The sequence below is a fragment of the Diabrotica virgifera genome, chromosome 3 (assembly GCF_917563875.1).
Source record: "Diabrotica virgifera virgifera chromosome 3, PGI_DIABVI_V3a".
Taxonomy (NCBI): Eukaryota; Metazoa; Arthropoda; class Insecta; order Coleoptera; family Chrysomelidae; genus Diabrotica; species Diabrotica virgifera.
Genome location: NC_065445.1, coordinates 178849311 through 178993489, shown reverse-complemented (window position 1 = coordinate 178993489; position 144179 = coordinate 178849311). Strand labels below are relative to the sequence as shown.

The window sequence follows — 144179 nt, the reverse complement described above, 5'->3', positions numbered from 1 at the left end:
TAGCCTTTGACATAGTCAACGAGGGAGAGCTGTTTTTGGGTCACGAGAAGACATCAGAGTGATTGAAGCAAAAGGTCAGTCAACTTATGTGAAAGATATTTTTATGTTCGGAAACTAAAATTTTGAGTAAAAAGCATATGAATTAAAATTCCAATATTTCTGAAAGTAAATAGGAAGTATAGCTAATCTTGCGAATACATAAATTAGTTTTGTTTAGTTTGTTTTACCAGAGTCATCGGGAACAAACCGATAAATTGTTTTTTTTAACTATAAAAAATTTAAGTGGTAAAAATTTCATTCGGACATCTGTGTCCACAGGTTTTTAGATTTGATAGATTTTAGAGTATTGATTTTGATAAATAAAAGACAATTCTGTATTTTTATTTTAATATTTTGCTTTATTTCTTTTCCTTATTTTATCCCGATTAGGATCAACTAAGAGATACTGAACCCACGAGAGAAGATAAGTATAACGTGAGATAATTTGGATTTTTTTTTAAATAGTATAAAAAGGCACCCTGAGATTTTTTATTTTTTTTTATGTATGATTTGCGACAATTAAATAATTAATCAAATAAATAATAATTAATATAAAATTAATAAGAAGCAGATCATAACAATATATATATATATATATATATATATATATATATATATATATATATATATATATATATATATATATATATATATATATATATATATATATATATATACGAATTTCACTATTTTTGGGTATAGAAGTCAAACTGGGGCCTTAAAGTACACTATTATCCAATATTCAAGCTTTCGGAAATGTTTATTTCCTTTCTCAAGAATTTCTACAATGCAATAAGATAAAATTTAGAAAACATGTATGAAAGAATAAAAAATATTAATGAGTAACTTACCAGAATTTAGATTATAAAAGAATGTTGATTACAATACATAATTAAAAATACTATTACTAAAACGGCTGTTAAACATTTATATTTAGAATTTATAAATAAATGTATTTAGAATTTATAAATAAATTTTAAAAAGTCAATCAAAATTAGATCAAAACTTCAAAATTAATCAATTTTTTAATCTTTTCTAAAATGTTTTCTGAAGAATTTTTATTGTTTCTATGTTTTTTTTAAATGTTTAACAGCCGTTTTAGTAATAGTATTTTTAATTATGTATTGTAATCAACATTCTTTTATAATCTAAATTCTGGTAAGTTACTCATTAATATTTTTTATTCTTTCACACATGTTTTCTAAATTTTATCTTATTGCATTGCAGAAATTCTTGAGAAAGGAAATAAACATTTCCGAAAGCTTGAATATTGGATAATAGTGTACTTTAAGGCCCCAGTTTGACTTCTATACCCAAAAATAGTGAAATTCGTATTTCCTAATAAGTCAATTAAGATACTATTTGTATATATATATATATATATATATATATATATATATATATATATATATATATATATATATATATATATATATATATATATATATATATATATATATATATATATATATATGGATCAGAGACATGGATGACACTGTCGAAAAGCGATGAGAACTTATTAGGTACGTTTGAACGAAAAATCCTTACACACATATATAAAGGGGTGAAAGAAAATGACGTATGGCGCAGAAGATATAATTTTGAACTATACGCAGCATACAACGAACCCGACGTCATACCATCCATAAAGATCGGACGTCTGCGCTGGATGGGTCATGTTGAACTGATGTTGGAGACCGAAAGACCAAAACATATAATGAGGCAAACACCAGTAGGGAGAAGGTCAATAAAGGGAAGACCCAAACTTAGATACATGGAACAAGATCTGAAACACTTGGGATTACCCACTGGAAGAACAAAGCAAGGCACAGAACAGAATGGCGGAAAATCCTAGAACAAGCCAGGACCCAAAAAGGGTTGTCGAGCTACTGATGATGATGATTCCTTGTTATTGTTCGGTCTTTTCATATTTTAAATAATTTAATTGGTGCGGTTCGAATCATTGCTTGTCTATGCTTGATTTCTGACGAACAATCGCAGATTGTTCGTCAAGCGCAGATCGCAATGTTGGCTATCGCAGGGAGCCCAAATCTGTCTATTCCGCTTGGTGTACAGTGCCGGCAAAAAAGTGAATAAAACGCATTAAACTGGATAATTATTATTTTAACTTTAGAAATTAATACTTTATAAGGACATTTAATTTTGGGTTCTGTGGCAGTTATGGAGGGGTTCAACATTACTACTTGCTGATGATGAGGTCAGTCTTAGGTGATGTTTTTTGGGGCTCCAGAACTAGGTTTTCTTTCCAGAATAGTTCCGGAAGGTTATAACGCCTCCGACCGTTTCAATTGATAAATTTAATCGCTTGAAACACCCATATCACGTGCTATGGTAATTACACAGTCCCCTTTCTCAAGTAACGTTGAAGCGCGAAGTTTTTAACTTCAATGTTTCAAGAAGTTTCAAATTGACTACTTGTATAAAGCAAATTCTATGTATATGCCTTTCGGCCTGAGCCTGTTTAGCGCTGTCGACCGACTTTCGGCCCTCGGTAATAATACAGTCTTTCATTCTGCGTTTAAATTTTTCAAAAATATTTATTGGTTTTTTCAGGATTCGAAAAAAATGAACACAATGTCCGTGGTAATATTTCCAAATCTATCTTTGTCATACAACGCACTCAGTCGAATAGAATATTGTCAGCATACTGTCAAACAGACAGTGACAATTTTAAATATTTGACGTGGCATCGGGAATATTTTGAGTTGTTGCTTAAATAACATTGATATATGTATAGTGTATTTGATAAATAATTGATTTAAGACGTGAACTTAATAAAAAGATATTTATATTGTGTATTATTTGTGGAAGATCCAAGCAGAGAATACATCAGGATAATATATTCTGTGATCCAAGTATTTTGTTGTTAAAGATGTTCAAAATGCAAGTTTAAGCGTTCCATAGTAACAATATATTATTAAAAAATCACTTAAACACTTTTCCTCTTTTCTCGATTGAGTATTAGTTTTTGTTGTAAATATAAATAATTATTACAATCACTGAATACATAGTTAGTGAAAAATTATCACATTTATTAATTGAATTAATAATTTGCAATTATAAAAATAACAGTTATCCAAGAACATTCAAAAGCCATCTCTTTAAATTAATGATGACATTTTCACGTAGAATGACATTCTAGTAATGTTTACATATCCATACCAGTGTGAATTTTACTACACGTAATTTGCCGTGTAAAGCCAGAAAAATTAGGGATACCCGTAAAATATTTGCGAATTATGTACCGATGACCTTAAGTAAATAATATATTGCATTAAAATATATCTACCTGTTTTTTTTCAAGGATTAATTTCTGTTAGCACGAAACAGGTCATTAAGGGGTATTAGTAGAAAGTATAAGGCCGTTGCCTGGCATGATCTGTACACAACTATGAGAATTGAAAATTATTTTAGTTTTGAGAATTTGGTTTGTTTGTTTGAATGAGAAAGAAAGAATGATTTGATTGGTTAACAAAAATTGTGGAAGGGATGGACAGACGGGAATGATTTTTGAATCGAAAGAGGAACTCAGCTGCTGTTTGACTTCAAGCGAAAAAAGATCGAATCAAAACGGAGTGCCAATAGTTTTGTTTTTAATAAAAACGGTGAAAGAAGATTGTATTGTTGTGAAAAGTAGTGCAAATACAAGTATTAAAAGCTGTGAGTTGCAGTATGAAAAGGCTCCAGTATTTGTAAGTACCGATATTGTACTATTCTTGGGGCGATGCATATCTACTAAGATTTTGGCCGCAAATAGAAGCAAAAAAATATTGGTTAGGAGATGTCTACAGTATCGTTTGTTATAAGGAGAACCAGGGAAGGAGTTTGTTTGATAGGGAACGAATTAAAGTACATAACTTTCGAGAAACATAGAGGCAAATTGTGGAAACAAGACATATATTGAAAATTTTTTTTTATTTTTGAATTTTTTTTGGTGGTATTAACTGTATGTGCAACATATTAATTCAGGGAAACATTTATTTATGAGGTATCCCAGGGAACGGCATTTCCCCTCCGTGGCGAACAACCTCCGTACATGCGACACTATTACCCTAATAACACAAAACATTCCAGGAATGTTCCTAGAAGATACTCACAGGACATTGAAAACATTCCTGGAATGTCCCCAAATGCACACGAATGTCCCTGGAAAGTCCCAGGAAAGTGCTGTGTCAGCATTTTAAATATTCTTAGAATGTTCTGTTGGAACATTCCATGAATGTCTACGAATGTTCTTTGGATATTCACAGTATATGTTTTAGGCTGAATGTCTTGTTGGAACATTCCATGAATGTATACGAATGTTCTTTGGACATTCACAGTATATTTTTTAGACTGAATGTCTTGTTGGGACATTCCATGAATGTTGGAACATTCCATGAATGTTCTTTGGACATTCACAGTATATTTTTTAGACTGAATGTCTTGTTAGAACATTCCATGAATGTCTACGAACGTTCTTTGAACATTCACAGTATATTTTTTACACATTCTCTGAAATATATCGTCAGTGATGTGACAATACCTCCTATATCTTTTTTCATGAGGTTTGCAGGAGACGAAAAACATTTTTTAAGGTCACCTCCTGTTTTCATACGTAAGTTCTGACTTGTTTTGTATTAAATAGATAGTTAAATTTACTGCAAAACAAGTCAAAAATATATGAAAACAGGAAGTGGCCCAAACAAGTTTTTAGTCTATCTTAGAAATCTCATGAAAAAACAGATAGGAGGTATTGTCACATCACTGACGATATGTGGCCACACCAAATAATACATCCTTGATAAATATAAACATTTTTATTGCAATCTTTTCATACATTTTTTTAATGTAATTTACTGATATTCCTATAAAAAAATGTGTCACATTTGCTTTGTAAACCTTTCTTTTGCCTTTCGTAGCCACATATTCCATTTCCTTCCTGGTTTTTTGTAGACCACTTCTCTCAGCTGATTCTAAAAGAAAATAAAATAAATGGTAATTTTTCTATCATTTACAATTAACAACCAGAAGAAATATTTACAGGTAATACTATGCATTATCATCATCATCTCGGTGCTACAGCCCTTAGAGGGCCTCGATCTTCTAAATAAATAAATTAAATAATATTTAAATAAATAATAAATAATATTTAATAAATAAAATAATAAAACATTTTGTATTTTGACAACGACGTCCGATGTGGAAGTAGAAACCATAATAAAGTTATTTTTTCAAGTAAATTGTGGCTTATTTCCCCATTAAAATAGTTACAGTAATTACAAAAATGCCACAAATAGCTTTTTCACAAACAAATAAGTATTTTGTTTTATTATATTTATTGTTTTTATTATTTACTTTAACTTAAGATTATAACTTAATTCTTGTTTTCTATTTCTGATGTTTTTATTTATTTACATTCAATACAGTAGAACCCCGATTATCCGTGTTTCACGGGACCGGACGTGGGCACGGATAATTGAAAAGCACGGATAATCCGAACATTTATTTCTCATAATATAATACATGTACGTATATACATAATATATGTACCTACCGTCAAAAGATAATAGAAAAAATAAATCTTTCATTATGAGTCTCCCTCTTAGCGTATAGTTTCCATTGAGTGATTTACGGTAACGCGATTTTGATAAAACCTCAAAAATTCAATTTGAGTAATAGAAAATCATAGCACGGATAATCCGCAGCCCGGATAATCTGCACACGGATAATCGGAGTTCTACTGTATTAATCTGTTTTGTTGTATAATCTACTTCGCAATAACTATGTGATATATTGGACCTAAAATGAATTCAAAAATTTTTTGTAATTGGGCAACAATGTCAACTTAGATCTCTGATGTAGATAATGAAGAGCAACGGTATCTACAGTCGGAAAAATGAAAGAATAGGGCTTTTCATCGATTGTCATTTGTTTCGAGCTTCTGTCATGTGTCACATAATATTAATATATATACGTCATATGTCTTTGGTTTGTATTATTGTATATACCAATAACGTATGTCGTAGATATATTAATATTATGTGACACATGACAGAAGCTCGAAACAAATGACAGTGAATGAAAAGCCCTATACCCATGAACGATCACATCAATCACTTATTTTGTATTTGCTATCTTTTTCTATAACAAACGTTTGTGATTTATAGAAAAAGACAGCAAATACAAAATAAGTGATTGATGTGATCGTTCATGGTTATAGGGCTTTTCATTCAGTCATTTGTTTCGAGCTTCTGTCATGTGTCACATAATATTTATATCTACGTCATACGTTATTGATATAACCAATGATACAAACCAAAGACGTATGACGTAGATATATTAATATATGTGACACATGACAGAAGCTCGAAACAAATGACAATTAACAAAGCCCTTTTCATCGATTGTCATTTGTTTCGAGCTTCTGTCACGTTGTATAATCTGTGTATAATATTAATACAACACGGATTATACGACATATGACAGAAGCTCGAAACTAATGACTGTAAATGAAAAGCCCTATTCTTTAATTTTTCCAACTGTATATTGTACGGACTGTATTATTAATTGGGTTAAGCATATTACCTGTGTGATATAAGCTATTGGAACAGCACAGTCTCTCAAACGAACAGTTGAAAGTGAAGTTCTGTCAATATCTTTTTCTAAAAAATGTTTTGAGCATACTGCTCTATTAACAAATCTGATCTATACTTCATGCCTTCTTAGCAGGATCTTCTGGAAAGCTAAAAATACAAAATATATGCATTACTAAGCATTATTAACAAATTTTAGTTTTAAATAAAAAATATGATTAATGAACTCACAAAATATTATAAAACAGCTTAGAAATTGTTTATTAGTATAGTCGTTTCCCTAGACACAACTGGCTAGTGATTTTAGTAGGTAATTTTTTGTTTTTGGCCAATTTTGCCAAAATTACTAACTATTTAGTTATTATTTTTTTGCCAATTTTACCAAATTGGCAAAATTATTTACTAAAATCCAGTGGTGTCATCGTGTGGGAACGCCGTTCCCGCACTGGTTAAGAAAAGAAAAAAAATAATAGAGAATTTAGGTTTTGTAAACAAAAATTAGCAGTGCGTTCCCGCACTGCTAATTTTGCCATGACACCACTGCTAAAATCACTAACTAGTTGTGTCTGAGACTAAGTTTAGCGAACCGACTATACTATTCATACTGTGTATTCATTAGTTGGTACTATTATAGTGTGTGTGTGTGTGTGTGGTCTACCATCCTGTTTGTAAACGCATACATTAGCAAAAACGCAAAAAGAATTATTTTAATTTTACAAATAATCTTTTTGTTATTATCTCTATTTACTATTTTAGTTAGGAATAAGCAAGTTTGTGGCTTATTCGCAATTATTAAAATAATAAATGGATATTTTCTGAAATAGGGGCATGCCTTTGTTTACATATTTGCATACTAACCTTTGAAACGTTATTCCTGCAGATTTTTTATCTACATTGCTTCTGCTACTCCAACTGATTTTATGCACTATGTTAATAATGCTATTAAAGTTATTATAAAAGTATCCGAATTAAAAAAATATTCTTAAAAAGCACAAATAAAACAAACAACGATCACGCACGGCAAGGTGGCCAAGGCCAAGATGCATGTCAAGATGGCCGAAGTCCGAAGTGAGGTCGTTGGTTGTTTTTAGTCACGTGATGCCCTCTCTAAGCACCATGCACAAATACATGCGCCGTGAATTTGAAAATGAACGCAAAAGAATAATAATTATAAATGCCTCTCTTCGTTTTTGCACGTTTCTGTTATAAGTAATGTTATATCTGTTACACGTATTTATTATTTGGCAACTTAAAATATAGGAACATTGGTAGTATGTTCACAGAATGTCTTATGGTAACATTCCAGGAATAATTTAATCAGATGTTCACCGAATGTTCCCTAAATGTCCAGGACATTCAAATATTGACAGAACTTTGGTAGTACATTCCTGGAATGTTGTGTGTTGTTAGGGAATAACTATTACAAAGTAAATAAAACGCATAAATCATAAGAATTAATATTGGCATAACTTTTATGCAAATATCATCATAATCTTTTCTCAGAGTATGCGCATTATCTTTTCAAATAAATTATGTTGCTCCAAATGGTTATTACTTGTGAATAAATATTTTTTCTACAGGAGTTTCCTCGCATTTCATTATTTTGTGCAAATCCTTCAGGTAGATCGCACTCTCGAGGTAGACCGCATACTATAGTACCTCCGAACATTCGTTGAAAACGTTAGTTAAAAAACGGTTAAAATAACTTAAAGGAACTAAAATTAAATTCAATGTGGATTTGCACTTAAACACAAATACATAAATTGTTACGTGTCGTTAACGACGTTCTACACCTTCGTTGCGTGGTATGCCTCTCAGAGGAAAGGGGGGAAACACATGCAAGCGAAAGTTGGTAACAATGCATTTATAGCAGAATACTCAAATCATGCCGGGAGAGATTAAATGTCCGGCAAACGACGGCACTGTTGCCAGATTTACCTTTTTCCTTTTAGCGGGAATTTTAAAATTAGTCTAATGCCACTTTGGTTTTAAAAGAGAGTTCTGTATTCTTAAATTTATAACCTTACTTTTACAAGTAATTAGGATTATTTTATTTACATGTAAATATTGAAACAAGTATTGTACTGTGTCATAATTTAAAACTCATGTTGCAGTATTTAAAAAAAAATGAAGCTCAAAAGAAATATACTTATACAGTACAAATTATTTTTTAATGGGAATGGAAATTTACGATTTCAAAGGTGAAAATGTGTTGGGATAGTATAGATGGACACTTTTTTATTTTAGTATTAAGTGGTTACATAATTATTCAGAATATTAATAAAATTACTAGTAATTTAAATTAGTTTTAATATGCATTATAATAGTATTAATTCTCATCATGTATCTGGCTAAATAGCTAAGCGCTAAAGCCGCAAAATAAAAAAAAAACATTCTTAGTGGCCTAGCACCTTTACTTTGCCTGGGGGCAAGGCGAGTTAATAAATTATATTTTCTTATTGCAGTCATTTTGTGACGGCTTTAAGAAGTTACATAAATGATGTCTAGGCTGTGAAATTTTAACCGTAGAAAGACATCTTTATGACTTGTATTTACATGATATAGGGCTTTTCACTGTCATTTGTTTCGAGCTTCTGTCATGTGTTGTCTAATATTAATATATCTATGTCATATGTTGCCAATATATACATTGCCAATGATACAAACCAAAGACGTATGACGTAGATATATTAATATTATGTGACACTTGACCGAAGCTCGAAACAAATGACAATCGATGAAAAGCCCTATTGGCGTCTGCATATCAGGATCCGGTAATATGGGCCATTCCACGAACATACGCCTGTTTTGGATTACTTCGACAACGAATATTTTACTGTGCAACATAAGAAGTACGAAAGTAAATGACGCTAATAATTATTCCAATAAACAACAATGTAATTTGCAATTTACTTTCGTTCTTCTTATTTTGCACAGTAAAATATTCGTTGTCGAAGTAAACCAAAACAGGTGTATGTTCGTGGAATAGGGTATACTATATTATTTATCTATGATCAGGATATTGCTGGGTGTACACAAGTAAACAACACTTTTTTGATTAAAAGGTTTATTTCATTAAATCAAAACTTACATGGATACAATTTAAATAAGATATTTTTTCTATTTAAGGCAATATAATATAAGATATATATTTTAGTATAACTCTCCTACATTAACAAGCTTTAACACATTCAGTGGCCATGACGTATGGGTAGCATCACGAAGGTTTTACGGAAGGTACTGACGACACATAAGTTATGTGAGTAGTACTGTGTAACTAAATAAATGATTTAACTATGTGGTACCAGCCAAGTGGAGCTTGTTCGAGATGGGCACCAAACATGTTAATCTGGTCATGCACAGAGACTTATACTATAATATGTTATATCTCATATTGCTCACTATTGTAATGAGTGAGCCTGCATACACGAACTATAATATATTATTATGGTTATGTGTATGCAGGCTCACTCATTACTACTGTAGTGAACAATATGAGATGTAATATTATGAGATATACCTATTATATATTATGGTATAGCTCTCCATGAGTGCCAAGTTTTAAACTTAACTGATAACAACTAATGGATACCCTTTTATCCAAAATTTTATGAAAATTTTGAATGGTCATATTGGTATTAATTCCACAACCCCTTCCTATAACAATAGGCCCATTGTCGGATGTTATTGCAGTAGTTCTACTGGAAATACTTAGGGGAGACTGTTGTACCTAGAGCCACTTTTTTTAAATTTTCGTCTAGAAAAAAAGTGGATATTTTTTTCAGGGATTTTACGTATTTGATAAATTCTATACATATTTGTCCAATATAGGAAGAGATTAGATAAAAAAATACAAAAAAATAAAGTGCATATTTAAACAAAAATGACAGGCTTACATGGCGGCCCAAGGTGCACGAGGTCATGTACCTTGAGACAAGCCTCCTGTACCTTGGGCCGCCAGTAAAAAAAGAGAACAAAACTGAAAGTTGTAACGGTTTGAGTTGGCCCCATATTTTCCATTTCACGATCGGTTACATATAGGAGCCCAAAAAATCTTGATCTGAAAATTTTTCGCTGTCTAAGGGATATATTCCAGAAGCTCTAAAGCCGCTAATAATATCGCTGGGGGTGAATGCTCCAGGATAAGCTTTTCCAATGACTTCGGCCACTGAGTAGATATCAAAGGTTTTTCCACCATTACTAAACAACCAAGAATCACCTCCTTGGCTATAAAAGGTTTTGAGGGGCCCATATACTGTCAAATCAAGTGGTTGAAGTTTGTTCGAAGTGTAAGGAGGAAAGGTAATCATTAAAGTTCCCGCATTGGATGCTTTTTCTACTGCTTCGATAGACAGGTGAGATTCGTGATTATCTAAAAATAATATCACTCGTTCGTCCTTTGAACACTTGACATGCTGGATGAAGTGGTCCAGAAATTTCAGAAACAGTTGATCATTTGACCACCCTGAGGCCGTTGCAACTCCGACGGTTCCTGGAGGAGCCCCAAAAATTATTCTATCTTTCAAAAACACCCTAGGAAAAATCAACATAGGTGGGATGTATTTTCCTGTAGCACTTATCGCTGCTACTCTCGGCCGATGTAGCACTACCAAGTTGTTTAATTCCTTTGAAAGCAACTATTTTTGACTGCGATTGAACAGTGCTTACACCGGTCTTATCTAAGTTCCAAATTCTGTTAGGAGGAATTACTCTAAATCGACTGTGGACGGTTTTGATGTTGTCAAAAATTTTTTTGACATTGACCCTGTTGAAAATGGTTGACCTACTGAGACTTGTTGCTTCGGGTTTTCGAATTGACAATACGTCCTTATGCCTTTTCAAAAAGCCTCTCATCCACTCTTGACCGGCAATTTTTTTGTGTGCCAAGAATCTGGAAATTTCTTATTATTGGCGACAGCATATTTGTAAGCTAGCTGTCTTACGCCTTTCTTAGATAAACCGTACTGCATTAAAGCAATCTTTTTTATATATTCAACTAAGCAAGTTTCCTCTGTCAGTAAACACTTGGCGTACAGCATAATTTACAGAATAGTGATATTCTCCTCCTTCTGGTTCTTGAAATTTTCTGGCCTCTCTAGCAAGTGTAGCACGGCTAATCTTAAAAACTTTGGAAGCCTGTCTACAGCTAATACGTTTTGTTGGATCCTCATGGAATATAGACTCCAAAGCCCCCTTTAACAATTCAGGATTAATCGCTTCTCGCTTTTTTCCAGTCTTGCTACGTGGCATAATAAGAGGTTATATCCTGCAAGTAAAAAAAAACGAAATAAATACCTAGCTATAATTTAAATTTTAAAAAACATTAATGTCCGACTGGTGTATTATTTAATAAATAATGACATGATTTGACGTGAGTTAAAAACGCAAGTTTCACCAAACTATTTAATTATCTATACGAAAACCAAAGGCTCGTGTACCTTCGGCCATGGGTCGTGTACCTTGGGCCATGGCCCAAGGTACAGGATGTGTTTCTGGCCCAAGGTACAAGAGGGTACACTTTTTTAGAAAAACAAATTTCTAACTTAGAGGTTATGTTTAAAACAAACAACAACAATAAATAAATACTTACCAGTAAACTGTTGATATAACTATACACTCAAATTATTAAAAACACAATCTTGTATTACAATACTGGCACTCAAATTTTTCAAAAATATTTACTTTTAAGTCTCAAAACTAACTTTTGTTGCGCAAAACCTCAGTTTGCCGCGGATTTACACCAGACTAAAATTTTGACGTAGCGGCAACCATATATATATAGTGGCTAAACACCCCTTTAGGGGTTACGCCGCTTACGCTCTCTAGATCTATGTTTTGAGGTAGATCAGTCCTCATGTTCGTTATTTAATTTTCTCTGTTATTTTTCTCCACTCTTTCCTGTCTCTGGTTTTCCCTTTCCAATGTCGTATGCCCGCATTGTTGAGATCACTTACTACTTCTTGTAACCATGTAGATCTTGGTCTTCCACGTCTTCTTTTGCCAGCTGGTGTCCATTCCAATATTGAGTATATCGTCGTAGTTGATCCGGATCTCCATATGTGTCCTAGCCATTTTGCTCTTTGCTGTTTTATTTTACATACTATATCCTCCTCAATTTCTTCCAGTAACTCAAGGTTCGTTCTTTGTCTAAATTCATTGTCATTTATTTTTATTGGTCCTAATATTGCTCTTAGTATTTTTCTTTCTTGTATTCTAAGGTTTTCCTCTTGTTTTTTTGTCATGCTAAGAGTTTCGGCTGCATACATCATCGTCGGTCGAATTATTGTTTTGTATACTTTCATTTTTGATTTCTTACTCAATAACTTATTTTTAAGTAATTTTTTATTTGCATGGAAGCTCTTATTTGCTGTAATAATCCTTTCTTTGATTTCGGTTTCTCTTTCTCCATTGTTTGTTATTAATATTCCTAAATATTTAAATTTTTCGACTTCTTCAAAAGTGTATTCTCCTACTCTAACCTTTCTGTTTTCAAAGTTTTTGTCAAATCTCATTATTTTGGTTTTCTCTTGGTTTATTTTTAATCCCATTACTTTTCCTTCTGTTACCATTTCGTTTAACATTCGTTCCATTGTTTTTCTATTTTTTGTTATTAGCACAATATCATCAGCGTATGCTATTATTTGTCCTTCTCTCGTTCGGAGGGTGCCTTTGTTGATCTTCCTGACGACGTATTCTAGGGCAAGATTAAACAGAGTTGCTGATAATGAATCTCCTTGTCTCACCCCTTTATTGATGACAAATTCTTCTGTGTCGCCTACTTGAGTTTTTATACTAACTACAGTTCTACTCATTGTCATTTGTATTAATCTTCTTAATTTATGTTGTATTCCCATTTCTTTCAGAGCTACCATTAGTTTTGATCTATTTATTGTATCAAATGCTTGTCGAAAATCTATAAAAAGCAGTTCAATTTCTATTTTATATCCATGAGCTTTTTCCATAATTTGTTTAACTGTATGTATGGCATCTGTTGTAGACTTTCCCTTAACAAATCCGCATTGATAGTGTCCTATGATATTCGTGGTAGCTTCGGTCAGTCTTCGTTGTATTAAGGCGGACATGATTTTATATGCTGTGTTTAATAGCGTCAGTCCTCTGTAGTTTTTACACATCTGTTGATCTCCTTTTTTATGAATCGTGATAATTTGTCCTTTGTACCATTCTTCCGGCATTTTTTCTTCGTCCCATATGTCTTTTATTAAATTGTATAATCTATCTTTTAATTCTTCACCACCATATTTTATAAGCTCCATATTGATACAGTCCGATCCTGAGGCTTTACCATTACGGCTGCTATTAATAATTTCCTCAACTTCCTCTTTTGTTGGTATTTGTAGCTGGTTTCCTAACATCATTGTCTCTTCTCCTCTGTTTTCATTTAGGTCTTGATCTTGTTGTTCTGTTAATAATTCTTTAAAATAGTTAGTCCAAATTTCTTTATACTCTTCATCGTTTTCTGATACTTTTCCATTTTTATCTTTTATGCTTTTTATCTTTCCTTTAAACGTTTTGTTCTGCTCACTAATTTTCTTATAGAATTGTTTTGTGTTTCTGTTCTTACTCTCTTTTTCTATTTCTTTTATCTTATCATCCAACCACTCACGTCTAATTTTCCTTATTTTTTTCTTACATGCATGCCTTATTATATTGTATTCTTCCCTATAATCCTGTCTATTTGTTCTTATCCACATTTGTCTCATTTCTACCTTCTTTTTTAACATTTTATGGCATTCTTCATTATACCATTCTTGTCTTTTTTTGTTTCTTTTTATCCCTACGTGTACTTCCGCTGTTTCATTTATACATTTTTTTATATTTCTCCATTCTGTTTCTATATCCTTTGTAGGTTTAGATTGTTCCTTCAGTTTTTTGTTCATGTCATCAGCATATTTAATCCTTATGTCTGGAGTATTCAGTTTTTCTACGTGCCATTTATTTTTTGTTGTCGTGTTTTTTAGTGTTCTTTTGACTTTTTGTCTTACTTTTGCAGTCACCATAAAATGGTCTGTGTCTGCATGTGCACCTCTGTAGGACCTCACGTCTGTTACCGATGTTTGCTTCCTTCTTGTAATCAGAATATGGTCTATTTGTGACCATGTTTTTTGGTCTGGGGAAATCCACGTCACTTTATGGTATTTGGGATGTTCGAATTTTGTACTAACGATAATCATATTGGTACTAGATGCTAGATTACATAATCGTTGGCCATTGTCGTTAGTTTTTTCGTGTATTGTGTGCTTACCTGCTACTTGGTTAATGTAGTCTTCCTTACCTATTTGGGCATTAAAATCTCCCATTACCAGTATTGTGTCTTCTCTAGGTAACTTCTCCATTTCTCGTTCGAGTTCCTCATACAATTTGTCTTTTTCCTCCGCAGTAGCACTTTCAGTTGGGGCATATACGTTTATGATTGATATATTAAATGGTTTGGCGTTAATTCTCAGGTAAGCCATACGTTCATTTATTGGTTTAAATTGCATAATGTTATTTTTTATTTTTCCCATAATTATGAAAGCAACTCCATATTGACCTTGTTTTTCATGTCCCGAGTACTGTAGTGTGTAGTTTTTTCTATTTATTTCTCCTTGACCTGCCCATCTGATTTCTTGAATCACTGCAATATCAATTTGGTATCTTTCTAGTTCTGAGACGATATCCTGCATTTTTCCTGGTTCAAGCATTGTTCTGATGTTCCACGTACTTATTTTTAGTTGATCACATTTTTTCGGTCTTTTATTATATTTTTTTGTGTTCGTATGTTTTATTTTATCTAATCTGTTCAGGTCCTTTTCCTTTGCCATTTTCGTGTCCGTTTTTTGTGTTGTATCCAATATTTGTTTTTTTTATCAGTTTTTTGGCGTGTCCTGCTTTGCCCTTTCCAGTTCATTCTTCTCTTTGTTCCATTTCCATTCAGTCCCGTCAATAATTAATTTTTGATAACCTACTCTAGTGTTCTTACCGTTTTCTTTTTGAAATTTTGCAATTCTCCGTATTTCTTGTTGTATTTTCATCTCTTCTTGCGTTAGATCGTTATTGATATATATTTCCGGCTTTGAATTCCTTAGTTTGTTTTTGTTCTTCATAATTTTTATTTTTTCATTTTTGTTTTTTAGTTTTACAAGACATGTTTTGTCCCCTATTTTATAAGCTTCTTCTATTTCTACTTTAATACCTAATTCTCTTTCCACGAAATCTGCCATAACCTCATTGACTACATTTGGGTTATTTGTATCCATCGGTAGACCCTGGACAATAACATTGTTAGCTTTTCTCTCTTTCTCGAACTTTTCTACCTTCATTTTCACTATCTTTAGTTCCTGTTTCATTTCATCATTTTCTTTTTGTAGTTGTTGGTTACTTTGTTTGAATTCATTTATTTCTTTTCTTAATTCTCGGAGGTCATTTCTATATTCTCGTTGTTCTTCTTTTATTCCTTTTACCTCCGATGTTAAACTTTGTGTTTGATCTGTTAAATTTTGCATCATTTTTAAAAGCTGATCAATTTTGTTTTCATCTTTCTGTTGTTTGGTTGGTGTTCTGGATAGTTTCTTACTCTTGTTAAAAATATTGTCTGCATCTATCTCTAGACTTCTCTTTTTACTGTCTTCTGAGGTGTAATCATTATCACTATCCACCATTTTTTATGTATTTGTACTCTATATTAAAGCAAGCGATAAGCTCTAGTTCCCCAGTCGACCCGGCGAAGGCTCTAGAACTTCTCAAGCAATAATTGAGTATGACTTTAAATATATTAAAATTCTTTTTACTTCGAAATCTTGTTTACTTAGTTTATTATTAATTGATTGATTTCCTTTCTTGGATTTTTAAAACTTTTTGGAAAACCGGCAACGTCGCTTTTAATTTGATCAAGACTTGTTCTCTTATCTGTTGTCAAAAGAACTGGAATTTATAAAATGTCGTTTGTTTTGATTAACATAAAATGTTCTATAAGTTACTTATAGGCCGATTTTTGCCACTATTTTTTGCACTTTAGATAGTTTATGACCTTATACAAATGTTCGCATATAGTTAATATTTTATTTCGCACTATTACCTCAAAAATCGGAATAAACTCTGGTGAAAATGTTTAAGACTTTTATTTCGCACAATGCGTTGTTGCCACTCCAGCGGCAACCATAAGCAAATGATTTAGTTTGTTCTGGTGTTAGTACTTGGAGACACTGGTTTTAAATTTGAAGTGACCCAAGGTACAACGGCCTAAAGGTACAACAGTCTCCCCTACTAAAATTGTATGTATCTGCATCACTTAGAAGTCTACCCAAAAAGCTATTAATACTCTCTAAACCATCATTAATACATCTTGTATACATAATAGGATTTTTTTCAGAATCAGATATTTTATTAAGATTTACTTACCATGCCCTATCTATGTGCCAGGCACTTAACAGTCTATTAGGAGAAATACCCATTACATTTGATGAGGCATTGTAAAAGGTGTCGCTTATGCCTGATATGAAAACATTTGACTATACATATAATACCAACACAGACATGTATTTAAAAAAATTGGTAAATTAAAGTAGGTATCTTTTCTATTTGAAAATACGCGTATGCCTGATATGAAAACATTTGACTATACATATAATACCAACACAGACATGTATTTAAAAAAATTGGTAAATTAAATTAGGTATCTTTTCTATTTGAAAATAAGAAAGCAGTACAAAATCCATTCCCGAATTCATCTTTTACTAATACTGTCATAAGTTCAAAGTCATAGGAATTGAGCCCATGAGTTCTATCGATTGCGATAAAGGATTTACCAAACTTAATTAACATTTTCTTTTGGCACAGTATTAAGGAAAATAAGACAAAAATCATAAATGTTAAATTCAGAATGAATATCCATTAGTATGCCCTGTTGTTTGTAAAATAATATTGGACATGAGTCTGTAAGCATTCAACCCAAAAATAAACACTGGTTGCATCATCATTGTACATATACCCATCTTTCAAATCAATGCCATAAGAGAGTTTATTGTTTGTGATATCTTTTCTTGTAGGTAAGTAAATTAATTCTTTTTAATTCGCCTCCTATGCTATTATGCTATCCTGAACAGTCTGAAGTTTACTAAAAAAGTAAAATATAGGTATAGGAGAATCAAACACACTAGTTTGAAATTGTAAACTGTAGTAAATATTCATGAGTAATATTTAAAAAGTGGTTTAGTGGTAACATTCTTGTTTTAAATTATATTGTGTATATCGACGGCGGAAAGGCAGGACCTCATAACTGAAAAATTTGTATAAAATGAGTTACTTCGGTTTTCGCTTTATAATAAGTGTATCAGCACCTATTAAACATCTTTTAGAGCTGGGAAAGCCTTTTGGAAGCGTTCCGGAAACTTTCCCAGCTGTAATCGCTGTTTAATAGCTGCCGATACATTTATTCTAAAGCGAAAACTGAAGTAACTCATGCTATAACATTTTTTCAGTTACGAAGTCCTACCTTTCCGCCGCCGATATGCAAATATTTTAACTATTTATAATGGGAAATAAGCCACAATATTATTAAAAAATGATTTTTATTAACGTTTCGACGCCCAAATCGGGTGCCGTTGTCAAAATACAAAATACTGTATTTTGTATTTTGACAACGGCACCCGATTTGGGCGTCGAAACGTTAATAAAAATCATTTTTTAATAATATTGTGGCTTATTTCCCATTATAAATAGTTAAAATTGTAAAAATGCCACAAGAAAATAGCTTCAGAACAGCAAATATTTTACTTACATTTTTGAAGAAAGTCTCAAAATAAACTTTGAAGAGATATTTATCTGATTTTGGTATTTAAGTGCTCTATATCATCCTCGTGTCCGTAATATGTTTTAAAATAGTTTCAATATTTTTAGATATTATTATTCGACTAGTACACCAAATAAACATTTTGCAGGATCCTTGGGATTTTAAAGTTCTTTCTCTATCTTGTTTTGTAAAATAATTTTTTGAGGATCACATACATGAGAACAATAAGATGTTTCATGTTCTTGTACTGTTCTCTTCCTGTGCCATCCATACAGTGCAAATCTAAAAAAACAACATAACAGGTGATTACATGGGCAGTTATACTACTTACAGCTTACTTTGTATCTAATCTATTATCTAGTATAGCCTAATAAAATAAAAAAAAGTCAAAATGTAAATTCGTACAGGTTGAAACAAATTTTATATCAAAGTTTAGGTGTATACAAAAGATATTTTCAATAAAGTATCCAAATCATACAAGGGGATCATTGCTTAAATAATTAAAAAGGGGTCATCTTTGCAAAAAAAAATACTTTTTTAACTGCTGAGGTCATTCAATTACTAATCAAAGTCAATAGGATAATTTTCTGTAAAGTTGAAGGGTAAATCTTTCACATAAGACTTACATAATTAAATTTGATCCCCTCTTTATTTAAATAATTGTATATAAAACTTTAAAAACACATTTGCAAAAAATTCTTTTTAGCGTTTTAAATAAACACTATAAAATATCTTTTTTTACAGAAGAAGTTGTAATATGTTACCAGTATTAAGCAAAAAAAAATTGGTCAAAAAATATTCAATATTTTTTGAGATATTGAATTTGTTTATTAAATGTTACTATATTTTCAATTGCAAAAACGCGGTTGTTGCCAAAGAAATATTCACCTGAATAAGATCTCGATATTTTGATTTTTATCGATAATTTCGATAAATGTATTTATAAATTCAAATTTCAACGAAACTCCTCCCTAAAATGGCATTTGAAAATTATTCAAATTTGTTTATATTTTGTTTTTTTAATAACGTCGCGGTGATTCAGTATTTTGAAATACCGTTTCGATAATTGGATTCCTGGTAATTTTTTACTAATTAACAAAAAATTTTTGTCGCTTTTTCTTCTTCTTTTTCTTTCTTGGAGTTATATTACTACGGGCCCTTTTAGGGTTAAATTTCATTAAGAATATTGAATCTGTGAGTTGTAGATTCTAGACCTAAAAATATTAAGATCTAACTAAAATCTCTTAAATAAAATGTGGCTACTTACTGAGTTACAGGGTGTTTTATTTAAAAATTATTGTTACCAAGTACTTTAAAACTATTTGACGTATCCTTATCATACTTGGCAGAAAGTGTGGCTATTATACACCCTACTAAATTGTGATTAATAATCGTTTCTAGCTAGTGCCAGAGGCGTACGACAGGGGATAGTGAATGATTAACCCTTCCCAAATTCTACGCCACTGAGTGAATTACTATTTTAGCGAAATTTTTCGATTCTAAAAAAAAATTTGTATGTAAATAACTTTATTGGTATCGATAAAGTCTGGTATCAGTTTGCGAGATATTGGAAGTTTAAAATGAATGAATTATTAATGAATCAAAATAACTATGCCGTTTCATTTTAAACGTCCAATATCTCGAAAACTAATGACTTAATCGTTACCAGTAAAGAGTATATTATTTACACAAAAAGTATTGGAGAATCAGAAAATTTCGCTAAAATAGTATTTCCCTCAGTGGCGTAGAATTTGGGAAGGGTTAACCATTAACTATCCCCTGTCGTACGCCTCTGGTAGTAGATTTATACTTTTATTTATCACAATTTAGTAGACTGTAGAGTACTCACACTTTCTGCCAAGTATGATAAGGATACGTCAAATAGTTTGAAAGTACTTGGTAAAAATAATTTTTAAATTTTTAAATAAAACACCCTGTAACTCAGTAAGTAGCCACATTTTATAAAAGTGATTTTAGACAAATCTTAATATTTTTAGGTCTAGAATCTACAACTTGAGATTCAACATTCTTAATGAAACTTAACCCTAAAAGGGCCCGTAGTAGCATAACTTCAAGAAAAAAAAGAAGAGGAAAAAAAGACAAAACATTTTGTTAATTAGTGAAAAATTCCCAGGAACCCAATTATGGAAACGGCATTTCAAAATATTTAATCCCCGCGACGTTATTAAAAAAACAAGTTATAAACACATTTTAAAAATTTTCAAATGTCATTTTGGGGGGAAGTTTAATTGAAATTTGAATATATCAATACATTTGTCGAAAATATACATAAAAATAAAAATAATAAGATTTAATACAGGTGAATATTTGTTTGGTAACAACCGCGTTTTTGCAATTGAAAATAGAGTAACATTTAATAAACAAATTCAATATCTCAAAAAATATTAAATATTTTTGGACCAATTTTTTTTCAATTAATACTAATAACATATCGCAACTTCTCCAGTAAAATAATACATTTTATATTGCTTATTTAAAACGCTAAAAATATTTTTTTGCAAATTTGTTTTTAAAGTTTTATGTATAATTATTTAAATAAATAGGGGGTCAAATTTAATTTAGTAAGTCTTATGTGAAATGTTTACCCTTCAACTTTGCAGAAAACAATTCTGTAGACCTTCATTAGTAATTGAATGACTTCAGCAGTTAAAAAAATATTTGTTTTGCAAAAATGACCCCTTTTTAATTATTTAAACAATGATCCCCTTTTATGATTTGGATACTTTTTTGAAAATATCTTTTGTACCCACCTAAACTTTGATATAAAATTTGTTTCAACCTGTACGAATTTACATTTTGATTTACATGTAGTGTAATTTTATTTTACTAGACTAGTATTACTCTATTAGTATCTACCTACATAAAACTATCTTTGAAATGTAAATTTTTGATATCAACATCAACCTTAATACCTACTTAAAAAATAAATAATATGTAATGTGGAAGTTACACGTACCTACCTAAAAGTTTTTGAATTGCAATTTTATCAACTGGAAAAGACTGCAACATAATGAGTTTTAAATTATGATACAGCACAATATTTATTGTTTCAGTAAATAAAATAATAATAATCCTAATCACTTGTAAAAGTAAGGTTAAGATTTTTGACTTGACAAAACAGAACTGTCAAATTTAAAACCAAACTGCTATAAAATTTTAAAATTCCCGCTAAAAGGAATCTGGCAACATTGCCGTCGTTTGCTGGACATTTAATCTCTCCCAATCATGCCTGCTCGCCGGCGTAGTGCTCGCCCGCTCACCGGTGTGCGGTGTGGGCAGTATGGAGATATAAATGTACATGTATAACCTAAAAAAAGAATGTGTGTGTACTTTGTACGCACGTAAGAAGTTATACTTCTATTATATAATTTTAACGAAGTAATTGTATTCTATTTAAATATTAAACTAACTTTCTTATCTACCACTTTCAAAAAATTTTTATTAAAACAACCAAAAAAGAAAATGAATCGTAGAGGATTGGAACCCGGAACCTTTCGATCTCTGACCGAACGCTCAACAACTAGACCACCGAGTCTCATTTGATTGACACGTAAGTTTCGGATATAACTACGAGTGCAGCTGATCTCACTACTACCAACTTTGTTAAATTTCGAAACAGTAATTTCACTTTTATTTAATAATGGTACGGTAGACAATCCTAATTTTTTAATATGTTATTCCTTACACAAAAACCTTTAATTTAAGCACAAATAATTAAAAATCGTAAATTTGGGTCAAAAGTTATTAACTTTTTAAGAATTCCCATAAGAGCCCATGTTAAAACTTAACTTTGACCCTTAATAGTAATTAAACGGCACGGTAAAACATTTTTTTAAAAATCAAGTCTTAGTTTTTTTAAGTAAACTATAACATACTAAAATTTCATGCAAATCCTTAATTCTTTGCCGAAGGTGTAGAACGTCGTTAAAACTGTTACTGCAATAGTACAGCAACTAACAAAATTTTGAAATCAAAATTAATTATTGAATATGTGTTAAAAATATCTAGAATTAAAAAGTAATTTTTAGTATATTTTTCGACAATATTGTACCTGACTTTTTATCTGCGATCCTTAAAATAACAAAATACTTACAGACAAAGCGACTCTGTACGACCTGATTTCCGCGGCATGATCGGTTTAGACCCCGTACACATGACGCGTTTAACGCCGCGTTTTACCCGATAAAACCTTATATAACCTGTTAAACAATACGTTTATAACAGATAAACAGCGACGTTACGCGCTCTTGTGTACGGCCTCTTTTTTATTATTAGTCTGAATTGGTAGCGACAGATATTGAAATTTAGCCCAGAACGCTCGTATAAAAAATTCTCGCAAAACTAAAGGGGCAGATAGTGGCAGCTTTTTTTCATTATTTGAAAGAGATAACTATAAGCTAAAAGGTGATTATACTAACTCCTTGGAATTCGGTGGAATATATACCCAAGTAGCAATTTGTCGACGCGACAACGTTGTCTACCGCGTGGCAACGTTTTCTTACAACGTTGTTATTGCCTAAAAGACGACCCTATTCTGCACTGATTTGGTGGACGATTTTTGAGTTGTCTTGACGTTGCTTAGGCAACCTCCTGTTTAAGCAACATCGTTTCGTAACCGTTGCATAAGACAACTGAAGCGACTATAAAAAGCACCTGCGCGTGCAATGGTTGCTCAAGGAGTCAGACTAGTTATGTTTTTTTACCTATATTTTTAACACCTGTATGGTGAATGCGAAAACCAAAAAGTAAACTGTTTTGACATCGTATTGGGTATTTAAATTTATATGATATAAGTACATAAAGGACTTATTACCTGATGTGAAATTTATAAACGCATCTCAGATTACCGTCAAATATGGATATTTCACCTTTAAAAAACACACGCGCTTCTTTTTTTATGACTTTTTGACAAAAAATATGCAAATTTAAAAAATCAAATTTTAATATAAAAGTCAAAATTTATGTTAAAGATGTTCTGTATAAATTTAATGTATTGATGGTGCTTTTAAAGTTATCAGAAAATGCCTGCATTTTTTATATTCTGTGTTTTCATTTTCTTTACATCCCAAAAATCTCAAGTAAAACCAAAATGGCGCATTAAACAATATTACCAATATTACTAAAAAAATACCTAATTACCAACCTTAGACGGATAAGACAACTTAGAAGTCCAATCGCCAACCAAACCCGGCCGCGCCGACTATCAAAACCATTTTAGGACGCACCCTCTTATTGGGTGACAGAGGTCATGTGACCAGTGTCAAAAGTGTATCATTCTCATTAACAGCGTTGCCACATTTAGTAGATTTCTACTTTTTTGGTAGATTTTTGATATTTTTAAAAAAATTCTAGTAGGCAATATTTTTAGTAGATTTTTGGTATATTTCAACAGAATTTGATCCATTTTTTTCGAATCATGAATCAAAAATTTAAACGCAGAATGAAAGACTGCATTATTTAGAAAAACCAAAACGTTTCTTTTGAACGAGGTATTTGGAATTAAAAGTCACTAAATTTTTTCTTTTTTTCACCCCTGTAACGTATTAAAATAAACATTATAGAAGTTTTCAGGGACTTTCGGTCCTCGGTAATAACGTAATCTTTCTTTGTGCGTTTAAATTTTTCAAAAATACTTATTAGTTTTCTAAGGATTCGCAAAGAACGAAAACATTTAAAATACATTGAACATTTTAACAGACGACATTTTGCGCCTATCCCCTTAAGTTAGCTGTTGTTTTTATTATAAAAAATCCCAAATATATCCCAAAAATACTTAAGTATATTTTAGTTTTTGATTTAGTAGATTTTAGCTAAAAAATGATAATTACCAGTTGGTGGTTTGGAATAATTAGGTTTCCAATTTTGCGGAATTGCTCTTGGGAAATTTAGGACGGATGTGCATATCACTGTATATTTACATGGCCTAAAAAGAATCTACTGATTTTGTGAAAACAAAACTACTGAAAGAGTTAAAACTGACCTGGCAACCCTGTCTACCAAAGCAGATACAAAGATGGTTATCAAATCTCAAATCTACTGATAAAACAATGGAATGGAAACCAGCTATTAAAAAAACAAATAAACAGGTTGTTAAATAAATCGAAAATTTCTATCAAAATAAAATATATAATAATTAGTTTAGCATTATAACATTTTTAAGTCGTTGCGATTGTTGAAAAAACTGAAGTGTGATATGTAGTTGTCAAAATGGTAATAAATTAGTTGCCCGTATAACTACAGGTTGTAACATCGTAATGTCAGTCGGGGTAGGGGACGTTGGCCGAAAGAACTGAAAATGCTCTCGGGCAACGTTGTAGACAGTGCATTTGTTTGTACTGACAACCAATGCGTCGAAAAATTGCTACTTGTCTATTTGAAACTTTAATTTTCACATATACAAAGATTTTATTATTAGTAGCTTTTTTTATACATACCTCCAGGAGTATTTTCCATTTTGCAGAATGGAATTTTCATAAATCGTTTTCGAGATACACCTACAAAACTGTGAGTATATTTTGTTATTCGTAACTGCCCGTCTCTTCCGGTCGAAGGCCAACTTTGAACTGTAGACGGATCACGAAAGTCGACTCGACTAAATCGACTTAACTCGTCATCGAGTTGTTCACGAACCTCGATCGAGTAGAAAATCGAGTTTCTCGATTGTACCTAACTTCTGTTCAGTTTATGTAGGCAACCGAACACACGTTCAAACGTTTTTTTTTTTCGTTGTTTAGGGCTAATTGTCGTTATTGTTACGGTTGAGTTAAATTGAAATAACAGTTGTGTTCTTCAATACTTAGTTTTAAGATAGCTATATGGGTACGATCAACGGCCCCACTGCAGCCAGAAAATCCCCATTTCCTTAAAAAATCATTTTTTAAAACATCCCGTTCTTCTTCACTAGGAAATGTTATTTTCTGAGGCACAAAATGTTCATTTAAAATATCAGTTATTATATGGACATACTTATGAACAGTGCGCTGGGCTATACCAAAATTAAACGCTTCTCGCAAACACCTTTGATAATGTGATGACCCTGTTGCGTAAAAACGTAAACTTCAAAGACAACGAACTATAATTTCTACAGTTATTCCTCTAGCTACTTTTTTCTCTGCTACATTATGGCCTACAAATTTAATGAGTATTTATGCTAAGTTCTTAGAGAGTCTGAATAACTTTATAAATCTTTTTTCAGGCAGTTCAAATGGTTCCTGATTTCGTCCGAGTTGTTCACGTTTACGAACCAATGCAAGATTTTCTTGCTCTTTGAATTTTCAGTAAATGTTCTCGAACAATTGGCAGCATACTTTGTGATTTTTATTAAGAAATTAACAAATTTGGTCCAAAGCACGTGTGATTTTATATAAGAATAAGTTTTTACAGAAAATAATCACAAATATTAGAATTTTTATAAAAATTTTTTTTAGTTTCGTCCAAAACACACTAATAATACTAGCATAACCTTCAAAACTGGTTAACTCGACTCCTTTAGGGTTGTCGAGAGATTTTGGTAGAGTCGAGTCGATTTATCGAATGTCGTGAAACAAAGTTCCCGATTATCGAGTTAACTCGATCGACTGAAGTCGATAATCGAGTTTCGTGATCCCTCTGCTGAACTGGAAATGCAGGTATATACGTTATAGCCCTATGATAGGCAACACTGAATGCGGAATTTAGTCATCTTTTAGTAAATACAAGCATAATCTGGCAAAGTCGAATTTTTTTTTGACTTTTGGCCAGCTTTTCGAGATTTTGGACCACTGCGTGGATCGGCTCATGATGGTGGTTTTTTAAATTTTGTAAGGACGCTTTGTGTATGTTTAAATGGGTCATTTAAAAAAATGCCGTGTTACGCTAGTGATATTATGTATTAATATAAACAGAAAATAAAAACGCACTTAATCTGATATAAATTCTTCACTTTCCAAAGTTGATTATCAGTTTGATTATGTATACATAACCTCACTATCGCAGTTTATGTCAATAAATCTTTATTAACCAAAAAGAAAATATTTTTGTTGCACTATAAATTACACTATAAATAATTAATAACTAATGAATTCTAATAATTGTATTTGGTAATTATCACTACAAAATAAAATATGCAAGTTTAACAAAATAATCGAATGTCAAATAAACGTCAAATTGAAAGGCAGTTTATTTAGAAGTTCTTCTAAAAATTATTAATTTTTAAGGTTTTTTCTTAACTTTTTGAGTATTACGAGTAGTATAAAGAAGTACTAAACCAGTGATCTGTAAGAAAGTGTGAAATTTAGCGCCTAGAAGTTAAATTTCAGAAAACAAATAATATGGAAGGTATACCACCCGAACCTCCAGATAAAGGTAAATTTTATGTAGAAATGGAAGGAGATGGGATGATGGAATATGAGGAATTAAATAAAAATAACAATAGAGTAAATAATAAGGTAACAAACAAACAAAACCAAACAAGTAGTACTATTGAGGTAAGTAACAAATTTAGTTGCAATAACGATGAAACTTTGACAAATTTAAATCAAACAGATAAGTCAGGTAAGCAAAATTTAAATAAAGTAATAAATTTAAGATTAAAACATAGATATCAATTTGGAGATAATGCACCTTATATAGTACACATAGAAAATAAAAACGGTAACATTGGTCGATTACACAGGATCGGCACGGCCCGTTTGATTTTAAGTGCAGTACCTGAAATTGAAAATAATATCACACAAATTACAGTAGTTGGTAGAAATAAAATCAAGGTAGAACTAAATAATTTTGCTAGTGCTAATAAATTAATTGATTCCCAAATTCTTAAAAGCAAAGAGTATGAGGCATATATTCCAACGTTTTTTACTCAAAAGAAAGGTGTTATAAAATTGGTAGATAAAGAGATAGAAGATAATGATTTATTATCATTAATTAAACCTAGATTTGGAATTAAATTCGAAGTATTACATGTAAAAAGAATTATGCGGAAAGTGATTCAAGATAATGGTAATACTAATTATGTAAAAACAGGAACCGTAATTGTCACTTTTAAAGGTCAGTCTATACCAAAAAATGTAATAATAGAAAAAATGATATACGAGGTGGAAAATTATACACCCAGAATAATCCAATGTTTAAAGTGTTTGAGATTTGGGCATATAAGTGCCCAATGTAGAGGAAAAGATAGGTGTGAAAGATGTGGCGAAGAACACAACAAATCTAATTGTTCCAATCCGAATAATTTACTTTGTGTATTGTGCAAAGGAAAACACAGCGCTACTGACAAGGGAGCAGATTGTACAGAAAGACAAAAACAGGAATATATTAAAAAAGTTATGAATAATGAAAATATAACATATTATGAAGCTAATAATAAATATAAAAAATGTTATTCAACAGTAAGTAAAGACCAAGAAAATACTTCAAATAAATATACAATATCTAAACGAAAAAGATCAAGTAGTATTGATTCTAGTAGTGTAGATAAAGAAACAATGGAAGCACGCAGAAAAATTTTGCAAACACCAAGAATACAAAGTCAGCCTTGTTATAATTTTAATAATCCCATTTATTCTAACACAACACAAACACAAAACGATAATCAAAATAATATAGGAGAAATAATAGTAAACTTTATTTCAGCAACATTAAATCAAATTAATCACAATTTAGATCAAAAAACGTTGGAATTATTAAAAAACAATATTTCACAATTATTATTACCTCGTGATGGCTAACGTTTCATTTCTTCAATGGAATGCGAGATCAATTAAAACAAATAAGGGTTATTTAGAAAAATTCTTGTATGACAATAAAATAGATATAGGATTAATATCAGAAACTTGGTTAAAAAAAAGTAATTTTATTAACTTTACTGGTTATAATGTCTTTAGGAATGATAGAGATGATGGATATGGTGGAGTAGCCATCCTTTTGAAAAAATTAATAAAATTTTACAACAGTCCTACTTTTCACCAAATTAATGACATAATGTGCAATAGCATATCAATTAAAATTCAATCCGGAAAAAAGTTAAACATTTATTCAATATACGTAAAACCAAATCTTAAAATCACTCTAAATGAATGGAAAAAGTTTTTTAATAGTCTAGAGAAGCCTTTTATAATTGGTGGTGATTTTAATAGCCACAATTATGTTTGGGGTTGTAGTACTGTAGATACTATAGGAAAAAATCTGTTAGAAGCTATTGAGGACTGTAATCTTGTAATTTTAAATAATGGTAAAGAAACTTTGATGCGTAGACCGAATAGCAATAATAAATCTGCAATAGATCTTACAATATGCTCAGCAAATATTAGTCATTTTTTCGATTGGGATGTTGTGGACGAGACATTAGGATCAAATCATTTTGCTATTATTATTAAGCCAAATATTAATGTTAATAAAGCGGAATGTGTAAATACAAAATTCCAATGGAACATAAATAAAGCGGATTGGTCTCTTTTCTCTTCTATCACTGATAATTTCATGGAAATAGATAATAATTTAAATTACCAACAATTTTTAAATAAATTAAACGAATATTGTAAGATATGTATACCGGAGAAGAGAACAGGGACTAATCCACGATTTAGAAAAACTTGGTGGAATGACAATTGTAAAAAGGTAATAGAAGAACAAAAACTAGCTTTACGCAAGTTTAAACTACAGTCTAATATACAAAATTATATAAATTATAATAAATGTGTAGCGAAAACCAAAAAAGTTGTATTAGAGAGTAAGCGTAATGCATGGAGAAATTTTTGTAAAACTTTAAACAAAAATACACCAATTAAAGATATGTGGAATCAAGCCAAACGATTACAAAACATTTTTAAACCACAAGTAAATCCAGTGACTGAAGGAGAATGGGTTGAGGAGTTTTTAAGAAAATTATGTCCAGATAATATATTTTCAAAAATTAATGTAATGGAAAGAAAAAACTCTATGCATCCACTTTCAATTCCATTTAGTTTCTGTGAATTAGAAATAAGCCTTAAGAATAAGAAAAATACTTCTCCAGGTATAGATAATGTACATTATATTATGTTGGCCAATTTACATCAAAAAGGGAAAGAAACACTATTAAATTTTTTTAATCAAATATGGTTATCAGAAGATATTCCAGATAACTGGAGAGAGTACCGGGTGATTCCTATTCTCAAAACAAATCGGAATCCTGATTCAGCAGAATCTTATAGAGGTATTTCATTGAGCTCCTGCATAACAAAAACACTGGAAAGAATGATAAAACTTAGGCTCGAAACTTGGCTAGAAAAAAACAATAAATTATCACAAACACAATTTGGATTTCGAAAAAATCATTCTACTGTGGAAGCTGTGAGTCATTTGGTAACAGATATAAATTTAGCGTTTACGAAAAATTCTTCAGTAATCGCTCTTTTATTAGATGTTGAAGCAGCATACGACAACGTTAATTTAAATATACTATATAACAAAATGATACAAATAGGTCTGCCAGAATGCTTCTGTCAAAAAATAATAAAATTGTATGACTGTAGAAAAATTTATATATCGGTAAATAATAACACATTTGGTCCAAGACTAGCGATGGGTGGTTTACCTCAAGGAGGAATATTAAGCCCTTTGTTATATTTAATTTACACTTCTGATATAGAAAAAAATTTAAACTCAACAAAAATTTTACAATTTGCAGATGATATAGTTATTTATCAAGAAAACATTAAAATAGAAAATGCAGTCAAATCCATTGAAGAAGGAGACAAACATATTAAAATATGGAGTGAATTACATGGACTAAATATATCTGATTCCAAAACCAAATTATGTATTTTTACAAGAAAACGAAAAGAAATACCCAATCACATCTTAATAAACAATATATCCTATCCTGTACAAAGTTATGTTAAATATTTGGGTATTACTCTGGATAGACAGCTTCTCTGGAAAGAACATATAGACCATATAGTTAAAAAAACAGAAAAAGGAATAAACCTTCTTCGATTCGTATCACACTTACGTTGGGGAGCAGATCCAAATATTTCTTTGTTGTTATTTAAAAATAATATAAGAGCTATATTCGACTACGGATCAATATTATACAGTGACGCATCACAGTGTCATTTAAATAAAATAGACAAAATCATTAATAAATCCCTTAGATTGTGTATAGGAGCCCTAAGAAGTACACCGATAAATAATCTACAAGTTGAATGCTGTGAAATGCCGATGGATATAAGACGAAAAAAACTTGGCATCAACCTTTTAGTTAGATTGTATGAAAAAAAGGCAAGTTTAATTTCCAAAATACATCAACTGTTTTTAGCAGACTTGACAGAAAAATATTGGATAAAAAAGAAAACTCTAAATATGGTAGATTTATATTCAAAAATGACAATATATGATAAACAACTTTATAAATATGACATAAACCCAAATTATAATATTGACTTTAATAGTATGGAACAAGTTCAGGTATACTTTTTAAGGGACTATAGCAAGTTGCCTATATCTTTAAGAAAATTAGTGTTTATCTCCGACAGTTCACAAATGTTCAAAGATTATTGTATGCTATATACAGATGCATCAAAAAATATTGAAGGTGTGGGATGTGCCTATTGGGATAGCAGTAATAAAATTAGTAAAATGTTTAAACTAAATTCTATTATGAGTATATACACAGCTGAATTAATAGCGATAATGGAAGCACTAAAATATTTATCTAATATAAATCATTCAAAGTTTATAATTTTTAGTGACAGTAAAAGTTCTCTTAGTAAAATTAGTGCTATAAATCCTAAATCAAAAGTGAACTACATTGAATTATATATCATAAATAAAATTAAAGAACTTCAGCAACAAGGAAAGTCTGTTAAGTTGGCATGGGTTAAAAGCCACTGTGGAATAACTGGAAATGAAATGGTAGATGAATTGGCTAAAAACGCGGTGACACAAGGAGTATTAACCCATTATCTTTGTACGCCAAAAGATATTGAATCAAATTTATTCAAAGAGATTAAGAAAGAATGGAAAGAAAGGTATATTGATGAAAACGTAAATACAGGAAACCACTACAGATCAATCAGAAACTATATAACGGATAAACCTTGGTTTTCTAAAATGGAGTCGACAAAAGATATGATAAGAACCATATGCAGAATGAGATTTGACCACTGTCTTACTCCATCATATTTATTTAAAATTAATATAGCTGATAGTCCACAATGTATTTGTGGACAGTTGGGCAATCTACAACACAAAATTTTGACCTGTTCTCTTATCTCTAATAAAGTTAATATGTTTTTAAATTCACTGTATTCTTTGACTGATGTCCACCATCCCATTAATTTAAATTATTTATTAACATTAGAAAATAATGAGTTGGTATACCGACTATTGTATAAACATATTTTAGATATTAAGCTTAAATTGTAATTGTAAAATATAGAGTAAGTATTTCTTGTAAATTGTTATATGTTAAAAGAAAAAGAAAAGAAAAGAAAAGAAAAGAAAAGAAAAAAAAAAGAAAAGAAATATAAAAAAAAAATAATAAAATAAAAATAAAAAAAAAATAAAAAAATAATAAAAAAAAAGAAAGAAAAAATATAAAAAAAAGATATATAAAAAAAAAATAGAAAAAAAAATATAATAATTAAAAAAATATAAAAAAAATATGTAGATAAAAATGAATGACGAACTTGGACAGTCCATAGTAAAATAGCTTTCGAATGAAGTAGAGGGCTAAAGAAGAATGTTGCAGTTTTTACTGTGGAACTCTGAGAACATCATTTGGAAAAAAATTAATAAAAATATATATATAAAAAATTATTAAAAAAAAATACAAAAATAATTATTTATTAGTAGAATTGTTTATTATATTAGTATTAGTTTTAGGATAAGATACGAAAAAATGACTAATAAAATAAAAAATAGTAAAATTGGCGAATGGATTTAGTGTCCGCAGTCATATAAACCCAAACAAACAACAACAACAAAATAATCCCGTAAGACCCTTTTCCGACGAGTTCTCCATGGCAAATGATCATTTTTCCGATGCTGTGCCGTGCCGGCCGTTACAAATGTTTTTTGTACGTACCAGCCTGTGCCGGACCGGGCGTTCATTGTGTGTTCTCAAATGGTACTTCAAACCATGTGCTGTAAGGTTTGTTCCAACAGAACGAAAAACCGTCATGTAACTATCACGTTAATATATAATTAACGTTCCATGGGCTCCATGAGAATGAAATAATACGTTCCATGGGTTATTTTGTTTACTGCGCAGGATGGTGATCGTTGCATGACGGTTTTTCGTTGTGTTGTAACAAACCTTTAGTAAACTGCTTAACCTTTAAACGCGCTGGCGTATTTTGTACGCCAGATATAAGAATTCTACTGCAAATATATTTAAAAAATCTATTTTTGACCTTGTTTATCTATCTAACCTATCACTGTAATGTGCTTTACAATTGGTTTTAGTTTCGCTATAATCGGCGTTCTGAGAAGGTCGTAATTACCAATTGATTATTTATTGTTTCCATTGGTGTACAAAATACGCCACGATTATAGTAATTTAAGAAAATCTTTCAATTGTTTTCTTAGTCATTATGGCACAAAATATATTTTTCTTTATAAACAATACTTTTTCTCATCATCTCATTTCTCTAAAAAATCACATTTAAAAATTTTTTCATTAGAAATTTTATTTTTCAAGAGAATGGATTCCAGTTCGAAATCCCAATTGACTTACTCAGAAGGAACTCCAAGCATTCGCTGATACCGAATAAGGTTTATAACATTATAACAGACAACTTGGTGTATTTTTTCAAAAAAAAAAACCAAAACCGCTGTTTTAAGCGATTCTCTTGTGGCGTATAAAGTACGCCACGCGTGTACTTATGTTATAACTTGATGCGCGTTAGGGTGGTTCAAGATCTTATGTGAAAAACTCAAGTTGAATGTAAAAGTCAAGGGACCCCAATTCTTTTCTAATTGATAAAAGAAGTAAAAATATGAAAGCCATAAGTCACTTGGAAGGCAGAGCTCAATACTGTTTAAATAATGAAAACGGGAATATTTTTATCGATTTTTGAAAAAATTACAAGACATGTTAGGATACAAAAACTTTATTTGTTTATTTTACATTAGAACCTATGGTTAAAATAAGTACATTTTATGGTGAAGACCATAATAAAACTGAACTCTTTAAATTTTGTTTTTGGAAATGAATGGTTTCTGTAGGCTTTCTATAACGGCCTTCTTTGTTGGCTCAATCAGGACTTGTTTTTGATTAGCCTCTACAATCTGCAGTAACAGCTGTTTTTCGTCCTCATCATTTGTTGAGTTTGTTAAAATCTTGAAATAGTTTTACACCTCTTTCTGCGATGTCATTGACCACTTTGATTTTATTTACTGTATTTTTTGCCTCTTTGACGAGTCTTGTTCCCATTCACTTGGGTGTTTGTTTAAAAAGCTTTGCATAATGTTGATTATTATGAATTAAATGTTGTTGAGCACTGCCTTCCATATGTTCTAGAGCAGGGGTCCCAAACTTTTTTGTACCACGCCCCCTTTTGTTAAAATGAAAGCTTCTCGCGCCCCCCCCCTTTAGAATAAATTGTATGCGCCTTAATAGGAACAAAACAAAAACAAATAAGTATTAGCTTGAACACAAAATATTTATTTATTCTGCCATAAGATACAACCATATCAGTTTCCGTAAAATACAAAAATTATTAATAAAAGAAAAATAGATTAAAAGACTAAGTTTTCACTCTAATGGCATATAAAATAACATAATGTTACTCTACATCCCACCAGACTGAAAACACTGGGAACCTTCTCTGGTTACACCTCCGGTTTAATTGTGGTCTACAATTTGCAAGCCATGCGAATGCTGAGACTAAGGAAGATGAGGGAATTTTACAATTTATAATTCACGTCCCATCTGCTCAGCGCGGTAAAGTTCCAACGAGAATGGTTCCCTTCGTACTCCAATCAGAGTAAACATACAAATCAAAAATGAATAACCATTTTCAATTTCGTTGCAAAATGAAAATACAGCCCGAACATATTCCAGTCCAATCAGAGAGCGCAGCAAGCGCCTCTACCGGTTTCGAAACTTATTAGTCTCTCATCAGGAGGCACATATGCTGCTCTCTCTGATCCAACCAAAACAAACCCCGGCGTGCAGTCCTGGATTGCAACGAACGAAATGGCATAAATGCCCTAGCGGCAACTGCTAGCAAAAGACTAAGTTTTCACTCTAATGGCATATAAAATAACATAATGTTACTCTACATCCCACCAGACTGAAAACAATGGGAACCTTCTCTGGTTACACCTCCAAAAATAGATTAGGTTGATAAGTGAGATGGATGTGCTTGTATTTTATTTATTAGTATGCCTATTCGTGGCTTAATTTTTAGTAAGTGCACAGCACAAGTCACTAGCAACATCAAGTTTATTCCGATACTTTGTTTTAATTGCCACAAGTTTTGAAAATCGCACAAATAGTTACTTGAAAAAGGCAAATATAAATGAAGAGCTTCACGTGATACACTAAGATACACTTTGAAATATTTTAATAAAAATGAAGGTTTGTCAATTATAACAAAGTATTTAGCAGAGGAATCGTGCAAAAAATCATTTGGATTTATTTGCAAAGCATCTTCTTGAACTGATTCAGGCAGGGAGTCTATGTTGACATAGAATGGATCAGTTGACATTCAGTAAATAAAATTGTCACAACTGTTTGGGAAGTATTTCTGGAACCCTTCAATTAGGCTCTCCAAATGGTTTGATATTTGGATATTCAAACTTGATCCTTCATAAATGTCCTTGAAGCGTGTTTCTTCTGATATTTTACCCTCCAAAGTTGAGTTACTAAGCCTCCATCACAATGAGTAACTACTATATTTGAGTCTCCACCCTGCAGTTTTCCGTTAAGGCTGTTCAACGAGTCAAAGATGTCTGACAAATTGGCCAATATTACTTGGGTACAATGTTTTTTGAAGGCCATGTTTAGGTCATTAGCCATTTGCTTTTGATGTTCCAAGGTGATTACTTCATCTCAAAGGTCAAATAATCTTGCCAACATATTTCCTTTTGAGAGCCATCGTACTTCTGTATAAAGTATGCTTTACACAGAACTTTACACAGTTTTGTGCTCACTTTCTAAATCTACACAAAGAGTTTTAAACAGTCGAGTATTCAACGCACTGTTTTTTATGTACTTTACTATTTTAATACACAACTTTAAGACAGCCATAAGTTCATTTGGAAGGGTTTTTGCTGACAAGGCTTGTCGATGTATAAAACAATGTATCCCAATCACATCAGCATTTTTCTCTATTACTAATTGCAAATAGCCTGAGCGAAAACCAAGCACTGAAGGTGCGCCATCTGTACATAAACTGATCAGTTTTTGCCAAGAGAGTTCATGTTCGTCAAAAAGCTCTCACACTGCTTTCATAACATTAATAGCTTTTGTCGTGGACTCCAGTCTCCAACTCTGTAGAAAAGAGTAGCTTGTCTTTCATTCTTTCGTTTTGATTATACCGAACATAAACAATTAACTGATAACATTGTTCTATGTCAGTACTCTCGTCTAGCTGAATAGCAAAAAATGGCGATTATTTTACTGCGTCAACTACCTGGTTTTGTATGCCTTCGGTCATATTATTACTGTTGTCAAAATCAATCACAGTGTTGTCAAAAAGAGGTATTTGAGATAACTTTTGCTTACTCTGCGTTACTAGACACAGTTTAACAAGCGGTTAATTTTGAATTTTAGAAAAATAACTAAATTTAATTTAATTTTTAACTTGTCTCTCGCCCCCTGATATGTCCTCACGCCCACCAGGGGGGGGGGCGCGCCCCCCAGTTTGGGAACCCCTGTTCTAGAATGTTAAGATTTGGCACAGATTATTCTTTTATTAGATATAATAAAATGGGAGGGTCCCTAGGTCTCTTAAAAAAACTTTAGTTTTTTGGACCACCCTAATGCGCGTGTAGTTAAAGGTTAAAATAAACTTCACAATTGTAAGACTTCGGTGTGTTTCCTCATATGTACATTTAAATTAGCTGCTTGTCTAAACTGCTTAAAACAAATTTCACACTTGTAAGGCTTTTCCCCAGTGTGAATTCTCAAATGTTGTTTCAAATTAGTTGCATGACCAAACTGTTTAAAACAAATTTCACACTTATACAGCTTTTCTCCAGTGTGTATTATCAAATGGCTTTTCAAATTTCCACCGTCACTAAATTTCTTAAAACAAATTTTACACTGGTAAGGCTTTTCTCCAGTGTGGATCCTTACATGATTTTTCAAGCATTCATTTCGACTAAATTGCTTAGAACAAATTTCACACTTGTAAGGTTTTTCTCCAGTGTGTACCCTTAGATGCATTTTTAAATGTTCACTTCGACTAAATTCCTTAGAACAAATTTCACACTTGTAAGGCTTTTCTCCAGTGTGCACTCTCAAATGTTTTTTCAAATCACTTGTTGCAGTAAACGGCTTAAAACAAATTTCACACTGGAAACATACTTCACCAGTGTGAATTCTCAAATGGTCTTTCAAATTAGCTGCATAAGTAAACTGTTTAAGACAAATGTCACACTTATACGGCTTTTCTCCAGTGTGTATCATTAAATGTTTTTTTAAGTGTCCACTTTGAATAAATTGCTTACAACAAATTTCACACTTGAACGGTGTGTCTCCAGTATGTATTCTTAAATGGTTTTTCAAACTTCTATCTTGACTAAATTGCTTGGAACAAATTTCACACTTGTAAGGTTTTTCTCCAGTGTGTATCGTTACATGCCTTTTCAAATCTCCATCTTGACTAAATTGCTTAGAACAAATTTCACACTTGTAAGGCTTCTCTCCAGTGTGTATTAGCATATGCCTTTTTAAACTTCCAACTGCACTAAATTGCTTAAAACAAAGTTCACACTTGTAACGCTTTTCTCCAGTGTGGATCCTTAAATGTTTTCTTAAATAACTCGATAATGTAAATTCCTTTAGACATGTTTCACACTTGTACGAATTTTCTCGGATGAAAGTCGCCAAAGATTTTCCAGATTCCGGTTTGACCACACTCTGAAGAAAACCTAAAATTAAAACCAAATAATAATAAACTTTGCAGATCATAAAAAAGTAACAATTCTATACTAAATGATCATAACAATTTGCATTTCGTCCCAAGCGATACACCCTCTAGTGGCTATTGAAGTAACCGAGCTAAGAGCCATATTTATTTTATTTCACGTTGAAAGTATACTGTGTTTTTCGAGTTTTTTAGTACTTTATTTTAGCTTTAAAAATGAATTACTATTGTGTTCCCGTTGTAATAATTGGGTCAAAAGGAACCCAAAATTAAGTTTTCATCTCTTCCCAAAACCAATTAGTCCAGAAAGCCACTGCGCATCCGCTAGGAAAAATATTCCGATTCGGATTTTTTGCACAATCTTACTAAAAAAGAACCCCTTTTAACAAATTTGCATGTTGCCAGGACCAAAAGTTGGTCAAACATTTTTTAAACGTTTTTTTTTGTTTTTTCCTAAAATTTTTTTTAGCTTGATTAGCAATTAAAAAACAAAGGAGTTTTGAATATTGTATTGCAAAAAACTCTTCGGGATTTCATCAATCGATGTTTAAAGAATATCTACCTACCTTGGCAACATTCAAATTTTCAGTTTTTCACATAGTTTTTGAGGGTTAAAAATGGCCAATTTCGCAATTTTTCAATTTTTAATCGCTTATATGTCAAAAACTATCAACTTTAGAGAAATGTCACTAAAGACCTTTTCTGTTTGGAATGATCCAAAAAACCTCAAAAAACTTTGTTCCATACAAAAAAAAATAATTTTAGGAAAAAAACAAAAAAAAAAAACGTTTAAAAAGTTTTTGACCAACTTTTGGTACTGGCAACATGCAAATTTGTTAAAAGGGGTTCTTTTTGAGTTAGATTGTGCAAAAAATCCGAATCGGAATAGTTTTCCTAGCGGATGCGCAGTGGCTTTCTGGACTAAAAGAAAACGGATCAGACTGAAACTCAGGTGGTTTTGACATGCTTTTTTATAATTACAAATGCTGAATATGATGTTCCACTACGTTGCAGTTAGTATTGCAAGAGTCCAGAATGTTCAGTGCTGATGGGCGGTAACCTCTTATTGAATTTGAGTGATAAAATAAACTGGATCATAGTGGTTTAGTGGTAATTTTATCGTAACTCATGTGTGGCAACTGTTTTGTGGATTTTCACTAGAGACATGAGGGCTTTTCTATTTTCTACTGTTTTATTCAAATCTTAGTAAGAAATAAAATTTGTAAGTACTGTAAGTAGTAAGTACTAACTGTGTTTCATTTCGTTTCGAAATTTGGCAATGTATCTATCAATACACAGGCGTTTACGAACGGTATGTAAAATGAACGGGAAATACGGCGATACCATGTAATTTTCAGGGGCAACTCCGATTTGCATGAAAATTTGGATTTAGGTTCTACTTACCCTAGACTTCAAAGTTGAATTTGTGCCGTTGGTTTCTTGTACTTGGGGAGTGACAGTCACCCCTTCGTGGGGGTGAAAAAACATACGTTCAAGATAAGCCCGGAAATGGATAAATTAACCGATTATAAGCAACTTTCGTTCCATAGAGTTTTTTATTTAAGTCAATATTGTTCGAGTTATTTGCGATTAAAAATCTTTATTTTTCAACAAAAAGACAAAGATTTTCAGACGGTTTTTCACAAATAAGTCAAAAAGTAAATATTTTATTGAAAAAAAATTTTTTAGCAAATATGTAGTTTAGAAAAAAAAACAAAAAGAGCTGTGAATTCGTAAAGTCTATAGATTCGGCAAAAGCAGATTTGTAGCTCATGAAAAATACGTTTATATTCGTCCAATTCTAAATCGAATATTTCATTGTGAAATAACAAAAAAATGAAGCACTTTTCGGGAAAAATGCATCCAACTTTTTTAAAGTGTTTAAAAAAAGCTTTATTTTAATTTTTCAGCATCGTTTCTTGATATAAGCCAAGCGTTCGATAAAGTCTGGCACAAAGGTCTACTCTATAAACTAAAAAACCCATTGCCTCATCCGTATGAACTCTTGCTTATCTGACAGATCCTTTCAGTTAAATACCATTCAGAATATTCAGAATTATACCAAATAAAATCAGGATTACCGCAAGGCAGCGTGTTAGGACTAATGATGTACCAGCTTTTCACTGCAGATCTACCAACTTCAAGAGCTACAATAACAGCAACCTTTGCAGATAACACTGCAATACTCGCCTCACATCATGATCCAGTAACTGCCTCAAGAAACTTAATAATCCAAGCATGGTTAAAAAAATGGAAAATCGAGTTAATGAGACCAAATCAATCCATGTTACCTTTACACTAAGAAGAGGTATATGTCCAGCAGTGTTATTAAATAATCAAATGATTACTCAGAGAAATGAAGTCAAATATTTAGGTTTACATCTTGACAGAAGATTAACATGGAGGAACACATATATTTACAAAACGAAAACAATTGGGTCTCAAACTAAGACAACTTTACTGGCTTATTGGCAGGAAATCAAAATTAAATCTCACAAATAAGATCTTAATATACAGTGCGTCCATAAAGTAACGCATAAATTTATTATTTAGTAAACCAGCGACTTTAAGGAAAAATTCCGAAGCAGGTCGATTTTTATCTTTAAATTACAATTTTTTGGCATATATATCATACTAGTGACGTCATCCATCTGGGCTTGATAACGTAATCGATTATTTTTTTTTAAATGAGAATAGGGGTCATGTGATAGCTCATTTGAAAGGGTATTTAATTCTCTATTTAGTAATACAAACAATAACATAATTATTTATACAGGCCAAAAAAATTTTTTAAATTAAATTAATTGAGACAAAAAGAAGAATGTATGTAACTTATTTAATTCAAAATTCGTTTTACTTTTGTCAGAAAACAGGAATACATGTTTATTTGACAAATAATAAATGTTGCTTTTCGCTTAAATTCAATGTTAGAGCTGCGACCCACCTGCCTCTTGGAAGTTTAACATTACGCTTAAGCGAAAATCAATGTTTATTTTTTAAATAAAACATTTTTATGTTTTCTGGCACCAATAAAATATATTTAGAATTAAACAAATTACATACATTCATCTTTTTGTACCAATTAATTTAATTTAATAAAACATTTTTTGAACACCCTGTATAAATAATTATATTAATGTTTATATTATTGAATAGAGAATTACATACCCTTTCAAATGAGCTATTACATGACACCTATTCTCATGAAAAAAAATCATCGATTACGTCATCACGCCCAGATGGATGACGTCACTAGTATGATATGTATGCCAAAAAATCGTAATTTAAAAATAAAAATCGACCTCTTTCGGGATTTTTCCTTAAAGTCTCCGGTTTACGAAATAATGAATTTATGCGTTATTTTATGGACGCACTGTATAAAGCCGTACTGAAGCCAATATGGGCGTATGGAATTCAATTATGGGGTTCTGCTAGCAATTCAAACCTCGAAATCATACAAAGATTCCAGAACAAAGTTCTTCGAATTATAACCAGTGCTCCATGGTATGTTTCGAAAACATAATAGAAAAAGACCTCAAAGTTCAATCCATAAAAACTGAAGTCACAAAGTATAGTACAGTGAAAAATACAAAAACAAAACTAGTGCTCACTCTAATAGTGCGTCGACTAAAGCGTTTTAAGTATACAGACTTAATAAACAGATTTAAATAAAATTAGTTAACATGTACCACTACATTATTAACTTTGTTTGTTAATTATATTATAAGGAAGCCTCTCACTGGAGAGAATCCCTACATGTCATTTTTCTTCTAATAATTTTCATAAAATTTACTTATTGTTATGAGTAATAACAGATTATAAATTAAATGGAGCTAAATAAAAAAAATGTTTACAAAAGTTTACGAAATAGGTGAGTTTATAAAATCTCCCCGTGTTTAGCTTCTCAAATAAAATTAATCGTTACGGATTTACAAACCATTTACTTTACTTCTCTATTTTGTATATGGTCTGCAAGTTTCACCGGTTTAAAGTGCTTATTTTTGAAAGGGTTATAGTTGAAAGGGCTTAAACTAGTCACTAAACACGAGTGTATGCAAACTTTGAACAGCCATATCTTAACCAATTTTTGTCTCACAGAAAAACGAAATGAAACCAGCATATTTAGTAAAACCTATAATAGTAAAACCTACAGTTTTTTACTGTTTGAGATTTTTCGTATCACTAATACTTTTAGTTATTTTGAAAAAAAGGAATTTTTCCAAAATTTTTGTTACTATAAAACCGAATTTTTTCAAAAATAAGCACTTCAAACCGGTCAAACTTATAGTGATATGGGAGCAGAAGCGGGGATTTTGGCAGTTACTCGAGCGCGTCAGATTATTACATGAGCAGAAATCTTGTACCCTCAAAATGTAACTCTACCATATATTGGCTCTTAATGCAGGGGAGTTCGTTAAGGGGGGCCGAAAAAAAAAATCGATTATTAAAATTAAAAACTCAAAATCGGCATATTAAGATAAGGTAAGTACATGCAAAAAAGTGTATATTTCAAAAATCTGACGATTTGAGCAGGGCGTAAGGAAATGGGTGAGTCCCAAAGTTTTACAAGAAAAATGCGATGGGTGCGTTCGGACGACCACAGCGGCTGGACAGCTGAGCCAGCGGTAGCTGTCAGACGTCACCGCTGATTATCTAATTATGAATGGATGGCGCTATAATCTAAAAAAAGCAAATATTGGAAATGGAAAATTCAATTAAAAATGGAAAGTCCCCACTAAAATGGAATACTTAACTTTTTTTGGTTTTAGGACCTACTCTTCACAACCCAATAGGTCCCCATAACGCTCGAGTGACTGCCCATTTAGCACACTTTGCTCCCCTACCATAGATCATACTAAACGATATACATATACATACATTTAAAGTAAATGGTAAAGCGGTAACGATTAATTTTATTAGGGTGCTAAATAGAGGGAAATTTTCACGATTTTTTTTTACTAGAAAAAAGGGGCCAACTTTTCTTCAACGTAACTCGTTTTGTGATTTTATTTGTGATCCTAGAAACTTTTGTTACAAATAAAAATAAAGCTTTTTTTAAACGCTTTAAAAAATGTTTATAAGTTTTTCCCGAAAATTGCTTAATTTTTCGGTGATTTCACGTTGAAATATTCGATTTGGAATTAGACGAATAAGAACGAATTTTTCATAAGCTATAACTTTGCTTTTACTCGGTCTATAGAGTTTACTGATACACCATTTTTTTAGTTTTTTTGTAAGCTACACTTTTGCTAAGGCTAAGAATATTTTTTTCGATAAAATATATTTACTTTTGGAGTTATTTGCGAAAAACCGTCTGAAAATGTAGTTTTTTTGTCGAAAAATAAACATTTTCAATCGCAAATAACTCGAAAAGTATTGACTTCCAAAAAAACTTTATAGAACTAAAGTTGCTTATAATCAGTCAAATTCTATTTCCTGACTTATTTTAAGCACGCCTTTTTGCACCTCCGAGAAGGGGTGACTGTCACCCTCCAAGTAAAAGCAACCAACACAACAAATTCAACTTTGAAGTGGAGGATAAGTAAAACCTAAATCCAAATTTTCATGCAATTCGGAGTTGCATCTGAAAAATAACCTCCAAACCGGTCATTTATTGTATACATTTTGTTTTTTTTACAAAATTCATATTTTCGAGCATAGATTGATACCAAATCACACTTTCATACAGACCATATTAATTGCAAAATATTCTTTACTAACCTAACTTGGTTTTGACAAATTTAGGGTTAAAAACGGCTAAAGTGTATTCACAACTTTACAATAATAATTATTTATTATTTGTAAACTTCGAAAATAACATGTACGAGAGAGAATTAGACTTTTTATTGGAATATTTTCAACGGGCTATCGATCGAAGTCTTTAATATTTAAGTAGGTAAGTACCTATGTATTTTACTGTCAACATACTGTAGAATTATTATAAACCGGGAAATATTGACAGAAGTTCAACCACGATTTTCTGAGTCCTGCCCTTTGCAATACTGGAAGGTTAGAAAAGGTACTTACAATTTGTGGAAAAATCCACGGGTTTCCTGTGACATTTTCCTGTGAAAATTAGATTTTCCATGAAAGAAAAAATGGGGAATTGCGATGAATTTCTCAGTCCTGCCATATCCATAGAATGATAGGACACTATCGATTTTATGAAGAAAATTTTTTGGGCAGGAGGGTTGCAAAAGGGCTAAGGGAGTATATACATATACAAACATATAATGAAAATAATGAAATTTTCATAATTTTGTGAGTCCTGCCAACTTAATAAATTAAAAATATTTATTTCAAAATGACCAAAAAAAATGTTGGCATGACGTCTCCTAACGTTTAACTGCACTTTTTCCTTGGAAAGTTCTGTGGAAATATTTCACCAAAATTCTGTGATTTTCTGAGTCATAAAATAAATTTTATTATAAAATAAATAATTTAAGTAGACATTATTCAAAATGGCAGGATGTTTAGGTAGAGGAGAAAACCTCAATAAAAAATCCGTAATCCAAGGTGTGGGACACCGTGTCGAAGGATGGATGACCACACGATACGTGGCCATGAACGGTTCCCTCGGGGCACCTGGCGAAACCTCGTTGTAACGTAGCCTTACCACCACACGCGGGGCTCTGTGGTGGCGAAAAACTAGTTCCCTTGCTACTCGTGGGACCTATATGAGCTCATACACAATTAAAAAAAAACGCGGGCGACCAGAGCGGTGAATCTGGAAGGATAACAGACCACTTTAAGAGGAGGAGTTCTATAAACTACCCCCCTGAAGCCATTTATACTAAAAGAAAAATGTCCACCGGCGACAAGCCGGAAGAAAAAGTATACAAAAAGAAGACATGCTATGAGGCAATCGAGTTACTCGACTACCTTGCGGACATATCGAAGCAGCTTTTAAAGTTTGATTCGCTAGTTAAAGAGCACACTACCACACCGAAGCCCATTAAGGACTTGTGTAAGAACCTCGCAAAAAGACATTCTTTCCAGAAGATGGATCTGGTGAAAGACTGGCTGGTTAAGAACTCAATGGAACCAGTAGAGAAACTGTTAATAGAGAAGGAGACCCAGGTTGATATGGGAGCCAAAAAAACCGTGGAATGCGGTACCCAAACCGACGCATGGCACGGTCCCCCCAGCGCGGTCAGGATGACGAGTTTTGATGGAGTAAACTCTTACGAAGTAAGTTTTGATGGAGTAAACTCTTAGTTTCATGCAGGTGCATGATTTGCGGAAGATGGCTGAAGTCATCTTCTCGAAGACGGAGGTAAGTAAGGTGCAGATCCATACTACGGCCACAAGGAAAGAACGGCTCACCTATGGATTCATAGTCTCGAAGAAAGATTCGTCTTATTCACAATTACTCGAGGGGGTGGAGAAAGCTGTTGGGGACTGGAAGGCGAAAGATGCCATCCGTAGTCTGCGCAGCACTAAAGATGGGAACCTTCTTATTACTCTGGATAAGGACCAGGATGCAGCCAACAGCATCAAAACCGCCATCACTAACGAGGAGAGCGGGTTAACGGCCAAGATGGTGGGTGCGGAGAAGCAGACCATCATACATATAAGAGGCATGACCGAAAATACTGAGGAATCACATCTAAAGGCAGCCATTAAAAAGGAATTGGGCACCTGGGAGCCCAATTTCCTAATTAAGCAACTCAGACCAATGCGTAACAGTACCAAGGCGGCCACGGTGGTACTAAGCGCACAGGCGGCCACGAAAATATTGGAAGTCGGACACCTCAAGGTTGGCCTCGTACGCTGCGAGGTGGAAAAGAGGTACATTGTGAAAAAATGCCAAAGGTGCTGGAGCTACCTCCATGAAAGTAGTAAGTGTAATGGACCCGACCGCACTGGGTGCTGTCAAAACTGCGGCAAGAAGGGGCATGCTTTCGATGCTTGCAAAGAAGAGGAGTTCTGCGCGGTGTGCGAGCAGTCGCACCGCATCGGCAGCGGGAGATGTCCTGCCTTCCGAGAGGCGCTTCAGAAAGTAAAGGCGGCGGACCAAGGTAGATCCTCCGAACCTTCCCCACCACTATTCAACCAGCGGCCGGCCACCGGAAATAAAGTCACTAAAACAAAACGCGCGGGGACTCCGTCTAAGGAAGATATTCCTACCCAAGATATCGCTGCTACTTCTCGCACGCAACAGGAGGAGACCGAAATAAATGAGGCCTTAAGCCGTCGCCCTCCTACTACAGAAGACCTGGAGAGGATGGATGACGAGGTCTTCAACGGAGGAGTGTTTACCGACGAAGGACTTTTGGATAATTACGATGTGATGCTAAATGAGGCCACAGAGAATTTGCGTCGTGTTAGGGAGACGACGAGTTCCCCCTTTCCACCCCTCCACCTAGGAAAGGGAACCTTGGATGTCTCAAACCCCCCTCAAGAACAATGCAGCGGTAGTGGCAGCACAAGTACGCTACCCCCCAAGGAGTCTTCCTATCAGGATGGCTCTGGGGCCGAGGAAAATGTAAGAAATGTCGATTAGTGTTCACCCATTCTGCTTTTACACTTCGGGACTATTGGTTGGGTAGTTTTTCGTTACTAGCGCGATGACGACGGCGGCGAACAGACAGCTCAGGATTTTACAAGTGAATGTTGGTAGAGCCAAGGTGGCGCACGACTTGGTCTATGCGAAGGCCTTAGACATCGGGGCGGATCTGGTGATCGTACCAGAACCCAATAAAAATATCGCTAGTAAGTTTGGGTGGGTGACGGATGTGCTCCGCGACGTCGCTGTCCACCTTATCAATAAGAACGTGAGTATCCAAAAGATCCAAAGGAAGGAGAGTGTAGTCAAAATCAACTTAGTTGATGTGGCTATTATAGCCTGCTACATCTCTCCTAACGTCAACATGGCGGTCTACCGAGATAAGGTGGACAGCATCATGGAAGCTGCTCTGGTGGAAAAGGATTTCATCATAGCCGGGGATATAAACGCGAAATCCGTTCTATGGGGTTCCCCAAGGAACGACAGTAGAGGAGAGGTATGGAATGAGTGGATCTCCTCTCTCGATCTGGTCACCGCGAATAACGGTAAGCCTACTTTCGAGAGGGGGGATTCGCGCACCCATATCAACGTTACGCTGGTGTCAACCAAGTATTCCAGTAGGGTCACGAAGTGGGATGTGCTGGATGACAATCTATTCACATTCCACAAGTATATCTCCTACGAGATCGGATCCAGGGGGTCGACCAGTGGCGGTAGAAAGGTCATGACTTTCGATAGGGCAACCTTCATCGACCGTGTTAGGGATCTCCGCGGGGAGGTCCCTGACTTTGCCAGCCTTAGAGATGTCATGATACGCGCGCATAGGGCGAGCACGAGGCGCAGCCAGATTCCGTATACGGTACCGTACTGGTGGAACGAGGAGGTACAAGCAACTAGAATTCACTGTTTCAGACTAAGACGCATCGCACAGAGGGACAGAACCCTGCAATCCAGGGACACATAAAAACAAGCCAAAAAGGACCTCACCAAGGTCATCAGGAGGTCCAAACGTATGTGCTGGATGAACCTGTGCGATGCGCTCGAGGACGACATATGGGGTGAGGCCTACAGGATTGCCACTAAGGCTCTGCGTGTCGAAGCCCCATATAGACTCACCGAGAGTAGAACGAGAGACATTGCGGACATCCTCTTTCCCAGGAAGCCTGATTTGTTCTTCGTGCCCGCCACATGTGAGCGCCCTGAAGCCGTCACTTCCATGGAACTCACCAGAGCAGTGGAAGCGATCAAGACTGGGAAATCGCCAGGACCAGACCGTGTGCCGCCGGAGGCCGTTAAAATTTTGGTAGCAGCGCAGCCTGAGTTGGTCAGATCGGTACTGACCCAGCTCCTCACGGCTCAAATTTTCCCTGACGTTTTGAAGAGGGCACGCCTTACCCTAATTCCGAAGCCCGGTAAAAATCCGGAGGAGGCCAGCTCCTACCGACCGATCTGTCTCCTTGATAGTCTAGGCAAACTCTACGAAAACGTAGTTAAGAACCGCCTACAAGCGGAATTGGATGCTATAAACGCCATCTCTGATAGGCAATTCGGATTCAGGAAAGCCAGATCGGCGGTAGATGCTGTTAAGTTCATTACAGACCGCGTTAAAGCCACGGCGAGGAGGTGGGCAGTAGTGATCATGTTCGATGTTAAAAATGCATTTAACTCGGCAGGTTGGGGACATATAGTCCGCAGGATGGAGGCCCTCAACGTGTCGAGTTATCTGACAAACGTGATCAAAAGCTACCTAACTAATAGGTACGTGTCTGCAGGTAACGACGACATTAAACTTACGGCAGGTGTTCCACAAGGGTCCGTCTTAGGCCCGACGCTGTGGAACATCCTCTACGACGAGGTCTTAAATATACGATACGGTCGGGACTGCATCGCGGTTGCATACGCTGACGACCTGGCCATTCTCGTAACCAGCGATATGTACTGGGAGGTGGTTAGTACGGCCGAGATGTGTTTCAGGCGGGTGAATGCCTGGATGAACGAGAACGACCTTGAACTCGCAGGCGGTAAGACAGACGTGGTTATCCTAAAGGGACCTAGGGATAGACCGGACCTGTTGTTCCATTTTGGAAACAGCGAGGTCAAGTCGAGCCTCTGTGCCAAATATCTTGGCGTGGACCTCGACAAAGGGCTGGGATTCACCAAACACCTCGCAAGGGTGGTGAGGAAGGCCGAGGCACAAACTGCAGCTCTCCGGAAAATAACACCAAATATCGGAGGGCCAAGTAGTGCCCGGAGAAGACTGTACCTACACGTCGTACAGTCTACCCTTCTCTATGGGGTTCCGGTCTGGGTTGAGGTTCTACGTCACAAGACATACAGAGATATGATAAACAAGGCACAGAGGAAGCCTCTGTTGAATGTAGTAAGCTCATACAAGACTGCATCAACCGTGGCTCTACAGGTGATCGCGGGCGCCCCTCCCATACATCTGCTAGCTAAGGAACGCCAGTTCCTATATGAGCACCGCCACGGCCACTTACCCGAGGTAAGATCGGCCGCACGACAACAACTCCTGGCGGACTGGCAGCTGGAATGGGAGGCGGAATCTACCAAAGCCCAGTGGACCAAAAGGCTGATCCCGAACGTAGAGTCGTGGTACGCCTGCGAGTTCAAGAGAGTAAATTTTTACTTTACACAATTTTTGACCGGTCATGGATCATTCAGGGCATTCACCCACAGGATCGGGAAGTCGGACGACGACCTGTGCCGGACCTGTCGCGTGAGGGAAGACGCAGAACACTGCGTTTTCCAGTGCAGCGTCTTTGCTCACGAGCGGGTCAGGCTACGTAGTAGGTTTGGCGACATCGGCCCTAACAATATTGTTAATTTTGCGATCGGAAACAAGGCGGATTTCGAGGCCATAATTGACATTATAACCGGTATAGTTAAGAGAAAATCCGAGTTGGAACGACTGGAGCAGAATGGGTGAGGCGGGTCAACACAATAGTTGTAAAATAAAAAAATAAATATAAAAAATAAAAAAAATAAAAAAAGCAAAATAAGAAATAATAAAAAAAATAATCCGCGTCAGAGAAATATGACCCTAATTCTTCTAGGGCTCATTCTATCCGCCACACTACAGAACAGTCACCCAAGTCCTGCCGTTTTCAGGCAGGGGTTGGCCCACCTTCCTCCGTGTAGGAATCAGACTTTTCTCTATTTAGTCCTACCGTTTCTAGGCTGGAAAATAGACCCTTAAATGACCCAATGCTGCTGGTTACTTTTTTACAGACAGCTCGGGATATCCCCATGCATCGCTCCCTAAGGAGCACGTCCAGGGATATTCCGGGTCGGAAGAGGGGGTGGTTTTAGTTGGTAGGCGGCTGGTCATGGGGGGCATGCGGGACACACGGGCCATATTGTGGCTGGTGCGCCCTAGCGTGTTCTCCTTTCCTGTCCGAGTCCAACAGTACTAGGGACACCTTCCCTAGTCTGCTAAGAGCGTTCCACCTCAGTCCAAAAAAAAGGATGTTTAGGTAGACCTTTCTTTACTATACATGGTTAAAAAATGTGTAAGAAAATTCGTGGAAAGTTACACGATTTTCTGAGTCGTGCCATTTTGCACATATCTCAAGAATGTTAATATAAATCTATTTACAAAGAGGCAGGATAGTTGTATAGTTGTTTAGTTATTTCGTAAATAAAAATAAAATTTTAAGTCTGTAAAATTATTGCAGGGTGTTCCACAAACATATTCATATCACCACAATTTTCTGAGTTATGCCATGTCGAGTATGCTTAAAAAATACTAATCTAAAACAGTTTGCAACGTGGCAGGATAACCGCAAAGATATTTAATACATAAAAATTAATTTTTATATCGTTAAAACAATCGTACGGTATTAAATAAATATTATTTCCCTGAGTAATGCCTCGGATTTTTTACACACCTTTTAAATCTAATGTATCTTTATTTTAAGTGATTAGATCATATTATTATTTAAGTTGACGCAATAAAAGAAATTAGGAAGAAAATCAATAATTTTTACAATTTATTGGTTATAGTGGGGTATGTACCTATTACAGGGTGTCCAGAAACTCTCCTAACAAACGAAGAGCGGATATTCCTCAGATAATTTTAAGACAATTTAACCCAATTCACCTAGTCGGAAAATGGAAGCTGGAGCTGTTTAAAAATGGCGTCTTGTAATTGGTGTTTTTAAGATAGCTTCAGAACGCTTCTATTTAGAAAAACGAAAACTGGTACACCTATTTATCTTTCAGAGATACATGGATTTCATCAATTGTCAATTTTTAGTACCGGTCATAGGCTTCCGTTTTGGGAAAGGAAACGGATATTTTATCGCATAACTTTTCTGTTTTTAACTTTTAAGCCTTTTTAACACTGAATTATTAAATTCTGGTGCATTCTAGTACTAAAAGGTACTCTTGCTTTAAGTCAGTAGAATACGCCTTTTTCTAGAAAAATTAATTTGAAATTGTTTTTTGAATTTGAAACAATATTAAAAAAAATATTTGGAAAAACTAAAACTGGTACGTTTATTTCTCTTCCAGAGATGAATCGATTTTATCAATTGCGAATTTCTAGTACCGGGCATACGCATCCGTCTTGGGTAGATCAACGGATATTTTATCTCACATAACTTATTGGTCTTTAATTTTTAATCATTGTTGGTACTAGAGTATTAAATTATGTGGTATTCTAGTACTAAAAGTTACTCTTGCTTTAAGTCGGTAAATACACCGTTTTTTTTTAATTTTTAAAATTTTTTTCAAATTCAAAAAACGAAAAATTTTAAAATAGATTTTACTAGAAAACGGTGCATCCTACCGACTTAAAGCAAGAGTAACTTTTAGTACTAGAATACCTCACAATTTAATAATTTAGTGTTAAAAATGCTTAGGTTAAAGAAAAAAAGTTATGCGATAAAATAATCGTTGCCCTACCCAAAACGGACTCCTATGACCGGTAGTACTAGAGATTCGCAATTGATGGAATCGATTTATCTCTGGAACATAAAAAGGCGGACAATAGGATTTAGGCGGATTTAGGAAGCATTTTCGGATTAGGTGAATTGTGTTATTGTCTTCACATTATCTGAGAAATCTCCGATCTTCGTTTTTAGGAGAATTTCTGGACACCCTATATGTTATTAGTGGTTTTATCGAATTTAAAATTAAAAAAACATTAATTATTGTAATTAATTAAAAAAATTAAATATTAGGTACTTCAAAGAAAAAATGTCATAAAGAAACAATTCTATGACATGTTCGTCTATGACATTTAACTCGAAAACATTAACGGAAATATTTTGATTATTTTTTTCAAAGAGAGAAATTTGATTTAGAGTAACGGGAAATGTAAGATCTTTTATATTAAGGACATTACTATAAGGAGGGTATGAAGTAGTTCTGTTAGGGTTTATGTTAACTGAATATAATGCTGATACAATGGCCCAAGCAAAACAAGCCTGATCGTTTTTCATAACATTGATACAAGCTTGTTTTACGGAAACTTTAGAATGAAATTCAATATATGATGAGGCTCCTTTAGCCATTTCAAATTTAGTAACGTTTATTTCTAAAGACACAATTTTATTCAGTGCCCAGCCACTTTGAGATTCCTCGAATTCGGATAAATCGTTTAAAACAACATCTTTAACGTATTTATTTATTATTATTTATTTAGCGTATGGCTTAAGTATATCACAGAATATATTTAGATTTATGCATTATACAATGCATCACAAACAGATGTCCAATCTTTAACGTAAACTCCAAACCAATCATTTAAATCGGTAGTCACATCAATAACTTGATTTTTAGTGTTAAAATATTTTCTTTCTAAAATGTCCACCTGGTCAGCTTTTTTAATAAATTACCCACAAAATGTAGTATTTACTTTAAGCATGTCCATTATTTTTAAATTGTATTCAATTTTTTTTTAAATAGTTTAAAAGCATCAGAAAAAACTGTAAAATATTTTTATGCTCTTTGTGAATAATTATTCCTGTTTGTACTATACTTTGAAAAATTAATACTATATTTCTTCAAATAACCTTCGCTTTACGTCTACGTCTATTATTTAACCCACTACCCGCAACAGAACTTAAATTTTGAAGTTCTTTGAAATTTTTGAATTTTCCTAACGCGTCGTGTGGAATGTGCAGCTGTTTCCGGTGATGTAATACTAAAATCGATACTTTTTTTGTTTTTGAATTTTGAGGTCGTCATTACCATCTTGCATGAGGACCGTGAGAATATAAACATTCATTTAACAAAATATAAACTATTTACGGTTTCCTAACGCGTTGTGTGGAACGTGATGTTTGCGGTGATGTAATACTAACATTATAATCGATGCTTTTGTTTGAATTGAAACACCTGCATTATATAAAAACATGTCGAAACATGTTGAACATGAGATTCGTTTATATGAATAAAATGAAATGGTAAAAAATCTTTGGCCTGAATCGATATTAACGACGTACCGATATTACCTGCGTTCCCCATTTATCATATTTTGCTACCAAATAACGCTTCCCATCGCCCCTAACCCCTCGTCACTTCTTCACACTTCATCCAGAGGCTACTTCCACTACAAATGTATGATCTTTTGCTACTAAATAATGCTTCCCGTCCCCAGCCCCTCAAGGGCTTCTCTTACAGAAGCCTACGGCCCCAATCCCCTCTGGCGTCACTTCTTCACACTTCTTGTACATCCAGAGGCTACTTCTACTACAAATTTATCATCTTTTGCTACCAAATAACGCTTCCCGCCCCCCGGCCAACCCTCCAGGGCTTTTCGTACAGAGGCATACGGCCCAACCCCCTCTGACGTCACTTCTTGTACACCCAGAGGCTACTTCTAAAGCCACAACGCCACCTAGACATCCAACTGTCCGCCATCTTTGATCTCAAATTCCCACAAATACACTACTCACGGACGTACCTTTTTTTCTATAACTTCCAACTTAATGCATTAGAAAGAAATCGAAAAACTGTGACCCACTGAAAGAAGCCTCTGAGAAAGGGTATACTCTATATTTACTGTGCCTTGTAACATGACCCAAATAAATTACAATTAAAATATCTTTTTTAATAGAAGCCAAATTCATTCTTCGTCGAATATCATGCGACTCTGTCCTATTACTTAAACACAAGCCTCTTTTATGACAGAAAAACCGTAACTGTAATCTGACACGTCAATGTCTAACACTGTAACTTATATAATTTTTTTAGAAAATATTCTGTATAAAACATATTGTAACAACAATAATTATTGAACCCACGATTTTGCATAGTCTCCTGCAATTTATAATGGAAAATTAATTACTCTGATAGTTACTATAACTATATAATCTGTTATACTGTGAACAGCCGTAGCGTAGCGGCATGACAACTGGCCTCATAAGCCAGAGCGCCCGGGTTCGAGCCCAGGCATAGACAATCCATTTTCATTTCTAAAAATGATACAAGCTGTTCACCGTGCCTCTGAGAGTACGTTAATCCGTCGCTCCCCCTGGGCTAGTGTGTACATCGACACTAGTTACTTGAAACAGGGTTAAAGATGTAAATTGCGCCGGAACTTTATATATACTTTGTATAACAAACGAAGATGCAGCCACTTATTCTTTAGTTTTACTTCAAAGTTATTCAACTACTAGTAAATACTACTTAAAATAGAGAATGACGCTAAGGCCAGACAAGCGATAATTTACGGTGCGTCGGTGCCATAAGAGCAGTAAAATGAAGCGCGAAAATGGTTCCCACGGTGAGAGTAGTGGATGGCCAGGCGAGCGGTAAAATAACGCGCAGCAACATAGGATAGGACCCATTTTCGCGCTTCATTTTACTGCTCTTACGGCGCCGTGAATTATCGCTTGCCTGGCCTTAGCCTAAGCGAAAGGCCACACGGTCGATAATTTACGGCGCCGTAACAGCAGTAAACCCATTGGTTGACTAACTCCTCCACCAATTGTAAGACAAAATCGCAGTTAGTTAGTCAACCAATGCCTCGTCAGGTTTACTGCTCTTACGGCGCCGTAAATTATCGCCCGTGTGGCCTTAGCCTAAAGTTAACTGATTGTACTATACACTTATTTATTATCCATGTTTTTCTCACCTGAACTATTCCCTTGTTCATCCTTACATTCTCTAAGGTCTATTGCTGTGAATAATTGGTTCTCCTCATATGTTTGCTCACACTCTCTAAACTCCTCTTTAATTTCCATTTTAACTTTCATAGCTAATAATAATAAACAAATTTAGTCCAAGCTGTGGGTGAAAAATAGGTCAATTTCAGGATATAATTCAGGAATTTTTGAAACCTATCAGGTGTTGTAAGGGACGATGCCAGGAATAACTTCTACTAAAATGTAACAAAAAATTGTGTGCGCTCTTTTATTTATGAGGATTTTAATTTTGCAGCTTAGGATACCTATTCATTTTAAAGAAAAACTTTTAAATTGAAAGTTGTAGTAAATTTAACAAAACCTACAATTTGAGCCATGGCAAGTTTAATGTCATTAATTTGTTATTTCAAAACAGCCTGCGACAGGTCCAAAATGGCCGTTTTTTGTAATTGCATTATTTATTGTAAAAATACCCTTTTTTATTCTTTAAGGCTTTAAAATGAAGACCTTTCAATTCCAAACATAAAAAAATTTGTAAAGACCGATTGGTTAACTTGTTGCTTAGATATTATAAATTGTTTATCCCGAGAGGTATCGAAGGCTATACCTTTTTGAAAAAAAAATTGTAGAGAGTAAATCCTGGATCCACTCTCCTTCTAAAGACTTATATTTTCATATTCTGATGTAAATAAATGCATAAAACATTTATCAACCTCTGATTTTGGGTTTGAAAATAAGGGGGCAAATTTCGATATAAACATTTTTAGAACTGAAGCGGCCCCTGTACATCCTATGAGTTTATGTTTTATATACAGGGTGACAATCAGGAGCCGGATGTTTTTAGAACGCACAGTACGAAGTATAAGGGGATGACAGTGGGACAAGCGCGGCGTTACTACCTCTGCAGTAGTGTGCTATTTCAGTCAAGGTTACCAGGTCTACTGATTTTTCAGTAGAACTACAGATTTGAACTCCAATCTACTGATCACTGTATAAAACCTACTGATTTGAACTCAAATTTACCGATCTACTGAAAACTTCTACTGACAAAAATCTAAAAAAATTCAAAAACCAACATCCAACAACGTGTTAATCTTCTTTGTTTTCACTTTACCTAAATTTCTATAAATAGTCGGTATATGGGATGTTTAGAATTTGTCATGGTAATAATGATGTCAAGTGGTTAGCCTTAAGATAACAAGGGACTCTTGAGAGAGAATTGCTTTGTTTTCAATAGACCATATTGTGTCATGTGTTTCCAATTTAGGAATATTGATACAACCAAACCATCGGGTATTGCGACGCCTCGATATAATTTATGAGGTGATTTATGAGTATCTGATGAATAGGTAGGTACTTTATTTTTTGGTAAAAGAAATGGGTAATTTTTGTCTTTAGTACTTTTCTGTTTCCAATTTCCAATATTTATTTAGCATAAAAACAATATTTATTTAGCAAATTTATTTATTTAGTTAATTGATCTAAATTGTCCTTTACCTGTCAATTTAAACGAAATTCTTTTTCCAAAAAGTAAGCAGACGTTACAATGTCTTTACGAATATGTAACGTCCTGTAAATTTAAATTTTAAATAGGCTTAGATAATAAAATTAAAAATTGTAAAAATATCACACAAACTTGAAAAATGTATCCATTAATATATTATAACACCCTGTAAATTTAGATAATAAGTAGGCTTAGATATAAACTTAAAATTGTTATTGTAATACCATACAAAAAAAAAACAAATAGTCTGGCTAATTGGCTATGTCAAAGCCATTAATAAAAAAAATATGTTTTGATGTTTTCTGGCAATAGTAAAAACTACATACCTACATTCTCCTTTTTGTGTCAATTAATTTAATTCAATAATTTTTTTGTACCCTGTATAAATAATTATCTTAATGTTTGAAGCAATAAATGTTTATTAGCAATAAATGTTAAAAATTATTTTATTCTAACTTTTACGCGCTCACTATATATGTATTATATAAAAGACCAAATAAATAAATAGTATGTAAATTTCTGTGAAGGCTTTTAAAATACGAGATTACTTGGCCGCGTCCGTAATATAAAGGTGACCGTAGATACCAGTTCATAAATAAGGGAATCTACATAAAATAATTAGCTTGGATAATTTTAAACTGGCCGTTATTTACAAACTGGCCGTTATTTAAACACTGTCCGTTAGTAGAAGTGGCCGATTTTAAGAGGTGGCCGTTAACACAGGTTTTACTGTATTAGTGTAAGAGCTGTGAGACATTTTTGAGTAGGTATTTTAGGCAACCTGAAAATTTTTCAGGTGACTCTTCTATGATAGCCTAATACAAAAATGCCGGTCTGGCTGGAGGGTAGCGGTTATTTTCCCCAAAAATAACCGCCAAAGTTAAAAAAGGGTAAAAATTGTTATTACAAAAAATATCATTGATATGACTTGAAAGCAAATTTAAATATTCAAATATAAAGAAAATAAACACACCAGGCGGTTTGAGGGCGATTTTAACTCTGCAAGATACTTGCATGGGCGCCCCAGGATTATTTTCAGGGGGTGCATCTGAACTTCAGAAGATTTCATCTGAATCTGTACATACTATTAACGAGTATAAAATATACAATTATACATGCATAGCTATGTACACTCCTTCCGGACAGGGAGGTGCAATTGTTATTTTGACAGGGTATTTTTTAATTTTAAAAATAAATATTCTAAAAAAGACAGTTTTTTTTTGGTGAAATTATCCAATTGCTATGTGATCAAACAAATTTCGCGTGCATATAAATGAAACCGCTATAGGTAAGCAGCAGTGTGAGAAAGATCGTATATCGATAGCTGTTTGCGTACTCTGTTGTAGCTGAGCGAGTCCGTTCGCTCGAGAAAAATCACGTGACCTGGCGATATCCATGTTGTTGTGCCTCGAAACGTTAGAGTAATTATTATATATATATATACAAGAATAAAAAACCGCTAAACGCCGTAAAAATGAGTGGCGCATAAAATATTCCAGCTACAAAAGATCTGATATGAATGTTACGTGGCGCGAAAATGGATTTTCATTTGATGCAAAACAAAATTTTAGTTTTATTTTAAAATATTTTTCCATATTATTTACTAAATTTGAAGTAAACGCGCCACAAAAGAGTAACTTTGATACAGTTTGAATTTTGAAACTCTTTTGTGGCGCGTTTACTTCAAATTTAGCAAATATTATGGAAAAATATTTTAAAATAAAACTAAAATTTTGTTTTGCATCAAATGAAAATCCATTTTCGCGCCACGTAACATTCATATCAGATCTTTTGTAGCTGGAATATTTTATGCGCCACTCATTTTTACGGCGTTTAGCGGTTTTTTAATCTTGTATCAGGAGTTTTTCAAAGGTATTTATAAATTAAATGTATGAAGTTGAATGCAATGTTCCTCTATTACACGTCAAGCTTTATAAATTGTCACCTTTTATCATATTTATGAAGCCTATAACCTAAAAATTCGAATTTTCCCGGATATAAGGTATACATCGTTAGATTCGTCTTGAGTCCTACAAACGCTAAGTTATTGGCGCAATTCGTACGTTAAGGTTGATCTGAACCCCTCAAAAAATAACTTTGAAGTTCAAAAATTTTGAAAAAATTTGAGAAGGTGTATGTGATTACTAGAAGTATTTTGACAAATTTTGAGCAAACTTCATGTTTTCGTTTTCGAAAAAACTCAAAAATACTCTTTTTTTCCAAGTATAAAGCGGGAAAACCAGACATACAATTTTGTTAATTTTCTTACAGCATAAAGATATAATCCTAAGAAATACTTATGAATTTTTTGAAAATTTTTGATCTTACAGTTTTGCCACAATAGGAAAAAATAATATGTTTTGGCTTATAATAAAGCTACCGGTAAGAAATCGGACACAATTTTAATAACAACATATATAAAACTGTAAGAGTGAAAAATATTTGCAATAAAATGTTGAATATTTTTTCCTAAACATATGAAAAATCTCGTTAAACAAGAATTATATCTTGAATTGCCGCTGTGAATGTGTGCCACCATGAAGTGACTCCATCTACAACATCGGTAATATTTATGTTCGATAGATAGCAGTACCTTCTGCTAGAATCACGTCAAACACAACTTTATCCTAGCAGCGTTGCCATATAAATTACTTTGTACAACAAAATGTTTTATTGTATTATAGTTAGTAGGTAATATAATATAGATACAAGCCTACTATAACGTCTATTTATAACGCATCAACGTGACCTTCTGAAATTAATTTAACTACTTTTCTTGAAATATTGTCAGTCCCCTTGGCCGTATTAGATTTTGATATATTTATGGCCGGTACTTTCTGTCTCGATTAAACCCGAGTTGGCTTTTTAATGTTTTTAAGTAACGTATAAAGTTGTCTTTTTATTTGTATTTTTCATGTATCTCCGAAGCTTTGTATTTTACTATGAATTGGAGCATAAATAGTCTTCTTTTGTCAAATAGTTTTTCTAATAACTACCATCCATGGTGTTTCTCTGTTGTCGCACTTATTTTATTAAAAATTATAATTGAAATCATTATATTATCTTTAAAGTTTTCATTGTTCATTACTTTTTGCATTTGTGGTGAGCTAAATTTAAAGGAAAACAATTGGGCGATATTTAAATAGATATGGAGTAAGAGTAAATAAATAACCACTTCTAAAATTAATTCAGGAAAGGTTAAAAAATATTTTCACCTTCATATTAAAAATAAAAAAAGGATCAATATAAAAGGAATAATAACAATAAATTTTAAAATCTTACATCTATATTGATTTCTTCTATGTACAAAAACAACAGAAATAAATAAATATTAGCGAAGACAAAAGAAAAAATGTGTTGACACTTAATAATATGTTAAATAAACGTATTGATTAGTCTGATGCAAGTAGAATTAGAACTGTTATATGGAGCTAATCTGGATCGGTATAAATTAGACGAGAAAGAAAAAAAATCTAATAAACAGTTTCTTTGAGAGCAGGAAGAGAAAGAGTATGGAATATTAGAAAATGAAAACGGCGCGGCAGAATAAACATCGATAAAGAAGTAAAAAAGGAAACGCGATAACGATATCTGGAACAATTGTCTTATCTGATAAGACACGAAGAAAAGCCAGAAATTGCTATCAAAACAAAAAATATAGTAAAACAGTGTGGATTGTTTGTGTGCTTGGAAAAAGGTTATCGGTTTTTATGAGCTTCCCCGGACGGGTTAGTACGTGACAATAAGATTGTGGAAGTTAAGTGACTGTATTCAGCCCGAGAATATACACCTCTAGAGACAGCCAAATCCATAAAAACATGTAGCTTGTTAAGTGAATGTCCCTAAAGAAAAAAATAACTTCTTCTTTAGCCCGTTTGAATCCACTCCTGGACAAAGGCTCCCCATGACTTCTCCACTCTTCTCTGTTTTGTGCTATCTGGTACCAGTTTCTCCCCAATTTTGCTTTGAAGTCATCTAGCCATCGTTTTTGTGGTCTTCCTCTGCTACTACTATGCTCGCGTGGTCTCCAATGTACAATGTTCTCGTCCACCTTTCGTTGTTTTGCCGTGCCACGTGTCCTATCCAGTTCCATTTCATTTGCGCAATTCTTCCAATTACATATTCCACCTTCGTCCTGTTTCGTACGTCCCATTTCGAATATGTTCTCTCAGAGATACTCCTAACATGTTGAATACCCTTTTTTCTAGATTTATTGGTATCTTTTTGTTTTTCAACACATCACTGAGTTTTGCAACTGCTGCCCAAGTAATTCGGATACTTCTAGTTATCTCTGCCGTTTGATTCTGTTTGCCTAGCTTGATCGTGTGACTCTTCGACACTTTCGATCTCACTTCCATCTAAGTCGATTCTGATATTTTGATTTGTCATCACTTTTGTTTCTTTTAAATTTATTTTTAAACCGCTTTTCTCAGATTCCTGTTTAAGCATCTTTAGTATGTAGATTAGTTCTTCTGTATTGTTGCTTATGAGCACTATGTCATCGGCAAATCTTACATGACTTAAAAATTTAAGTGACAATTTAACTTTTTCTTCTAAGACATAAGGCATCTTCTAATGCAACAGTAAATAATTCTATATTCTATATCTGGAATCAATCCTTGCGTTGTTCATTCCGTCTAATACGGCCCAGAGTTCTATGGAATCGAATGCCCTATTGTAATCAACAAATGCCGAATCAAGAGGTTCATTGTATTCGTTACACTTTTCGAGAAGTGTCCTTATTGTCTGTAGGTGTTCTACGGTACTATAACCTTTGCGGAATCCCGCTTGTTCAACAGGCTGGTAACTATCGAATTTATCTGATAGTCTGTTGGTCATTATTATTGTGGTAAGCAGTTTGTACGGCATGTACGGATGTGGTAACAGACTTATTGGTCTATAATTTTCGAGTTTGTGTTTGCCTCCTTTATTTTGTAGTAGAAGTAGCTGCGCATTTTGCCAAGTGGTTGGAATAGCAATATCAAAGAGGCACTTCTTCATTATTATTTTAACTGCCTCCAAGGTAGTTTAACCTCCATCTCTAATCATCTCTTTTGTTATTCCGTCGTCTCTATATTTTCCATTTTTCATTTGATTTAAGGCATTTATAACTTCCTCGTTAGCAATAAACCATACCATAATAATAACGTTAGTAATAAACTATACCATTTATACTACAGCCAACGATCAAATGTGTAATTTGGAAGAGAAGTGTCAGAAGAAATGGAGATAAGGAGAGGGGCCAGGCAAGGTTACATACTGTCGCCGTTATTGTTTAGTGCTTATTCTGAAGAAATCACAAATTAAGATATATGTATACCTCGTCCAATTTACTTACCGTTGCACGTCATCCGCGCCATAGCCTGTGACACGATACCAACACGAAATATCTAGGCGGTAGGTGTGTTCCCCTTTAGAATCATTTTGATTCTAAAAAAGAACACACCCACCGCCTAAATATTTCGTGTTGGTATCGTGTCACAGGCTATGGCGCGGATGACGTGCAACGGTAAGTAGATTGGACGAGGTATAGTGGAGAATAAGGACTCTCTCTTAACATCAAAAAACCCAAATTTATAAAAAATAGCAAGAACAACAATACAAATGAAATATTAACGGTAGGCGGCCAGCAGTCTGAGAGAGTAAAAAAATATACTTACTTGGGAACGATAATCACAGAAAATAACGATTACACTGCAGAAATAAGAGAGAGAATTGAAAAAGCACGTGCCAACTTCGTGAAAATGAAAAAGATTTTATGCAGCAAAGATCTGATATTGGCCCTCAGAATAAGGCTAATTAAATGTTATGTACACAGTGTGCTTTACTATGGAGCTGAATCATGGACATTAAATCGAAATGCAATAAATCGACGGTTCTCTTAGCAAGACAGAGACGAACTAGTTTTGGTGTTAGTGAAATAGTTATGAGTATTTTTTTCTGTTAACAGTCATTTTTAATATCTTTATTATAACCTTTTGGGTCTTATTCTGCGGTATCTCATGAAACTGATTACGCAAAAAGATCTCATGGGAATATTTTTCCCAAGAAACGCGAGGTTTTCGCCTTGCTTAAACATATTTTGCTGAATTTAAAATCAAAATCCTATTATTACATCTACAGATGCATATGAAATATGATACTACATCCATGGTCGTCGTTCACATGTTTACAACAAACATATTGTTTCCATAAACTATAAGCGCTAAAACAAATTTAGCAATTTCCCTATTTTACTTTGCAAAATCCAATTCGCGGTGTGCAAGTACTTGGAAGGGAAACGAGAAACGACCGTGCGCGAGTCGCGGAGAAATATTGCAACTATCTTAAATAATTCATATTGTCAATTGAAATTGTCAAATTGACGTATATTTCATACCCTCTGTCATTGAAACAGAAAAATTATATATTGCTCCACAATATTGATATGATATGCAATTATTATATAAAGGTAAATTTAATTAATTGTACTTTGCTTGCAGTACTGCATTTTAATAACTAATTTTATTTACTACATATAATTGTTTACGTTTGCATAACATAACCTGCATCTTATTTTTTCTTCTTATTATTTTTTTGGACTATGGCCTTGACAATTATCCAGCAACCAGGACTAATATAATTGGCCAATATAATTAAAAGTGCGAATAAAAGTACAGAGCGTAGAAATAGAGGTCGCTTTGCCGAACTTGCACGGTCCCAATAGTCATTAGTCATGTCACAACACTTGATTATACATTTGACGCACTCTCTGTCAACGTGTTAAAAGGTTTATGTGTATAAACAAAATTTGTGCAATGTAATACATTTTTACATGATTTGTAGACAGTGAATGGAAGAGATCGTAAAATTTTATTACCATCTTTCAGTGTTAGATAAGATGAATGCCTGACTAACTTGAATATTTTTTAGTTACAGAGAAACATAATATGTAATTAGTCTATGTTGTGAGGCCGCTCCCGTCTGAAAAAATTCTGATTTGGTTTCTTTGCGGATTCCTATTCAAAAATGTCCCCTTTAAATAAATCAGAAGGGTGCTGGCGAAATTTGTGGGCAGAAATTGTTTAAAAAATGTTTCTAAACAAATTCACAAGAAAACCATTTTTTGTACAGAAAAATATTTTTACCTGTTTTTTGGGTCATTCTAAGCAAGAAAGATATCTTGTCATTCTTCTCAAAAGTTGATAGTTTTCAAGTTAAAGGTGAATTGAAATCTGAAAAATGCAAAAATACACATTTTCGAGGCGTAAAAACTCATATTTAAATTATTATATTTAAGGTTTAAACTGAAGTTTAAACATTCATTTTTTAAATTCTGAGTAGTAATCGGGTCTAACTTCAATTTAGACCGTTGTTTTTTAATTGTTAATTATGCACGTCCATCAGATTTTAATGCCAATGCGACAGGCTCTATTTCAACAATCTCCTATTTTGCCCTGTAATTTTTTAGGTTTTTTGGCTCCTTCTAAACAAAAAAGATATATTCTCATTTTTCTGAGAAGTTTCCCAGTTTTCGAGTTGTAAGGGATTTAAAATCTGAAAATTGCGAGAATACACATCGCTTGCTGAGAACATTAGTGACGTAACTTCAAAAACGTAGTTTGTAGCGCCGTAACTGTATCATGTATGGATATTGAACGGAGAACAGATATGTTTTAATGTAATACCGCCACATGTTGCGACTTCTAGGGGTATTTTACAGAAACGTTTGCACAAGATTCCGAAGTATGGGAGAGTTGTGGAAGGAAGTAATAGGACAAACAATTTATGTTTTTATTTAACTATAAACAAATTAAGGAGAAGAGCATGCAAAATATGTTTATGAATACCCTTAATATTGGAGATCGATTTCTTCGAACAAGTTGGGCTAAGTCAAAAGAGTATAACATCGTTCAGAAAGATAATAGAGGAAATCATCAAAAACGCACAACTATAGACGAGAAACTTAGGGAAACCGTAAGAAAACACATAAATAGCTTTGAGTGCGTAGTCTCACTATTTAAGAGCTCAAACTCGTAGAGAATTACTTGATGGATCATTAACCTTAGCTCAGATGTATAGATACTACAAAGAGTAACGAGAAGAAAAGCAGTTGCCATCTGTCAAAAGATGTACCTACATATGAAACATTTTTTAACACAGAATGTAATACCTCTTTTTTTAAACCAACGAAAGATTATTTCGCAACTTATGAGGTGTATAAACAATGCAATCAAGAAGAAAAATAAAAAGGCCAAGAACAATACACACGTCACATTCGTGGTAAAGAAAGAAGCCGAGAAGAAAAAGCAAAAGATATTACAAAGCCTACATAAAAAATAATAAACTCATAGTAGCTTGCTTCGATTTGCAAGCAGTATTACCTACACATTGCGGAGATATTTCTACATTTTTTTATAAGTCCTGCCTCAATTGCTTTAATTTTACGATTTTCGAAGTAGCATCGCAAACGGTTCCTGATTTTTTTTGGCACGAAGCCATTGCTATGCGAGGAGCAAATTAAATTGCAACATGCCTCTTTAGCTATCTATCTACTTTACCTGCAGGAAAAGATATTATTTTTTATTCCGACAACTGCGTTGGCAAGAATAAGAATAAGGCGGTTTTGGTGGTACTTATGTACTTATATGCAGTTACGCATGCTGAAATAAATAACATTACTCACAAATTTTTAACTGTAGGTCATACCCAAAATGAGGGGGATTCGATGCATGCAGTAATCGAGAAAGCAAAAAGCGAGCATTAAGAAGTAACACAGTTTTAACTCAATCCATGTCAGTGGCCACCTCTAATAAATGCTGCAAAAAAAAACGGTAGGTCCTATAAAGTGAATGAAATGGACGCTGAAGACTGTTTTGATTTCAAGTACCTTTCAAAAATTTTTGGGCAAAAATTCACCAAAAATTCGGATAACGAGAAAGTAATATGGAATAATATACCAATTCTTAAAGTAGAAAAGTGTTTTCCTACAAAAGTTTTTTACAAAACTAACTTTGACTATACAACCTATAAAACTATTGACCTTTCTACTCGTCGTTTTTCTGATAATAATAATATTTTACAGCAATATAACTCAAAAACAGCCTACGAAAAGGCTTTTACTGTAGGAGAGAAAACAAAAGAGCATTTACTGGAATTATGCAAAACAAATCTTATTGCAAATGTACACCAATCATTTTATTTCAATTTGTTGAGTTAATTTCTTGTAAGTGATTTATAATATACAATTATAATTATTAAATTTATCTAGTAAACTACCATTTATAACTTTGTCTGGTTTTTCATTGTTAATCTGTATAATCGTAGCAGTTATGGTTGATGAGTTATTTAAAAAGATAATGCAATACCGCCATATCTTACAAATATTTATAACGGTTAAATATCGCTTGTTTTTAAAAAAAGATATCCATTCGTGTGCTATTGAATTACTAATATTCTAATATTCAATTACTTGTCTTAAAATATCTATTTTGTAGAAGAAGAAAACTGCAGTTGTATCGGTATTGAATGGGATGTGCGGTATATTAATATAAATCTGAGCTTTTAAGCTTCGAAAATGCGTATTATCACATTTTTCAGATTTTAAATCGCCCCTAACTCGAAAACTATCAACTTTTGAGAAAAATGACAAGATACCTTTCTTGTTTAGAATGACCCAAAAAACCTAAAAAAATATTTTCCGGAGCAAAAAAGGGTGATCTTTTGAATTTCTTTAAAAAAATTGTTTAAACAATTTCTGGCCAAAAATTTCGCCCTCAGATTTCCTTAAAGGGACATTTTTGAATAGGAATCCGCAAAGAAACCGAAACATAATTTTCTTTCAGACGGGAGCGGCCTCACAACATGGACTAAATGTTTCTTGCTATTAACATTGTTCTTAGGCATTGATAAAATTACTGTTTAAACAATTTGGCATCATAGCCAATTGAGCTGATGGGTTTAACGATAAAAAAGTGTTCAGGTTTCTACATATTACTGAGTCATCATGTAGAAATCTACAATTAAGTTGAAAATGTTACCACAATGGCATGCTACAGTAGAGCCATCTCTAGGATCAGAAACAAATTAATTAAGGGTTCATATCAACCTTAAAATGTTGAGTAATTGTCGAAAAACCAAAATTTTCAAAGTTTAGTTTTTCAGTTTTTCGGCTATACTGAGCCGTGTATATGTCTGATCCTGACGGCTTAGACACCATTTGAAAGCTTAAGTCAACACTATTGATTTGATATATTTGCGGTTCTCCTGCCTCTTCGTGATCCGAATATATATACCCCCAAAAATATGCCGTTTTGTACTTACCAAGTCCTATAGCTGGCTTATGGGTCGTCAAAAGTAACAAACTACACCGGTTCTAAATCGGCCCTGACCCCCTCTTTAAACACAGAGAAAAATATCAAATCGGTTTAACTTTCAAACACACATACATACATATCCACAAAGATTTTCCCTTTTTTAAATAAAAATTGAGTCACATTTCTAAGCTCTATAACTTTTGAATGGTATAACCGATTTTCAAAATTAGACATGCGTTGGAAAGGTAATGATCAGTTCTATTAGAAGCCGCAAAGGTTGGACAAATTTTTAAACTTTTTGGGAGTTTTGGTGACGAGAACGAAAAAGAGGCCCTAAATAGGAAGGGCCGTAAAATCTACACCCTTGGACCAAAATCGATGGTTGACATATAAATGGGTGAGTCTTTTCTGAACTTTAAGATGGGAGTTGGCACAATTTTCAATTCAGTCAGATTTAGAAAATCGAAAATTTTGTGTATATATAGTGTCGCGTGTAGGGTGGTGTGGGTGTGCGCCACTGGCGAGAACTGCCGTTCTCTGGTAATGTTCAAAATTAGACATGCGTTGGAAAGGTAATGATCAGTACTGTTAGAAGCCGCAAAAGTCGGACTTAAATTTTCGAAGTTTTTGGGAGTTTTGGGGACCAGAACGAAAAACAGACCCTAACTAGGAAGGGCCGTAAAATCGACACCCTTGGACCAAAATGGATGGTTGACATATGGGTGAGTCTTTTTTTGAACTTGAAGATGGGAGTTGGCAAAATTTTCAATTCAGTCAGATTAAGAAAATTAAAAATTTCGTATATATAATAGTGTCGCGTGTAGGGGGGTGTATTTCTGCGCCACTGGCGAGAACTGCCGTTATCTGGTAATCTTTTCGATATAAAACTAACAGCTTCGATAACTAATAAATCGAAAACTATTAATTTTATCAAAAAAATGTATAATGAACATTTTTTGCTTATAATTAATATTTTTACCAGCATTTGCGGTCAAAATATAAAAAAAAATTTCCACCCTCGAGATGAGGTGGCAACCACCCCATGGTAAAAGCGTCTTTCGGCATCATATAGATTTTGATCCTTCGACTATCCACTACTTATTGTCAAATTTTTAAGCAAATCGATCCATTCTGTAAAAATTGCGAAGTGAAAAATTTCAGTTCCTGGACTAATTCTACTTTTGGAGCTCTATAACTTCTGAACGGCTTACCTGATGTTGATCACTAAACATGAATTTGAAACGTATTGACAAGTAGTATCTGATACATCCAAGATCGAGTATGATAACTGAACGTATTACAGGAATTATTGAGCTTGAAAAACCGTTTTTTCCCATAACAAATAGATTTGATCATACTTATGAAGCCTATAACTTAAAAATTCGAATTTTCCCAGTTATAAGGTATACACCGTTAGACGCGTCCTGAGTCCTTCTACAAACGCTCAGTTATTGGCGAAATTCGTAGGTTGAAATTTTGAGTAATTGTCGAAAAACCAAAATTTTCAATGTTTAATTTTTCAGTTTTTTGGCTATGGTGAGCACTGCGTATGTCTCAGCTTGATTGCTTAGGCACCATTTGAAAGCTTAGCTCAACCCTATTGATTTGGTGTATTTGCGGTTTTCCTGTCTTTCCTTGAACCTAAGATATATACGCCCAAAAAATATGCTATTTTGTATTTACCTAGTCCTCTAGCTAACTTACGGGTAGTCAGAAGTCAAAAATTAGACCGGTTCTGAATCGGCCCTCACATCCTCTTGAAACACAGAAAAAAATATTCAGATCGGTTTAACTTTTCCACACACATACATACAAACATACATACATACATATCCACAAACATTTTCCATTTTTTAAATAAAGATTGAGTCATATTTCTGAGCTCGATAACTTTTGAATGGTATAACCGATTTTCAAAATTAAACATGCGTTGGAAAGGTAATATCTATGCTATCAGAAGCCGCACAGGTCGGGCTTAAATTTTTGAAATTTTTGGGAGTTTTGGGGACGAGAACGAAAAACAGGCTTTAAATGGGAAGGGCCGTAAAATCCACACCCTTGGACCAAAATGGAGAAGTAACATATGGATGGACGAGACTTTTCCTAAACTTTCAGATGGGATTTGGCCCAATTTTCAATTCAGTCAGGTTTAGAAAATCGAAAATTTCGTGTATATATAGTGTCGCTTGTAGGGGTGTTGTGCGCCACTGGTGAGAACTGCCGTTCTCTGTGGATATATATATATATATATATATATATATATATATATATATATATATATATATATATATATATTATAGTTTATACTATACAATAGATTTTGCAAATATGATAGAAAAAGACAAATTTATTATTATAAATATATAGGTAGAAAAGTATAAAACTATAAACTAAATTAATTCTGTGTCCGAATCTTGTACTTCTTCTTCAAACTCCTCATCTGAGCTTAAATGTTCATTCTCTTCTTCTTCGTCAGACTCCCCTCGAGACTCAGATTCCTCTTCTACATGATCTGTAAATAGTTGTAATATGTATCAGGGTTGGCATAGAATTTCCCCATCTTATAAAACCCAGCGGGTTTTTTCGGGTTTTTTCAATTGATAAAACCCACTATTATTGGGTTTTTTTGGGGTTTTTTCAAAAATAGCAAATTTTCAGTTGAATGAACGTCATATTTATTTCTGAATAAAAACAAAAACTAGCATAAGGTAGAGCACAAAACGAGAGAAACTGAAACTAAACTAATAAAACACTTATTTTAAACATGGTATATAGACAAATAAAATAATAAACAAGTTTCTTGTTAAACAAAGCATCAGCAAAGCATATTAGTTATCAGGAAAATCAGAATCTGTATTTTTGTCACATTCCCAATTCCCATTCGTTATTCGTTAGACTCGGTCGAGGACGAGGACTCGGTTCTTAAATGATTATATATTTTTACCAAGTTTGCAGCTCTATCGGCACCTAATCTGTTGCGAAGCTTAGTCCATATTAATCCATATGAAGAAAAAATCCGCTCAATAGATGCAGATGAAGCTGGACATGAGAACAAAGATAACATATAAATACAAAATTCATATCGTATTTTATTTGTTTGTTTATTTTTTATTGATATCAGCTTCCACCATTTCTTTGTTGAGAATTTTTTGACAAGTTCTTCTTTGAAAAGTGTTGCGGGGAACATATCTGTATCCTTAATCTTGAATGATAACATCACTGCCAAAAACTCATCAGAAAGATTCGATGCAACCCATTGTTCGACTGTTTCCTCTTCTTCCCCTGTAAGTCGTCTTCCCATGTATTTGTGATCCATAGTATTTGCAAAAAGGTGAAATGGTTGAATGGCAAAGTCATATCTCTTTTTTATTTCTTGTCTGTATGACTGTAACAAATCATGGTCGAGGGCATCTTTCCATATTTCTACTGCATCAGAAATGTTTACAGAATCGCTTTGGAATCTGTCTAGAGCTTTCACAATAACGGCAAGTTGTTTTTGCAAATACAGAGCCTCTCTATATATGGCGACATTATCTAATATTTTGGAGATATTTTTATCAAATTCTTGCTCCTTCTCTGTCCTAATTTCAACATATATGGGATAGTTGCTTATAAATTGCTGACATTGTCAAGTTGCTTTATTTTGTAAGCATATTTTGTTATTTTATTATTTTTGCAATAAAATTCATAATTTTTGTAAAACTTTTGATAGAGCAGAAACTATATATCAAATCTAAATAAAAAACTGAAAATCCCCAAAAAAACCCGAAAAAACCCTAAAAAACCCAAAAAAACCCGTCGGGTTGGGCTTTTAAAAAAAACCCGGGTTTTTCCAACCCTGATATGTATTTAGAATTAATTAAAAATTAATCAGTGATTAATTAATTGAGTTGCTACGTACTCTCTGTCCTTTTATACGGAGTCGAAGCCTGCACAATCACGGGCGCATCTAAAGAAAGACTTGCCATTGTTGAGATGTGGTGTTATCCAATAATGTAAAAAATATCATGGACACAACACTTAACAAACAGGGAAACATTAAGAAAGATGAAAAAGGCAAAAGAAATACTCAACATTATGAAGGAAAGAAAAATGAGCTAAAATAAATATACATTCTCTTTTTCTTCATCAGACTCCCTTCGACACTCACGATTCTTCTACCTGATCTTTAAATAGTTGTAATAAGTATTTAGAATTAATGAAAAATTAATTAGTGATTAATTGATTAAGTTGCTACGTATTCTTACTTATATAACCAATGCTTAATACTTTTCCTTATATAACCAATCACATTACGTTTTTTATTTCTTAGTATATGACCAAAGTAGCTCATGTTTCTTTCCTTCATAGTGTTGAGTATCTCTTTTGCCTTTTTCATCTTTCTTAATGTTTCCGTGTTTGTTACGTGTGTCCATGATATATTTAACATTATTCGATAACTCCACATCTCAACAACGGCAAGTCTTTCTTCAGATGCGGCCGTGATTGTCCAGTCTTCGACTCCGTATAAAAGAACGGAGAATATGTAGCAACTCATCTAATTAATCACTAAATAATTTTTAAAAATAAAATAAAAATTTCATTTTTATTCAGTTGCAATGCGAAGGCAAAACGATCTTATTTTTCAATTAGAATACGGAGCGCAGTCCAGCCCTCTGAATCGACGATTTTCGACTCGTGTTGGAGTCTCATCGGAGAGAACGTAAGCCTACGAGAACCGTAGAGCATACTAGAGAATCATATTTGCAAAATATATTGTATAGTACGTATTATTTTTCTTTAATTAAGAAAAAGTTACTTAAAAAACTATAATATATATCTAATAATTACTCGAACGTTTCGAGAAACAACAACATGGATATCGCCAGGTCACGTGATTTTTCTCGAGCGAACGGACTCGCTCAGCTACAACAGAGGACGCAAACAGCTATCGGTATACGATCTTTCTCACACTGCTGCTTACCTATAGCGCTTTTCATTTATGTGCACGCGTAATTTGTTTGATCACCTGGTACTTGGAAAATTTCAAAAAAAAATTGGCTTTTTTAGAATATTTATTTTTAATGTTAAAAAATACCCTGTCAAAATAACAATTGCACCTCCCTGTCCGGAAGGAATGTACATAGCTATGCACGTATAGCGTGTTGTAGTATGTAGGACATGTTGTATATTTTACACTCGTTAATAGTATGTACAGATTCAGATGAAATCTTCTGAAGTTCAGATGCATCCCCTGAAAATAATCCTGGGGCGCCCATGCAAGTATCTTGCAGAGTTAAAATTGCCCTCAAATCGCCTGGCCTGTTTATTTTCTTTATATTTGAATATTTAAATTTACTTCAAAGTCACGTCAATGATATTTTTTGTAATAACAATTTTTACTTTTTTGTTTAATTTTGGGGGGATTTTTGGGGAAAATAACCGCTACCCTCCAGCCAGACCGGCATTTTTGTATTAGGCTATCATGGAAGAGTCACCTGAAAAATTTTCAGGTTGCCTAAAATACCTACTCAAAAATGTCTCACAGCTATTGGACCATATTATAAATGGCTGAAAAAATCTACTGATGGCTACCGATTTTCTGAAAGCAAAACTACTGAAGACATCAAAACTGACCTGGCAACCCTGATTTCAATAAACATGGAGCAGTGGACGGTAGAACATCGCACGTTTGCATACGATACGTTTTTCCTAAATCAAGAATCAGTGATCACTACGCAGCAAGGCAGCGGCTTTTTCGCAGTCACTTTAACCCTGGAAGATCACACCTATTTTTTTTTACATAAACCTCACACATGGGTGTCAGATACACAATGATTTTTTGTGAAGAAATAAAAAAAAAGTAAATATTTTATGATTTCCAGAGACTCTCTAATCACTATTGAATACATACAAATAATTAAATCACTAATTTTATTTTCTCTCTCTTAATTGTAGTAACACAAAAGTAAAAAATATTAAAAATACCTAAAAATAATTAAAAAACATTTTCTAAAAAACCGGAAACATAATTCAAAATATTTTAATTTAATTTAACAACAAAATGGTCTTTCTAACTAAAATATAACACCTTTTGATTATAGAACTCATATTCATTCTTAGCCAGGTATTTCAGTTTCACTCATTTTAGTAACTACACTCATAAGACAGTGTGGCTCTATGCTCCATGCATTATGCTTTATAGCAAGCCGAGCATGCACGCTTAGCTTTTCCATCTTTGCCTTTGCAGAAATAACACCTAGTTTTCTTTACTAAATTTGTGGGATGTTGTGTTGTTAGGTCATTAACTTGAACGCACACTTGATCGCAAACCTCACACATGGGTGCTACATACCCTAGCCTGTATTCAATAAATTCTCGTGATTGGAAATATTGCTCAAATGAGACCGCAACTACACACCCATCCTTGGCAGACTAGAGACTGAATTTACATAAAGCAGCATTACCATTGAAATGCAGCTGCGCAAGCTACATGCAGTTAAGTGTGGCGATGGGTATCTCACACCCAGGTGTGAGCTTCCAGGGTTAATATTGGTAGGCGTGGAGCGGTTCCATCTCGCAACATAATCGTAAGTTGGATAAAGAATTTTAGAACAACAGGCAGTGTCATGAAAAAAACAGCAACAAGGCCCGAATAGAACAGTAAGAACTCCTGTAAACAAACAGCGAGTGAGAGATACACGGTCCGTCCGAAAACATGCGATTGAGCTGTGGCTAAACATTAATCGGGAATCGCTTAGAAAAATGATGCATAAGGACCTAAAATTTCACCCCTATAAATTGCAGATTGTCCAGAAATTAATGGAAAGATATGTTGATCAACGTGAGGATTTCGCTACGAGAATGCTAGTTCTGTTGGTGGAGTATAACTTAGGTCAGTATAAATAGTCATAATAGTGTGACCAACTAGCCCGAAAAATCCGGGACATGGCCCGAATTGTGAAGTCGTGTCCCGGCGTCCCGGACAAGGCTTCCGGGCCATCCGAATTTTCAACGTTTTGGTAAAATTCTATTTTGAAATTTTGAATACGTTATTCTTCTAATTCACATCAAATTGAATTGGTGGGACGAAAAAAAGTCGACAATTTCTAGAGTTTAATTCTAATACCACATCTAAAACGCATGCATTTTATATCGGTGGACTTTTTTCGTTTCTGTTTTTTAATTATAGTCTTCTGGAAAAAAAATGGCCCGATTTTCATTGAAAAGTCCCGGATTTCAGGTATTTTTTTCAGCCTTGTCCCGGATTCGACTGAATTGGAGTTGGTCACACTAAGTCATAAAAGAACACTCCTTTTTTAGTTAATAATTTGAACGTTTCATCATCTAAATTAGGAAATTCTTTTCTTAAAATTCCAAAATTATCCGGCTTCAACGTTGAAATTCAGCTATAACTACCCATAAACCTAAAAGTATCAATGAAGCGGAAACGAATGTTTGTCTTTTCATGGTAAACTGTGAAACTAACATAAACTTACGTGCATAGAAATCGGCCCACTTAAAAATTTGGTCATTTTTGATGTCTCATATTTCCTAAACCTGTTGGCCGATTTAAGTGATTTTTTGAACATGTTATAGCCTGATTCTTTAACAATACCACTGTAATAATATTGTTGCTAAGCAGCTAAATTTTTATTGTATACCGGGTGTACAAATCAAACTGTGTTTTTTTCTCAAAGTTCGCATCACCCTGTGGAATATTCTAGCATTTATAAAATACTGAAATTAAAACCCAACTATAGCCACAGGTTTTCGTAACATTCTGTTTTTTGATTCATTCGATTATGTTGGATAATAAAAAAGTTAGGTACTTTAACAACTAGACATGTTCTTCATCAATACACGGTGTTTCTAAATAAGTGTGACAAACTTTAAGGGGTAATTCTGCATGAAAAAATAATGACAGTTGGCTTTATAAACGTATGTCCGCAAATGTTTCGTTTCCGAGATACAGGATGTTGAATTTTTTCTTACAAACTGACGATTTATTTTATTGCTTTAAAACCGGTTGAGATATGCCAATGAAATTTAGTGGGTTTTAAGATGTAGTTATTGCACATTTTATGACATGCAATTAAGAATTTATTATTCACCATTAGCGCGCATACGTGTAATATGACCGATCAGTCTAGTTGTTAAAGTACCTAACTTTTTTATTATCCAACATAATCGAATGAATAAAAAAACACAATGTTAAGAAAACCTGTGGATATAGTTATGTTTTAATTTCAGTTTTTTATAAATGCCAGAATATTCCACAGTGTGATGCGAACTTTGAGAAAAAAATACAGCTTGAATAACAAAGTGTTGACAAAGTCACTTAAATCGGCCAACAGGTTTAGGAAATATGATACATCAAAAATGACAAAAAGTGGGCCGATTTCTATGCACGTAAGTTTTATTTTGCTTTGTTGGCTGGTAAAATAGATGTTCTGTACATTTTCGCTAAATTCTTTATTATGAAACGAGAATTGTAACCGCTCATATTGTGGAACGCTACAGTGGCGGCTCGTGACCTCAGTATGCGGGTAGGCTACACATATACTTCGGGTAGGCGACAAAAAATATCCTACAGTTTTGTAGTACAAATAATACAGTACAGATAGTACAAATAGTACAGTAATACATTTTGAGCCGTCTTGCAATACTAAATGTAATCTATGAGCGCAACAATGCGTAAAAATTGCTTTTGGAGCATCTACTTTAATTTTTGATTGTAATCCGTTTAAAGAGCCAGCCATTACACTTGCACCATCGTAAAATTGAGCAATTAATTTATTTTTGTAATCATATGGCTCAAGCACGTTTGAAATTAAACTATATAGAGCGTCTGCAGATCTATTATCGCTAACATCAAAAAACCCTAAAAATCTTTCTGTTACCTGACCAACTTTGTTAACAAAACGGATTGTTAAAGTACACTGTGATTTTTCGGTTATATCAGTAGTATCGTCAGCTAGTATAGAAAAAAATTGACTTTCATTAATTTCTGTTGAAATTTCATTTTTTACGCAATCGGCAAGACAATCTATTAAATCATTTTGTATTGTTTTTGACAAACCCGTGAACACCCCTTCTATTTTTTAACATGATCCTGGATTTCCTGATCGCGTTTAACTACTAAATTAAAAATTTCTTTAAAATTACCCATGTTTGAAGAATTATGGCTCTCATCACGACCGCGAAATGTAAGTTCTTGTTTTGCTAAAAGAATTGTTAACATCAATTTCTTCAACTTCTTCAATCTTTTTCAACTTCTTCATTATATATCTTATTAGATAGAGAAATATGTCCAGCGAAAGCACTGTCAGTAGTTTGTTTATTTTTTTCTAACCGTTTTAAATCTAAGCAATTGTTTAAATGTTCTTTCGAAGATTCATGTTTTTTTACACTAGCTGATAAAATTTTCAAATCTGAATATCCCTGACTCACCCAAACATTTTGCTTCAAATTTGAGAGCAACAGACAAGGCCAACAGAAAAGTGAATTTTTAAAATAACTTCCGCTTAGCCATTTATGATTTTCATACCATATTGTTTTAAACGATCTCGAAAATGGTTGATTGTCTTTTGTCTTATCTGTGGATAAAATTGTTAAATTTTGTAAAGGCCGGCCCATTGAAATAATTACTAATCTTTCTTGATTTTGGCGCCTTGAAAAAGGCGTCTCGATCAAACTGCATATTACATCGTTTAAAATATTCATATTCGATGACTAAAGTTTTTCCACCAATAAAACTAACACACCTACGTTTCAACAACGTCAAATATTACTTATTTTATTTATGTATCAAATAATAATTTACTATTCGAATAAATTGATAAGTTAACAATTAACCTCGCTTTAAATTTTTAATTATCTATATAATCTAATAACACATTATTCAGTTTTCATATACAAATTTAAATTGTCCTACCTAGTTTTATTCAATACTTAACCTACTAATAACAGCCAAAATCAAAAAACAATTATTTTAAAACAGTTTCACAAGACACAAGAGAAGCAACTGATAAAATTTTGTAGGTCCGGCTATAAGACTCTGTGCCTATCCGCCCGTTCAAAATCGTAGAATACGGTCGCTACAGACCTGCAGCAGGCCTGCTCGCGTAAACAGAGAGATATCGCACGTCAATTCGGTGTTGGCGTCGTTCTATTTCAGGCTACGTTCCCGAGTGCCTGACCAAGGAGAATATAGAATCTATACAGTACTACTGATACTACAAGTAGCGTACAATAATTATAACTAGGGAGAAAATTTTTGGATATTTTTAAAAATAATTTGGATAATTTTTGCTATTTTATTGTAGATATTGTGTCAAAATTTATAAATTACAATTTTGAAATAAGTAATTTATATTAATAATTTATATTATTGTACCTACTACATTTGAAGAGGGTAGGCGGCGCCTACCTTGCCTACCCCGACGGGCCGCCCCTGGAGCGCTATTGGAACCACAAATGATTTTTTATAATTTAAGTTGCATTAATTGTGTGCAATACTTCTAAAATTACCAGTCAAATGGCAAAGATCTCGAACAATTCGATCCTTCTCCAAAAATTTTCCATTAGTGTAGGAAACAGAAGTTGAACCTTGCAAAATGGACACAAGTCCGGTTTTATTTTTTTCTGGTATATCAGGGGGTGCTTATTATGATACTAACTTTTCTTAAAAAATTTCGCCCCGGAACCCACCCTTTTCACCCCTTTGAAGGGGGTAATTTGTGGTTTTTGCGGAACGTAGCCCTTCCTGTATCTTTTGCAAAAAATTTCTTTTATATAAATATGAAGAGGACTATATTTTCTACGATTTATTTCCCAACAGCATATATTTTTATCACACACCGTTTGGTGGGGGTGGGGCCTCAAAGTTGACAAGTTTTTAAAAAAGATGTTTTTAAAAAAATAATTTTACCTAACTGTAATGGAAATTAAGAAGAAATTCTCCGGCAATTATTCACAAATAAGTGACTGATTTTTTGGTATAGGTTTCACTTAAGGGTAATTGCCCTTTTTACTTTATCGTACTACGTACGCAGTATGAGTATAATAGATAAAGTTATAGGATCGTGCAAAAAATTTTTTTCAGATTTCACTTTTTTTCGACGTTTTGAGTCCCCCTGAGCCTAAAAAGAAAATAAAAAAAAACATGTCGGAAGTATGTACGTACGTACGTATGTCGCCACCGCCCAGCAAAAACTACTGGACCGATTTCGATGAAATTCGGTATGAGTAAGTTTAAGAGATAGTCCAGGGTAATAAGGTTTTTTCCATGACACTCGAGCAGCCAGGGTACTGAAGCGTTTTTTAGACAGGTAATACCTATGAGAACAAGTTGTAACTATTTCCTGCGTAGGATCTGGCGGCCATTTTTATTTATAAACAATTTAATGTCGAAAAACGGCATTTTTCCGTAATTTTTCAAATCAATTGAAAACAGTGTACCTTGTGGTTACATTAGTACAAAAATCTTCGAGAGCATGGAAAAAACTTTAAAATGACGTATTACAAAGGTTGATACACTCATTTATTGTTAATATAATTGAGAAAAAGGTCTAAATTTCAAAAAAATTAAAAGACGAAGCAAGTTAATAAAAATAACGAAGAATAAAAATGGTACACATTTTTATTTAAAAAAAATTAATTTGGCAATAACTACTGTAAAAATTAGTGTACAACTTTGAAAATTTTTGTCAAATGAGGGTTCATTAGTGCTTAACACGTGACAAAAATTTCGAAGCGATTCATTCAATTGTTTATATTTTATTCAAATTGTTTATCCCAGAGAGCTTTTTTTTGCAATAACATAAGTCAGAAAAACAGAATGTTATAACCACTCTGCAGGTGTCAAATGTAAGAGCATAAGCTAAACTTTCAAACCTGTTTAAAAAATGTTAATAAAGAGTGCATTTTTTAGTAATAAATAATTATGCAAAAGTCCCGTCAATTTTTCCTTATAAACAATTTGAATGACTTTCTTGTTATGGCCGGTACAAACATGTTTTTTGCACATTTTAAAAGATGGCATTTTTATACGAACTTAGGAAAAAATAAGTTAGCCTAGGTCAATTAAAGACAAAGTTGGCAACATTTTTTTAAAAATCCACAGCTAATTTGTTTATGATAAATTAGAATTAAAAATAGCGCTCTTCCACTTTCAAAGATAAGACCTATTCAGAAAACATTTTGGATTTATTTGCTCTTTAAGGGAGTCGTCAATAAAGCTTCAAAAATGAAGTACAAACGCGACCCGCTTGCAACCGACGAAGTAGAAGCATAAAATCCGTGCGACCTAAAATTGAAATATCAACTTCAAAATCCTACAATTTTTTGTAACTTGGGAACCAACTAATGGATTTTAATGTTTTTTTTAATTTGTATGTACTTTTAGCGTACTTTACAAATATGGAGTCTGTTGATTTATAAATTATTTAATAAACAATTTAATTTGTTTAAAAAATTTTTTTTTCAAAAAAAAATTTTTTTACCGTATTTTAGGTGAACAACTACAATGTTATGTATGTAATAATTGATAAAAAATTGTAATAAATATATTATTACTACACTCACCGGCACAAAATTCGGCCACCCAAAATTTTTGATTAAGTTTAATAGTTTTTAACTTTATTATTTGTGCTCCGATTTTTAAGATTCGTGCACCAATTTGTAGATAATATATTGATATCGTTTCGTATTTTTCCGGTAACAAAAAAAAATTGCTAGCATGTCATTATACAGAGGTGAATGGAAGCGTTGTATTTTCTACTAAATTTAAAAAATTCTGTGGAAAAACGGAAGTTCCCATTTTGTGTCAAAGTCCTGTCATATTATCCCAGAGACATTTTGCTTTTTGAATTATCCGAATATCTCTTTTCTTGTAAGAGCTGTATCATTTTTTGTAAGTAAAACACTGATTGACTCATAAAATAGAGGTTGGATTGATAAGATTAGAATGGCCCGCATGCAGCCCAGATCTCAATCCTGTTAAGCATTTATGGGATGAATTAAAAAGAGCTATTCGCCGTTATTCCAGGCCTCCAAAAAATTTGGTACAGTTATGGTCTTGGTAGACGAATATCGGACTATTCCCCAGACAATATTAACACACCTTTATTCGATGCCAAACAGATTGCGAAAAGTCGTTGCTGCAAGAGATGGACATACTCACTATTGAATTGTTTCGTTTTGTTGTTAATTTTGTTGTTTTTTTTTAATTTTAGTGCGCTTGATATTTTTAATTAAATAAACCTTTAAAGCAGTGTGTTTATTTACATCTCTTACAAGAAAAGATATATTCGGATACTTTAAAAATTAGCTTACAAATAGATGTTTACATGTACTTTTTACAAAAAAGTAAAAAATGTCTCCACTTAATAGTATCTGTTGTAAATACTTTCCAAATGAGTTCTTCTGACATGGAATGTTTTTTAATAGAAAATTCTTATAAATAGTTACTCTATAGGTACATTTTAAAAAACCTTCTTAAATTTGTAATTGAAAATAACTTTATATTTTTTATTCATATAAATATAAAATCTAAGACATAAAAATGATTTGACAAACAATGAATCACAAAATTCAAATTACTGCAACTGTAAGCAATCTTATAGAGTAAAAGTCGCACTTTTATAGAAATTTTTCTTTTATTATATAATATATACAGAGAGGGGCTAAATTATGGAATATATTCATTTTCTCTAAAATCGGCGAATTTGAAGAAAAATCCCGAAACAGGTCGATTTTTATTTTTAAATTACAATTTTTTTTGGCATATATTTTATACTAGTGTCGTCATCCATCTGAGCGTGATGACGTAATCGATGATTTTTTTAAATGGGAATAGGGGTCACCCTTTCAAATAGTGGCACCTCATTTGTAAGGGTGTTCAATTGTCTATTCAGTAATATAAACAATAATATCCTTATTTATACAGGGTGACCAAAATAATAATTTTTGAATTAAATTAATTGACGCAAAAAGAAGAATGTATGTAATTTATTTAACTCAAAATACATTGTACTGCTGTCAGTAAATAAAAAAAATATTTCACAAATAAACATTTTGTTTCGCTTAAATTAAATCACAAACAACCTCTTTGCAGTTTTAACATTTAATTTGAGCGAAAATCAATGTTTATTTGCCAAATAAACATTTTTTTCAATTTTCTGACAGCGATAGAAAGTATTTTGAGATAAATAAACTGTATGCATTCTGCTTTTTTCGTCAATTAATTAATTTCAAAAATAATTTTTTTGGCCACCCTGTATAAATAATGATATTAATGTTTATATTACTGACTAGAGAATTGAACACCCTTTCAAATGGGGTGTCACATGACCCCTGTTCCTATTTAAAAAAATCATCGATTACGTCATCCGCTCTGGTGGATGACGTCACTAATATGAAATATATGCCAAAACATTGTAATTTAAAAATAAAAATCGACCTGTTTCGAGATTTCTCTACAATCCTCCATTTTAGAGAAAATTAATGTTTTCCTAAATTAATAAAAGGGCTAAATTAATAATTTAGCCCCTCCCTGTACATATTATATATATATATATGTGTTCATAACAATTTTTTATCAATTATTATATACATAACATTACTTGGTAGTTGTGCACCTAAAACATGGTAAAAAATTAAATAAATTGTTTTTTTTTTGTTTAAATAAATTATATTGGTTATTAAAATTTATGAATCAACTGACTCCATACTTGTAAAGTACGCTAAAAGTACATACAAATTAAAAAAACATTAAAATCCATTGGTTGGTTCCAAGATACAAAAAACTGTAGGATTTTGAAGTTAATATTTCAATTTTAGGTCGCATGGATTTACATACTTCATTTCTGAAGCTTTATTGACGAGTCCCTTGAACAGCAAATAGAGCCAAAATTTTTTTATGAATACTTCGTGTCTTTAAAAGTGAAAAAGCGGAATTTTCGATCCTTATTTATTATAAACAAATTAGCTGTAAATTAAAAAAAAAATGTGCTAACTTTGGCCCTAATTGACCTAGGCTAAATTATTTTTTTTAAAGTTTGTGTAAAAATACCATCTTGTAGAATATGTAAAAAAATGTTTGTACCGGCCATAACAAAAAAGCTATTCAAATTGTTTATAAGGAAAAATTGACGAGACTTTGCATAATTATTTATTACTAATAAATGCACTTTTTCTTAACTTTTTTTAAACAAGTTCTTTTATTTGACACCTGCAGAATGGTTCTAACATTCTGTTTTTCTGACTTATTTTATTGCAAAAAAAAGCTCTCTGGGATTAACAATTTGAATAAAATATAAACAATTGAATAAATAGCTTCGACATTTTTATCACATATTACGCACTACAGAACCCTCATTTGACAAAAATTTCAAAGCTGTACACCAATTTTTACAATAGTTATTACAAAGTTATTTTTTTGCAATTTAGACCTTTTTTCTCAATTATATTAACAATAAATAAGTATATCAATCTGTCTAATACGTCATTTTAAAGCTTTTTCAATGCTCACGGAGATGTTTGTACTAATGTAACCACAAGGTACACTGTTTTCCATTGATTTGAGAAAAAACGGAAAAAATGCCGTTTTTCGACATTAAATTGTTTATAAATAAAAATGGCCACCAGATCCTACGCAGGAAATAGTTACAATTTGTTTTCATAGGTATTACCTGTCGAAAAAACGCTTCAGTACCCTGGCTGCTCGAGTGTCACGAACAGGGTATATTTTTGCCTTATTACCCTGGCCTAAGAATATTGTCGAGAAACTAAGCTTTTGAAAAAAACCTCTCAAAGGGGGGCCGAAATAGGGGGGTAATTTGGGGCCCATTTTTGCAAATTTTGACCGAAACGAATGAAATTTAACTTAAAGTTAGCTCATCGATAGGTAAATAGAAATACGGAATTTGACATTTCCAAATTCAAAATGGCGGCCAGCATGGCCGACCGCCCACCCGATACATTTCGCTACCAATTTAAAAACTTGTTTAAGATAAATTTAATTTGAAAAAACATTTATATAGCCTAAAGATGGGGCTATAACAAGAATATTAACGTTTTTCAGAAAAAGTTATGGGTTGCCTATATTTAAGGGGTCAAAATTTGACATAATTTTGAACTAGATTTTCTCAAAAATGACTCCAAGGAATTTGTTTATTTTTTGATATATTTTTGATATCCTATCGGTAAATTGAATAACATTAGTCAGATTTCTTAACTCCTCATAGGAGGGGAGTTATGAATTTTTTATAAAAAAATATTCGAGTGTCCGTAACTTCCTCTGTAATAGAAACTAAAATTTGAAATTTGGCAGACATATCGCACCATCAATGCAAGACTATCACAACTCAAAAATTGCCATTTTTTGTTTTTTTATGAATCTGTAATGGTAATGGGTAGTCTAACATAATGAAAGAGTATTATAACTCAAAATTTAATATAAGACATTATTAAACAATATTAATGTTAAGTTATAATACTCTTGCATTATGTTAGACTACCCATTACCATTACATTTTCATAAAAAACAAAAAATGGTAATTTTTGGGTTGTGATAGTCTTGCATTGATGGTACGATATATAGTACTTTATTATCTATTAGCACAATAACTTTTACCCACAATATGGCTTCCGGTTGACCCGGAATTTCTTAATTTTTTAGATACGCCCTGTATATTTTTACATATTTTGAAAGAATATAAAATTACCTTTCCACTGACATAAAACTCGTTGCTGTAACTCAAAAACTCAAAAAGTTACAGAAAATAGAAATTTTGCTAGAATCTTGTGTGTGTCCCCTCTCACGCGATCATAGCAGAGCATTATTATAGGGCAGTCAATTAGGGTATTTGGCTCCGAATTCCATCCTACTACATCGATATACTTGATATTTTCACAGTAAGTAGAGAATAGCTCAAGAATCAAAATCTACCCTATATACTATGGCGCTTTTATCTTGGGACAATTCCCAACCCTTCAAGGGGGTGTAAAATTTGTTGGTCAAAATAAGCATGGAAGTGGCTAGAGAACCTATTTTTAAGCAAAAACTGATCTATACTTTTTTTTTGAGAACTCAATACTTTTTGAGTTATGCGTAGTTGAAAATTGGCCATTTTCATTTAAAAATGACACATTTTCGGACGGTTTTTTGTGAATACCTTAAAAACTATGCATCAAACTAAAAATACTATATAAAAATTTTTTAGATTATAAATAACAAAGAGATTCGTTCCTTCGTAAATTTTCTATTTATAATACAAAAAGAGATATGGTAGGTAAAAAGAGTTTGTTTTTTGGTGCATGCTCAAAGTGCTCATGCTTTTGTAGTGTTTGAAAAGGCCTTTAAAACGAGCACCGTTAAATGTCGGTTACATTCAAACTAAGCGAGATATGGTGCAAAAAAATATATGACTAATGTACTTTAAGGAAAAATGAGAAGTACATACATTTAACCCCTCATCCACCAGAATTTAAATGCATTGTTTTTCTTTTGCAATACCTCTTAATATAGTGTTATTTCTACTTTCAAAAAGTTGGACGGGTGAAAAAAATAAGATCAAATTATAGAGCGCATTTTTAAATTTTCTTAAAATTCTTCCTTTTGCTCCATGCAATTCGAAAATTAAAATGTTCTATCCCCGAGAAGTGGTGGGAACCGCCCCCATGATAAAAGCGCCATAGTATATAGTATATAGGATAGACTTTGAATTAGGAGATTGGGCTTTGGGCTACTCCCAAAATTTCATTACAATCCATGCAGTAAACTGCAAATATTATAAACTATTAATTTCTCAGAAAAATGAACTAATTTGAAATGAAAGTATGACTAATATTCTATTGATTTATGCAACAATCTACAGGGTGTAACAAAAATACAGGTCATAAATTAAATCACATATTCTGGGAACAAAAACAGTTCGAATGAACCTAAGTTACCTTAGTACAAATATGCACATAAAAAAAGTTAGAGCCCTTTGAAGTTACAAAATTAAAATCGATTTTTTCGAATATATCGAAAACTATTGGAGATTTTTTATTGAAAATGGACATGTGGCATTCTTATGGCAGGAACATCTTAAATAAAAATTATAATGAAATTTGTGCACCCCATAAAAATTTTATGGGGATTTTGTTCCCTTAAACCCCCCCAAACTTTTGTGTACGTCTCAATTAAATTATTATTGTGGTACCATTAGTTAAATTCAATAATATTAAAACTTTTTTGCCTCTTAGTATTTTTTCGATAAGGCAGTTTTTATCGAGTTGAGGCTTATTTTTCAATATGTTTACATACAAATTTTATGGGGGTTTTGTTCTTTTAAACCCCCCAAATGTTTGTGTACGTTCCAATTAAAATATTACTGCGCTACCATTAGTTAAACACAGGGTTTTTAAAACTTTTTTGCCTCTTTGTATTTTTTCGAAAAGGCACCTTTTATCGAGATGTGACTTCTTTTTTAATATGGTTCAAAATATCCCTAAAAATGTAAATCATAAATAAATATTCATATTATTACAAAGTCTCCATAATCGTACTTAACCATATACACATATATGTGGTGGATTTGACAAATATTCGAAATATCTCGATAAAAACTGACTTTTCGAAAAAGTACTAAGAGGCAAAAAAGTTTTAAAAACATTGTGTTTAACTAATGGTACTACAATAATAATTTAATTGGAACGTACACAAAAGTTTGGGGGGGTTTAAAAGAACAACACCCCCATAAAATTTTTATGAGGTGTCCAAAGTTCACTATAATTTTTTCTTAAGATGCTACTGCCATAAGCAAAGATACTGAAAGAATGATACTGAACCGGATCGCAGAATATGTGGAGACTAAAATTATTCCAGAACAAGCAGGATTCAGGACCGGAAAGTGCTGCTGCATTCAAATTCTTAATCTCACCCAACATATTGAAGATGGTTTTGAACGGAAGGAAATAACAGGAGTAGCGTTCATAGACCTAACTGCCGCCTATGATACAGTTAACCATCAACGGCTCCTCGCAAAACTCTACGAAACTACAAAGGATTTCCGACTAACAAGGTTAGTGAAATGTCTCCTCCAGAATAGACGCTTCTACGTAACGCTCCAGTCCAAGAACAGTCGGTGGAGCGGCCAAAAAAATGGGCTACCACAGGGAAGTGTCCTCGCGCCGATTCTATACAACACATACACCAACGACCAACCCATACACCAACAAACAAGGCAATTTATTTACGCTGATGATACAGCGGTGGCAGCTCAGGGAAGAACCTTCAATGAAGTCGAAGTGAAACTGACAGATGCCCTGGGAGACTTAGCTCTATACTATGATAAAAACCATCTGAAACCCAATCCCACAAAAACCCAGGTATGTGCTTTCCACCTGAGAAACAAGCATGCCCGAAGGTCGCTGGAGGTGGAATGGCGTGGTCAGATGCTGGAACACAACAAGACGCCAAAATACCTTGGCGTCCGTCTGGATAGAACTCTGTCTTACCGATACCACTGTCAAGATGTCAAGAAGAAAGTAAGTGCCAGAAATAATATCATCCGCAAGCTAACTAATACAAAATGGGGAGCACAACCACACACTCTCCGCACTTCTGCCTTGGCATTATGTTTTTCGGCCGCGGAGTTTGGAGCACCAGTATGGGCAAACTCTGCTCACGCAAAGAACGTCGACGTGGCTCTAAATGAAACGGTCCGTATAATATCGGGTTGCCTGAAACCGACACCTATCGAAGAGGTATACCCCATTGCTGGAATTGCTCCACCACCTATCAGGAGGAAGGTCACGTCAGAGGTAGAACGGAAAAAGCAGGAGACGGACCGAAGACACCCCTTATATGACCACCAAACTCAGCCAAGCAGACTAAGATCTCGGAAAAGCTTCCTGAAAACATCAAGATCCATCCCCGAAGCGCCAGAGACGCGCCGAATACACCTATGGCAAGCGTCAGCTACCGCGACACATTTTCCTCCCTCGGAGGAAATGGCTGCTGGACACAATTTACCGTATCCGACTTGGAAAGCGCTAAACAGACTAAGAACCGGCGTTTCACGTTGTGCTAGTAACCTGAAAAAATGGGGATACCAGGAGGACGATACCTGCGACTGTGGCGCGGTTCAGACCAGCCGGTATCTACTATCATGCACAGAGATGAGAGAGACCTGCACAGAACAAGACTTAATTATAGCAAATGACAGGGCCATCTATGTGGCCAACCATTGGAAATACAGAATTTAAAGTTGTTGGTGTTCCGGACACGGAAAGTAAGTACTGCCATAAGAATGCCACATGTCCATTTTCAATAAAAAATCTCCAATAGTTTTCGATACATTTGAAAAAATCAATTTTCATTTTGTAACTTAAAAGGGCTGTAACTTTTTTTATGTGCACATTTGTACTAAGGTAAGTTAGGTTTAATCGAATTATTTTTTGTCCCAGAATATGCCATTAAATTGATGACCTGTATTTTTGTTACACCCTGTATAGTGTGTCCCCGAACATTTTCTCAAATGCAGGAATTAATGATGCGTAGAACCATAAAATATTTTCAAGTATACAAGATGTTTCTAAAATATCAAAATAACGAGTAACTTTGTTATTTTTATAGAATGCCAGTATCTAGTACGATAACGATAATAGATCGGTACGATAAAGTTCTCGTTCAGCGTTTTTTAATTACAGGTTGTTATTAAAAAAAACCCTTTTTATACCATCTGAACCGTTTATGATAGAGTAAAAAGACTTTCAGCGATTACCCATGTACTGGTGCTATTTACAAATTTGTATAATGCACCCTTATTTTTTCCCCGGAACCACCCAAAAAAAAGAAGAATTAATAAAGAAAGTGATTTTCTTGGAATCCTTCACACACAATGCCCTTTATTAATATACTTTATATATCATTTTGTGCAAGTTATTATTACCCATGCATGGACACCAAAAGCGATTTCACGGCACAGTGCGCCGTAAACATCAGATATGCTTTGGCGGGCTCCAGTTTTTGTTTTTTTCGTCACCTGTTCGTTTTATTAATAAAGTACTTATGTAAAATAAAACAACACAGTGTAACCTACAAATTATGACCTATGCACATTTTACATTCTTTGCGCCCCAAAGCCAGTGGTGGCCCAAAATCAATTTTTGCATATTTTCGCCATCTACACGCATTTTATTGCATTAATGCTACCTTAATAGTACAATATTCACCCTTAAGTGGTCGCTAAGCAGTGGCGGATCCAGGGAGGGGTGATGGGGCGATCACCCCCCCCCCTCTCAAACCAAGTGATATTATATTTAAAGATTATAAAAATATTCATTTACTTTTATAATACTTATATTATATTATTATTTTTATAAAAATGGCGTACTTTTTATGCTTTAGCGACAGTGGCGGATCCAGCATCGTTAAGAGGGGGGGGGTGCAATTGGCTAAATTTTTATAAAAATAAATGAATATTTTTATAATCTTTAAATATAATATCACTTGGTTTGAGAGGAGGGGGGGTGATCGCCCCCATCACCTCTCCCTGGATCCGCCACTGCTTAGCGACCACTCAAGGGTGAATATTGTGCTATTAAGGTAGCATTATTGCAATAAAATGCGTGTAGGTGGCGAAAATATGTAAAAATTGATTTTGGGCCACCACTGTGGCTTTGGGAGGCAAAGAATGTAAAATGTGCATAGGTTATAATTTGTAGGTTACACTGTGTTGTTTTATTTTACATAAATACTTTATCAATAAAACGAACTGATGACGAAAAAAAATAACAAAAACTGGAGCCCGCCAAAGCATATCTGAGGTTTACGGCGCCACTGTGCCGTAACGGTTGCTTATACGAAAAAAATGAATGGGTCCTAATTTTTAGAGAAAATAGTGTTCTTACCTTGTATAAGTTTTGTTTAAAAAGAATGCATAGGTAATAGGGTAGGCCGATTTGTATACGAAATTCAAAAATATTTTAATTTCCGATTTTGCAATCCAAATAAACATGTGGAGTAGGAAAACAATTTTTTTTGTAAAAATAAATTTTTTCATATTTTGCTGTTTTGAACTGCCACAAGATCACTAAAATTTTGAATTCAAAAATATTTTAATTTCAGATTTTGCAATCCAAAAAACATGCGGAGTAGGAAAACAATTTTTCCACCTACCTCTACCGAAAGTATACTTTTCCGGGCCTGTTTGTAGGGAGCAAAGTTGTACTTTTCCTCCCTAGGGAGGAAAATATTTTTCCTCCCTAGGGAGGAAAAGTAAAAGTGACGTCATGGTATTTCATTCATGAAATATAACTTATTGATGCCCTGTATAATATATATTTTCTATTACGAAGTATCTATACATTTTAACGTTTATTTATAAAACATCCTGTATTTTGCAGAATGGTAAAAAACAGTAAATTGTTATTTTGATTTAACAATGTTTACATTAATAATTTGACTTATATTTGACAGTTGACAGTTATATTGTACCTACTTGTTGTTTTAGTTCTAATAAATTTTGTTGGTAAGTTACATAAATAAATTAAGTAAAAATGAAAAAATGACTGGTTATTTGAGGAAGGTGGAAAAACCATATGTATAACATGGGAGTAAAGTGCCTTTTCCTCCCTTGAATGATTACTGCCCTCCGCTACGCGTCGGGCAGTAAACTTCATTCTCGGGAGGAAAAGTTGCACTTTCCTCCCTTGTTATACAAATAGCTATTTTTTGTAAAAATAAATTTTTTCATATTTTGCTGTTTTGAACTGCCACAAGGTCACTAAAATTTTGAATTTAAAATTTTACTAGTTTTACAACTTGCATATCCGAAAATGTTATAATACATAGAATGAAACAAATGTTGTTAATTATTCATGTTTTTATTTTTAATATTTTAACTGCCACAACGTAATTTACATTAATATTTAAAAAAAAATCATTAAATCATTAAAAATAAATTTTATGCTTAAATTAAACAAACAAACAACTGTTCTTACAACTTATAATCTTTTTTTGACCTAAAAGAAGGCATAATTCGGTGTGATTCCAGTTTGGTTCTGATCAAACCATCTCTGCTATCAGCACCACAAACTTTTGCTGAAGCTTCTGTCACAAGTTTAATCATGCGTTCAACGGCTTGCGTGTGAGACGGATATAACTTAAGCTCCGATAACAGTGCTGATGTCTCCGGATTAACCACAATTTCCTGTAAAGTTTCATTCGAACTTCCAATTGTTAATGGTGGTTCAGTTAAGGGTGTTGTACTCCAATTTATGATATCGATATAATCCATAGCGTTCATATTAAGCACAGGTGGTACCTCAAATGTTCGTAGTCGCTGGTTTATGTTACTTGTTCGAGCTAAAAATACGGCGCACAGCAAGCTCTCTAATATGTTTTCTTGGATCTCCTAACATTCCAAGTAGCATATTTTCTGGATGTGCAAAAAAACTATTTCGCAATAGAACTGGATCCATTACATCCTTTAGGGGTTGTGGTAAATACCTAGATAACTGAATCATTTTCCAAAAATTAAAGGCTCCATGTAGGCAGCACGGTCTGGTTTTTATAAGGAACCATACTGGAGCATACACTTTTAAAATAAAGGTTGCTAAGGTAATCAAATTATCTGATGGAACCACAGTGGAAACATATAAACGTAGTATACGGTTAGCCAATGTTAACCAGCGGGAATGCACTATTTTACCTGGGCACCGTTTAGAAAGTTTGTTGTCAATACTTCCCTCTGAGATTGCAACACACATGTCAAGAAGATATTGTTGATCTGTACTTAAATCAGACCTATCCACATTCTCCTGTACATATGATTCAATTACACTGAACTTAACAACAGGTAGATTTTCACATCCAATGAGTGCTTGTCCTATAGGTCCGTTGAAGTGACGAGGTCCAGTTGTACTACCATCAAGGAAATTCATAAGGTGTCGCAAAGATAATTCATTACAGTGCAGCTGGAAAATAAGCCACTGCAACGGGCGATTTAAATGTTTTTCTAATTGCACATTAACACCATTAAACTTTCCAACATTAACATTCGTCCCATCACACCCTATTACTCTTAAGACATCTGTGGATACGTCAGAGTCATCAAAATATTTTAAAATGCTTTTTAAAATGTTCACAGCAGTACCAGAATCAGGAGTAACATGCGCCAGATAAGTCGACTCAGGCATTTTTAAGATTGTAATATGTTCTTCTCGAATTAACTTTCGACGATTATCTTCCATTTTTAACGTATTATCCTTGCGACCATCGAAAAAAAAGCCACGTAACTGTGAAGAATCGTCCATTTCAAGAAGGGCACGTTTTTTGTTCTAGCACGACGAATTTTGTTCTTATCTATAATGTTGCTATTATCTTCCATATTTATTGTACCGACGTCTTGTAGTACTGCTGAAGCGACTGCAGCACCAGCTCGATCAGAAATACCAAAACGATCGAGTGTTCTTGCAAGCACAGGTAATTGTAACACATTATAGGAAGCTAATGATTTTTGCTGCACAGTAGAAGTTTCTGCAGAACTGATCGATTCATGTGTAAGTGTTTCCGTCGCTATTCTTTTCTGCCGAGATCGATTTTTCGGTAAGTGAACAACATTCTCATTTAATTGTTTTTGAATTTGCAATAAATTTCTCTCCTCTCGGTTCTGTAACTTTTTGGACATTGTTATATCTATGGCACCAATTACTATTCGTTTTTGAGTTCTTTGGTCTTCTAAAAATGGTCGTTCGGCTGCTGGCACTTTAAAAACTTTATCGCAAGAACAATTATTTAAATCTAGACATTTACAAGCAGCCGCATCAAATAGTACTTTGGATTGTGTTCTGAAATCATTTAACTGTTTTTTATAACTTGCAACACCACTGCGTTGTTTATAAGGTTTTAGTAAATTTCTAATTTTAAGACGATAACTTGTTACTCGCTTTATAATACTGCACTGCTGAACGGTTGGAATTTAAGCACGACTCCAAATTTCCTGAATTTTCTTTGCTACAATTTGACTTGTCTCAGTTGCGGTTTGTTGTGGATTTGTTGCAATCGGTTTTAATTCATGTTCAACATAGTTCAAGTAAGTGTTCATATCTTCATATGTTGGTAAAACTGTTTCGTTTATATTATTGGACGCTCCAAATATAGGACACCTTAACTCACTTCTGGTGTTACGCGCCATTTTATCGGTAAACATAAACATATAAACAAACTTATATTACGACGTAAAAGATCAAGAGATACAAGGACTGTATTCCGTGGTTGTTAGTCGAAAACTGATTCATTCCCAAATGAAAGAATACCTCTTTGTCTCAAATCGATAAAACATTACGATCGGTCCGAAAACATCGGACAGCCAAGTCAGTGGCGTCGCTTCACGTAAAGATCGCCTAATTTAGTTTTAACATAATGTCCTTGTGGCAGTTGAAATATTAAAAATATACAAAAACTTTATTGTAAAAAAACTTTTAGTTTTCATTATTTAACAATGTGGTAAAATGCAAAATTTAATATTTTTAATATAAAAATTTAGATTTTTGACATTTATGTGGCAGTTCAAAATAATTTTTTTTATTAATATTTAATATCAAAAATTTTGTTTTTATACACTTCAACTTTTTTTCAATTGCGTTTTACCATTTTAGTAATTTCGAAAAATCGGCCCACCCTAATAGGTAATGAGAAAATCGTAAAAACATGCTTGCCAAGGGATAGGGGTAGTTTCTGCAGTATATTTTCAACGATAGGGGTGGTTTCCGCAGGGATGTTGCAAAACGATATATATTTTTGAAAAACACTGTTGATGAAGCATATGTCCATATAGATAAAAAGCAAACAAAAAAATTTTTTTTCAACCCCCATTTTATTTATTTTTTTTTTTTGGCTACAGGGGTTGCACTAGGAAATCGTTTTTGGTGTCCATGCATGGGTAATAATAACGTGCAAAAAATGATATATGAAGTATATTAAAAAAGGGTATTGTGTGTAAAGTATTCCAAGAAAATCACTTTCTTTATTAATTCTTCTTTTTTTGGGGTGGTTCCGGGAAAAAATGGGGGTGCATTATACAAATTTGTAAATAGCACCAGTACATGGGTAATCGCTGAAAGTCTTTTTACTCTATCATAAACGGTTCAGATGGTATAAAAAGGGGTTTTTTAAAATGTAACACCCTGTAACTAAAAAAAGGGCAATTACCTTTAAGTGAAACCTATACGAAAAAATCAGTCACTTATTTGTGAAATTGCCGCAGGATTTCTTTTTAATTTTCATTACAGTTGGGAAAATTAATTTTTTTTAAAAACATCTTTTTTAAAAACTTGTCAACTTTGGGGCCCCACCCCCACTAAACGGTGGGTGATAGACATATGCTGTTGGGAAATAAATCGTAGAAAATATAGTCCTCTTCATATTTTTATAAAAGAAATTTTTTGTAAAAGGTACAGGAAGGGCTACGTTCCGCAAAAACCACAAATTACCCCCTTTAAAGGGGTGAAAAGGGGGGTTCCAGGGCGAAATTTTTTAAGAAAAAGTTAGTCTGATAAGCACCCCTTGATATACCAGAAAAAAATAAAACCAGACTTGTGTCCATTTTGCAAGGTTCAACCTCTGTTTCCTACACTACCTTACAAATTAGACCGGGCCCTGGAAGTATGTGAGTATGCAAAACCTGAGGACCGACAACTATGTTCGGATTCTTTTATCTGAGACCTTGAACAATGAAAAACTGAATCTTGCCGAAGGTGCGATGTTGCCTTGTTACCCACTCCCTCACCCCATTTTACGGGCAGATAAAATGCTATTTTTCACAAAAAACATTTTTTTTGCATTTTTTGGGTCAGTATAAGCAAAAAATGTTCTTAAAGTTTTTTGTAAAATGCATAGTTTTCGAGATAAACGCGGTTAAACTTAAAAAAAAATCGAAAAATCAATTTTTTAGCACGAATAACTTTTGATTAAAAAAGAAAATAGCAATTCTGCTTACAGCATTTGAAAGTTCAAGTCAAATTATACCGGTTTTGATTATTTGCATTGCTAAAAATTATTTTTTATTGGTAAACAAAGCTATAAACAAACAGTGTTTGTAGGGATGAGCAAAACAAGAACAAGACCAAGACCAGGCTAGTCTTTGTCTTGTTCTTGCAAGCTTGGTCTTGGTCTTGCAGCTAAAAGGCAGTCTTGGTCTTGGTCTTGCACTAGCCGGTCTTGTTCTTGGTCTTGGTGTTGCTGGTCTTGCTTTTTTGTTAGTAATAATTTGAACCAAACAATTTCGAATAAAATGTACATTGAAATAAATAAAGATGTGAAGAATGAAACTATATTTTTTGCTTTAAAATTTTAAAAGAATGTAGAATGTAGTTTCAAACGGATACCAATTTTAACATTATACATTCACCTAATTATTTCATTTGTTTCAAAAATAATATACAGGTTTATTTTCAAATTTCAATTTTAAGTTGAATCTGTTTCGGTTTCAGAACTTCCACTTTGAACATAACTTTCGCTATCACTAATATATGGCGATAATTCCGGATCACTCATCTTTTTTCACTTTTGAGTTTACTCGTATTTGCGACTACTTCTTAAAAAGCTCAAAACTAGACTGTGGTAGGTAAATGGGTCTAAGAAATGCAAGAGATTAGAGTATGTACATTTTTATAATGGTAATGTTTATCAGTCGAGGAAAAACCTGCATTTACAACCCTTGTTACGATTGCCGGCCATCGGTTGTGTTTTGCATGCTGTCGATACCTGCCGCTTGCCTTCAGACTGTCTCGAGTCTGGATTATTGTTTATTGCCCCTGTATTTTAATAAAATGTTAAAGAAAAAGAGCATTTTAAAGGTTTAGCAAATGGTCGGGGACCTTCAATTGTACCACGGATTTTACGAAAAGGGATAAACGGTTTATAGTTGTTTTTAACAGATAATGATCTGCTCCTTTCACTCGAACACTATAGTATTTATTCTATGAGGGTCAAATTTAAGAACATAAGAAATTGAATTTTTTTTAAGAGGACACAAAAATCAAATATTATTTAATTTATTTAATATAATTAACTTTTTTTATAAACTAACTAAAACATACTTTTTAGTAAATACATACATATTTACCATCCCTATTTATAGACCTAATACTATAACACAGTGTTTCCCAACGTGGGGCCCACGCCCCACAGGGAGGCAATTTGATTGTTAAGGGGGGCAATTCGAAAATGGACTCGACACGAGTTTAACCCTTTCGCTACTGGTCATTTAAATCCAATGCTGGGTTACGGTACCAAATTTAACGAAAAAAGCAAGTTCTTAAATAATTGCGGTAAATAATTAGTGTTAGGTATTTCGCTAGACCAAAATATCAACTGGATGTTTTTCGGCGTCAAGTGAACTTATAATTTTGAAAAGAGATCAACTTAAGTAAAGTGTCTGTTTCCTGCTCATACTTTAACTAATAATAGTGTTCTTGAGACTAGTTATCAAATTTCTTGATTAATCGCTTAAACAGGAAAAATTCATACTATAGGGGAGAATTTAATAACACCATTAATATCAAGCATTTCTTAACGGTTCTTGAAGAAGATGACAAGTATGTAAAAACTTTGCAACTCAGTAACGATACTGTTAGCAGAATAATAGACAAAATGAGTGAAGATATTGAAAAACAACTTGCTAAAAAGCTGCAAATAAAAAATTTGTCAGTGAAAATGGATGAATCAACTTTGAGAGACAGTGAGGCAGTATTGATAACTTACGTACCATATACTGATAAAGAGTAGTTTGTTGAAGAATTGTTGTTCTGTAAATGACTAGAAAGCACCACTACCTCCAAAGACATATAATAAGCTAAAAAACTGCTTCACTCAATAATAAAATATACCAATAAAAATCTTTGTGCTTCAGATGGTGCTCCTAATATGATGGGCAATAAAAATGACTGTTTAAAATCGATGAAAGATGCGAATCCAGAAATGATTAATATGTTATCCATAGGGAAAACAAAAACATCTCGCCCGTTCTAAATAAAGTACTGCATTCAGTAATAAAGTGCTATTAAAACTAATACCAACTGTGAGCGTCTCTTCAAGCTATTTTGTGAAGAACAAAATGAAGACTCCATGAGACTTTTACTTCATACTGAAGTAAGATGGCTACGTTAGATGCTTGAAAAGATTTGTGGAATTGTTTGATACCCTTTGAAAACGTTTGAACAGTTTCACTGACTCCAAAAATGTGAAGTAACTGATACCGCTTTACGTGTTATTGTGAACCAGCTGAATATTCTATAACCTGATTTAAAAGAAAGATTTTCTGATTTAAAACAAATTGATTTTGAACATGGATGATGCAGCCAATGTTATAGGATTTGTCTGATATATCAAATGTGTAGTATCAAGAAGAACTGGCAGAATTACAAAATAATGAATCAGGTAAACATTTATTTAATAAAAAAGGAACGATGGCATGGCATTGCGAGGAAATAGAAATCAAATATCCAAATCCAACCAAATGTGCAAGAAAACGATTGCTACCATTTCCATCTTCACATTTAGTTGAATGTGAATAGAGAGCTGTAAATGATTTTTTGTAAAAAAAATCAGCTGAATACAACACAACGTAAAGACTTGAGACTGAAGCTAACCAAATTGGAACGTAATATAAAATCTCTGTGCAGAAGGCATCAAGTACAAGAATATCACCAAAGTAAAATAATAGATTAATATAGAAAAATCTTTAGCCAATTCAATTTTTTAATATTAAAATTTTTATATGTTACATAGGAGGGGTGCATAGGAACTTGAGAAAGGCTAAGGGGGGCATGGCCTAAAAAAGGTTGGGAAACACTGCTATAACATAACAACTAAACCTAATGGGGAGTTATAAACGCTTAATTCTGTAATTTGTTATCTTGCAGTTCTTTAACTTTATTTAAACTACATTGCTCTTGTAGCACGAGTTATTCGCACTTTTTATTTTCACGTATTTTTGGATTGAATACCCATTATGGCATTTAAAACACACTGAAATGATTCGCATGTATTTCAAGTGCTGCACGTACTATTTGTAGTACTGGCCCTTGCTGGGGAAACCCTAAATTCTTCCAAATAGTTTTCAAATGTGAAATCAGTAAAATTCTTTACGCGTTTGTCATCCGGGATTTTCACAAATAATTCAACTTCCAACTTTCGTTGATGGTAAAAAATTAATCCAAAATATAATTTTAAAAATTTCCGAGTATCGGAATTTTTGTTATTATATTCAGAAACTGAACCTAAGCTTTGGATTTTACGATACCAAGCTTGACACATTACAATCGACAACCAGATATTTTTTTTTCAGGCCACAATGCTTTCACAGCATTGTGAATCCCTTTTCAAAATCTATTATGATATTTTTTCCTCGATTATGCGAAAAGAATTGAAATAAGTGTCAGTATTTTTATTAAACAAAAAAGCGAAAACTACTGGTACATAAAAACAGTTTTTAATGGCATTTTTTTTAAATGGATTACCCTATCTATAATTACATTTTTGTCTTACAAGTAATTTCAATTGTCCTTGAACTGTCGCCGTTTGAAAACTTGCCTTCTGGACACTTTGAAGGTTGAGAAAATGCAAACCGTTTGACTTACTCAAAACGACTTAAAAATATAACCAAAATATTATGTATTTTAAAAATTCACTTATTATATAAATAAGTTTAAAGGTTTATTGCAATGTCAGTATATATTATTAAACTAAAAAAACAAACTTAAATAATAAAACACCAATTTCGCAAAAAAGTGCAAGAGGTTGGTCTTGGTCTTGCGTAGTCTTGCAAGATTCGGTCTTGGTCTTGAATACCTGGTCTTGGTCTTGCAAACCAAAAGACGGTCTTGGACTTGGTCTTGCTGCAAGACCAAGACCAAGACCAAGACCAGTCTCGCTCATCACTAAGTATTTGAGCGTTTTTTCGCATGACCGCACCGCGCCAAGAATTAAAAACGAACGGAACCGACCAGGTAGGACTTCCTTGGCGCGGTGCGGACATACGACAAAATTTATAGTTTGTTTATAGCTTTGTTTAACAATAAAAAAATTAATTTTTAGCAGTGCAAATTATCAAAACCTGTATAATTTGACTTGAACTTTCGAATGATGCAAGCAGAATTATCATTTTATTTTTTAATCAAAGGTTATTCTGGTTAAAAAATTGCAATTTTTTAATTTCTTTTAAAGTTTAACCGAGTTTATCGCGAAAACTATGCATTTCACGAAAAAACTTGTAAGAACATGTTTTGCTTAGAATGACCCAATAAATACAATAAAAAGTGCTTTTTTGCGAAAAATCGCTTTTTATCTGCCTGTAATATAGGGGGGTGGGAGGGGGTAACAAGGCACCATCGCACTTTCCGACTTCCACCAAGATTCAGTTTTTCATTGTTAAGGTCTCAGGTACAAGAATCCGAACATAGTTGCCGGTCCTCAGGTTTTGCATACTCAAATACTTCCAGGGCCTGCACTAAATGTGACATCACTGGGTAGCATCTTTTAAAGTTACTTCAACGTTCATAGGTTGAACATCTATTAATTTTGCATGAATAAATTGAGCAAATTTGTCAATTTCATTTGAAAACCATGACATACAATCCAGACGCACATGGCTTTTATAGAATGATAAATTATCATCATAATTACACTTAAAATATGCGGTGCTCTGGGCAACAGTGGCCTAACCCCAAAAACGAAGTTTTGAGATAAATGAAATCTTTGCATTCGCATTTCCATTATCCGTATGGGATGGCGCTACAAATTATAGAGCAACATTTAGCCAAAGACCCTTGTTAATTGGAAGATTTAATGTTGCTGCTTTTATTGATATATTAATCTAAAAATGTTCAATTTGTGGGTTATGCCACTGTTGCTCTGAGCGCCTCATATAATATAGCACTGTACGTTGTATGTCTTTGATATGAATGCGTTGACGTAGTTGCTGGAGTTGAGTTAGAAGCGTGAAAGTAGTGACTCGAAATCTGCGTATGCTAGATTGGAGTATAACTTAGGTCAGCATCTTCTAATGAGCGACGAAGCTCATTTCCATTTGGACGGAACCGTTAATAAACAGAATTAATGGTACTGGACTCCTAAAAACCTACAAAATCTCCATGAGCGTCCTTTACATTCTCAAAAAGTCACAGTGTGGTGTGCCATTGGTCCGACTGGCATTATTGAGCCATATTTTTTCGAACAGGCTGGCCATACTGTCATCGTTAATTTTATTCCCTACGTTGACATGATCCAAAATTTTTTGGTTCCAGAACTATGCATAAAAGGGATAAACCCATGGAATGTGTGGTTTCTGCAGGATGGTGCCACGGCACATACTGCCCATGCTTCAATGAATATTCTCCGCAACCTGTTCCCAGGACAACTCATTTCACGTTTCGGAGATTTGCCGTGACCTCCACACCTGTCAATTTGTGATTTTTTTCTATGGGGGTATTTAAAGAGTCGTGTATATGCTCGCAAACCTCATAATTTGATCGAGTTGAAGAACGCAATTCGCCAGGAAATCCTGCAGCGGCGGATCCAGCATCGTTAAGAGGGGGGGCCGATTGGCTAAAATGAAAATCGGATCGAAGAACTGAAAAATACCTGTTCAGTAATTTTTAAAAATCTATCGAATGCCACAAAATACGACCCCCTACTCCAACCCCTGGAGGTGGGGTGGGGCTCAATCAATTTAAAATCGTAAATGGAAACCCCCAGTTTTATTGCAGAAAATTGGATTCCTTACGTAAAAGTAAGCAACTTTTATTCGAGACATTTTTTCTATTCCATAGAAATAGAATAATAGAGAAATAGTCTGTCTCGAGAAATACACTTCCAAATGAAAAACTAAAAAACACGTGTTTAATATTTTTCAAAAGCCTATCGAATGACACTGTGTCGTGTTTGGTGGCATTCGATTATTCGATAGGATTTTGAAAAATATTCAACTTGTGTTATTTGATTTTTCATTTGAGAGTGTGTTTCTATAGATATTAAACAATTTCTATAAATTACCTATAGGCTATTGATTATGTACTATAGAAAGGAACTACAACGTTAACGGGGTTTTATTATTTCATATTATGATCAATGAATCTCTATATATGAAAAAACCGCGGAGTGCTACCATTTAAAGGGGTGCGTTTTTGAGAAATGGGTGAATTAGTCCCTGGGCACAGGTTACATTAGGGAGAGTTCTATGAACTTTTGGTACAAACACGTCTACATAAAAATTGTTCCTGGTTAAATTTCCTATCTAAATATAACTTTTTAAAGTGAAGGATACCTTTTTTTACACAAAATATATTGAAAAGAAAAAGCACAAAGAAACCCAAAAGAAAGAAATTTTGTTTTTTGTCCCATAACTTTTGTCCACGGAGATATAGGTATAGACATTGCTTCACAGAAAAAAAACTTACATATTTTCTCTTTAAAATGGTGTTTAGTAGAGGCCATTAGGATTTACAGTTTTCGAAATATGATTTTTCAAAGTTTGTCACTCACAGCAATTTTGGGCAATTTTCCTTGTTATTTCGCAAATATTGTTCTGTAACTTTTTTCTACGAAACTTTAGGCATATGCAATACGACATGTAAGAGGAATAGAAATCAGTTACCTTTAAAATGTTCTACAGTATAATGTTGTACGACTTCTTTTAAAGAGGTTATCTTTTTCAAGATTTTATACTTTTAGCGAGTTTTTATATTTTTTACGATTATTTTTTAAATTTCCCATTATAACTTTTTTTCTACATTCAGGTATATATTATAATAAAAAAAAGCTTATTCTGTTTACTTTAAAATGGTGTATTATAAAAAATTCTAGGATTATTTTTGAATAAGATGTAATAAGTACTTGCATCGATTTTTGATTTTAGGATTATTTTTTAATTTTCTCATTACAACTTTTTTATGTGATTGTGTGTTATGATTGAATCTTATTTTTTAGAGGTACCTAATACTTTGGATCCACTTGACTCGGCCGGGCAAACTTCAAAGTATGGATTAATTCCAATATTTACTGTCAAAGCTCCTGCACCGCAAGCTTTGCTTGAAAAAATAGCATGTAAATGTACCAAAGGATGTACAAAAAACTGCGATTGTAGGAAGATAGGAATTAGTTGTTCAATATTCTGCAAAGGGTGCATGTGCATGGGTACTAATTGTGTGAACTCTAAGATAACTGAGGTGTCAGAGGAAGATATTGAAGCTAATGCTAACGAAGAGATGGAATTTGGTTTTGAAAATTTTTTAAATGTCAACGTTTAAATAATTTTAACTAAAGTGATGTTTTCTAAGACTAATGTTTATGTAATTTTTGTAAAAGAAATAATTTTGAATAATACAGTTAAAAAAATATCAAAGAATCACTCGGTTTCCATTATTTAAATATAGATGATACACCATTTTAAAGAAAAGAAAATAATCCCTCTTTATTGAGCAATATATAGTATATTCACTTACAAGAAAAAAAAATTATAATGAGAAATTTAAAAAATAATCCTAAAATCAAAAATCGTTGCAAGTACTTATTACATTTTGAAAAATAATATCTTATTCAAAAATAATCCTAGAATTTTTTGTAATACACCATTTTAAAGTAAACAAAATAAGCTTTTTTTATTATAAAATATAATATATACCTAAATGTAGAAGAAAAAAAGTTATAATGAGAAATTTCAAAAATAATCGTAAAAAATGTAAAAAATAATATTTTTTTATATTAGGTATTATATAACATATAATATAATATTATATTATATATACTATATATAATATAATATTATATAATATATAATATATTATATAATAATATTATTTTATTTTTATATTATATTACAAAAATCGTTAAAAGTATAAAACCTTGAAAAACCATAATCTCTTTCGAAAAGAAAAAGTCGTACAACGTTATACAGTAGAAGTAGACCATTTTAAAGGTAATTCATTTCTGTTCCTATTACGTGTCCATTGCATATACCTAAAGTTACGTCGAAAAAAGTTACAGAACAATATTTGCGAAATAACAAGGAAAATTGCCCAAAATTGCTGTGAGTGGCGAACTTTGAAAAATCATATTTCAAAAACTATAAATCCTAATGACCTCTACTAAACAACAATTTAAAGAAGAAATATGTAGATTTTTTTTCTGTAAAGCAATGTCTATACCTATATCCTCGTGGACAAAAGTTATGGGACAAAAAACAAAATTTCTTTCTTTTGGGTTTCTTTGTGCTTTTTCTTTTGAATATATTTTTGTAAAAAAAAGTATCATTGACTTTAAAAAGTGATATGTAGATAGGAAATTTAACCAGGAACAATTTTTATGTAGACGTGTTTGTACCAAAAGTTCATAGAACTCACCCTAATGTAACCTGTGCCCAGGGACTAATTCACCCATTTCTCAAAAACGCACCCCTTTAAATGGTAGAACTCCGCGGTTTTTTCATATATAGATGTCCATTGACCATATGAAATAATAAAACCCCGTTAACGTTGTAGTTCCTTTTAGCTATCTTATTTTGAATATAATCAATAGCCTACTATGGTATCACAATAAATCGTTTTTTCGATTATAGCGCCATCTATCCAGAATTCGAAAAAATGTCTCGAATAAAAGTTGCTTACTTTTACGTAATACACGTAATTTACGTAATACACGTAAGGAATCCAAATCTGCAATTAAAACTGGGGGGTCTCCATTAAATATTTTACAGTTACCCACATCCCACTTCCAGGGGGTTGAGTAGGGGGTCGTGTTTGGTATCATTTGATAGATTTTTAGAAATTACTGAACACATATTTTTCATTTTTTCGATCCGATGTTCATTTCGCGAAATATTCAACGGTTCCTCTACTTTTGGGTTGGGCCACCCTATATGTAATGTTGATAAAATAAAAATAAATATATGTAGTGAATTATCATTGAAATTTAAAAAAACCTACAAAATGAGACTTTATAAGTTAACAACTTACAGTAGTTTCGCAAATGTAATAATGAATTAACCGAATGTAATTTTCAAAAAATTAAAATACTTTACTTTTTTCAAGGCAAAAAAATTCATGTCGAAATATTTAGTTTTAATTTTATTTCGTAATGGGAAAGTACATCATGTGACACCTCATTTAAAATCGTTTGAAATACTGATTACAAAAATGTATAATACATACATGCGCAAAATTTTGGTCAAATGCTTTTTAAACGCATTTTTTTTCGAATCCTGAGAAAACTAATACGAGAATCTTTGAAAAATTTAAACGCAGAATAAAATATTACATCATTACCGAGGGCCGAAAGCCCATTAGAATAAACAGAAAGTTTCTTTTGAATGATATATTTGAAATTAACACGCTGACGGACAGAACGTCTATAGACGTCTAATTTCCATTGATGTAATGTGACACAACGTCTATAGACGTTGCATTTTCCCCTATTCTACTTTGCAAAATACATATAGTGTCACAACACTTGCTTATACATTTGACGCACTGTCCGTCAACGTGTTAAAAATCATACTCAATTTTTTCTTTTTTTCACCCCTATAACTTATTAAAATAAACATTATAGAAGTTTTTAGGGACTTTCGACCCTCGGTAATAATGTAATCTTGCATTTTGCGTTTAAATTTTTCAAAAATACTTAGTTTTCTCAGGATTAGGTATAAAAAAAATGAATGCATTTAAAAAGCATTGGACCGACATTTTGCACAAGTATTGCCTATACATTTTTGTAATCAGTATGTATCTCAAAAGCTTTTAAATGAGGTGTCACATGATGTACTTTCCCATACAAAGTTTAAAATTTAATTTATTACCATAATTTTATATGTGGATGATTGCATCCCCCGACATAAATGACTATCTATCGTACTCGTGGAGAAATTCTCACTTCTGTCAAACGTGATATAAAATAAACTTATATAATATGTAAGGCATACATTTCATGCATATAAGACATACCTTTTTCCATAAAACTCTCGAAAGTAGAATTGGTATTTACTGCATCATCGTTGATTTTTATCGGACACACTGAAAAATCGCATGACTTGTTTTGAATGCTCTCAGAACTTAAATTTGATCCAAGATCAGTAGGTCTCATAGTATGATCTATCTGATAAGATGTACCTTGTACATATTTATTATCATAATTACTATTAATATTATCACCCAAATTACGTTGATTTTTAAAAAATAATCAGTTAATTTACGAAATTTGAATTTTTTACTTTTTAAGTTCTCGGTAGAAGCTTCTGATTCCTTTCGTTTATTTGACATCTTATAACTCTTCGTAAATCACAAACTATATTAATATAAAAAAAGAAGAATAAACTCAAAATACTATTAATCATGCTAACAATTTACAAACTAAGATCTGTACGAATCAGTATTAGAGGTGTTACTTGCATCGATACCCAAAATACACTAATTACTAGTAATTAATAAGGGTGTTCTTTTTTCGTGGTCAGCTAAATCGGCGTGTGAAATATTTATATTTTCGGCGAATTAATATAGTTTTTGCTAGGCGCGCAATTTTCGAGAGATTTTCAGCGAATCTGCTATCTGCAAACGATTTTATAATTATACGTGGAGATGCTTAAGTATGCATTCACAGTATATAGGATTACATATTTTTTTAAATATGCTTATTGTGATCATTTTTAATTCTTAATAAATTGTCATTATATTGATTGTTTCCCACCTTTAGACGCATCAGAGGAGTATGTCAACTAAAACTGTCACTGTGACATTGGCATTTCTCAAATTCGTTCGATACATCTAAAGGTGGGAAACAATCAATATAATGTCAATCTGTAAGTTACTATCGCTAAATTTAACACCTCCACTAGGTTCATCTCTTTTTATCTCAAAACTTAATATGTTTTCCATCTTTTGAGTTATTTTGTCGGTTATTAGTGCACTCATCACTGTATTATACTCTCATATAATCGAAGAAGATAGGACCTATGAATTATTTCCAGGGCCCTCTGTTGATAAGTAGTATAATTTTTGTTTACTGTTCTCTACATTTGACTACTAATTTATTAAGATGCAGCAAAAATTTAAATTTGGGGGATTTGAGCTTCAATTTGAGGGAATTTCAGTTTCTAAGTGGGGGATTTATAAAATCACATCTGACAACTCTGGTTGTAGTTGAAGCAACTTTTACCTGACAAATTCTCTGTCTCTCTAGGACCTCTCTCTTGTATGTTGCAGGCAATCTCGCTTCACCGTTTGAATGGGACTGGGCCATTCCATCAGTATTGACAGTTCGTTGGTCATAACACATTGTGGCAAATGAGGTATACTTAGTGTGACGAACTCCAATTCGGTCAAATTCGGGACAAGGCCGAAAAAAATACCCAAAATCCGGGACATTTCAATGAAAATCGGGCCATTTCTTTAATATAGAACGTTAATATGATCATTTTATTGATATTATTTAACATTTTTATGTTGGCAATGATATTGTTAGTAGGATTAAACCACAATTATTGGTTGTAATGATAATTACATTTTTGTTAGTTTTTGACGTTTTGTTAGTTTGACGAAAAATCCACTATTAGGTACTGGTATTAGTATCAAGTCACACTCTAGAAATTGTCGACTTTTTTCGTCCCATAAATTTGATGTGAATTCTTAGAAGAATACGTATTCAAAATGTCAAAATAGAATTTTACCAAAATGTTGAAAATTCGGATGACCCGGAAGCCTTGTTCGGGACGCCGTGACACAACCTCGTAATTCGGGCCATGTCCCGGATTTTTCGGACTAGTTGGTCACACTAGGTATACTGGACATATCTGCCTCGTAATGCATCCAACGTAACTTTATAAATATTTCTAAATGCAGCCAAGGTGTTAAGTCTGATAATTTTGTAGTAGTAAGAGCATACAATATACACCAAAGATGAGAGATCATTCAGACTGAATGTTGCCAAAAATAACAAGATTGTTGACGATGAACATGAGGGTGTCTTTTTGGTCTTCTGAGAGCTCGGAAGACCATGAGATTCATGGAGACAGAAGGAAGAGGCCCAGAGGCATATTTTCGAAATCAGACAATTATCACAATCAGACTTATTCTTTAGTTTTACCTCAAAATTATTCAGCTACTACATACTACTTCAAATTGAGATTAAAAGTTAACTGATTATGGGGTACATTTTATTTATTTAGGTATTAGTACTGTTTTTTTCTCTCACCTGAACTATCGCCTGGTTCATCCTTACATTCTCCAAGGTCTACTGCTGTGGATAGTTGGTTCTCCTCATATTTTTGCTCATATTTTCTAAACTCTTCCTTAATTTCCGTTTTAACTTCCATAGCTAATAAGCAATAAAAATAGGAATCATTTTTTTGTTTGGAGCTTCTGTAATACAGAATCTGTATACTATATACTATATTATTATTATTAATTTTAGAGAAGAGATAAACTTGGATCTACATCTACAGACCGAGCTGGTCTCGTAAATTCCACCACGGCTTCGCGCAATCGTACTTGAGCACAGTATATAGGTTTATACAACAATTCGAATAGCAAAAAAACTGTGACTTGAGACAATGGGGGCTATGCTGTATCATTTACGTAAACTGATTACGTACGGTAAACTCGAATTACAGGCTGTAATCTTGTGTGTAAAATCGGTATGCTGTATCAATGATATCCAAGGGGTTGCCTACCTTCGTATGTAATTTCTTTTAGGTAAACGCACGCGTAAACGTAATTTTAAACTTTTCTAAACAAAAATTACTTGCCGTTTAGTTTGGTTATGTGAAAATGTTTATGTTATATTAATAAATATTGTTATTTTTATTTGTGAAACCAAGTTGTTTGTGTGATAGACTTTATTTGATTTTTAGTTTAATTGGTTTAGTGTTTAATTTTTAAGTGATTTTTTAGTTGTTTAGTACTTCAATATATTATATCATAAAATGAATTTTTGTTTTTGTTCTAAGTAGCTTTCACTATTTCCTACTAACACTACATCATCAGGATACAGTAAGTACCAGGAAATGTAAAGTTGTGCTCACAACGAGGCGCCGACCCTCGCTCCCTGGTATCCCTCGTACCATATCATGGATCGCCCGATGCATTATGTTAAATGCGATGAGATCGTTCACGATAATGAAGAGTAGTAGGATACTCTGTTCTAGGAGAGGACACCATCCTTTGGTCTCCTTAGTGAGTGCACCCTTACCCTGCTAGGCCTGGATCCCACATACCAAAAAAAAGTTGATTAATAGCAAGCTGAAAATTTGCTAATAGGGCTTTTCATCAATTGTCATTTGTTTCGAGTTCCTGTCATATGTTATATAATATTAATATAGGGCTTTTCATTCACAGTCATTTGTTTCGAGCTTCTGTCATGTGTCACATAATATTAATATATCTACGTCATACGTTATTGGCATATACCAATGATACAAACCAAAGACATATGACGTAGATATATTAATATAATATGACACATGACAGAAGCTCGAAACAAATGACAATCGATGAAAAGCCCTATACACGGATTATACGGCATATGACAGAAGCTCGAAACAAATGACTGTGAATGAAAAGCCCTATAGCTTAACGGTGTCTAGTCAGACAAACTTTAATGTACGCAAACACTGGAAGTTTTAATTGTGGAACAGTTTAAAAATTTGGAACGTAGATTACTAAAACTCATGTGTATTTTGTCAGACAGAACATCCAATTGATTTGTTACCTTTTCATTAAACTCTCATGCAAAAAGCAGACTGATATTACTAACCAACATGATTCCTGTCATTTGACATGTTCTTCTTGTTCCACTCATTAAAATGCCCAGTTGGTGATAAACACCAGTCTGATTTTTGCATGAGAGTAATGAAATGGAAACAAATCAATTGGAAGTTCTGTCCGACAAAATACATAAAACGTATTCAAAGTCTGACGTTCCAAATTTTTAACTTATTCCACAATTAATACTTCCCCTGTTCCCATACATCAAAGTTTGTCTGACTAGACACTGTTAATCTATTAACAAATAATTTTCAGCTAGCTATTAATCAACTTTTTTTTGGTACGCATTATCCAGGTCTATGCAGTTCCCTTGTTTACTGATCCAAAACTAATGAGTATAAATAAGAACTGAGTACTTACTGTGCCTCTCCCATATTTTCATGAAGTGTCTAAGTAGTTTTATGACTGTAGTTTGTTCATTATTGTATTTTTTTTTGTTTTTATAAACGGGTACAAATATACAGTAGAAAAAATGAAAGAATACCCATGAACGAACATAAAAAACACGCTGTATTTTCCTGTCACCGTGTCACACAAAAAATTGGCCAGCACAGGTACATGTAATAATTATTATTACATGTACTTGCGCTGGGCAATTTTCTTTGCGACATGATGACAAGAAAATACAGCGTGTTTTATATGTTCGTTCATGGGTATTCTTTCATTTTTCCGACTGTACTGCTTCTTCATTCGTTTAGCATTTGTCCAACTTCCATAATTCTATTAAATAAACGTATTAGCCAACTTATTCCTGCCTCTTCTAATGGCTTCCACATTTCCCCAGGAATATCCCGATTCCTTTATTTTTTGAAGTGCTTGAACCACTTCCTCATGGTCAGTGCGAGTTGACAGTAAAATCAAGTAGGAAGTATATATCAGCACGTCTCGCAACAAGGATGGAAAAAATACAGTATGTTTAAGATATACTATGTGAAGACAGACACATGTCTCTTGACTCATTAGCTATCATCAGTACAGTATAGCCAAATTAGAATAGGTCTGCGTTAACCTTTCCTTGTTTGAAAAACTCTAAACATTGATTGTTTGAAACATTCCGCATTCCTTTCCTCAGGTAGCTGTAGCTTCCTCCTTGGATGTGTTAGTTGTTGCTCTGGAATCGTTAGGATCTTCTAACATTATTGTCACAAATTGGTTGCATTGCTCCTGTAGTGATCTTTTCCCAAGCTAGCATACACCTCTAGTAGGTATAGCGGTATAGCATACAGAAATGTAGATAAACTGATAATGTTGATTTGTAAACAAAACATCTTCACTAAATGGGTGAAAAAGCTGAATTCTTAGTGTCTGCTATCTGTATTTTGAGGTTGCAGTCATTAAGTTAAGGGGCAGAATAAAAAAAAACTCTGTAGACACATTAACGGACACACTTCACATGTAGTCACATCTTCTTAAGGAGTGACTTCATATGTAGTTGTGTCAGTGAATGTATTAATATCAAGCTTTCGCAAAATTTATTTGTTTCATCAAGTCTAAAATAAATTTACAATTCTTTTCTCAGTAAATACAATGAAATTAAGACAAAAAAGCATTGTATTAAAGAAGCATAAAAACTTACAACATGAGCTTAGTCCATTAAATTTTAAACATTATCACTAAACATAAAAAATATAAGATTGTTAATCTAGTAGTAATTACAATGTTTTATTTAATTTTATATCACAGTAATAGTTTTTGGCACTGAAATATCTCATAAAAACGGATTACTGGTTGTCTCGTAACTGAAGTCACTCTAGATTTAAATTATGTCTTTCTGCCACAGCATTTAAGTACATAAATAACCGATTTACAAAATTCATCTTTTCAAAATATAAACATTAAACTTAAAAACAAGCAAAAAGTTGGGTTAACATGAATTAAATGACAGTCAGGACATGACAGAACCCTAAATAACATGATACGTAATTTTTTTGATACAGCATACCACTTTATACACTTATGTTTTGACGACTGTAATCTGATGTACGTAATTCTGAACTTAACACATGTACGTAATCACTTTACGTAAAGGATACAGCATAGCCCCCAATGTGTCAGGTGCATAGATAAGGTATATATAAATAGAAGGTCAGGTGTTTCGGTGTTTGGATTCTGTTTGAAAATTTGGGTATAGTATTTTTACTACAAAAGCGATATTACGTAGGTCAAAATTTTTGACGTAGGAGAACTGTCAAAACATTAGAATGTGACTTTTCATTATTGCCATGTTTATTATAAACATGGCAATAATAAAAGTCACAATCTAATGTTTTGACAGTTCTCTTACGTCAAAAATTTTGACCTATGTAATATCGCTTTTGTAGTAAAAATACTGTAACTGATATTCTGTGTTGTGAATTTTTAAAACTTTTAAGTGTGGTTTTTGATCGTTGTGAGAAATTATTTATTTAGTTTTGTGTTTATAATTTAAACTCTTGTTTTATTTTCAAAGTGTTCTTTTTGTTGTAAGTAGAAAATTGATGTATGTACTAAGTTGAATCCTTGTACTAAGTGTAACATAAACTTTTCGAAATCTTCGAACTTGACGGCACATGTAAAAAAAACATCCAGGTAATAGCATATTTTATACAGGGTGTTTGGTAAAGAATGGACCATAGCTTAACCGTAGATTTCTGAGCTTAAAATAGGTCGATTTAAGCTAACTTACCTTAGTACAAAAGTTGATAATATCCGAAATACAGGGTGTTAAAATTAAACTTTTATTTTATTTATTCTTGAATATTTCCCGAAAGGCATGGGATAACAACACGAAATTTGGTAAGCGGGGGTTTTTTGGGAGTAGAAATCTAAATTCGCCACCAAAACTGATGTATTAATACCTAAAGTTTTCTTTAACTGTAACAATTATAATTGCATTGTTAAAGGTACCAACTTTAACTTGTGTGTGCGTTTAGATTTATGACCTTGGTTTGAACCAATTGGCCAGGACTTTTCGACTTTTACATATTATGATTCGAGCGTTAGTCAAAATTCTAAATGCTCAGTAAATAATAACAACTTGTATTGAAAACAACATATTTTGTAATTTGCAAAAAAAAACAACATATTTGCAACATAGGTAACAAAACATAGGTAACAAAACAACATGCTTTGTTACCTATTTTAAAAAACTCTCCATCATGCTCCATGAGTAGTGTGACCAACTCCAATTCGGTCAAATTCGGGGCAAGGCCGAAAAAATACCCAAAATCCGGGACTTTTCAATGAAAATCGGGCCATTTTTTTAATATAGAACGTTAATATAATCATTTTATTGATATTATTTATAGTCCATTAAAATGTTACATTTTTAGGCCGTACCTTGCATTTCCTAGAGGAGTCAATTTTATTTCTTTAATGTGTAGGGGGGATCAGTAGAAGCTTAAGTTCATGTTTTTGGGGTCGCCATCCTTGGGTGCAAAGGGGTTTCGCGCTATATCTCGTAAACTACCAACCCTACGGAAAATCTGATTAAACATGAAATGTAGCAAATTTAATTTTCCACAATTTTGTTTCTATTACTTTTTATCGTCAAGTGACCAACAAAAAAGATATAACCAAAAATATGTAAATTTTTTTTAACAAGTTTCCTTTTGGATGTTATAACTTTTTTTCAGTTCATTTTAAAATAAAATAACATTATAGCAATTTTGTAGAGGGTTTTTCAGCGAACAATTTCCACTATAAAGTTGTTTAATTCTATTTATTTATATAGGTTTTACAGCGCTCCAAACTTGACCAGATTCTCGAATGCTCATAGGGATACAATAAAAACAAAAGTTAGGCTTACTTTTCTATCTATATATTTTTTATTCGTACAATTTATTATGATTTTAACATTCCTATGCTATTAATAATCTGTTTTTGATCTTTCTTCCCACTATAAAACTTATAACTCTAAGCATATACAGAAAAGGCCCAAGAAGTTGTTTGAGGACAAATTCGCCGCTTCAGAAGAAGAATGACGCAACCGCAAAATGCAAAATTCTTAAGCAGAGCAAAAAACGATTTTTGATATCAAAATTATAAAGTATGATAAAAATTAGCCATTCACCACACCGTGATCAGGATCTCGAGATATAAGCGTTTTTGGGGTGTGCCGCTTGTATATGAAGTAACATAACTTTTTTCCTATTATATACTATTTTGACTTAAAATTTTCCAAAAAACTTCTTCATGAACTATATTTTATTGTTGTGTTGGTTAAAATTATAAACTAAAAAGTTTGTCACTCAACTTTTTTAAGTAAACATGAAACTAACGAAATATGATGACAAAATGTTAATAAATTAACAACTCCTTTTTTAATGTAAACATTTTGGACAAATTTCATTGTTATCTACATACTTTAAAGATGACACAGTAAAATTTTTAAAAGGAAATATTTACAGCGACCAAAGATACAGCGAGGTAAATTTGAAAAATCATCAAAATTGATTTTTGGCATTTTTGTATAAAATTTATTTTTTTTAACATGTTCCACCAACTCTGGATAAAAATAAACTTCATATTCGGATTCAGCGACCTCGAAAACATAAAAATAGACCAAAATTGATCATTCACCTTAAATTTGATTTTCGTGGTATGGTTAATGCCGCTCGTCTAATATATAGGGTGAGGCAGATAAAGGGCCTATTAGAAATATCTCGAGAACTAAAAGCAACTGAATTATGAAAATTGGAACAAGGGGGTTTTGAAGACTGATCTATTTAATGAAAGTATTTTCATCTACTTGGTACTTCCGGTTATACCGGAAGTTGCTTATAACTTCGTTTTTTTAAATGGGACACCCTGTATATTTTTACATTTTTGGATTCTCCTCGATTTGTTGTTTCCTAAAATATAAGGTTTTGTAACATTATACAGGGTATGTTAAAAGATAATTACGTTTTCTTATTAATTTCGTTGCAATATTCACACCCTGTTAGGATTGTAGTAGTTTGACATAATAAACTGTATTTATGTTAAAGTGATTTTTAATATAGTCTAATATTGTTAACAATTATAAGTATAGCTAAATTTTTAATTTTAGTATACAGGGTGGGTCGAAACTCGGAATGAGTATTTTCTGAGTTTTTTTGAGTATATTGAGTATATTTTAGTATTGTAATAAAATGATATTTCACAGTACTTTTTTATTTTTTAAGCATTCCCTATACCTAACTGCTTTAATTTGTGCTTAATTGTTAATCGCACCAACAATCTTAACTTCGATGGTATTATGATAGCTCAACCATTATTGGCAATTTTAAGTATCGGTCTAGATTAACATGTATTTATTTCCAAAAAATTATTTGTGATTGAATATTTTCACGGCCAACCTAATACAATTTCACATATTTTGTGTTACAATTAATGTTGGCTTGAATCACCAATAACTCACAAATTAAATAAGCAGTTAGGTATAGGGAATACTTAAGAAATTAAAAGTACTATAAAATAACATTTCATTACAATACTAAAATACAGGGTGTTCCATTTATGAAAACTCAGAAAATACTTATTCTGAGTTTCGACCAACCCTGTATACTAAAATGAAAAATTTACCTATACCAATCATTCCTAACAATAGTAGACTATATTAAAAATCATTTGAATATAAATAGAGTTTATTATGTCAAACTACTACAATCCTACAGGGTGTGAATGTTGCTACGAAATTAATAAGAAAACGTAATTATCTTTTAATCTACCCTGTATAATATTACAAAACCTTATATTTAAAGAAATACCAAATCGAGGAAAATCCGAAAATGTAAAAATATATAGGGTGTCCCATTAAAAAAAACGAAGTTACAATCAACTTTCGGTATAACCGGAAGTAGCCAAGAGACCAAAATATTTTCATTAAATAGATCACACCTCAAAACCCCTGTATTCCAATTTTCATGATTTTCTTGCCTTTAGTTCTCGAGATATTTCTAATAGGCCCTTTATCTGCCTCACCCTGTATAGATAGAAAAGCATTATTTTTCTACGAGAATTCGAGAATCTGGTCAAGTTTGGAGCGCTGTAAAACCTAGATAATAAATAAAATTAAACAACTTTATAGTGAAAATTGTTTATTGAAAAATCCTCTACAAAATCGCTATGATGTTATTTTATTGTGAAATGAACGTAAAAAAAGTTATAACCTCCAAAAGGAAATTTCTTACAAAATTTTCTCTTATTTTTGTTTATAACTTTTTTGTTGGTCACTTTACGATAAAAAAGTAATAGTAACATTGTAGAAAATTAAATTTGCTTCATTTTATGTGAAATTAAATTTTCTGTAGGGTAGCTAGTTTACGAGATACAGCGCGAAAGCCCTTTGCACCCCTTTTTCCAAAATGACAGCCGGGGGACAAGGGCCTCAACCCCAAAAACTTGAACTTAAGCTTCTACAGAACCCTCCTACACATTAAAAAAATAAAATTGACTCCTCTAAGAAATGCACACTAAATGTAACATTTCAATGGACTATTAACATTTTTATGTTGACAATGATATTGTTGATGGGATTAAACCACAATTATTGGTTGTAATGATAATTACATTTTTGTTAGTTTTTGACATTTCGGCTTCCAATCCGGAAATCCTGCTTAAAAAAGGAAAAATCCACTATTAGGTACCGGTATTAGTATCAAGTCACACTCTAGAAATTGTCGACTTTCGTAACATAAATTTGATGTGAATTCTTTTAGAAGAATACGTATTCAAAATGCCAAAATAGAATTTTACCAAAATGTTGAAAATTCGGATGACCCGGAAGCCTTGTTCGGGACGCCGTGACACAACCTCGTAATTCGGGTCATGTCCCGGATTTTTCGGACTAATTGGTCACACTATCCATGAGAAAAGAAAATAAAACTAATTTCATCCTTTTCGTGTCTCAGATGGCGTAGCTACTTTTCCTATAACTACTTAACGCTTAGCTACTCTACCTACCTACATACAATTTGTATTATTTTATCAAAACAAGCATTTACTCTGCAAATTGTATATTTTGCTTTGCATTTTCATATGAAAAAACCGCGGTATTTATCTTGTACTTTTTTTGAACTAGGTGCAATACTTAGGTAATATTATTATTAATAAAAAACATATTAAAATACAATGTTAAAAACTTTAGTAATAATATTAGCAATATTAAAAACTTTAATAATATTAGCAATATTAAAAACTTTAATATATTATTATATTATAGTATATTATGTTATGAATCAGTAGAAACGATTATATTTAAATTTGGTAAATTATAACTCCACTCGACCAGCGTGCGACCACACAACTCGAAACACAAGTACGCAAATACGGTTGCGTGAAGCGTGGCTCGAAGTCGTGGAATTTACGAGACTAACTCGGTCTCTAGATCGTTGTATTAGAGAAGTGCCAAGAGAAAAGAAAGAAGACGATTTTGGCAAAAAAGAAGACGAAATTACTGGCTGTCATATCACGAAACCTTAATTCGCACACTTGATCCAACGTTGCCAATTGTACGGGTAACAGTCAATGCGCGGTAAATTTAAAAAAGTCGATGCATTGTGCCAGCACACAATGTGACACAATCATAATATAATGATTAGTAATATATTAATTTAATTATTAAAGGTAGTCAGCAACTGCGTGCGTCATACATATTATTTTTAACTATTTATAATGGGAAATAAGCCACAATATTATTAAAAAATGATTTTTATTAACGTTTCGACGCCCAAATCGGGTGCCGTTGTCAAAATACAAAATACATATTATATTTTCAAGTTTAATTTATGTCTTACTAATATACATACATGATAAAGCTCAAGCTAAAATAAGTTTATTCAAGCGTTTAAGCTATTAGGTCAGGATCCCGCGAATGAAAAAAAATTGATTAATAGCAAGCTGAAAATTTGTTAATAGGTTAAGGGTGTCTAGTCGGACAAACTTTGATATATGGGAACACTGGAAATTTTAATTGTGGAACAGGTTAAAAATTTGGAACGGTCAGACCACGAAAACGTCACATGTATTTTGTCCAAAAGAACTTCCAATTGATTTGTTACCCTTTCATTAAACTTTCATGCAAAAATCAGACTGCTATTTATCACCTGTCATAATTCCTGTCATTTGACATATTCTACGTGTTCCACTCATTTATAATTCTCATTTGGTGATAAATAGCAACCTGATTTTTGCATGAGAGTTTATAAGGGTAACAATTCAATTGGAAGTTCTGTCGGACAAAATACATGTGACGTTTTCGTGGTCTGACAGTTCCAAATTTTTAACCTGTTCCACAATTAAACCCCCTTTTCCTATATATCAAAGTTTGTCCGACTAGACACCCTTAAGATATTAACAAATTTTCAGCTTGCTTAATCAACTTTTTTTTCATACGCTGGAGCCAGACCTATATACATATATGTACAAGAACTGTAAGAAATTTTGTGAAAGTGGCTTACGAAAAAAAAAACAAACAGATCACTTCGTAGCGGCAATTAAGATTGCTTCATAGGGGTAACTTCAGACATGGCCTGTTCTGTTGGGCCATAACAGAGGGTTACTTTAAATTGTTGGCTCGAGTGGGGAAAGAATTTGGTAAGATACTGGGTGCTATGTAAATACCAGGTAAATTCAGAACCAAGTACTAACTTTTATTACAGGAGTGAAATGGAAAGAATAAGCTAAAGATAGCCTAACTCAGCGACCTTTAATATATTACTCAGACACATATTTGCTGTTTATTTAGCGTTTGCCTCTAAATCACCGCCTTTGAAATCAATAGGCAGTGATGTGTTGCTGCCATATCAATTTCTAAAAGTAAAAGTTGATATAAAAATAGTGTTTTTCAAACTAAGCAATATCTTAAGGCTTAAGAATTACAATAAAACGGACGTATATAGTCGTACCGAATTTATTTTGCAAACATGAAGTTGGTCGAGTGCAATCAATTACACAGTTTAAAAAAATACCTCTAATACAAAGTATAACAATACTTGAATAAATGCTATACAGGGTGTTATAACAGAAAAAAATAATAAGCAGTAAAATATGATCACCGTTTACAATTAAAAGAAAATATGATTTAAAAATTGTGGCCTTCTATGGAAAGTTTTTGTTATCAATGGGTTAAAGTGTTTTTCACTCAATAATATGTAGTATGTGTAATAATATGTGTAGAGCACCAATTCAAGTTAAACTTGTTATTGATTTTTGTGTTTGTTATTGTTTTGTATTTTTTATGACTCTGTAAGCATTGTCTATAAAATTGTACAATTTTCCATGACAATAAAGCATATTTCTATTCTAAGTTGTCTATTTCTTAAACCAAAGCATTGATTATTACTACGAAATATTATTTTGTAGAAGTTGTCAAACAAATAAAATATTTGGGAATCATTATTGATAATTTATTTATCAACATTAAAAACGATTTATTGATTACAGTTAATTTATTTAATGGAAATTAAGGTAATAATAATAATAATAATGTTTATTCAACACAAATATAACAATATACATAAAATAATAAACTATAAAATCTTCATGCGACTAAAAACATATCAAAGTGTAGATATAGTTAATAAGAATAAACATAGGAAGCCACAAGAAAATAAATTTGCACGTAGCTATAGCCCAAAGTAACTCCTGTTGTTTATCCAAATCTTCACTAGTCAAAAGCCTTTAAATTAAAGTTCCAGCAGTTTTTCCTTTTTCCACATATACAGTATGTCCCTGTAAGTTGTATCCATATGGAAAACTTTTTTATTATTAATTTTACGAAAAAAAGTTATTCTTTATAAAAAGCTCTGCATGGTCCAAAACCTAAGATTTAACCATCAAATATCAAATTTTTTGAATATTATACGAGGTTTGTCAAAAAGTTTGAATTTCACTCAAGAGTAAAGTAGCTTTATTTTTCACAATATTGAAAATTTCTATTATGAAAAGTTGTTTGGAATTAAAAACTGTATTCTAGTATGCAATTACATCCTTCTAATTGAAAATTTTTTTTTTTGAAAAAATTTGGGTAACTAACATTATTTTCGGTTATTTTAATTCAGATAACTCTTTTATTATTAATTTTACGAAAAAAAGTGATTCTTAATAAAAAGTTTTGCATGACCTAAAATCTAAAATACAACCATCTTTTGTCAAATTTTATCAATTTTATACGAGGTATGTCAAAAAATATGAATTTCGCTCAAGAGTAAAATACGTTTATTTTTCACAATATCGAAAATTGTTATTATGAAAAGTTATTTAGAATTAAAAATTATGTTTCAGTATGTAATTACATTCTTCTAATTGAAATATTCTGAACTATAAAGGTACTTTACTTTTGATCTAAATTTATCTTTTTTGACATACCTCGTATAAAATTGATAAAATTTGATATAAGATGGTTGTATTTTAAGTTTTAGACCATCCAGAACTTTTTATTAAGAATCACTTTTTTTCGTAAAATTAATAATAAAAGAGTTATCAGAATTGAAATAACTGAAAAAATAATGAGTTATGCATAATTTAAAAAAAAAATTTTTTTCAATTAGAAGGATGTAGTTGCATATTAGAATATAGTTTTTAATTCCAAACAACTTTTCATAATAGCAATTTCCAATATTACGAAAAATAAAGCTACTTTACTCTTGAGTGAAATTCAAACTTTTTGACATAACTCGTATAATATTCAAAAAATTTGATATTTTATAGTTAAATATTAGATTTTGGACCATGCAGAGCTTTTTATAAGGAATAAGTTTTTTTCGTAAAATTAATAATAAAAAAGTTTTTCATATGGATACAACTTACAGGGACATACTGTATAAAAGAGCTGGTGTTTGTTCCTAAAAACAAATACATAAATAAAAATTTTACGTTGTGTACCATAAAAATCATACAAATGTGGAAAGTACCACAAAAGTACAGTACACACTTGATACTCCGACATGCTCGGTAGTCTGACCTTTTGGTCCCATACCTGTCGGACTATCAAGGGACAACTGCATTTTAATATTAGGACAGTTATACCTATAAGGTTTAGGTTAGTTTAGTTAGTTTTATATAAGGGCAGTTGCCATAATAAGCCACAACAAAAAGGTATTAAAAGAAAAAGCTATAGATCCGAAATGGGAAGCTACTACGTTTAGTCTATATATAAATGAAAGTAAAACAAAATATATAGAGTGCACAAAGTAAAATCAACATGAACATCTGAAGGTAGAAAACCATACCTTTTTTTTTTTTTTTTTTTTTTTTTTTTTTGAGGAGGTGGTAAATATTTTAAATACCGTACCTAGCCGTGTCCACTTAAGGATGGCTAAGCGTGTGTTGGATTCAGAGAGGAAGAGTTTACCCCCATGCATTTCCCCCTAAGAAGTCCTGCCTACGGGCACCCTCTGGCTAACTGCCTACCAACTAAAGTCCACCCCCTTCTCCCCCGGTGCACACGGTACAAATTCCTTGGCGGATGTAACTTCGAGTGCAGCGGGGCAGTCTGTCAAGCCTAATACGGCTCAGATAAGTTTCCAAAAAGATAAAAGAAAAAAGGAAAGAAAACAATGTATACAACAGGCAAATAATTATCTATACGATGTCATGCTTAAAATATACACATATTTACACATACAGACATTCAAACATACATAGTACACACAAACACATATACACATATATACTTCGTCCGTAGTTTAGTCCTATCAATCCAGTACAAGTCTATCCACCTTGATCCTCTCTCGCTCTCTCAAGCGTCTCCTTTTTCTTCATAATTCCGGTTATCAGATCGACCACCAAATTAAAGTTATCTTTGCTTTGCAAAGATTTTTCCATAACGTTATCAATGGAGATTTCTCCTAACCTTGTTTCTAGAATCAATCTCTCTCTTTCAAAGAGCCTGCAGACAAATATGCAGTGTTGAGCGTCGTCTCTGATGTTGCATTCTGAACATTGGTCATCTACTGTCTTCTTGATAACATACGTATACGATCTAAAGGAACCATGGCCGGTGAGGAACTGTGTAAAATAATAATTTAATCTTATATACTTACATGCAGACCAGGCCACCACATCTGGAATGAGCCTTTTGGTCCATTGAGCCTTTTCGATTTGTGCCTCCCATTCACCTTGCCATTCTTGGTACATCTGTCTTCTTACCTCAGACTTTATGTGGGGCAAGTGGCCGTAATCATTTGCATATAATAGCATTCTTTCTTTGGCTAGGAGGTGAATGGGGAGCGTACCTGATATTGCCTGAAGGGCAATTGTCGAGGTAGTCCGGTACGCACTTGTTAGTCTCAAGAGGGGTTTTCTTTGTGATTTTTCCAGCATGTTTTTATACTTTGTCATTCTTAAAACTTCGTACCATATGGGGGCACCATACAGAAGAGTAGAATGCACTACCTGAAGGTACATTCTTCTTTTATGACTTCTTGGTCCGCCGATATTTGGCATGATCTTTGATAATGCAGTGGTCCTTCCTTCTGCTTTCTGGACTATTTTACTAAGATGTTTGGTATATCTAAGACCTGTATCCAGGTGTATGCCCAAGTATTTCGTACAATTTGTCGGCTCTATTCTTGTACTACCTACCATGAAAGTTAGATTGGGTCGTTTTCTTGGGCCTTTTAAAATGACAATTTCTGTTTTATGTGTAGCCAATTCGAGATCTTGTTCCCTCATCCAGTCATATACTTTCCTACAACTTTTATTCACTATATTTTCTAAGTCCCAGTTCGTTTCAGTCTGAATCAGTAGCGCTAGATCATCTGCATACGCAATAGCTTTGACTTTACTTCCATAGGTAATTTCCAGAACCCCGTTATACAGAACATTCCATAATGTTGGTCCCAGTACGGATCCTTGCGGTACTCCTGCTGTGGTTTGCAGGTCTTTAGGCTTCGCCACCTGGACATACCTTTCATTAAGGTAGTTCTTGATTATATTTACTAAATATTCTGACACTCTTGACTTTTCCAGAGCTTTGACGATGTGACCCCAATTGGCGGAATTAAATGCATTTTTCACATCAAACATCACGAGAACGGCCCATCTTTTTCTCGTCTCTTTGACCGTGTCAGTTATTGCCTTTACCGCATCTATTGTGGATCTGGATCTTCTAAATCCGTACTGTCTATCCGAGATACTTCTGTTTCTTTGCAGATCCTCCTCCAGACGATTCTTTATTAGATATTCATAGAATTTTCCCAAGCAATCCAACAGGCAGATTGGCCTGTATGAGTTGGCTATATCGGGGTCTTTCCCCGGTTTCAAAATAAGCGTTAATCTGGCCTGTTTAATCTGGTCGGGGAACTCTTGCCTATGGAGGAGATTATTGAAAATCCTCCTGATTATTTCAGGATATTTTTCTATGATGATCTTAATCGCTTCTGGAGGTACACCATCTGGACCAGCTGCTTTACCTACTTTTATATTACTTGCTGCTACTGCTATTTCCTCCGCCGAGAAGTCGTCGGGTTGAACAGTAATGTTGACTTGGGCGAATGTTTGACGGGGCTTTGTGGGAAAAAGTATGTTCGCTATTTCATTCCTTTTTTGTGAGCAGAGGCTGTACGGGGTTTCTGACCTCAAAGTTTTTATTGTGATTCTGTATGCTTCTCCCCATACATCATTTTCTAGCGCTGTGCATAGATTTTGCCAACAATTTCGCTTAGCCCTTTTGATTTCTCTGCCCAGTTCTTTCTTAGAACGCTTGTAATCGTCGATATTTTGCTGGGTCCTATACCTCTGTGCTGTTCGTCTACACCTAAAACATTCGACTCTTTTAGACTGAATCTCGTCGTTCCACCAGTATGGGACTGTGTACGTAATATTCTCACGCGTTCTACTAAGAGTATGTGCGTTGACAATGGTCCGTCGGAAACTTTGAAAGTCAGTAGTATCATCTTCTTGTAGATTGCTTATTTCAGTCTTAAAGCGTTCTATGTTGAAGGTAATTTTTTTCCTTCCTATCTTCATGACCTTAGTTCCAGTTTCGAAGACGATGTATCTATGATGCGTGTAGAGGTTGTCCTCCAACACATCCCAACCCATCAACTTCCTGGCATAATTTCTACTTGCAAGGGTAACATCAATATGACTTCGTGTTTCGCCTCTAACAAACGTCGGTTTGCCATTATTGAGCACTACTAGGTCTTCTGAAAGTATCCAATCGTTCCACATCTCCCCTCTGTTGTCGTTTTTAGGAGACCCCCATATGATTGATTTGGCGTTTATATCCCCAGCCACAATAAAGTCTCTGTATTGTTGAGACGTTTGTATGATGCTTTCGACATGTTGTTGGTAGCGCTCCCTAGTTATGTTAGGGGAGATATAGCAGGCGACGATTGCCAAGTTATCTATTTTGATCATTACATGACCCTCCTTTTTTATGATTTTGCTGATGCACACGTTCTTGTTAACGGGGTATATGGCCACATCAACTTTCAGGTCGGCAATCCAGCCTTGGTTCTTAGTCATGTTTTTATTTGGCTCGGGGACAACCAGTAAATCAGCTCCAATTTCGAGGGCTTTAGTATAAATCATATGGTGTGCCATTTTGGCCCTCCCGATATTCACCTGGAGTATTTTAAGTCTTTTTTGTGCTAGCGAAGCCATTGCAGATAATTACCCTTGTCTTAGTTTAAGGTTAAAGTTGAAGTTGTCGGTGGAGAGTATTGTCTTATACTAGACCGACTATATCTGACAAGGGCGGTGCTACTTTCGCAGCATCACCCAGTTCTTGATTCTGGGTCGCGGTGTTTGTGGGGCTGGACGACGATGTGGAAGGTTCCATTTCCACGTCTACTCCGACATTGGGCATATCAGCGAGGGAGACGGTTTTCATATAATCAGTTACGGATATTTCAGATTTATTGCCCGGCATCGGGATATCTTGTTTTTTTTTTTTTTTTTTTTTTTTTTTTTTTTTTTTACCATACCTACGAATATGCCTCCCATTTTCACTACCCAGACTCAATAATAAATGACAACAACGCCAGTCAAGAAAAGCATGGATTCTTAGCAGCAATAAGTGATTTTATGCATACAAAGACTTGACGAAAAGTAAGTTACTAAGTCTAACCTTAGAATCTACAAAACAAATCTACACATTGCAGTGATGGTTTGTGGAGAATTAAAATGAACCACGAGCTGGATAATACTAATGCAGAGCGCAGATATTGTTAGAATTGTAAAATCTCAAAGACTAAATTGGATTGATCACTCAGAAAGAATACCAGATAATCGAGCTGTACAAGTAATCCAGAGATGGAAGCCCCAAGGAAATAGAACAAGAGGAAGGGCCCATAAAAGATGGATAGACGATATAGAGGGGGATCTTAAAACCATGAACATCAGGAAAGTATCTGGCAGGGCAGAATGTTGTTAAGCACACTAAGACTCACAAAGGGTTGTAGCACCATTAGAAAAAGATTGAAGGACAGTTTAGGCTATATGCATTAAAACATGGTGAGATTTGCATCTAATCATATTGTAATAAACTATATCTTAATATCTTATACTTACATGGTCCAGAGAAGTCTTTTCATTATTTTCTTTACATTTACTTCTTTCATCAGCTCTTCTCTTGCATTCTAGATTACCTTTTCTTTTTATTGCCTGCTTTGGTAACCCATGTTTTAGTTTGGAATATCTTTTTAAAGTGGCTGGCTTTCCTAATAATTAAGTTTGAATTATTACTTAGGTACATCTTTATTATTGTAGACATTTTTTAAAAACCTTATTAATTGAATTACTTACCACTTTTATACAATGTTTATTGCATATTCTTTCATATTTTAATTTTAGTTCTGTTCTCCTTATGGCTTTTACATATCCATTAATCCTTTGCTCCCGACTTTGTTTTCAGTTAGGATAACTATTTACATTTATTTATTTATTTAAAAGATAATCTGTCAATTGTCAAATTGGTGTCAAATATTGAGATTTTAGTGACTTGGCAACGTTGGATCAAGTGTGCGAATTAAGGTTTCGTGTCATATCATGTGTCTGTCAGCTGTCAAGTCAGCAGAGGTGTTTGTGTTTATCAAAACAAAACAGTGATTTTTTATAAACAAAATCCAAAATTTAAATAAATAATGGAAGTCAAACAAGAAGTAAGTGATGATAATGAGACGTGTCAAGCAGAAAGGTATTATAATGCTGTTGAGGAAGGTCCTTTGGATATTTATAAAATTGAAATTAAGGAGGAACCCAAAAGAGAAAGTATACTTTCTGATACATTTGATTGTGAAGCCCCAAAGAAAATTATCATAAAAACTAAAACAGAACAAGAGGAACATAAATGTACGTCAGTTAAAGGACAAACAAATCTAGGTAAGTATAAACCACAAGATTACTACAACAATACTGCTGTGTCCTGCTAAGCCTACAAAATAGGCAGTAACTACTAACATTAATTTGACAAAATGGTGGCAAAATCAATTTCAAAATTTAATGCTCAAATTTTGACCCTTTAGATGAAATAGTTAACAGTTTTTTCTTTGTATGCATATATGCTTCAATTTATTATTAAGGAAACCATCAATATTTTAAAATAAAGTTTTATAAAAAAAATAGGTAGATTCCCCTAAAACGCTATTTTTTGCATTCTTTTTGGACTTAGCCAAAAAAGTGAAAAAAGAGGCTTTTTTGTGATTTTTCTTGTCGAAACATAAGAAAATCCAAAAAAAAGGAAAAAATTCATGAAAAAATCGAAAATTACAACAAAAAGTGTTATAAAAATAGAAAACTGCTTGCAAAATCACATGAAAGTAATATAAATATATCTATATTTATGTTGTTAAACCATGAAAGAATAAAAATAATTACAGAAAGGCATTACAGAAACTCTTGGGCATGGGCATCTGTGTAATAATCGAAATTTGACATACATTGACAATGTTTCCAGATTTATAATTGATTTTTATGTAGTGAAAATGCATGTTTTATACTTTTATAACACTTTTTGTTGTAACTTTCGATTTTTCCATGAATTTTTCCTTTTTTTTGAGTCTTTTAGGATTTATTTTGTGTTTCAACAAGAAAAAACACAAAAAAGCATATTTTCAAAAAAGCAAAAAATTGTTATACAGTGGAACCTCGATAACTCAGATTAATCGGGACCGCAGCCGATCCGGGTTATCGAAAATCCGGGTTAGCCGGAGAGCATTGTAAAAATTAATAAAATACAGTATACTTATAGATAAAGTCCGTTATAATTAAAATAACATGAAATATATATGCACAGTACACATCTAACTTACCTATTATAGTTGTATATTGTATAGTATAGACAGTATAGATCAGGGGTGGCCAAACTGTGGCTCGCGAGCCACATGTGGCTCTTTGAAGGATTATTTGTTGCTCTCAATAAAAGTATCTGAGCTACTTTTTAATTTTTGTATTTCAAAATGTCCTAAATTACTGACAACAGATATAAAGTGTAACAGAAGGACTTAGACAAGGAGACTCCTTATCACCGTTCCTATTCAATTTGGCCTTAAAATATAAGCAGTAAGTAAAATATTATCTGAGCTGATAAGAGGATTTGCGAATCAAGGATCAAAACTATTGTTGGCCTTTGCTGATGATCTAGATGCAGTCACTCATTCTACAAGAGACGTGAGAGAGGTGTTTCCACAACTCGAGGAAAAAATAGGTAGTCTTCAGTGGTGTCATGGCAAAATTAGCAGTGCGGGAACGCACTGCTAATTTTTGTTTACAAAACCTAAATTCTCTATTATTTTTTTTTCTTTTCTTAACCAGTGAGGGAACGGCGTTCCCACGCGTTCCCACACGATGACACCACTGGTAGTCTTGGCTTTCGACAAAACAAATAGAAGACGAAATACACACTAGTAACCAAAAATCCAAGACCAAGAGTTAGGCAGAACATAACTATTAATAACCACAACTTCGAAGTAGTAAAAGAGTTTAAATATGTAGCGGCGGCAACCACAGATGACAACCACATATAAAAAGAGGTCTCAGAAAGGATAGCTGCGTGGAATAGAGCATTATACTTCCTATCATCATTATCAAGATCTAAGCTGCTAAAAAGATGATCTAAATTAAGACTGTACATGTCAATTATTCCGCTAATCGTTACATATGAAAGTGAAACATGGACTCTACATCAGCGGAAAATAGATAAGCTGCTGGTATTTGAAAGGAAAGTTCTCAAAATGATATTTGGCCCTAAAAAGATGAATTGACGGGAGAGTGGAGAAGGCGACGTAATGTTGAATTGGTGACTGTGTATGGTACTGAAAACATTGTCAGACATATAAAAGCTAAGATGGGCAGGCAATGTGGTGAGATCAGAGGAACATAGAGTGTTAAAGACAGTGTTTTTGAGAGACGGTAGAAGATCAGTAAGCTGTCTCAAAAAAAGATGGAAGGATGATGAAAAATCGAAGTATCCTGAATTAGTAAGAGCTACTTGTAGAATTATTAGCATATTTGAAACAACGATGTGAACAATTTTATTCCACTTAAAATTGGTGTAGTCCAAACAGAGAAAAATTTAATACCTTTTTTACACTATTTAAATAATAATTGTTTAATTGTGGCTCACGAAAAATTTCAAATCTTGAAAAATGGCTCGGACTGTCAAGGATCTTGGCCACCCCTGGTATAGATAGAGTATTGTTCATTTCTAGGTAACAAAAAACTCGGTCAGTTTCAGTTGTGTCAATTTCGTCTGCCATCGGAACGATGTTATGTTATTTAAGAACAGTGGCTCTTTCATTGTTTAAAGTTTAAAAGACCATTGTTCTAAAAATAATTTTTTAAAAGACAGTTGAAAATAAATAAAGGAATAAAAGGTGCCTGTTGTTTGCGATAGCCCGATAATGGATAATGATCGTGGCTTCAGAAGCGAAAATCAGTCAAAAATCTTCAGAAATCGCGTTACGTAATACTTGAACGCTCCCTTATGGTCCAAGCCAAGTTTTATCAATGAAACTCGATATTTTTAAGACATTCCAGAAGCGGCTACAGATAAAATGTTTTAACATAATACATACATTTTTATTGTTGAAATGTTTATCTGATGAAAATCGGTGCGGGTTAGCCGGACTTTCGGGTTATCGGGGGCCGACTTATCGAGGTTCCACTGTATTTATAATCTATAAGAATTTGAAATAATAGCATATATGAGTCTTTATGTTTGTACTTACATTATAACATCTTTGTTAAGTTCCATATAGCAACTTTCAGACAAAGCACAACCCACCGCCATTTCATTTCGACAAAAGCAGGACTTCACTAGACAAAAGACAGGAACAAAGAAAGAAATGATCCTTTCAGACCCTTCAACTTGTTGTAGAATGTTTAGGTCTGATTGGGAAGTTGTCAAATTTACGTTTTTAGAAATATTATTACATCCCACCGCTGGAAATTGAACCCTATTGTAATATATTTATGACTGAAAAGGTAAAATGAATTAACCCTGTTTTTATATGTAACTTTGTTTTAAAATTTATTTGGCAACAACGCTAAAACAACATGTTCCCCTATTGTAAACACATCTGACAATCTGAAATTTGAAAAGGGTGATTGATACAATGTATCACCCCTCAACAAAGAAATGAGTAGTAAACACAGTTAATAACACTGATATTTGATGGGAGAAACTTAAATTTTGTTATATTTATGTTTTAAAAAGTACTCGCTTCGGCAGTACACAGGTAACTATACTAAAATTGGAACAATACAGAGAAGATTAACAAAGCCCCTGCGCAAGGATGACACGCAAAATTTTTATACTAGGACATACTACATAATATTATTCTTTTTAAAAAGTTCTTAGCTAGCCACCATAACCTAATCAAACCTAATCTAAACTGCCATAAAAAAGCTATTGGAAGACATGCAAAAACGAGCGACCATAACCTAATCAAACCTAACTTTAATGCAATCTAAACTGCCATAAAAACCCTATTGGAAGACATGCAAAAACGAGCGACCAAAACCTAATCAAACCTTGATGCAATCTAAACTGCCATAAAAAAGCTATTGTAAAACATGCAAAATCGTGATTCCTTCCACATTTTTTTATTATGTACTATGTATGTATGTTTAAAAAAAAATTGCAAGAAATCGTATTTTTTAAAATATGGCAACATTGGTTGAAAAGTGACATGACATTACTGACAGCACAATCAAAATCGAATGGAAGATATATTTAAAAATTGATGTCAAAACAGGAAATTTTTAAATGAGAATTATTAAAAAAGTCTGCTTTGAAATTGGTTAAAATACAGCAGCCGACATTTCTAAAACATCATAAAGTGTATCGGGGTATAATTTCGTATACAGTGGAACCTCGATTATCTGTCTCTCCATTAACCGTCACCTCTGTTAACCGTCAGGGTCCATACATAAGTTTTATTGACTACATAAGCAAAAATTGAGTCATCATCTCTTAGTAGAGTAAATGGACGGGCAAAAGGCTTCTAGAAAAGATTTTCGTGGGCACTTTGTTGCTAAAATGTAAAACCCATATTTTTTGGTTTCTAATATATTTTTTATGCAAAATCACTTGGTCGTCCAAAAATCGTTGCGGGAGGGGACCGGTGGGGAGCCTTACATAAAAAAACTGCAATTTTTTTTTCGTCGTTTTTCGGATGTGCAATATCCGAAAATTCATTCCTCAAAGTTGCATACCCATCCGGACATTAGAAATATTTATTTTTAATTTATAAAAATACGTCAAACCATTGTTGTATACGGAGCGCCTTCATATAAAATCACTTGCCCTGACAACCCATATTTTTAAAATCGTCTACATCGCTCTATCTCGAAAACTATTGGGTCTAGCAAAAAATGACTTTCTATAAACGTTATAGACCAAATATCAGAGAACATGGGAGTGTTTTTGGAATTTTGATTGGATAATTAGTTTAAGAAAAAATTAAATAAATCGAACGGCATGTCACGACGGACAGTGGTGAACGCAGAGATGCGAGGAAGGGCGAGATTCTATGCGGGAATCAACCCCTAATCGACTCTACTGACTGGGTTGTTGTTAGGGTCGTTTTTGCCTTGAGATGATATTCTTTCTTTAAATTCTTTACTATTACAAGCTTTAGTTTTAGCGCGAAATCCACTGATATTTTAAGTGAGACATGATAAAGTTCTTCTGTGTTAATTATATTATTAAAAGTGATTAATTAAACCTATTGGTAAGTTAACAATATTGTACCTACTTATTAGTATTACAGCTAAAATTTTTTTGTATCCATCTAGAAATGGATTTAACAAAAACAGCAGCAGCTCTGACAGCTAACTTGAGTCAAAAATCAGATTAAGGCATGTTTCTTTCCGAAAATCTGATGTCGGACAAGACTTTTTTATTCAAAATGTGTGTCTTATTTGTTTGGAACGAGGAAGGCTGGTTAATTCTCAAGAAAGATCTAAAAAAAATTTTATTCAATGCCCGAGTGAACATATGAAAAATTGTCATGATGATAATATGATGAATATATGCGGCATATATTCTCAAAATTTGATGATCTACAAAATCAAGATTTTTAAATGGCAAAAAAATTGTTACAAATCCTATACGAGCTCAAAGAACATTGCCTCGTACAAGTAAAAAAATACTAAACTGACGTTTCGTAGAGAAGATATTTTTCAAAAACAGCCCTTGCGATCACCTTTTAATTCACAAAAGTGCATCTTTTGTCAGAAGCGCTCACCGAAATAAAAACTATGCCAAGTTATGACTAATAATATACAAGAAAAATTAAGAGCTATATCACGAAGCAACCCTGTGTTCTTTGCGAGAACTGGAGACGACTTAATTGCCTCGGATACAAAATATCATGCCGCTTGCATTTCAACTGAATTACACAATCTAAATAAAAAATCTGTTGGAAATACTGATATTAACAAAACAGAAAATGAAGCATTTGGGAAACTTTTGGAAGAAATGGAGAAAGGGTTTTGAGAAAGGTAAAGGATACAATACAAAATCGATTGGCAAAAGCTATCGTGAAATTAGTGGCATTGACAACATTAGCGAGAAACAAAGAATAAAAAAAATGAAAAACCATTTTGGGGATGCTGTTGAATCAGTAAGGTCTCCGACAAAACGAGCCCACAAAATTTTTAAGGAAGTTCTCGAAAGAACAGGCAATTGAAACAATCGTGCACAACCACGACGAATCTGACACTCTGTTTCAGTTTCGGTGCATCGGAGCAACACATTCTAGTCAAAATCTGCCAAACCATCCGAAAAGAGATAAACAAGATGTCAACTGAGCCCGACTTAAAAAAATGAATGTTAGAGACTACCAAAAGTCTATTCGTGAAAGCTTGTATTCTCTTGTTAACCTTATAGTCCGAAATGAAAGCGATAATGAAAAGAAGACTGAAACCCTAAGCATTTGCCAAGACATTATTTTTGCCTGCTCAAAGGAAAAAATAAAAACTCCAAAGCGTATTGGGCTAGGACTTTTAGTTCATCACGAAACAAGATCAAAAAAACTCATTGAAGCAAAGCACTCCTGCGGTCATTCAATTTCATACATCAATACTCTTAGAGCGCGTAACAGCATCGCCCAAGAAGAAATTTAACTTTACTTGGAGAATGATCATGTGACCATACCGAAACAATTGGTACCCGACAGATTTGTCCAATTTGCCGCTGACAACATTGACATTTTGGAAGAGACCTTTGACAAATCACCTACTTTTCACGGAACCCAAATTGCTGCCTCCCAGAGAGGACCATTGAATAAAGATAAACCTGGACAATTTAAATTTTTGCCATATAATCAGAAGCTGACAATACCTAATGATTTTCATTCCCTACATAAAAGATATTTTGAGAAATCAAAAAGAAAAGTACAATCAGAAGAAAATAAACTGAGCATCATAGAAAAGAGCCAGAATTTTAATACAGTGGAACCTCGATAACTCGGATTAATCGGGACCGCGACCGATCCGGGTTATCGAAAATCCGAGATAGCCGGAGAATATGGTAAAAATTAATAAAATACGGTATACTTATAGATAAACTCCGTTAGAATTGAAATAACATGAAATATATTTATAAATATGCACAGTACCTACTCATTAAAATTACTAAAAAAAACACCAAACCCAAACGTAAGCGAACAATACAAGACACACAATACTAAAGACCATTGTTTATAAAAGAATTTTTTAAATAGTCTTTCCTAAACAATGCTGACAGTTTGAAATAAAAAGGAATAGATACTACAGACAGGTGGCTGTTGTTTCTGCGGCGTGTGCTATGAGTCATTTTTAATATCGTATAGTTCAAATTACACACATAAGTACACATTACCTCTCAAATATTATATTACATACATTTTTATTGTTGAAAGGTTTGTCTGATAATTAACTATTTTGATTGGAAATAAGCCACAATTAAATTGAAAAATACAAAATATTGAAAATCAAAATGTTTATCTGATGAAAATCGGTCCGGGTTAGCCGGACTTCCGGGTTATCGGGGGCCGACTTATCGGGGTTCCACTGTAATAACATACGATGTCGTAACATGGCATGGTGCATTTGCAGAATGAGGGACTTTGTTAGGAATGAAACCGTTATCCCACAGTGGTCAGGATTTCATAAACTGACTTTGGAGGATAAATCACATGTAACGACCTATGGCTACTTACCTGTTCTACCCCATGTCTCGTCAGAATATGATACCGTTTGGACTGTTATCAGAAAGTGCAGTGAAATTGCTAAGAAGCTAAATAACAGATACACCGTACTGACATTTGACCAAGCGATCTATTATAAAGCTAAAGAGCTCCAATGGTCCCAGCCAGAAGACACAAGGAATGTAGTTATTCGTCTAGGTAGATTCTACATTGTTATGAAATTCCTCAAAATAATTGGTCAGTTTATGACAGATTCTGGACTTGCTGATGTATGGTTGGACAGTGGTCTATCTAATCAGTCCACAATTGATGGTATTTTATCTGGTAAAAAGTACAATAAAGCTATACGAGCCCATAAGTTGACATACGAAGCTGTGTCAAGATTATTAATAACTCTGTATAAGAAGTGGCTTTTAGGCTGTGCTAGTCCTTCTGTATATCTAGTAATTAAGAAATAGGTACGTAGATGTAATTGTTTGTATTACTATCCTTTGTTCTTGATTCCGAAATTAATTCCAGGGAAAACCGATGCCATTTTAGATAACCGGTGTTACCTTAGCCATAAATTCCATCCATAATTTTTTTTTTCATATTTTCACAAAAATTTGGTATAAATTTATCAAAAATGAATAAAACAGATAATATTGACAAGAAAAATGTTATATATGTTATATATGTTTGGAAAAAAAATTTAAACGGGCGATGTATTGACGGTGAGTAGATAATGCCACTCAAATTCAAAAATCCTTTATGGATGGTACGTTAGTCAACTTTTTTTCTCAGTTTTTTGTTAAATTCTCAAAGTAAATATAATAAAGCATAACATATAAAAAAATCGTGATGGAGGTATTTTCCAAAACAAGCGAAAAAAATTCTGAAACTTAGATGTATTGCGCGCTATTCGTTAATACGTCTCAAATTCAAAAATCCTTTATGGATGGTACGTTAGTCAACTTTTTTTCTCAGTTTTTTGTTAAATTCTCAAAGTAAATATAATAAAGCATAACATATAAAAAAAACGTGATGGAGGTATTTTCCAAAACAAGAGAAAAAAATTCTGAAACTTAGATGTATTGCGGGCTATCCGGTAATACGTATCAAATTCAAAAATCCTTTATGGATGGATCGTTAGTCAACTTTTTTTCTCAGTTTTTTGTTAAATTCTCAAAGTAAATATAATTAAGCATAACATATAAAAAAATCGTGATGGAGGTATTTTCCAAAACTAGCGAAAAAAATTCTGAAACTTAGATGTATTGCGCGGTATTCGTTAATACGTCTCAATTCAAAAATCCTTTATGGATGGTACGTTAGTCAACTTTTTTTCTCAGTTTTTTGTTAAATTCTCAAAGTAAATATATTAAAGCATAACATATAAAAAAAACGTGATGGAGGTATTTTCCAAAACAAGAGAAAAAAATTCTGAAACTTAGATGTATTGCGGGCTATCCGGTAATACGTCTCAAATTCAAAAATCCTTTATGGATGGATCGTTAGTCAACTTTTTTTCTCAGTTTTTTGTTAAATTCTCAAAGTAAATATAATTAAGCATAACATATAAAAAAATCGTGATGGAGGTATTTTCCAAAACTAGCGAAAAAAATTCTGAAACTTAGATGTATTGCGCGGTATTCGTTAATACGTCTCAAATTCAAAAATCCTTTATGGATGGTACGTTAGTCAACTTTTTTTCTCAGTTTTTTGTTAAATTCTCAAAGTAAATATAATAAAGCATAACATATAAAAAAAAAACGTGATGGAGGTATTTTCCAAAACAAGAGAAAAAAATTCTGAAACTTATATGTATTGCGGGCTATTCGGTAATACGTCTCACATTCAAAAATCCTTTATGGATGGTACGTTATTCAACTTTTTTTCTCAGTTTCTTGTTAAATTCTCAAAGTAAATATAATAAAGCATAACATATAAGAAAATCGTAATGGAGGTATTTTTCAAAACAAGCGAAAAAAATTCTGAAACTTAGATGTATTGCGCGGTATTCGTTAATACGTCTCAAATTCAAAAATCCTTTATGGATGGTACGTTAGTCAACTTTTTTTCTCAGTTTTTTGTTAAATTCTCAAAGTAAATATAATAAAGCATAACATATAAAAAAATCGTGATAGAGGTATTTTCCAAAACAAGCGAAAAAAATTCTGAAACTTAGATGTATTGCGCGCTATTCATTAATACGTCTCAAATTCAAAAATCCTTTATGGATGGTACGTTAGTCAACTTTTTTTCTCAGTTTTTTGTTAAATTCCCAAAGTAAATATAATAAAGCATAACATATAAAAAAACGTGATGGAGGTATTTTCCAAAACAAGAGAAAAAAATTCTGAAACTTAGATGTATTGCGCGGTATTCGTTAATACGTCTCAAATTCAAAAATCCTTTATGGATGGTACGTTAGTCAACTTTTTTTCTCAGTTTTTTGTTAAATTCTCAAAGTAAATATAATAAAGCATAACATATAAAAAAAAACGGGATGGAGGTATTTTCCAAAACAAGAGAAGAAAATTCTGAAACTTAGATGTATTGCGGGCTATTCGGTAATACGTCTCAAATTCAAAAATCCTTTATGGATTTTACGTTAGTCAACTTTTTTCTCAGTTTCTTGTTAAATTCTCAAAGTAAATATAATAAAGCATAACATATAAAATAAACGTGATGGAGGTATTTTCCAAAACAAGAGAAAAAAATTCTGAAACTTAGATGTATTGCTGGCTATTCGGTAATACGTCTCAAATTCAAAAATCCTTTATGGATGGTACGTTAGTCAACTTTTTTTCTCAGTTTTTTGTTAAATTCTCAAAGTAAATATAATAAAGCATAACATATAAAAAAACGTGATGGAGGTATTTTCAAAACAAGAGAAAGAAATTCTGAAACTTAGATGTATTGCGCGCTATTCGTTAATACGTCTCATATTCAAAAATCCTTTATGGATGGTACGTTAGTCAACTTTTTTTCTCAGTTTTTTGTTAAATTCTCAAAGTAAATATAATAAAGCATATCATATAAAAAAATCGTGATGCAGGTATTTTCCAAAAAAAATTCTGAAACTTAGATGTATTGCGCGCTATTCATTAATACGTCTCAAATTCAAAAATCCTTTATGGATGGTACGTTAGTCAACTTTTTTTCTCAGTTTTTTGTTAAATTCCCAAAGTAAATATAATAAAGCATAACATATAAAAAAAAACGTGATGGAGATATTTTCCAAAACAAGAGAAAAAAATTCTGAAACTTAGATGTATTGCGGGCTATTCGGTAATACGTCTCAAATTCAAAAATCCTTTATGGATGGATCGTTAGTCAACTTTTTTTCTCAGTTTTTTGTTAAATTCTCAAAGTAAATATAATAAAGCATAACATATAAAAAAAACGTGATGGAGGTATTTTCCAAAACAAGAGAAAAAAATTCTGAAACTTAAATGTATTGCGCGGTATTCGTTAATACGTCTCAAATTCAAAAATCCTTTATGGATGGTACGTTAGTCAACTTTTTTTCTCAGTTTTTTGTTAAATTCTCAAAGTAAATATAATAAAGCATAACATATAAAAAAAAACGTGATGGAGGTATTTTCCAAAACAAGAGAAAAAAATTCTGAAACTTAGATGTATTGCGGGCTATTCGGTAATACGTCTCAAATTCAAAAATCCTTTATGGATGGTACGTTAGTCGACTTTTTTTCTCAGTTTTTTTGTTAAATTCTCAAAGTAAATATAATAAAGCATAACATATAAAAAAATCGTGATGCAGGTATTTTCCAAAACAAGCGAAAAAAATTCTGAAACTTAGATGTATTGCTGAAACTTGTTTTGGAAAATACCTCCATCACGATTTTTTTTATATGTTATGCTTTATTATATTTACTTTGCGAATTTAACAAAAAACTGAGAAAAAAAGTTGACTAACGTACCATCCATAAAGGATTTTTGAATTTGAGACGTATTAACGAATACCGCGCAATTCATCTAAGTTTCAGAATTTTTTTCGCTTGTTTTGGAAAATACCTCCATCACGATTTTTTTATATGTTATGCTTAATTATATTTACTTTGAGAATTTAACAAAAAACTGAGAAAAAAAGTTGACTAACGATCCATCCATAAAGGATTTTTGAATTTGAGACGTATTAACGAATAGCGCGCAATACATCTAAGTTTCAGAATTTTTTTCGCTTGTTTTGAAAAATACCTCCATTACGATTTTTTTATATGTTATGCTTTATTATATTTACTTTGAGAATTTAACAAAAAACTGAGAAAAAAAGTTGACTAACGTACCATCCATAAAGGATTTTTGAATTTGAGACGTATTACCGAATAGCCCGCAATACATCTAAGTTTCAGAATTTTTTTCTCTTGTTTTGGAAAATACCTCCATCACGTTTTTTTTATATGTTATGCTTTATTATATTTACTTTAAGAATTTAACAAAAAACTGAGAAAAAAGTTGACTAACGATCCATCCATAAAGGATTTTTGAATTTGAGACGTATTAACGAATAGCGCGCAATACATCTAAGTTTCAGAATTTTTTTCGCTTGTTTTGAAAAATACCTCCATTACGATTTTTTTATATGTTATGCTTTATTATATTTACTTTGAGAATTTAACAAAAAACTGAGAAAAAAAGTTGACTAACGTACCATCCATAAAGGATTTTTGAATTTGAGACGTATTACCGAATAGCCCGCAATACATCTAAGTTTCAGAATTTTTTTCTCTTGTTTTGGAAAATACCTCCATCACGTTTTTTTTATATGTTATGCTTTATTATATTTACTTTGAGAATTTAACAAAAAACTGAGAAAAAAAGTTGACTAACGTACCATCCATAAAGGATTTTTGAATTTGAGACGTATTAACGAATACCGCGCAATACATCTAAGTTTCAGAATTTTTTTCGCTTGTTTTGGAAAATACCTCCATCACGATTTTTTTATATGTTATGCTTAATTATATTTACTTTGAGAATTTAACAAAAAACTGAGAAAAAAAGTTGACTAACGATCCATCCATAAAGGATTTTTGAAATTGAGACGTATTACCGAATAGCCCGCAATACATCTAAGTTTCAGAATTGTTTTCTCTTGTTTTGGAAATTACCTCCATCACGTTTTTTTTATATGTTATGCTTTATTATATTTACTTTGAGAATTTAACAAAAAACTGAGAAAAAAAGTTGACTAACGTACCATCCATAAAGGATTTTTGAATTTGAGACGTATTAACGAATACCGCGCAATACATCTAAGTTTCAGAATTTTTTTCGCTTGTTTTGGAAAATACCTCCATCACGATTTTTTTATATGTTATGCTTAATTATATTTACTTTGAGAATTTAACAAAAAACTGAGAAAAAAAGTTGACTAACGATCCATCCATAAAGGATTTTTGAATTTGAGACGTATTACCGAATAGCCCGCAATACATCTACGTTTCAGAATTTTTTTCTCTTGTTTTGGAAAATACCTCCATCACGTTTTTTTTATATGTTATGCTTTATTATATTTACTTTGGGAATTTAACAGATGTCAAAGTACTGTCAAAGTATAAAGACGTATTTAAAAAGTTCTTTCCAAAACTTTAAATATTTCGAAGTTCTAAACCTTTTTGAAGGATCAGACAGGCTGCCGACGAGTTTGTACAACATCGAATATCTCAAAAATAGGTATACATTTCGTGGGGCAGAAAAGTAAGTTAAAAAAAACAATTATAAAGAGGACCGATGGAGGTAAGTCCAAATATTTACTCAAATCTTCCGCTGTTTGATAATTCTGATATTGATATTGATCAAAATAATGAAAATTTAACGTGCAATGCCTTAAACGGCGTTTCTAAAACACCTAAGGCCATAGCGGAAAAGAAAAAACAGAACAACATGGAACCAGAACACCAATCAGAAATAGTAGAGAAAAATAAAACTAAAAACAAAAATAAGAAGGCAGCAAAACGTCAAAGGCCGAATGAGGGCCAGGAAGATGAAGATTCAGTGGCTGAAATGAAAAAGCAACTAAAAGAAAAGGACGAAGAAATTAAAAAACTCAGAAACCAAATCCATCAATTGAATGAAAAAATCAATGGACTACAAAATACAATAATAAACTCTCAAGAAAAAGTAATCGAAACTATAGATAAAAGATTCGACGAACTTAAAAACGAAAACCAGACAACCGATATACAAATAAATGAAAAAAAATCGATGACAGCAATCCCAAAGAAAAAAATTGAAGATACTAATAATAACATCGCAAATACAAAAAATTTACCCATAACACCCACAACAAAAACAAATGAAGATTTCCCTTCCCTGCCAAAAAAGGTCGGAAAAGACAACAGCGTGCCATCAACATCTAAGGTACAAGAACTATTTCCTTCCCTACCGAATAAAGGCAGGGAAGAGACAATGGAAACAAGCGAAATTGATAATATCCTTATCACCGAACAAAACAATCAAGAAAGCACTATAAACAGGTCCAAACCAAAACCACCCGTCATAAAACTACAAACAGTAAACGAAACAGGAACAATATTGAAAATTGCTGAAACTCAAAAGATATACACAGACAATAAAATCTCCAAAAACGGAAGAGAAACACTCATTCAAACAAAATGCCCTGAAGATTATAGAAAATTTACCCATATCTTGGAAGATTATAACAAAGAAATCAAAATTCAGTGGATCGCCTTCCCATTAGACGAAGATATCAAGCCTAAAATGGTTATTAGAGGACTTCCCTCAAATACAAAACCTATAGATATACAAACGGAACTATTAAATAAACATGAAATAAATACAATTAACGTAACAAACATGAAGTCTAGGAAGGCAGACAAAAAATCTCTGCCAATGTTTATAATTACAGTGGAAAAAGAAGACGTACCCAAAGCCAAGAAAATTACCAACCTTATGTACATGAGAGTAGTAATAGAAGATCTAAGAAAGAGCAACGGACCAACTCAATGTTTTAATTGCCAGGGCTTCCACCACGCCCAAAATGCATGCTTCAAAGACGCTAGGTGCGTAAAGTGCGGAGAAAATCACAAGAGTAAATTCTGCCAAATTCCAGCAGAACAAAAAGCAAAATGTGCTAATTGCCAAGGGCAACACCCGGCAAGTTATAGAGGATGCCCAAAGATACCTGCCTGGGGAAGACCCAGACAAATAACAATAGAAAACAGAACACAACAACCTAAAAGAAACAATGGGCAATCGTACGCCCAAATCACCAAACCAACACAAAACCCAACAACAGATTCGACCATATTAATTTCAAAAGAACAACAAAAAGGACTGGCCACGATGATAGAAGAGCTAGTCATAAAAACGGTAAGTGAAGCGATTAAAAATGTAAAAATAGCACTGAACTAAGGCACGAAACTAGGGGATACCTGAAGATAGGCTCCTGGAATTCTGGCGGCATAAGAACTAATACAAACGTGCTGGACGAATTAATAAATAGATATGAAATGGATGTCGTAGCATTGCAAGAAACTAAACTAACTCGTACCATCAATATCAAGTTTCCAGGATACGACATCTACAGGAACGACCACAGAGCAAATTCAGGAGGAACTGCTATCCTAGTGAGAAAAGGAATAAATCATACATTACAACATACGCCACCACTAAACACTATGGAAGCAACAACAATAAAAGTCCAGATGAGACAAGGTGAAATAAGGATCACTTCAGCATATGTAAGGCCAACAGATCCTCTAAACGACGACGACCTGAATACGTTCCTGAACGCCGAAGAACCGTCCATAATAATAGGAGACCTAAACGCCCGATCCCCTAACTGGAACGATAGAGCTACAAACAGAAACGGTAGAATACTGAATAATTATCTAGTGAACAACGAAGACACCATGGTGATTGGGCCCATCGAACCAACATACTTTCCTGGAAATGCTCTACCAACCCATTTAGATATAGTAGTGGCCAAAAGCCTAGGACTACAAACAGACATCCGAACCTTAAACGAAGGATCAGCAGACCACAACCCCATACTCATAGAAATAGGTACATGGGAAGAAGATAACAGAACAACAAAGAAAAGAAAGAAAACCAAGTGGTCTAACTTCAAACGCCTAGTGAGCATAGGAATTGGAAACATTCCTACAATTGACAATCCACAAGAAATAGAGGAAAAAGTCCTAGAGCTCGAAAACATCATAAAAGAAGCACTAAGAAATAGCACTACTGAAGAAGAATATGAAATTCATATGGGAAGATTTAGAGACATAAATCAGGAAATAAAAGAAATGATAAGGGAAAAGAACAGAGCCAAAAAGAGAGCCAGAAGAACGAGAAACCAGGAAGATAAAAATAGGGCAAATCGACTGAATCGACAAGTCAAACAGGCACTAATAGACCATAGAAGCCAAAAGTGGGAAAACTACATAAAAGAAATGGAGGAAAGGAGCCAAAATATGCAAGAAATATGGAGGCTCCAAAGAACTTTAAGAAACGATAGAAAACCCATTCCCCCACTACATGGAGAAAATGGGATCGTCTACACAGAAGAAGATAAAGCCGAGGTGATGAGAAGGACACTTGAAAGAGAGTGTACACTGAATTATCACCAAGACGAAGATATAGACTTTATCGAAGAAGTCGAAGAAACAGAACTAGAAACGCCCGAAGAACAAGAAGAAATAATAAATCCCACATCACCAAGAGAAATAAGTGAACTGATTCGAAAAAGTTCACCAAAGAAAGCACCTGGTCCAGACGAAATCACTAACAGAGCTCTGAAGTATCTTCCCTCGAAAGCAGTTGTGTATTTGACAAATATAACAAACGCAATACTAAGATACAGGCTCTTCCCAAATCGATGGAAGGAAGCCCATGTAATTATGATACCCAAGCCAGGAAAGAACCACATATTTCCTCAAAATTACAGGCCGATTAGCTTACTTCCAGCAGTCAGTAAGATAGTGGAACGGGTCATCCAAACCAGGCTCCAATCAGAGACAGACAGGCTAGGCATAATCCCAGAATCACAGTTTGGATTCAGAGCTCAACATTCCAGCGAACTTCAAATATTAAGACTTACCGAATATATAGTAGCTGGATTCAATGACCAACAATATACGGGAGCAGCCTTTCTGGATGTAAGCAAAGCCTTTGATAGAGTGTGGCATGAAGGACTGACATACAAAATGAGAGATTATGGATACAGCGGGGCCATGACGAAACTCATCTCCTCGTACCTAAGCGACCGGAAGTTCAGGGTCCGGATAGGACCAGTTCTATCAGAACACGGAATGCCGGAAGCTGGAGTACCACAGGGGGCAGTTTTATCACCCCTTCTGTATACCATATATACAGCAGATGTTCCAAGAACACCCGGAACATTGATCAGCCTTTATGCAGACGACACTGCAATTGCTGCAAAACACATGAACCTAGATATAGCTGTAAGAAATCTACAGACGGCATTGGATACAATGGAAGAATGGAGTATCCAATGGAAAATAGCAATAAATCCAGATAAGACCCAAGCGGTTATCTTCAAAAAGAGAAGAGATAACCCAGAAGAACAGCTAACATTGCAAGACAGACCCATCGAATGGCAAAACGAAGTTAAATATTTAGGAGTCACAATGGACCAAGGTCTTACATTCACATCACATGTCAACGCAACAGTCCAGAAAACAGCAGCGGCCAGATCAGCAATAAGAGGACTCACAGGAAGAAGAAGCAAATTAGCTATGAAAACAAAATTAAGACTGATAAATAGCATTATACTGCCAATAATTACATACGCATCTCTTGCATGGGGTCACATAAGTCAAAGTAACAAAAAGAAGATACAAGCGGCACACAACAACTGCCTCAGAGAAGCTGCAAACGTGCCCAGATACGTCGCCGAACGGTTCTTATTTAGAGACCTAAAACAAATAAGAGTACTGGATATTATGGAGGAAAAAGCCAGAACAAAATTTGCTGAGCTAGAAGACCACCCAAACCGGATCTTGCAAGAGATATTAAGGTATGATGTGTACCATAGATGGAAACATAGGAGACCCAAACAACAAATATTAGTAAATATATAATAAAGGCTAGATAATCGTAGCTCTATCAAAAGAAGACAACTTGCTCACCTTTGGCATCTCATTATATTTATTAATGTTGATTTTTATAATTTTCAGACATCCCTCAAAAAAATATACAAAAAACTTCAAATCGGCTTCAGCCACTAAAAAAATCAATAAAATATTAACAATAGGCGAAAGCCACAAAAAAAATATTAGTAACAAAACCCAAAAAAGGGCATGAGGGGCCCACATCCTCGAGCGCCGAGTCGCCGAACTGGACAGAGCCCAGAGCGGGGACTCGGCGCCCGAGCAAGCAAAACAGATCGAAGATAAGTCACTAGAGATAGCGGGAATAGAGCGCCTCACGCTGGCCTGCATTGATCGGGGTAGGATTTCATATGGGAGTCCGTGTACCCAAGACTCCCATATGATAAGCACTTTGCTGATTGAGAGCCTCTATAGCGCATCAGAGTGCTATCGGGGGGTAAGTGGATGGTCTGGAGCATTGAAGCGGGGTGGAGTGATTCCTGCTTACGGGAGTTAATCCTCCTCGCCCCAATGAATTGTATCACCCGAATGTCATTCTCTAGGGGTGAGCAAGTCTCTCAGGCTGGGTTAAATCACTATGCTTGCTTGCTTGGGAATTTAACAAAAAACTGAGAAAAAAATTTGACTAACGTACCATCCATAAAGGATTTTTGAATTTGAGACGTATTAATGAATACCGCGCAATACATCTAAGTTTCAGAATTTTTTTCGCTTGTTTTGGAAAATACCTCCATCACGATTTTTTTATATGTTATGCTTTATTATATTTCTTTGAGAATTTAACAAAAAACTGAGAAAAAAAGTTGACTAACGTACCATCCATAAAGGATTTTTGAATTTGAGTGGCCAAATTTGGTGTGAAATCCAAAAAATGAAAAATGAATGGACTAAGGAAAGACAAGATTTGATAGAAGAAAATGAATTGTTTAAAAAAGAAAATAAAAAAGATAACAGAAGATATAAAAGAACTCCAACGAACAATAGAAATAATGGACAAAGACAAAAGGAAAAATAATTTAATTATTAGTGGGTTAGAAATTGATACTGACGATTCAGCAACACTGAAAGAAAGAGCAACAAATATGATTGGAAAACATTTAGGTGTAAATATTAATATTAAAAGAGCATGTAAGATTGGAATAAGAACATGCTTAATAGAACTAGGAAACGAAACAGAAAAAACAGCCATTCTACGAAATAGGAACAAACTAAAGAATGTTGAACCCAAGAAAATATGGATAACAGAGGACCTTACAAAAAAAGAGAGAGAAAAAATGAAATATCTAAGAGACAAAGCAAGGGAAATGAGAGATAAAGGAAAAACAGTGAAAATTGGGTACAACAAAATTACAGTGGATGGTAAGGAATGGAGATGGAACTACAATGAGGAAAAGGTAGTGGAGGTAGCGAGTCCAAAAAACTAGCAGAGCGACAGAGAAGAGACGAAGTAGATGCCAGACAAGGATCAGAAAACAAGGAAATTACGAATACACTGGACAATGAAAATAAAAGTATAGACTCGATTAGTGATAAGATTAGGTTTAGGAGTTCAAATGTTAAACATAATAGAAATAGGATGGGTGGTGGAAATATTGGTAGTGTAGGTAGTATAAATAGTAGTAGTAGTAGTAGTAATAACAATAATGGAAAATCAAATACTAGTTTTGTAAATGAAGAATCAGAACAAATAGGAATAGCAACATGGAACGTGACCTCTCTAAATGGAAAGGAAATAGAAATACCTGAAGAAATGGAAAAAATGGGTATCCAAATAATGGGAATAAGTGAAACAAAAAAGGTAGGAGGAGGGCACATAAATCTAAATGAGGAATATAGTCTTTATTATTCAGGAGTACCGCAGGGACAAAGAGCAAAGGAAGGAGTTGGTATAATAGTAAATAAGAGACTAGAATCAAGAATAACACACTATGAAACATTATCATCTAGAATTATAACAATCCAAATGGACCTAAAAGACAAAATAGGATTCATACAATTATATGGACCAACTGAAGGCAGAGATGAAGAAACGATGACAGAATTCTACAATGAACTCCAAAGAGCACTAGACAAATTAAGAGAATCGAGAGAGAAAATCATAATTTTAGGAGATTGGAATTCAAGAGTGGGCAAGGATGTCAACAAAGGATTAGGATGCATTGGAAAATACGGAGAGGAATGTTTGAACAGGAATGGTGTCAAAATGCTAGATTTCTGCCAAGCAAATGAACTACTAATAGGAAACACATTTACAAACCAAAACATCGAAGACAAATATACGTTCGTGGCGGAAGAGAGAAGAGCGAAAAGTTTGATAGATTACATAGTTTATACGATAAACCTAGAAGATAAAATACATAACGTCTTAACTGAAAAGGAACCGGAACTAGCTACAGAGCACAGGATGGTTACTGCAAAACTCGAGGATGAAAAAATAAAGGAGGTGGAAAGAAAAGATTACCAAAGAGTAAAAGTAAATAAGCTCAAATTAGAACAGGTGCGAGAACATTACAAAAAAGAAACAAATAGAAGATTAAGACAACTAGAAAACCAAAAAGAGGCATGGACACTGGAAGAAAGATGGAACGCCTTCAAAGTAGTCATAAAGTCTACAGCAACAGAAATATGTGGAATCAGAAAACATAACAAACTCCATAAAAGAACGAGATGGTGGAACAATGAAGTTAAAACAGCAGTGAAGAAAAAGAAAATAGCATGGAAAAAATACATTGAGACCGAACTGGAAGAAGATAAAGAAGAATACAAAAGGCTGAGACGATTAGCGAAAAACACCATAAAACAAGTAAAAACAAAAACGTGGGAAGAGTTTGGAGAAGAATTACAACAAAACTATGTAACAAATAATAGAAGCTTCTGGACAACAATTAGACATATGAAGAAAGGAAAACATAAAGAAATAACAGCCGTAAGGGATACAACAAACCAAATCCAAACAACTCCAGAACAAATAGCTAAAGTATGGAAAGAATACTATGAAAACAAATTTAGAAATGCAATAATAGATGATAGAAATGAAACATATCAAGATAACGAGAACAAAGAATTGGAGCAAATAAATAGAGAAGAAGTAATATTGGAAGTATCAAACGTAAAAATAGGTAAAGCTGGAGGGGATGATGACATAGACCCGGAAATGGTCAAGTACATGGGAGAAGAAGGGATAAACTGGTTGTTGAAAATATACAAAGAGGCATGGGAAAAGCAGCAAATCCCAAAAGACTGGCAAAGTAACCTTATAGTGCCAATATACAAAAAGGGAGAACAGGTCAACTGCGAAAATTATAGAGCAATATGTTTATCATCGGTATGTTTTAAAATATACAGGAAAATAGTAGAGAAGAGGCTAAGACAAGAGGTAGAAAAAGAACTGGGAGAAGAACAAGCAGCGTTTAGACCAGAAAGACAGACAAACGATAACATTTACATCATTAGAAATATAATAGAAAGAAGTATTGACTCGGGGGGAAAGCTCATTCTAGCATTCATAGATCTAAGGGCAGCATTCGACTCTATAGAAAGACAAATTATATGGAAATGCTTGCAGAACATGAAAGTACCAAGTACACTGATAAAAATAATTGAAAATATATACGGAGTAGTAAAAGGACGTGTACAGATAGCAGGAGAAAGATCTGAAGAATTCAATTGGGAAAGAGGTATCAAGCAAGGAGACAGTCTTAGTCCGCTACTATTCATAATAGTCATGAATGAATTGACTAGAAATACTGGAGAAA

At 33.2% G+C, this 144179-nt stretch overlaps 1 protein-coding gene, 1 long non-coding RNA gene and 1 pseudogene across 3 annotated transcripts; 1 reads left to right on the top strand and 2 right to left on the bottom strand.

Annotated features, from left to right (window-relative positions):
* Positions 1–4844: 4844 nt before the first annotated feature.
* Positions 4845–8902, bottom strand: LOC126882245 (uncharacterized). The gene is made up of 2 exons (XR_007697240.1): positions 6628–8902; positions 4845–5015 (listed from the first exon to the last, which is right to left on the bottom strand). It is a non-coding gene; the product is annotated as an uncharacterized LOC126882245 (long non-coding RNA).
* A 24603-nt stretch (positions 8903–33505) lies between these two features.
* LOC126882241 (zinc finger protein 85-like) lies at positions 33506–106133 on the bottom strand. 2 transcript variants are annotated; one of them, XM_050647064.1, is made up of 3 exons: positions 105145–106133; positions 54122–54244; positions 33506–37512 (listed from the first exon to the last, which is right to left on the bottom strand). In XM_050647064.1, the coding sequence occupies exons 1-3, from the start codon at positions 105263–105265 to the stop codon at positions 36431–36433; spliced, it is 1326 nt and encodes a 441-aa protein (XP_050503021.1). In that variant the 5' UTR covers positions 105266–106133; the 3' UTR covers positions 33506–36430. The 2 variants fall into 2 exon arrangements, with proteins under 2 accessions (XP_050503021.1, XP_050503022.1); XM_050647065.1 differs by lacking the exon at positions 54122–54244 and having other exon boundaries at positions 105145–106131.
* Positions 106134–126338: 20205 nt separating this feature from the next.
* LOC126882835 (U6 spliceosomal RNA) lies at positions 126339–126464 on the top strand (annotated as a pseudogene).
* The last annotated feature ends 17715 nt before the right edge of the window (positions 126465–144179 follow it).

Excerpts from the sequence above, each read along its gene's own strand:
- LOC126882241 (XM_050647064.1), bottom strand. The coding sequence starts at position 105,265 with ATGGAAGTTAAAACGGAAATTAAGGAAGAGTTTAGAAAATATGAGCAA. Across the intron at positions 54,245-105,144 it reads TGAACCAGGCGATAGTTCAG|CTATGAAAGTTAAAATGGAA; the intron begins GTGAGAGAAAAA and ends TATTATTATTAG. Across the intron at positions 37,513-54,121 it reads TGAACAAGGGAATAGTTCAG|GTTTTCTTCAGAGTGTGGTC; the intron begins GTGAGAAAAACA and ends TTTTAATTTTAG.